Source organism: Lygodium microphyllum, chromosome 13, assembly GCF_053477565.2.
Source record: "Lygodium microphyllum isolate KBCC chromosome 13, Lygodium_microphyllum_v1.1.10, whole genome shotgun sequence".
Classification (NCBI taxonomy): domain Eukaryota; kingdom Viridiplantae; phylum Streptophyta; class Polypodiopsida; order Schizaeales; family Lygodiaceae; genus Lygodium; species Lygodium microphyllum.
The window spans coordinates 115,918,044-116,062,222 of NC_141147.1; the positions used below are offsets into that span (position 1 = coordinate 115,918,044).

The 144,179-nt window shown below is 40.8% G+C and overlaps 1 pseudogene; it reads left to right on the forward strand.

The window, feature by feature from the left end:
• Positions 1 to 26,539: 26,539 nt before the first annotated feature.
• LOC148027097 (uncharacterized) lies at positions 26,540 to 101,168 on the forward strand (annotated as a pseudogene).
• Positions 101,169 to 144,179: the final 43,011 nt, after the last annotated feature.

The following is a 144,179-nucleotide window of genomic DNA, read 5'->3' on the forward strand; positions in this document are numbered from 1 at the left end:
TAAAACCTGTCATTAACAAGGCAGCCCACTGTTCTTGTCTTCTGGAAGGGAAATCAAGTGATCTATGTGGTTGCAAGTGTTGGTATTGACCTCTAAACATCAGGGCTTCATTTGAGAGTGAATAGAGAGGCATATTCTTGAGTTTATGTGCATTTTGGGGCTTGTTAATGGGCTGGAAATTACTGTAATAAAACAAGGCTGAAGTGTACTTAGAGCTTTATCAATGCATTTCAAGAGCTTTTGGTCTATGTCTTGGAAGTAGTGGAATCTACCACTCAAATACTTGTATCTTGGAGTTGTTGTTCATTGGCATTCATGAAATTGTAACCGTTTGGGCTTGCATTTGAAATATGTATTTGGATTAAATCTGAGATAAAATCTCTACATGTAATGGTCTATTAACCTCATAAGCATTTGATGTAATCGAGTCAAAGTCTTTGATGCCATTCATGTATGCTAAGTATATGAAAAAGATTGAGGTCTTCTTCTCCAACCGAATCATCTCTAAAACCCAAGATTTATCAAACCCCATTCTTTTCTCTCTCTTCTTACCTTGAATCTCTCACTCCTCTTTTGCTCCATACCCCGATGGTAGACCTTCGACCCCAACACGACGACAATGTGTTTGCAAAAACTATTCTTTTTACACGTGTTCGCGTGCTTATAAGTAAATGTATAATTGCACATCAAGAGTGAGTTCACAAGCATAAATTATATCTTTATTTATGAAATATGTATGCGCGTGTTCACATGTATACGTGTGCATATATGCCTAAGGAGGAGTTCACATGGATAACTTATCCCCACCGATTCGGTACTTTTCAAGCTTAAGTCCTTTGGCTAGTGGAAGGGGGGGGGGGGAGTTTATGCAAGGATTAACGGTTTTTCTCATGTATATGATGAAGAAAATTGCCATGGGAGATTTCTTAAATTTTGTGTGTGTACATTTTGTGTTGTCAAGGTGGTAGAGAAATCGAGATGGCATCTCGAGAGAAACTTTGGGTGGTCTCTTCGAAGAATGGAATTCTTGATCCAGGTGGCATCTTCTTTAGAGAAGTCCTTCCATTGTACAATGTACTCAAGGTACTCAGAAGAGTATGATTTCTAAGAGGCTTCTCTCTAACCTCTAGAATTCTCGTAGACTGGACTTCTAGGATTCCTTGAGTTGGCATTACAATCTGTCCATCATCTAAGACATGATTAGGACTTGGGCATATTGTTTTAGAAGGTTTACATGGGAGATATTATGAACTTTGAGATGAGGGGGAAGTTCTAATTTGTAGGTATCCCTACCAAGATATGGAAAACATTATCAACTTTGAGATGAGGGGGAAGTTCTAATTTGTAGGTATCCCTACCAAGACATTTGATAATTTTGTAGGGCCCACAATATCTAGGGCTTAACTTCTTGAATTTTCCAAGAGATAGAGAAATTTTCTTAGGTCGAACCATTAAGAAGACCATCTTGCCCTCCTTGAATGTGCGAGAAGTTCTCTTGGTGCCTGCATAAGCCTTTTTCCTATCTTGAGCAGCCTTAATGTCTTGACGGATCACTTTGGTCTGCTCTTCCATTTCTTCCAGCATTTTCCTAGATGCTTTGACCCTTAGGGTTGGATCTGAAAAATTTAGAGGAGACAAGCACTCTTGCCCATACAATGCCTGAAAGGGAGTCATACCAATGCTTTGCTGGTATGATGCATTATAGGCAAATTCCACCAAGGAAAGATATTGGATCCACTTCTTAGGCTCTCTACTGGAGTAAGCCCTTAAAATGTCCTCCAGTACTTGATTGACCCATTTAGTTTGCCCATCTATTTGTGGATGATAGCAATATTGGAGCATAATTGGGTTCCAATAGCTTGGGAGAGACAAGTCCAGAATTTGGATGTGAATAGTGAGTCTCTATCACTGACTATCTCTTTGACAGTCCGTGCAATCGAAAGATCTCCTTGACAAACAACCTAGCAATGTCAGATGCTTTGAAGGTAGTAACACCATATTGGGGAATATGGGAATTTCCCATAAGTTTGGGACGCGTGGTCAAATCTTTGGATTTTTCATAACTTGAACAATATAACTCCAAATTGAGTGCTCTATAGCTCAATAGATTTCGTTTTTCAAGCACTTTCCAATGATAGCTTACATCATATGGTTTTGAGAAACTTATGGGCATGTTATCCAAGTGCCACCTTTTTAGTATTCAAAAAATGGGAATTGGGAGATTTCCAAACTCACTAACATAGTGTTTAGTCTTTACTGGGATGATATGAGCAACCTTTGTCAGTAAATCCACAACTACTAGGATAGAATCATAACCTCCCTACATTGTAGAAAGGCCAACCACAAAGTCCCCTACTGATACATTCCCATTTCATTTGTGGAATGTCACAAGTGGTTGTAACTCTCTAGGAAGTTTGATCTTTTATGCCTTGATTCATTGGCAACTCAAGCATTGAGTCACATATCTCAGAACATCAGCTTTCATTCTTGGCCAGTGATAGCTTTTTCTAACAACGTTGACAATCTTAGCATAGCCGGGGTGTTTCCAGCTACGGGACTATCATGGGCCTCCCAGAGAGTCTTCTTTTTGGGGTCCCAATTGTTAGGCACACATAGCTTATGCTGATAGTACAATGACTCTCCTTCAAGGTGATAATGTTTGTATATGGGCTCTAATTTTGAACCATCACCTCCTGCTTTGATGGTCTCTCTTAACTTCGGATAATCTGTGTCATTGGGAATCTTTGCAGCCAACTGCTTCCAAGATGGGATTGATTGGCATGGAAATTAGGCTAGTGAGAAATCCTTTGTTGTTAGGATATTCTAAGAATAAAGAATTGAGGAATGATTTCCTGCTCAAGGCATTAGCTACCACATTTTCCTTTCTAGGGTGGAACTTGATCTCAAAATCAAATTCCTGAAGCATTTCAATCCATCTCCTCTGTCTCATGTTCAAATCTTGTTGTGTGAAGATCCATTTAAGACTTTTGTGATCAGTCACAAGTGTGAACCTTCTACCCAATAGATAATGATGCCAAAGTTTTAAGGCATGGATGATTGCTAAAAGCTCCAGGTCATGCATAGCATAATTCTTCTCATAAGGTTTCAGCTTTCGAGAAGAATATGCGACTGTACAACCTTCTTGAGTAAGGACACATCCCAATGCCATGATACTTGCATCAGTGATGACCTCAAATTCCTTTGAGAAGTCTGGCAACTTTAGGATAGGAGCAGTGATGAGACACTCTTTTAGCTTATCAAAGCTTTCATGCTCTCATTTTGTCCATACAATCTTAACTTGCTTCTTGAGTAGCTTAGTGAGAGGTGCCACAATCAAAGAATAATCCTTGATAAAAATCCTATACCACCCTGTTAGACCTAGAAATCGTCTGATTTCTTTGATGTTTTGAGGTGGTGGCCAATCTTGGACATTCTTGATCTTTGCGGGATCTATGGATATTCCTTCCTTTGAGACAATGAATCCCAAGTATTCTATTGTCTTCTTGAAGAAAGAACCACTTCTTCTTCTTAGCAAAGAGCTTGTTCTCGCAAAGCAGCTCGAGAACAATCCGTAGATGAATTGGATGTACTTCTTCTTCCTTGGAGTAGGTGAGAATGTTATAAAAATATGTGAGTACAAACTCATCTAGATAGGGCTTGAAGATATCTTGGACCAACCTGTTGAAAATGGCGAGAGCATTTGTTAGCCCAAATGACATTACTGTGAATTCATAATGGCCATACCTGGTATTAAAAGCTATTTTGAAAATTTCCTCTTCTTTTATCCGGATCTGATAATATCCAGATCATCTCAGGTCAATTTTTGAGAAGATCACAACTCCTTATAATCTATCCGGCAATCGATTCGGGGAATCAGATATTTATTTTTTATTGTAACCTGATTCAGACCCTATAGTTAATGCATAATCTAAGGGTTCCGTCCTTCTTTTTCTAGAATAGAATAGGTGCATCCCAGGGAGAATTACTGGGACAAATGAAGCCTTGCTCTAGCAGTTGCTTCAACTGCTCTTTCAGCTTAATAGCTTCAGGTATCGACATCTTGTATGGCCTTCTTGCCACTGGTTCAACTCCAGGGATTAATTTTATTTCATGGTCTACTTCCCATTCAAGAGGTAGTTTAGTTAGCTCCTCAGGGAAAACATAATTGAATTTGCCCATTAGCCATGAAGGTTCTTCTTCATCTTTGTTATCCTTCACTTTGTTTAATTTAATTAGATAGACAGGGAGTCCTTTCCTAATACCCTTCTTTAGGATTTGACTAGCTTTAGCTAGCTAGATTTTTGGCCTGCCCGACCATCCTTGTGCTTGGACTATTTCACTTAGGAGATTCTTAAATGTAACTCGTCCTTCTCCATAATGAATATTTGCTTGATTGGAACTCAACCAATCTATTCCTGGCAAACACTCATATACCCCTAAAGGCATAACCCGAAAATTTGCTTTTGTGGTTTCCCCATCTAACTCAACCTATATGTTGCTTATGGCATGAGTTGAGATTGTTTCTCTACCATTTTGCTAGCTCTACCATCAGTTTTCTAGCATGCTCAAGATTTAACTTCAGCCTCTTAGCAAATTTTGGGAAAATAAAGGAATGAGTTGTGTCACAATCAATGAGGATTTTAAAAGGAATACCTTGATATTCTGTCGATGTTTAGATGAAAGAAAATTGTTGTCTAATGCCCTGATTATTCACAAACACATGAATGGATCCTCTCTCGACTTATTTTTCCATAGTTGGATCCACTTCTTCTAGTGTGATGGCACATGCATGGATTCCAGCTCCATGGCCTTCTCCTTGCCTCATTCCATGACCAGCTCTTTACCTAGCTTCTCGCCTAACTCCATGTCCACATCATCTATTATTAAAATTCTCATTTCTTTGAGTTCATTGTGGGACGTTGACATTGGCATTGGTGTTGGTCCCTTTATTTGGGCATTCACAGTGAAAATGACCTGGTTGATTATATCTCCAACATCATAGCTCATTATTCCAGTTTCTATTTGTGTTGTTATCTCCGCCATGATTTTGAGGAGCATTGACTGCATTAGCTTGTCCTTGATTGTAACTCCTTTGCTGTTGATATCCTACCCATGCTCTTTTGGAGTAGGAAAATCTATTGTTGAACATATTATTTGACTTAGAGTAAGCCTTCGCCAAAGGTTGTGCAGCTGCTTGAGGTCAAAGAACTCATTCATCTTGAGTGTTTGTTAGGCAGGGGGTAAGTAGAGATTTTGGACAGCCTCCTTAATCTGATTCTAGGTAGCAGTAGGCTTAGAGACTGATTTGTCTTGACACCACTATTTCCACTACCACAGTCTGGCTTCACATGTGAGCCTCAACCTTGCTACCATTGCTTGATTAGCAACACTTGTATCAACATCAGAGAAATAATCCTCCATATGCTCTATCCAGGTTTCAACATTAATGGTGACTTTCGCTCCTTTTCCATTAAATTCTGGAGGCTTTACTTGTCTGAGCAAAAACTTTCTTTCTTTCTCCTCAACCACTGATTCCGTGTTTGGACAACAACCACCATTGGTGAAGGATTGGAAGGAACCTGAAATTCGATAATTTCTTAGCGTTGAGAAATTCATGATTTATAATCCTTAGAGATGATAAGTCTTCTTTATCTCAAACCAAGATTTTTCTCAACCATGATAGAATCTTTTCCAAAAAAAAGTATAATATATATTTTTAACAAGCACCATAAACTTTACAAATTTTTTGTTTTCATGGGCTTATCCTATGAAAAGCTCCATATATATTTTTCAGCTTCTTGTATTTAAGAAAATGTACAAATGTATCCATGGATCCTGGATAAAGACAGGGAGTAATAAGTAAGAGGTTCTTTGGATGTATCCAATGCCAAAAAACTATTGGGAAGATTTGGCAGTTCCTCCACCTCATAATTATCTTGACGAGTATGATAGGCTACCATCACCCGATTTGGTTGGATGATGTTGACAATGGAACTATAGATCCATTGATTTAGAGACTTTGTCTCGCCATTGTTGTGCACTATCAGATTCATATCACTTCTATGAAATATATAGAGCGTGACTAGTTGGATTCTTTCTACCCAACGTAATGCCCATAAGCTATACTCAATACTGCTTGTTCTATCAGCAAAAATTGGCCAGTAAATAGGTGTCTGTACTGCTCGATTTTCCTCTAGGGTCCATCTCTCAGGATTAGGCTAAATTTTTGGGGGAATAAAAATATTTTCCATAATGTGGAAAATATCCTCTCTTAGTGAAAGAGAACATTGGTTTCCATGTTGATATATTTCCTAAAATATTTCACGGAATGACCCTTCTTCATCCTATACATAATTTCCAAGATGAGCAATGTTATTTAAGAAAAATTCCAGTGCAAGATTAGTAATATTTTTCTGACCAATAATCCTTGGCCTCAAACTGCATCATTTTGCCCATAGATCCATTCGTAAATAATTCCTACAAATTTTCTTTCAAGGATCTTTTCCAGGGATTGTACTTATGGCAGTTTGGCCTAGGTCATCCTCTCTTAATGTGTGATTATTCTTTACAATATTAAAAAAACATTTTCAAATTAAAAAAAATTCTTGCTTTGATACCAAGTGTGACATACCGACCGTTAAATATAGTCGATAACATTTGGTGGTCGTTTGGGGTCTTTCCTAGCTGCCGCCGTCCACACTCCATTGGAATGTTTGGACTTTGATTAGTTTAGGTGAGCAACCCGAGGTCCCACCTCACAAGGGAATATCCTACCTCATCTCACAAGGATCAATCTGAGTCTTTTCAGCTGATCTAACAGTCTCCTATCTTTAGCTTCCTCACGTTTGGAGGTGTCCTTCAAGAGGCTTCTCATTCGAATGGAGAGGGGTCATTACCCTTGGTTCATGGAGTGCAATACTTTTTTCCAGTAATGGGCTCGGGTTCGTGGAACTCTAACGCGTTCCAGCACAGCCGTACACCTTTCCCCTAAGGTAATGATCAACCTGAATTCTAAGACTTTGACCCTATGGAAAGTCATTGTGTCGGCTCTTATCCTATTTTTCCCTTTCAGGAAAGCACCCAACTCATTGGGTCCACCCTGCCCATCAAATGCCTTTTCTCGGGAAAGGTTGCTCTCTTGCTTTTCTTTAAATGGTTTTCTCTTTAGTTATCTAAACAGAGCATACTACCACACTGTTGAACCAATCCTTTCAAAATATTAGATAAAAGCATATTTATATATTTTCAATTTTGCCAAAACCAAAGGTGTGTTCACCCTCAAAAACTAGAGAAGGGTTTCCAGCATGCATCTTCAGGCTCTAATGCAAAACTGCATTGATAACAGTACAGATTTCTTCTCCATCTTAGGATTGAGACTACATATTCTAGGAATAAGTTTTGACCAGAGCCCCTCATGGTTATGAATCGCCATCGAAGGGAACCTTCTGTATTGGACCATCCATCCTAGGCACTGGTCAAACGCTCTAAGCATACCAAAAAATATGTCCAGCTTGTTTGAGCTCCAGCAGTTGACCCCAGGGGAAAGTCAACCACTGAATTCACCCTTAATCTGGGCAAGAATATTTCCTTCTATTAGTGAAGAAATCACAATCACATCCAATTTCAAAAATAAAAAACCATCAACCATCAACCATCAACCATCTAGTCCCTTGCAGTTGTTGAGACATTTGCAATCACACCTACTTCAGTCCTTTTGTAAGGAGCAGTGAGGGCTCAAGACCAAAATCTCATATGCACAGTAGGAGAAGTGCTACCATTCAATTCCTATAAAGCATTGTACTTGCACTCTTTTCTAATGCAATGATAGTACTCTTTTCTTTTCAGTAAAGTGTCTATGTCATTGTCCACACACAAGATTGTGTTTATGAGTTCAAGTCTCAATCTTGGAACCTAATTCACTTGTGTGACAATTTGTCTTGTCAGGGTCAATGTCTTCATGAGTTTTTTCTTCCTCTTTCAACCTCATAGCTTCCGCATTTGCCATGCTCTAGATCATGCATATTTAACATGGTATCAAAGTGCAGTCGAGCATGGCACTGCCTCTCCAACCTCTCTTGGTCCCTCTCAATCTCTACCCAGCTCACATCCAATGAATGACTTCATTCTTTTTCAAATTTATCTTCAGAGCACCTTATGGCATCCATAGCCAGCTTGCACATCCCCGCCTTTGAGCTTCCATAACTTCTTGTAGAGGGCATATCTCTCCAAGCTCTTTCTAGAGATTTATTCCTTGAATTCCAAGGGTTCTTTGTATCACATACCCACCTTGGTGGAGCTGGATCTCCAAATACAGAGCATGTCTTCATGAATCCTCTTCTAGAAATATCTTCCCCCACTTATGGCACTCCCTCCTGGCCCATAACTCATTGACATTGGTACTCTATATACTCAACATTATCAAAAACGTCAAAATCTATCAAAGATTGCACCTGTTGCCGTCGTCTGCCCTACGCGCCCGAATCCACTAGCAATCTTGACCATCATTATGGGGCTTTGATAGAGCATGAAGAGAGCTTCATTTCCATAAAAAATTTTTCAAAATGATCCATTGTAGCTCCCACAATCAACAAAAAACCAGGGCTGGGTCAAAACCCTAATCCAGGAAGCCATGGCCAAACTTCACTATAGCTCAAAAATCTCATCATTTTCTCTCTCTTGCCACCTAGAAGAACCCACTGCCACTCTAATGTACTGTCCCAACATCAAATCAAGGAGGCAAAGAACCTAGAAATATTGACGAAAGATCAACGACCCCGAACTAAGAAGATTCGAGTTTGACATAAACTCAGACATAGTCTTTACATAGTGTATTTTCACACTGTCATTACTTGTGTCTCTTGACATAATGTAATCTACTCTTCCATTGATAAAATCTAAGAATTCTGAAGTTTTTTGCTGTTGCTCCAGCCATCTAACATGGGCAAAGACTCTCCAACTGCTCACTTGAAAGGAGTTGAGTACACCTGGCAAACCCGCATCAAACTCATCTTGATGAAGAAGGGCATCTGGGCCATTACCATTGGAAAAGAAAAGAAGCCTCATGATGCAGACCTTGTAGTCACTTGGAAAAATAACGATGATAAAGCTTAGGCCATTATCAAACTAGAGCTAGACGATAGCTATATCCACTGTGTGGATAACTGTGATACTTCACAAGATACATGGAAGAGATTTGACACTTTGTTTGGTGCACAGTCTAAGTCATCAAAGTATGGTCTCTTAATTGAGTTTTTCACTCACTGAATAGGTTCATCTTATCTCTCACTCTCATCTTGTCTCTCATTGAATAGGTTGAAGCATAGAGTGCTTGGAAACTTTGGGATAAGATTAAGAACCTCTATGATAAGAAAAGTCCAGCAAGTCAGATGTATTGGTTGAAGCAACTTATGGACGTGCGGATGAAGGAGAATATGATGATGTCTACTCATTTGAGCGAGTTCCATGCTATTCTCAAGAACTTGACTTCACAGGGAATTACCTTCAATAATGAGGTTACTCCATTGTTTTTCCTTGGGACTTTGAGTGAGTCATGGGATGTATTCCACACTAGCTTATGTGCTTCTACTACTATTTTGAACATGCTTGATGTAGAGAGTGCTCTTCTGCAGGGAGAGATCAACCGTAAGAACTTGGATGCCTCTTGTGTGTCGCATGCTTTGATTGTTAGAGGCAAATATGATAATGAAAAGAATGACCATGGGAAGGGCCATGGTAGAGACTTGTAGAAGTCTAGGTCTAAGTCATGTGGTAAGTTGTGCAACAAGTCTCATGGGAGAAATGCTAATGTGACATGTCATCATTGTGGTAAGAAGGGTCATATACGCCCACAATGTCATGAGTTGCGCAATGAGAAGCACAAAGAGAAGGGGAAAGACAAAGTATAAGAAAAGTCCTATGATCATAGCATGGTACCTGTGAAATCCAGTGTGAAAATCAAGGAAATAAATGTCATGCAGACTAATGACTCCTATGGGGAGTACATACTTGCAGCTAGTTCTTGTGATGCTACGCCGTTGACCTTGTTCACTCTATGTATGCGCAATGCTGGCTTTTGGATTCTGGTGCTTCATTTCATGTTACACCATGCAGTGAGTGGTTCCACTCCTACCGCACTCTTTGGTTCAGTTCGCTTGGGTGATGATAGGTCACTTGCTATTGTTGGCATTGGGAATGTAATGACCACAGTTCTCTACTGACAGTACTTTTCTATTATAGGATGTACGTCATGTACCTGCGCTTACACATAGTCTTATGTCTACACGGCAGCTTGATGATATTGGGTTTCATGTCTCTTTTGGGGATTTTTCCTGGAAGATCACACATGGTAGACTTGTGCTTGCTAGAGGTGCCAAGGATGGCAGCCTCTATCCTCTTGTAGTTGATGGATCCTCTATTGATCATGTTTTGTCTGTGGGACCCATTCCACATGTATCTCTTTGGTATGCTCGTTTGGGCCATATGTCCTTGAAGGGAATGAAAATGCTTTCTAGTTTTTGCAGTACTTACCACCCCTTGACTATGCATGTTTTGATTCATGTGAGCATTGTCTTTATGACACAGACAGACTAGGAATATGCATAAGAAGTTTGGTAGGACATGCATGAGTGAGCCCCTGGAATTGATACATTTGGATGTCTGTGGATCCATGCCCTATCAATCTATGGGTGGTGCAAAGTATTTTGTGATGTTTATTAACGATTTTTTGCTAAATTCTGGGCTTATCCCATTAAGCTTAAATCTGATGTCTTGGCTGTGTTTCAAAGATGGCTTGCATTGATTGAAAACCATACTCGACATAAGCTCAAATACCTTAGGACTGACAGTGGGGGAGAATATGTGTCACGTGCCTTTGAGCAACTATGTGACAAAAGAGGTATTAAGCATCAGTTGATTGCCCTCTATACCCCACCCCAGAATGGTTTGGCTGAGTGGATGAATAGAACCATCTAGGTGTAATATTCCCGCTATAAAACTTCATATCGAGAAACAAATTCAGCCTTGAAATGTTTTAAAAATTACTCGTTGAGTTATCACATAAGTGATTGCACGTAATATTAAGTCTCGCATTGAATCAAATCTGCAATCCGACATGAGAAGATGCCTCAATGTTCCCAGCCAACAAGAAGCAAAGACGCCTCGTAAATAATATTACATGGCTTGATCATAATATTTATTACATTATATTTGATTTAGCATTTCCAATTCCATTTGATGCATCAAAGATCGCATTTATTTTGTAACGGCAAGACAAATCACAAAAGCCTTAATCTGTAGACAAAGAACACGTAAGAATGAGCATGATATTGGGTAAGTTAAGTATCAAAGAGTATGGCATGACTTTATAAACTAGATAAGACATGAGGTAACTTGGCCAAAAACCACTAGATGAAGTCATTTTGAAGAAAAAAAACGTTTTTGAAGAAATATGCAAAAAATCATGACTTTTTTAACTCATGGAAGGAGAGAAAGCATTTTAAAATCATCCCCATGCCACCATCCAATAGGTAGGCAATCAAAAATAATTTTTTATAAAGCTTGCTTAGCTCTTAACAAGTAGCCAAAAGAATGAGTCGATTGCATGCTCCCCCTCATGGCTATAAATACACCCACTCTCCTTCACAAAGAAAGCAAGAAGAAACACCTCTTGATGATGGAAAAATTTCTCTACATCTCTTTTCCATTCTAGCTTGAGCCTTGAAGGAGGAAAATACCCCTCTTCTACCTCATTTCCATTTTCTCTACCCCCTTGTTACGCCTTTCTTCCATACAACCATATTGGTAAGCAAAATGTTGGCGAAATTTTTCTAGACAACCACCAACTCTCCCTGAACTACCACATTAATTTTGCCTAACATCTATGGCTCCACGAGATCGCAAAAATTCAAGAAGCCCATTTGAAGCAAGAGGAGCAAGAAATGCAACCGATGGAGCAAATGACGTGGTAGGAATTGGTGAAACCCCCATTATTACAAACCTGATAGAGGTAACATCTCGCCAATTTGGAAAAAATTAATGTTTTATAAGCTTATCTCTATATTTGCATTTTAAAGAAAATGCATATGAATTACCGCTTACGAAAATGGCCTAAGTAATATAATAATTAACTATTTAGTGAAAAGACTCTTTTACTTGGAAAAGAAATATATACCTATCATTAAGAAAATATCGTAATTATGGTTTATTTTATGATATTTGTTGTTATTTCGTTAATGACGCATGTGATTATAATAACTAAAAAAAGGTAGACGGTGTTAGGGAAGGGAATATTTTATAATTTTTGCATAAAAGTGACTATTTCTATTTCATTTTGCTAATGATAAAAAAAAGTATATGTGTTTTATAATAATTTATAAAAAATGATTTAGATAATATTATAAAATAATCAATGTATTAAATCAAGAGAAAATGATATAGAAAAATATATACTAGACATGCATAAATTAGGTGTGTAGTAATATAATTTGATGTCTGAAAGATGAAAGAAAAATTGCACTTATGATTTTTACATTGCTTAGAATAAAGTTTTCAGAAAAACAATCAGCATTGCACTTAGGACATAGCTAAATGAAAATTGATATTTCTAGATAACATTGAAAGTTTGACAAACATCATCGATTAAACCATAGAATATGAGTAGAATAAAATAAAAAATATTTTCTTGCTAAAAACACACATAATGTTAATATTAATGGTTATATTAGCAAGAGTGTCAATATCATGAGTTGACCCACGTATGAGTTAGCAAGAAAACTTAACCTAAAATATCAAGAATGTTGAAGCAAAAACAACTATGAAATACTTGACAACCTGAAACTATCAATATCACGAAATTAAATAAATATTGGAAGTTTGTAGGACTTGTTGGACATTGATAAGAATTTGTCGATACAAATTCTAATGTCTAAACAGACTTGGAAAAGCATTTGAAATCTTGCTAAGTACGGGGCAACATATGAATTGCCTGCCATAGGTATAAATGCCCATATTATCTTTTAGAGAAAAAACACCAAGTTTTCATAACTATATAATAGACTTCAAATTCGTGAAATAACTTGCGGATCTAAAGAAAAGAGTTGCAAGTAGGAAGTGAAACCCTAAGAATAAGGTGGGATCTTAAAATAGAAACCCTAGAATTGGGTGGGGTTGCTTCCTATGCTAAAAACACTTGCTACTATTTTTTTTAAATTTGTGCATGCATTGATGGTTGCATAGGAAAGATTAATTATGCTTATAGCAGTTAGATCTAATTGTAAATATATAATCAGGATAATAAGAGGAAAGATCACGCCATGTTTCCCCATGGCTAGACGCGGAACCTTGCTCCAAGGAGGATTGTTTTGTACCGCCACAATGAGCTTTGGGTCGGCCTCGACGGTGAGAGGTCGCTTGGTGAGGAATACGTTAGGTGCAGGAGAAGGCAGGAGCGCCAGGGGGGGCTATAGTTGTAAATCTCTTGATCGCTTCTAGGAACTACCTGACCCTCATGGAATCAAGATGGGATCCTGGAGTCCCTGGTAGTACTAGTGAAGGGATGGAAATCTTGGAGGGTTTGTTTTCTTCTGCACAAACAAAAGGGATGGAAATCTTGGAGGGTTTGTTTTCTTCTGCACGAACAAAAGGGATGGAAATCTTGGAGGGTTTGTTTTCTTCTGCACAAACAAAAGGGATTTTCCAATGAATGGAGGTTTTATCTTCTGCTGCGTAGGCATCAGGAGAAAAGCAATGTGAATAACTTTGCGAAATAATAAATAAATATATTTTTTCAAAAGATTATTTTTCTTTGTCTTTGTGTTGTGTCATAAAATTACGAGAAGGAACCTATGATAATGGGTTAATTAATGAAGCTGCTTTCATACGTCATAACTTAATGTGATAGGTAATTAGAAAACTAAAGAAAACCATTTGTGGGAAGTGGGTGGTTGAGATGCTGACGAATCCTCCTACAAATGGGTGGTCGTGATAAGCTGGGAGCTTCTTTTAAGAGATTGAATGGAACGTTAATTAGGAAAAATTAGATAGAGTCGAGCATTGACTTACCTAGGGTCAGGTCTTAAAACCTTGATAAAAAATTATCTTAGGGGAAAGGTGTGGCAGCCGTCCCAGAACTCTATTAACGTTCCATGAATCCTAACCAGTTTGCTGGAAAAAAGTGTTGCACTCCATGAACCAAGGGTAACTACGATCACTCCAATTAGACAAGAAGCCATTGTGGGACACCTTCGATGGAGCTAAATGATTCATCGAGACCTCAACTGTCAAATTAGGACCTTGAGCTTGCAAGTTGATCCTCGTGGGGATGACCTGTACCTTCCATTACACGGAGGACTCTAGGAAACCTAGACGATAGACCATGTCCATTCTCGCGAGTGCCGCGTGAAGCCGTCTAGGTTAGTTTCCCGATGGACCACTAAAACATGCTACCAAGGAATTGTTAGGTAGGCATGTGACACTAGGAGAACCTTCCAATGGTTTGGATTTCTAGGTTGCAGAGGAGATATGGAATGGGAAACCTCTGTCTTATGCACATCTATGTTTCATTGGATGTGAGGCATACTGCCATATGTGCCCAAGGACAAGTGCAGTAAGCTAGATCCTAAGAGTGTCAAATGCCTTTTTCTTCGCTATGGAGATACAGGTGAAATGGGTTACTGCCTTTGGGATCCACATGCATGGAAAGTCATCCACAGTCATGATGTAGTCTTCCCCATGAAGACAAGATGCATCAGTAGCCTGAGAGGGTGGTAGAGATATGCAGGATTATATTCCAGGAGGAGCCTACTCCTGCATAACCAGTTGGACAGCCTGCAGCAGCAGTTAGTACACATGGCCAGGGTATTGGACACAATGCTGGACATGTAGCAGAGCCTATTATACGACGGTCTAGTAGAGCTAGAAGTCCACCTAATAGATTTGAGCCCTTGATGCATTATGTCTTGGTTACAGATGCAAAGAGTACCTCACCTATGATGAGGCTATGCACAGGGGGTGACAATCACTCCTGGGAGAGGGCTATGCAGTTTGAGATGGACTCTCTGCATAAGAATGAACTTGGAATTTGGTTGCATTGCCTAAGGGCAAGAAGGCTTTGCCGTGAAAATGAGTGTATAAGATGAAAAGAAAGTACCATGGAAATCCCAAGCCAACCTATAAGGCAAGACTTGTTGCTAAGGGTTTTAAACAAGAGTATGGAGTTGACTTTGATGAAGTCATTTCTCCTATGGTTGAGATGACCACCCTATGCTTGGTTTTGGCCTTAGTCACATAGCTTGACTTGGATATATATCAAATAGATGTCAATACTATATTCTTGCATGGGGATTGCATGATGAGATTTACATGAAGCGTCCTAAGGGCTTTGCAGAACCTGGCAGGGAGTACCTAGTGTGCAAGTTGAAGAAAAGTCTTTATGGCTTGAAGCAGACACGTAGGGAGTGGTATCATAAGTTTGATCCATTTATGTAGTCACAAGGCTACATCAGGAGTATTATGGATTGGTGTCTTTACATGAAGAAAGCCCATGATGGTTCATTGCTTATTTTGGTACTTTATGTAGATGATATGCTGATAGCAAGGAAAGCTCATGATGAGCTGGATGCTCTTAAATCTCAGCTGAAGAAGATCTTCGAGATAAAGGATTTGGGACAGGCCTCTCACATTCTTGGTATGTGCATTAAGTGCGACAACCATTAGGGCCTATTCTACCTCTCACACATTCATAAAGTCCTTGAGCGTTTTCGCATGTAGGATGTGAAGCCTATTGGCTATCCATTATCTTATTATGTGAAGGTCTCACAAGCTGATTGTCCACAGATAGATGAGCAGAGGGCCGAGATGGCCAAGTTCCCTTATGCATCAGCTCTGGGAAGTTTAATGTATGCCATGATAGCCACTCGTCTAGATATTGCCCTTGTAGTTGGTGTTGTGGCACACTATATGGCTACACCTGGCAAGAAACATTGAGATGACGTGAAGGATATCATGAGGTACCTAAAGGGCACTATAGATATGTGTATTTGCTATGGTAGCCAGGATAGAGGAGTTGTGGGGTATATAGACTCCAATTATGTAGGACATGCAAATAGTAGGAAGTCCACTTTTGGTTATGTATTCACCTATGGTAGAGATGTTGTCTCTTGGATGTCCAAGGTTTAGAAGTGTATGACTCTGTCTACCACTGAGGCCGAGTATGTTGTAGCCACTAAGGGTTGCAAAGTGGCCATATGGTTGGGCCGTTTGTTTCATGACCTTGGGATTGATACTATACCTATGCTATATTCAGATTCTATGAGTTTTATTCAGCTAGCCAAGAATCCGGTCTTCCATGCGAAGATAAAACACATTGAGGTGAGGTATCACTTCGTAGGTGGGGTCGTGGAGGATAGGTCTATTGACCTTGTTTAGATCTCCACAGACAAAAATCCTACAGATCTACTCACGAAAAGTCTCACTACTGAGCACTTTGCCTTCCTCAGAAGATTGATGGGCATTGGATGAGATGACGTTTTTCCTCATCCTATTGTACATGTGTACATTGTACTGTCTTTTCTTTTTTCTTTTCACTCCTCACTGGGGTAGATTTGCCTTTAAGTGGGAGGTTGTTGGGGGTAAAGGCGCCTCCACCTAGCCGCCCGCCATGTATTATTACACTGACAGTACCCACCCCTGCACACTACAGGTGGCGGATGCCCGTTACCATCACTTTATTCTTTATTCATTTAGTGAAAGTTTGAATAAAGGAAGGCTTGGTCACACATTGTGACTATTGGAGTTTCCATTTTGAGTGTCTCTCTTTCTTGCTCTTGCTCTGCCACCATAGCTCTTCTCAAGTAAGCTTTGATCCTTCTCACCTTTCAGGGCAATCAAGAGGTTGCTCAACTCACTCAACCTTGTAAACTATCATGGATAGTGGTTAAAATAGAAGTGGTACAATGGTGTAGTAGTAAATTGCATCATCTTAGTATGGATAGCACCCCCCCTCTTTGCATAGAAAGCAAGAAGATCAGCCAATCATTGTCTTCCACTCATGTTAGGAAGCTATTGTTAAGGTGCAAACTTGACTTTAGCCACATTTGCTGAATCTAGATTATTGAATTGTTAGATGTTGAGATTGAAGGGGCACTTGTTCATCTTTGGAACATTAGGGCTCCTCTCAAAGATAGAGTATTTGGATGGAAACTCATTTTAGGTGCTCTTTTTATACGTTAAAATTAAAGAACATAGATATTTTAGTTGGCCTATGTGTCTATGGAGGAGTGGAAATGCCTTCATACTTGTTCTAGGATGGTTTCCATGCTCCCCAGATTCAAAGGGAGGTTCTTCCCAAATTGAGTCAATGGGGATTAACTATTTACAACCCTAAATTTTATATCACAACTCGCAAACTGTTGTTGTTAACTTAACTAGGTGATTTACACTACATGAAATATGGTAGGCACGCCTTTAACTCCTGCTAGGAGAAGGAGATGGGAAAGTTGTCTAGGTTGCAATATGGCAAAAAATTTGGTGGTATCTTAGGGGACTTTGTAAAGAGAATCACTTTAGCAATAACGAGATCAGTTAGCTAGCCAAATGGCTTCCAATTTTGTAACCTCGAGATTATTTTTTGACACCATTAATTATAATACAATACTTAGTCACCTCCAAAAAAGGAGTCCTTGATTTTAGGTTAATGCATACTATACCATCAAATGGTTGCCTCATGGCTTGATACTAGACAAATTCTCTCCATCCTTTCCTGCAATTAGAGATGTAGGAGAGGAGGTATCATCATCATTATGATTCATCATTTTCATCAATCATATCATCACTCTTACTAGTAGCATTTCTTTAAGTCTTGGTAAGAGAGATGGTCTTGCAATTGGTAGTTCCCCTTTGCATTCAATAAAATATCAAGAAAGTGAAGATAGAGTCATTATGGATGCAGTACTTTAAAGATCCCTCGCTATGGCGGGACAATTACAATAGTAAGATGGTTTGCCTCGATATATCTCATCATGACGTATTCAACCTCTGCAAAACATGAAATCTTATGAGCTATAATAGAGAGGATTTTTCTCTCACCCCATTGCTACTGCAGGCCAATGCAAAGGTCTCTAGATTTCAAGCGCAAAGTGACAATAGAGGCCTTGTGGTTGGATTGCTAGTACAATCCAATCTAGGTTTTTGAAGAGCTTAGAAAAATGAATCAACTTCAATACTTGAATTGAACGAAGCAGAGCCTCAAGAGGAGAAAGGAGCTATCTTTTGAGAGGAGAATCCTCATGTTGTGGGACTTTTAAAGGATTGTGCAAAGCAAACCAATCGATTCAAGGGCACAAGGCTACATGAGGACATTTGTAAATGGCGCTTACTTGAAAGAAGCCCCTATGCTATAAGCACTTTAATAACTATGTATGCTAAATGCTCGCTAAATGTGGTGCTCTTGCAAAAGCACAACAAGTACCTGTGAAGCTCTAAAATGCTTTGATAAGATGCAGCACAAATGTCACTTTTCACATTCAGTCACCTTTACATGTGCATTGAAAGCCTATACTTGTGTAGAAGCACTCGATAAGGGTGAATGGATTTGTGATGAGATTTTCTAATCAAAGTTGTTGGAGAAATATGTTGTACTCATCGATAATGCTTTGGTGAACATGTATGCCGCTTGTGGTGCATTGGGAAAAACACAAGGAGTGTTGGATGAACTTCCTATCCAAGATGTAGTCACTTGGAATGCAGTAGTTGCAGGGTATGCACAACATGGGCAAGGAAAGGAAGCATTTAAATGTTTCAATAAGATGCAACATGAGGGACATTCCCCACTTTAGTCAACTTGATTTGTGCCTTAAAAGCATGTGCCAATGTAGGAACACTTTACAAGGGTGAACAAATTTGTGATTTGATAATTAGATTGGGGTGGCTAGGGCAAAATGTTTTGGAAATTCTTTGGTGGACATGTATGCCAAATGTGGTGCACTTGCAACAGAAGTGTAGAGCTCTTGGACAAGCTTCGTGTGCACTATGTAGTGTCTTGGAGTGCATGAATTATAGGGTGAGTGTAGGGTATGCACAGCATAGGCAAGAGAAGCAGGCATTGAAATGTTTCAATAAAATGCAATATGAGGGGCACTACCCCACTAGAGTTTCCTTTACTTGTGCCTTGAAAGCATGTGGAGATGTAAAAACGATTGTAAAGGGTGAAGAAATTCATGATGAGATAAATCGACTAGAGTGGTTGGAGAGAGTGTATGTGCCTCTAGCGATTCTGTGGTGAATATATGTATGCCAAGTGTAGTGGATTTGCAAAAGTAGAGTGAGTAGCTCTTGTAGAGGTGATCAACCGCCAAGACCCACGAATTGCTTATTGTTTCAAACGTTCCAAGCCGAGCACTAATGGCTACCTCTCACATAGCCGACATGCTATCCATCCCTACGAGTGTAGTGAGCTTACCTTCATGCCCAATTGAGTTGCTTCCTCTCCTGAGCACTTCGGTGGCTCCACGATCCAAGTGTAAGCTTCATCCTAAAGCTCCATGCTCCAAGCTCCATTGCTGTAAGCAAGACAAGAGAAGACAAGAAGAGAGGAGAAGATGGAGAGCTTATCTAGCACGGCCCCTCACCCTCACGCACTCACTCCCTCTCTCAAGCACAAGCTCAAGCAAGCAAGCAAGAAGAAGAAGAAGAAGAAGAAGAAGAAGAAGAAGAAGAAGAAGAAGAAAGCTACTTTTGGCTACACACAAGAATGAGTTTCTCATTCACTTTTCAACTTTATATACAAAACCCTAAATCCCTTTTGGACGGTCATCCCCTTATCCCCTTTTTTACATGGCTAGCCGTGGCCTAGAGGCGATTTTTTCCATTGTCCTTCTATCTTCCTAGCTTCCTTCCTACTACCCATCTACCTTTACAATTTGCACGGGTGAGAGCTGGAGCCCCAAGAGGAACACCAAGGAAAAAGGAATTCTCTTGAAAGAAAATCTATCTTGTAACATCAACAACCTTGTTTATTATGCTTTATATGATCACAATGAAGAAAAGAACACCAGGCACATCAAATCTTCATGCAGCATCATGTAGATCTCCCACGGATTTGATAGAGTCAACCATATTCTTCAATATCTTCTCAAAATCCATCAATAGAACAAAGAAAGCAAAGGAATACACCATCTTTTAATGGAAACACATCACATAGTATTCATCTTCAATATCTTCATAGTCTTCTCTCTCAATCTCTCATATACAATCACTCTGTTTTAGTAGAATTGGCTATCTCTGACTCTCTCTCTCTCTCTCCATCAATCATACATCATATCCTCACTACAATCTCTCAAAAATCACTCTCAATAATCCTTCTTAGGTCGTGGATACCCCTCCCACGAGGTATGTCTGATATGAAGAGTCACCAGAGCCACTACAGTGTCCTTTCATAGCTCACTACTATCACTTCACTCTAGTCTTCATTTGAGTCTTCAGCAGCTACTTCTTTCACTTCTTTCAGCTCTTTTGCACTTGTATTCACCTCTTTCCAAGGCTAGAAAACTTTCCCAAGCTACACTCTCATCCATCAGAACACATACAGAAGTATACAGAATAGTCTACAGAACAGTACTAGAACAACTACAGTACAGTACAGAACAGAACAGAACAGAGACAGAGTCTCTACAGAAGACCTACAGAAGGTTACAGAAGGTCATCAAAACCACTTAACTCATACGCAAACCATTCCAAACTCTCACAAACCATTCAATAAACTTTCACAAGATCTCAATCTTCATCAATCAATACTCCATCCCTCCTTACAGAAGACAATAAGAACAAAACAGAAGCTATACAGAAGGTATACAGAACCAATTAGAACCTATCAGAACATCACAAAACCACTAATAAACATCATGAACTTCCAAAACACAATCAATATCATCCAAAACACCCTCAAACCACTTCCAAACCAATCAATCTTCTCATAAAATCAACCATTCAGCTCTCAAAAACAACAAAAATCAGCCAAAAAACAAGTCATTTCAACACTCAACATATCCCCACACTTAATAAGGAAGTGTCCTCGCGACCCAAGAAAAAGGGAATACAAGTTCAGGTAAAAAGCGCAACTTTAATCTGTAATATTTCTTCAAAAACAATCCATCCAACCACGACCCCAACTTATAACCTGTATCTAATATAAAAATACAAAGAAAGGAAAACCCTTTATACATTAACACTTCTTATCAAACTAGAAATTACAACAAACTTGTAAAGGATATAAGAGTTTTCTTCTTCTTCTTCATCTGCATCAGCTTCAACTCTCTAACCACGACCCCATCACCACAATTCTTCAAAATGTAGCTCACACACGAAATCCAATCCAATAGGAAACCACCACGTTCGTTTTACATAAATGAACTCACAACACAAACACTACAAACAACACAACCATCTGAATGACTCCTCCAGAAAGAGAGATTTTCATTAAAAAGCATCCACCATACATTGGAAAGGTATCAATGAAGATGATCCCTCTTAAAAGATTGATGTTGTCGGAAACGATCCATAGACAAGAATTCATCTACAAAGGTTTTGGGAGGATTTTGAAAAAACTGAAGACAACACATCCTTTCCAACAGGACCAGGTATCTGCTAGGCAAACAAAGGGCATGAAAATACAATATATCCAGTTGCTGGGAATCAATGCTTACATTGATATTCATTCACAACTTTGGAATAGGCTTGGAATCATTATGAGAGTGCCTATGCATATACGCCAAGTACCAAGCAAAGTGAGCAGTTAATCGCACTGAAGGATCTGCAGACTGTGAATATTGCTGAGCAAAATGAACATAGTTCTGATAAGCTTGACTGGCAGCAGCTGTCCATTCTCCTGGAATTACTGGCCAATTGATCTGAGGTCCTGTAAGGGAATCATTTGAGCTCCATCCCCTTCTTCTGGAAATCTGATTATCAAACCCATCATAGTCACTAACCAACTGAGGTGGTTGAGATATAGAAGTGTTAGGTGAGGAAAGTGGAATAAGGAAAAGTGGATGAAGTGAGGGATAGGCAAAATCATAACAGGAAGAAAAGTTTAAAGAAGGAGTGGCAGAAATTTGTAGGGAATCACTAAGGAAGGGTGTTAACTGATAAATAGAAAATGTGGAGGATACATGAATGGATGGAGAAGGACAGGGTGGAGAAGGGGAAAATACCCTATCCTCAATAAAGGAACAATATGTAAAAATGGGAATTTGAGGGAAAGACGAAGGTTGGAAAAGAAGGGGTAAAATAGTGGTGGAATTAGATTGACAAAGGGAAAGATATAGATCATATCGGTGAGCCATTTGTTGGTAATATAGGAGGGTAGGAACAGAAGGTCCTAAGAGAGATCGTCTATGATATGCATCAAAAAAGGTAGAATCAAACGGATTATGTTTTGAAAGATAGGCTAAGAGATCCATCCTCAGTTGATTAGTACTCTGGGTATAAGTAGGAGCTGTGTTTTGTCTTTGATTCAGGACCACAGAATCAATCATGGTATGCTAGGAATTATCATGACAATTAGCCACTTTGGAGGAGTAACTCTGAAACATGTCAGCTATGCGCAACTCCAAATGGTTGACATACAAAACAACTTGTAGAACCACATCCCCCACATACCATGCCATATCCACCTCATCTGGAATTACCAAGGCTCCTCGTAGATACATGTATGATATCAACATGGTATCTGGCGTGACAGAATCTTCAAACACCATCCTTACTACCTCTGTCAACAACTCAGCAGACCAAGCCCCACTCCATCCATCCTCTGGAAGAGGTAAATCCATCGTGGAAAGCTTCATGTAGAAGGCCAACTTCTGTAAGTGGTAGTGGACAAAGAAAGAATGGTCTGGTGGAACATATTCCTAAAACTGCTCAAATGTAGACCATAACAAGTCCATTCTAGACTGCAATCTTTCCACTTTATCTTGGAATAGAGGGCACAAGGTAGCCTGTCTCTGAAGAGCAGCCAAGTCCTACTGTGAAAGAGAAGGGATCATGGGAACATTAGGGCTTGGAGGAACAGAGCGTGACTTTGCCAGTTGATCTTGCAACTGCTTGATTTGGGAGGCTTGGGATTCCACTGTGTCATTAGCAGTCTGTAAAGCTGAAAGTTTGTCATCTAAGAGAGCTTGGAACTCATGCGCTTCTCTGGACATCCTCTCCTTCTCCGCTGAAAGGCTAGTAACCTCGGATTGAGCCTCTAGTAACTGGATCTTCAAAGAAGAGATCTCATCTCTTTGGGTGGCAACCAGTTGGGTTTGTTGCTCCATCTGCTTAAACAAATCTGCTAGGGTATCCTTAGCAGAGGCTAACTCGGATGTTACCTTATGCAACTGGTCCTTAGACTGCATCAACTCTTCATAAAAGGAAGCGTACAACTGTTGAACACAGGCTGTCATTGACAATTCAATGGAACTCTGAATATCTTTACAGAGGAAAGGAATTGCATCTCCTGAGACTAGACTGTTCAATGAGGGAACTGATATGTCCAATGATCCTTCTCGATGTGCTCTGAACAGGTTATTACAAGTGAGATACCCAAGGAGATCACTGCCAGAGGTAGCAGGAATGGGCACTGAAGGAAGTACTGAAGGAGCTTTATTCGCTACCTGCTTCAAGCGTTTGCGCTGGATGACTAGGGGAGGCGGAGAATCATCATCCTCTATGTCAATAGGTTCTGACTCATCTGAAGGTGGAGGAGGAACTGGATCTGATGGAGGAGGTGGAGGCACACTCTTCTGTAAACCTGAGTAGGTCAAGAAGGCAGACAAATATGATCCATATGTGACATTGGTAACATTACCCCTGGTGACTTTGACGAAATGTTGATCCATTTTAGTGAGGAGGTAAGTGCTCCAATCAATAGCAACTCCTTTCAACACCATCCTGGAAGCTGTGAAAAGCTCTTTGGACAAGTACTGAGATGGCATTTTGGCAGGCATAAACCTGTCCTGGAGAAACTGACATACCATCTTCCATACGGGATTAGTGATCATGGAAAAGGAAACTCGTGAAGAGTTGATCACCTTCTTAACATCCAGCATTTCCCTTGTTTGCTTTTGCAACAGCTTCAGAATCTCTTCATTAGAGAAAAGTTGGCGAGTGGTAACAAAAGGTTCACCTTTGGAGGGAAGAGACAGAGCCTTCCCTAGGCCTTGAGGTGTCAAAGTCATAGAAATTCCCTGGACTAGTCCTGTCTTCTTGCTGTAGGAGGCCAGAAACTCATCACATAACGACGGATCCTCTGGAAGCAATGGAAAGGAAATAGCCACAAAAGCAGCGAGTCCCGCCTTCGTGAGAGGCTCAAAAGTGAGTAGGGAAGAGTAATCCCTACTAACTAGTGGGACATACTGGATAGGGGGAGGAGTGTGAGAAGGCGCCATTCAGATGGTTACACACACACCACAAACACAGACAATCAAGGAGAATGCGTGCAAAGCAATAGACAAAAAAAAAAAACCAAGGATAAGAGAACAACCAAAACAATAAAACGTGACTCGACCAACTAACCCCAAGCAAACCACAGCCTAGAAAAAATTCGACATGACCTTGAGACATATGCGACCGAAAGCTTCATGCTATGCATCAAACAAACACCCAGAACCTCGTATCAGGCAGTAAAAGAAAAAAAAAAGAAAAAAACTACATACCGTACCCTTAACCCTATCAAAGACAGGAAACCAAAATATCACCACAACCTACACATATCAAGACTACATAGTTGATAAACCAGTGTTTGACTATAGAAATAACTCCAATGACTGCGCATACCCATACCACGAAACGGGTTTGTTAAAAAGGGAAATTAAGTGCAGTGAGGGGGGATTAATTTAATGAAAGGTTTATTTTAAGAAATTATTAAGAAATGGGTGAAGTTTTATTAAGTGATAAACCTTAGCAAGAAAACGACGGTTCTTTCTTATAAATTTAATTACCAATTATTAGGTGAAAACGGTGCTTTAATTCGAATCCCGGACTTCAATACCCAGACTGGGTCTCTAAATGCAAGTTCATTGATTACAAATTAAGGTGATGTGGAGCGTTTTTTTGCCAGCGCTTGTGACGGCTGGTTCATTTTAATTAAAAATATTAAAGTGCCTTTTTAGCGCACTTAGCACGTGCGAAGTGAACGGCAGGTTTATTTTAATTAAAAAAAATATGGTGTATTTAGCGCGAATGCGCGTGCCATGGTGGTGGTGAGGGTTCATAAGTGTTTTATTATGTGTTGGTTTGTTTGTGTTTTTTGTTTTGTTTTGTTTTTTTTTGTGGTTTTTATTTTTATATTAACCGTGAGTTTTGGGATAGCTTTAAAAAAAAAACAAATAAAAGGGAAATACATGGTAGTGGGTGTATGGAAATGCAAAGAATGCGCTCTCCTCAATCCAAAAGTATCTGGATTTTTTGCGAGACGTTTAGTTGGGGTGTTGGATGAAAAAGGTTTTTTTTAAAATGATTTTTTTTTTGTTTTTGTTTAATTTGCAAGGAAGTTAGGTGTGAAAGGAAAGATTATGATAGCTGAGAAAAATATGCCAAAGATAAATAAAAATATTAAAGAAAATGTTAGGAATTTTTTAGAAATTAATTTGGAATTTTTAAGCATTTTTAATGAATTTTTATCATATTTTTGGGTATTTTGAAAGATTTTGGAATTTTAAAATGGGAAAAAATATTTTTTTTAAAACTTACAGGTTTAGAAAAATATGGCCATGGGTTGCAAAAATAAAAGGAAAATTTTCTAGATTTTTCTGTAATTTTTGCAGAATTTAAAAGTGGTATTTAAGGATTTGTTTTGTATTTTTCAATGTTGTTGTTTGTTTTTTGTTTTTAAAAAAAAATTTGTAAAAGGGTTTGTGGGTGTGTGAATTAAAAATCTGGGAAAATACCCAGCAAGAGGCTGCGTGGCAGCTGCGTGTCAGCAACCAACGATCAAAGTCCCGCAGCCGCGCACGAACAATCGCGAACAATCTATCTCAATCACCCACTCGCGCATTTGGCTACGTCGCGAGGGTGGCTGCGGGTGAGACAGGGGTTTATGGAAGGGGTTGCGGTGGGGGATGTGTTGCGGGTATGCTGGCAACGACTCTGCAGCGTAGGACAGGGAGCTTACAGGGAGTAGGGTTGGCGTTGTGTGGGTGTGGACTCGGGTGGGGGTCGTGTGATTGGGGGGAAGGGGGCTTAGAGGGGTTAGGTATGTGGAATGGGGGGCGTGCAGAGGAACAAGGGTGTGCAGAGGGTAGGGGGTGTGCAGGGGTGTGGTTGTGTGGGGAAGGTGGGTTTAGAAAGGTGTGTGTGTTGAGGGTGGGAAGGGGGTGTAGGATGTATGTTGGGTGGGAATGGGGGTTTAGGGGGGGTGGGTTGGGTGTGGTGGGAAGGGGGTGTAGGATGTATGTTGGGTGGGAATGGGGGTTTAGGGGGGGGTGTGTTGGGTGTGGTGGGAAGGGGGTGTAGTGGGAATGATTTGAATGGGGGGTGGGTGTGAACAGTTGGGAGGCGCTGACTGGCGATGACGTGGACTGCTGACGGCGCTGTGTCGGCCGTAGGGACAGATTGGCGTGGAGAGGTGACGTGGCCTGGGCGTGGCGGGGCCGTGACGGCGGCAGGGTGAAGCGGGGGCCACTAAGCGGGTGAAACGAGCAGGGGCCGCATGGAGGCGGGTGGGCCAGGGCGACAGGGGGGCGACCGGGTTGGAAGCGATGTGGGCAGGTGAACGAAGGGCGACGAGGGGGCGGCCGGGCTGGAACTGCGACGAGGCGCTGCAGGGGCGCGGGTGGCGGACGAGGCACGCAGGGCGGCCGACGTCTGGCGGAGAGGCGGCGGCTGCGACGTGCAGGACGGCGAATGGCGGGGGCTCGGGCCACAAGGCGAGGAGGCGGCCGCTGCAAGGCTGGCCGGGGAGGGAGGACGAGGCCGGAGGGAGAGGAAGGAGGGGAAGGAGAGGGGAGGAAGGAGGAGAGAAGGAGGAGAAAAGGAAACGGCGGGGAGAAGGAAGGGAGAAGAAGGAAGAGAAGAGGAAGGGAAAGAGAGGGGAAGAGGAGGAGGTGGAGAAGAACAGGGAGGGAAGAAGAAAAGAAAGAGAGGGAGGTGGCGTTGGAGGGAGGTGGGGGGTGGAGATGAAGGTAGGGAGGGGGGGCACGCAGGAGCAGGAGAGGGAGAGAAGGAGGGGAGGCAGTTAGGATTGGGGAGGGGTCGGGGAGAGAGAAGGTAGGTAGGGTAAGGGTCAATGGGCAGGGGCCCATGCAAGGGGGCAGAGGAAAGGGCAGGGCCCATGGGGGGTGCCCATAGGGGAATAGGGAAGGGTCAATGGGCAGGGGCCCATGCAAGGGGCGTACCCCCTCGTCCCGCGCGCGTGCACGGGGCGAGGGTAAAAAAAATTTGCCGTGACGGGATCAGAATAGCACCGAGAGGGTGATATGGGCCACACGGACGTGACCAGGGCACGTTAAAACGCGTAAAATCGAAAACGGGCGCGTTCACGCGCGAGACGGGGCGCGAAAAAACACATAAAAATAAAGAAAAATTAATAACTCCCAATCCGAACGTCAAAACGAAATGACGTAAAAACAAAAAGTGGGTAGGACGGCAGGGGGAAGACATGGAAAATATGCAACGGAGGTTCCGAGAGGGGTAAAGGGCGGTCACATGCAAAAAACACAAAAAACGGACCAAAAAACTCAATTAAAAATTGATATCGGGAGATCCGTGCATCGGAACGAGGTGCAGAAAAAAGGAAAACTATGCAGAAAGACGTGCCCAACAATCCTATCACATCAAAACATAGTTCCGACTGAGATAAGATGCGTTCATGTGGGAAAAGCCCAAAAAAAAAAAACCCAAAAATGAGATCAGAAATTAATACTAGACGAACCGTGCGCCGGAATGATAGGCAATAAGAAGGAAAAATCTCCGTAGGAAGGAGTGGCACAGGATTATCACGTTAAACCACAGTTCGAGAGGAAGTAGGAGGGGTTCACATGCGAAAAACTCCAAAAATATGCCCAAAAACTCATTTAAAAATTAATAAGTAAACATCCGGAAGGTGGGTGGAAAATGAACGATCGGATGGGAAGGGACACCATTAGGGTAACAGCAAGGCATGGCATAGATGCATTAGCAGGTTAAGGCATATGAAGAAGGGTATGCGATATAAACGCGCAGGGACGCGTCCCCACACTTAAGACCTTAACAGATAGGGTTAACCGAGCAACAGGAACCTAGGACCACGCCATAGACCATCCACTAACGTCCCCACACTTAAAAGATGAACGTCACTGAGAAACAGAAGTTGTAGGGTTAGAAAAACTTGGCCCATTTTGTCAAGAATCAAGGTTGAGTGTCGATGGCATGTCCTGTGTTGTTGTCGGCTTTGCTGGAGGTACCAAGGCATCTTCTCGGCACACGTCTGTCATGGCAGGGACCACGCGGCAGCACCCAGGGAGATGGCTGATTGAAGGGATCGCAGGAAATTCGTCGATGATGAGGGATATTACACTCCACTCACAATCACTCAAATGAAATGAAAGAACTGTCACTCGCCCCATGACTAATATCACTCGAGGAAGAATGATTGAAACGCATATCTCATACCCGGTTTAGAAATCAACATGGGAATGGTGCAGAAGGAGTATGCCAAGGTGCACAGTTGATGGTGCATTAGTGCGTCCAACCCATCTGGCATAAGTGTAAGGAGGAAGGCAAGGGAGCCTTACAGTGCAGTGTACAGAACAGGGTGATGTGTCTTGTGATGACGGTAGAGACCCATCCCGTGGGTGCATAGGAAAACGGGAACATACCTGACTCCAAGTGTTGTAACGTCCCTCAATCTCACCTCTCGGTAATTGATTGAAGAAACTCCAGTCACACTCAACCCACCCTCTGTCTCACGCTCTGTTGATAGATACAGGAGGGCAACCATATCCTGAAACCCGTTGATGTAATCCTCACAGTCACTTGTGCAAAGGTTGTATGCCTTTTGCGCATTCGATGGTGCAACTGTGCATCCCGCCCTGTGCTGGCATACAGTGCGAGAAGGAAGGCCAAGGAGCCTTATAGTGCAGTGTACAGAAACAAATTGTGCTTTGTGCATTGAGAGGCCCATCCCGTGCGTGCAACACTTCATTCACACTACTCACCTCTCATTTGATTTGAAGGGAAAAGACTGGTCTCTCGCCCCATCCTCTGTCTCACTCTCTGTGGATAATTACAGAGGGCAACACATACTCACGTCCCCATCCAGTTAGGATGAAAGCTCACATCACTCGATTGTTTGTCGATGAAGATCGCGTCATTAGTTGCTGAAGAGGCGTACCCAGGGAGGTAGCCATCAAATCGAACATTGTGTTGGATAGGACATGTCGTCTGCTAGAGGACAGTTAGACACTCTGCAGAGAGACCCAGGACACAGCGTACCAAGGGAGGCAGCTTCAGAACTGGATCTTGGAAATTTCAATTGATGATTCCACTTTCTGGACTGCTAGGTGTTGCCACCTTTTCCACAGCCAGCTTCCAAGGGTGGTTATCACCTTTTCTTGGAACGAGGCCTGCTATGACAGGGAATTGCTTCCTTTTCTCCCATAACAGATTTGTTTTCTTATTATTATTTTTTCTTTGTTTTTCCCTATTCCCGAGGGTGTTTCCACCTTTTCCCGAAGAATAGGTCGGCATGACAGGGACCTAAGTCATTTTCTCCCATGACCGATATATATATATTTTTTTTCTTTTTTTTTCTTTTTCTTTTTTTTTTCTCTTCGAATTAAACAAGGGAATGGTAAAAAGACCATGTATCAGAACCAACCTCGCCACTGTCTCGCTGGTGGAAAATAGAGGATAAGAGATCAAGGGTGGAAGGTAGGGTTGAGGGGATAGAGGGTTGCGTCCACCTCATCAGGAATGGCTATAAGAAGTAGCATCATAAAAAGTACAGTGCCACGCCAACGAGAGAAAGGATCAGGTGACCGTGATTGTCAAGATCCCCAAGGAGGGAAGTACTTCTTCAGGCGATATCCATTAATCAGGAAGGGATCATCAGAGGCATCAACAGTCTGCACTTGGACAGAGCCATTAGGGTTGATGGCAGTTACCTTATATGGGCCCATCCACCGCTGTTGGAGCTTGCCAGGAAACTTGCCAAATCGTGAATCATAGGCTAGGACCAAATCACCTTCTTTGAACTCCTTGTGCTTGATGAAGTTGTCATGGTAAGCCTTGCGTCAAGCTTGCGTGGCTTCCATGCACTGTAGAGCCATCCTGCGAATTTCGTCCAAACATTCCAGGTGCAGGAGACGGCGTTGCAGTGAATCATCATCCCCAAACGCTCTTTGATAGCCACTCTCAAAGAGGGTAATTCCAGTTCAACAGGAAAAACAGCTTCTGTACCATATACCAATTGGAAGGGTGTCTGTCCTGTTGCTGCTTTATGGGAGGTTTTGTACGCCCAGAGGGCCTCTATAAGTCGATCATCCCAATCACGACGATGTGCGGCAATCGTCCTTGTCAGAATCGAGCAGAGGATTCGATTCATGACTTCAACTTGGCCGTTGGCTCTGGGGTAATAAGGAGTGGACTTGCGATGGCAGATCTTATACAACTCTGTCAACTCTTCCATGACTTTGTTAAGGAAATGAGTGCCTTTGTCACTTACCATCTCTAAGGGACTGCCAAAACGGGTGATGATATTCTCATACATGAACATGGCCACGCTGTTACCATCGTCCCGCTTTAGGGCTTTAGCTTCACACCACTTTGTGACATAATCCATACATACGAGGATGTATCGGTTCTGTCTCCTTCTGGTAGGAGGATCGATTGGACCTATGAAGTCGATGCCCCACTTCTCAAACGGCTTCAGGGGAAGGATAGGTTGCAGTGGCATGGCACTTATCTTGGTGGGTTTCCCCATTCTCTGACAAGCATCACATCTTTTAAAGTAATCATAGGAATCCTTGTGAATGGTAGGCCACAAGTATCTTGCTAGCAGAGCCTTCCTGGCTGTAGCTTCTCCTACAAAGTGGCCTCCACATGGCTCGTCATGGCAAGCCTTCAGAACAATCCCAATCTCACCTCCTGCAACACATCTTTTGAGCACTTCATCTTTTCCTTTCTTGTACAGTGCACCGCCTAGCAGGGTATAGGGGGCTGATTCTAGCATAAGCTTCTTCTTTTCCCGACTAGAAATACTAGGAGGATACTATTGGGTTGCCAGTAGATTGGCAATATCTGCATACCAGGGAGTTACAGTTTCTACCAGGAAGAGGAAAGTATCATGAAGGTCTGGATCATCCTGCTCCTCGTCTGCAGTTTGTGGGATACACGACAGATGATCAGCCAGAACATGGGAACGACCAGGCTTAGTAATTACCTCAAAGTCGAACTCCTGAAATAGAAGGAGCCATCTCATCATTCGTCCTTTCACGTCTGCTTTGTTCATCAGGAAGGACAGGGCCTCATGATCCACATAAAATTTAAAGTGGGTGGATAGGAGATAGTGGCGAAACTTCTCTAGGGCAAACACCATTGCCAAGCACTCCAGCTCGGTCACTGTGTAGTTCCGTTCTCTATCAGTGACTTTTCGGCTTGCATAATAGATCGGTTGATCTAGCTTCGAGGAGCCCTTCTGGCAGAGAACTGCGCCTAAGCCTTCAATGGATGCATCAGTGTGTACATGGAACTCTTTCGTCCAATCAGGAGGTTGCAGAATGGGTGCCTCAATCAGACACTGCTTCAGAGTGTGGAAGGCTTTGTCACATTCTTCTGTCCAAGTAAACTCTGCATCTTTCCTCAGAAGCTTGTGCAAGGAGGTTGCCTTTGTTGCAAAATGGGCTATGAACCTTCTGTAGTAACCCACATGGCCTAGGAATCCCCTCAACTGTTTGAGGTTGGTGGGTGCTGTCAGAGCTGCGATCTTTTCGATCTTTGTAAGGTCTGTTGATATCCCTTGTGCAGAGACAATGTGGCCCAATAGAACTCCAGAAGAGACCCCAAAGATGCATTTTTCGGGGTTGAGGGAAATCCCATACTCCCGGCATCAATCAAAGCATTGTTCCAAATGTCCCCAGTGTTCTCGGATCAAACTATAGACACAGAAGTCATCCAAATATACCTCAATAAAGTCGTGCAGATGATTTTGGAAGGCGGCCATCATGACTCGCTGGAAAGTAGCAGGGGCATTACAAAGTCCAAACGGCATCACTCAGTAAGCGTAGGTCCCCCATTTTGTGGTGAAGGTTGTTTTGGATTGGTATTCTTCTGCGATTTGGACTTGGTTGTATCCACTGAATCCATCCAGAAGGGAGTAAAGCTCATGTCCTGCCACTGTGTCCAACAGTTGGTCTGTGAAAGGGATAGGAAAGTGATCCTTCTTTGTCTTGGAATTAAGCTTTCGGAAATCCACACATATACGAAGCTTGCCATTCTTCTTGAGTACAACCACGATGGGTGAAACCCATTCACTATTTGCCACACTGGATAGATGAACTCGGCTTCCAGAAGCTTCAGCAGCTCTGCTTTTACCAATGTGGAATAATTCGGGTTCATTCGCCTCTGTCGTTTCCGTACTGGCTTGGCATCAGGCTCCAAGTCAATATGATGCTGACATATTGTGGGATCAATCCCCTTTAGGTCTTTGTAGGACCATGCAAACACGTCCAAATTTTCTTTCAACAAGCTATACAAGGTTGACAACTCCTCTTCTGGGAGGCTGCTACCCACCTTCAAGTGGCGTTCAGTGCCATTTGCATCCACAAAAGTTAATTGCCTTTCACCTTCTGCTTCACGGATAGAGGTCCCACGGACTGCTTCTGGATACAGATCCGACTCCTTCAAAGGAGTGGTATCCTCTTCTGATGGCCCACTAGAACCAACTTCTTCTTTTGGAGGAGACTTAATTTTCTCCTTGAGATGTTGGAAGGGGATTAGAGCCGTTTCGGGTTTGGTTTCAAGATTAGTTACCTCGTGGCTGGAAAACTCATCTTCTGATGACACATCTAGGAACGTCACATAACAGGGACCCTCTGATGCCTGTTGGGTTGGTGGGACTGGTGCTTGTTGGCATGGTGCATCATCATCATCTTTCTTTGGCAAGGATGGGTTAGGATGGCATGAGCCACTACTGAAAGATGGCTTATTCTTCTTAACCCATGTCTTATAAAGATTTTTCATATGAGAAGATCCATTTACCAGACCAAATGGTACCATCTCCATTCTGTCCCATAGCATGAGCTCGTTTGCTTCTAATGCTTCTCGAACTTCTTCTCCAAATGTATCCTCTTCGGGTGGAATAGACTCTTCTGGCTCACTTTCATAACCTTCTTCGTCAGTATCATCTCCATCCTCTTCTGTTTCTGTCTCTATCTCTGCTTCTGCTTCTGTCTCTGTCTCTGTCTCTGTCTCTGTCTCTGTCTCTGCTTCTGCTTCTGTCTCTGTCCCTGTCTCTGTCTCTGCTTTTGTTTTTGTAGGAGCTCTATAAGAGAAGAACAGGTTCTCTATTTCATCTTCTGCCTCTGTCTCTAGCTCTATTATAGCCATGTAACAGGGAGAGCAGTATATCCATGCTTCTATCTCACTGTCAGAAGTGATTTCGGAAATCGTTCCTAGTTCAGGCAGGAAGTATTCACCCATTGATAATGACTTTGCATCTTTTGGAAGTTGTCTTACAGTATCCACTGTTAAGGAACGTGCCACTGTTTTCTTGGGAAGGATCTATTTGACAGCATCTTCGTCTGCTGATGTTCAATCTGTAGCCTCATTAGGGGAGTCAGAAGATAATTCCAAGGAGGTGGATCCATGTCCTTTTTGAGAACCATATAGCTTCAGCACCACTTTGTTGGGTCCTCTACCCAAGGTCAAGGTTCCTTTGAACCAATCAGTCCTTGCTCTGGCTTCAAAAAGCCATGGTCTACCCAGTAACAGAGGGTAGGATGTACCATAAGAGTTTGGCTTCACCACTAGATAGGTTAGCCAATATATTTTCCAGCCACTGTAGTCTTCACATATGGGAGAATGCCCAAAGGCTTGATTCTACTCTGATCTGACAGTCTGATGAGCCATTGGGTTGGTTGCACACCTTGTAGGCCTAGATCCTTCATTGTCACATCCGCCATAATGTTCACTGATGAACCACAATCAATCAATGCATTTGCAATGAAGCAGCCTTCTATCCACACGCCAGTCTCTGGAGTACCTGGATCTAGGAAGGCGTTAGCCACATCCACTTCTTTTACAGGTTCTGGAGCTTTATTGGACTTTGTTGCTGTTGAAGGAGCAATCCTTAAGCCACTCTTCTTGTCAGTATACTTTTGAACCTTTTTCGGCAACTGGGAGACAACATCAATAATTGTCGGAATGTAAGGTTTGGTTTAAAGGTATCTAGATCTCTGACCAGATCATATTCCTTAATAGGATCCACTGGCTTCTCTAATCGGTTAGGGAATGGGGAAACACCCATTTTCATATTCCCTCTCTCTTCCAACAGGGGAATCATGGGAACTTCTTTTGCCACTTGTGGCACTTCCTCCTCTTCTGTCTCCTAGACCTCTGGTCCTGTCTCTGTAACTGTCTCTGTAACTCTCTGTGGCATTGTAGTGCTCTGTACAGCACTGTAAGGCTCTGTTCTGTTCTGTTCTTTTGGTGGAAGATTGAACATCACTGTTTTGGCAGGAGGATTGTTTTCTTTCTGGATAGGTGGTTCCTTCTTCTTTGCACATGTGATGGCAGCAACTTTCAATTCCACTAAATTGGAGGTGGGCTCTTGGGCCTTGGCCGGACTATCAGTAGCATTGTTTTTCACTGGGGCTGGGCTTGGACAGTCTTTTGCAGTGTGGCCTTCTCCTTTGCATCGACTGCATAAGGGCTTGTAATCTACTGACCTTCTGGGATTTGGACAATTTGGTGAGATGTGTCCCTTTTCCCCACATCTATAACACTCCACTTCTGATCTCTGACCACCACCAGGCTGTCTTCCTCTGTAACTTTGAGAAGGAAATCTTCTGGGCCCGAAATTAGGACCAAACTCTCTAGGCTTGGGTCCAATATCCTGTGTTGTCATTTTAGATTCCAACAAGTTGAATCTTGCATCTTCTTCCTTCCTTCTCCTATCATGCATCTCCTTCAGAGAGCAAATGTCCTCTGTATGGTTCTTCCGCAAACAGTAGGAACAGAAGGCTCCAGGAATGGTTGGTTTTCGTGTGCATTCAGTGGCTAAATGGCCTGCTTGATGACACTTACCACACCAAGTATTTGACCGCATCACATCTCTTCCTGCTCCTGCAACATTGGATATGCTAGCGGTATTAACTTTCAGCGTCTGTAGCTGCTCTGTAATCACATCCATCAACTCCTTTTTGATGTTTGCAACTGAGTTGGATAAGTAATCCTTCAAGCTTTCTCCTCCGGAGGTACTGGCAGGAGGGTTTTGAGGAGTCTCTGTAATCACTGCATGAACAGGTTGGGCTGGTGCAGAGGGATCTCTGTTTTGATTCTGATTCAGAGCTCCTATTTGAACTGTTGGCTGTTGGCTCTAGTTGGTAGGGTTCCACTGTTGTTGCTGATTTGGCATTGGGGAAATTGGTTGGGACCATTGTTGTTGTGGTTGAACCATCATTTGAGGCATTGATTGTGGCCACTGTGGATTTGGTGCACTGTACTGTGATACTGGGGGCATCTGTTGGTAAGGGTAGGGGATAGTCCCTGGGACTGCATTTGGTGGGTACATCATTCTTGGCATCAGAGGAGGTAGGACTCCTCTTCCTGTATTCATCGCTAATATAGCTTCCACTTCATCGTACAGTCTTGCACCTTCTGTTGCAGCTTGCAGTGTCGCTGGTCTTTGCAGCTCCACAAACTTACGGACTTCTGGTTGTAATCCTCTGAGAAACACCCCCTTCTGAATGCCATCATCTAGATTATGGTTCATCCATCTCTTCAGGATGGATTCCATTTGTGAGACATAAGCTGCTACTCTTTCTCCAGAGGACTGACTTAGGTTCATGAATTCCTCTCGCATCCGCTCTTCAAAACCTTCATGCCTGAATTTAGTGAGGAATGCCAACTTCAGGTCGTCCCATGTGCCAAAAGTTCCTGCTGCTTATCTCTCATACCACTGAAACGCTGCGCCCTTGAAAGTGACGGGGAATATTGCCAACCAATGCTCAGGGGTTCTGGCATTGTTAGCCACACATGCTACCATAAACTCTGCTACATGAAGATCGGGGTCTTCATTGTACTCTCCCTTAAAAACTGGCAATGGAACTACATTCGCTGGCCTGTCATCAATATTTCTAGGACGGATCTGGCTTGGAAGTGGACCTCCAGCAAGGAGGAGGAAGGGCTTGATGTGCCATTGGGACTTCTATAAAGAGTTCCGCAAGGGCGTCAAAGGCGGCTTCTGCTGCGAGCTCGCTCTTGGCTCTGATTTTTGCTTTCTCTCTTCTCACGTACCTATGGACTCGTTCTAACGCTTGCCTCTTTATTGCGTCATTCATCAGGGGGTTGGCTCCACTATGTTGTCAGTGCTCCACAGAGGGTTAACAAAAGGCTTCAGTCTCTGGAGGACTCTCTTGCCAATATTTTTTCTACTTCTTCCTTTTCAACGTCTCTGAATTCTGCTTTCATGCCACTGCACAGAGGAAGGTATTCGGTTCTGAAGGTGTCAAAATGCATACGTCTGAGCATTGTGGTGGTGCCATCATCATAGTAATGCCAGCTTCTGATGGTTTTAACAGTGTATGTTGTAAAGAACACTCTATCTACCAACTTCCAGTGGGTTGCCAATTGAACAAACAGAAGATTATCAGTGCACCAAGCATCCCATGTATCTTGCTGTTGAGCATCCACGAACAAATTCCAACTCTTTTCCTTCTTGTCTCTGTGAACCTCTATAGACCAAGACTCCTGAAGCTTCTTCACAATTTCCCACTTGATGATGTCTGGAAACTTCTCAATGAATGCCAAATCTTCCATGGATGGTCATTCTCTCTGTTTTTGCTCTTCAGTTTGTCCCCAAACAGTTTGCCACCAAGATGCAAGTTTCTGCTGCTTCAACAAGAAGAGGAAACTGTCCACTACATAGAGCATGCATCATGATGGTGATGTGTTTCCGCCATTGTGGGATGAACTTCTTATGGAAAGTGGCTTTGATTATGAGAAATTCCAACTCTTCAGTGGAAGAAGGAACTTTACAAACATCCATTGAATTCTTCTCTTCTTGGCAATGCCATTTCCTTCATTTTCAGCCTCTTCTGGTGCTTGTTGATGGCAAGTTTCCCCGGTTGCGCACCAAAAACATGGAGCCCCAAGAGGAACACTAAGGAAAAGGAAATTCTCTTGCAAGAAAATCTATCTTGTAACATCAACAAGCTTGTTTATTATGTTTTATATGATCACAATGAAGAAAAGAACACCAGGCACAGCAAATCTTCATGCAGCATCATGTAGATCTCCCACGGATTTGATAGAATCAACCATATTCTTCAATATCTTCACAAAATCCATCAATAGAACGAAGAAAGCAAAGGAATACACCATCTTTTAATGGAAACACATCACATAGTATTCATCTTTAATATCTTCATAGTCTTCTCTCTCAATCTCTCATATACAATCACTCTGTTTTAGTAGATTTGGCTATCTCTGACTCTCTCTCTCTCTCTCCATCAATCATACATCATATCCTCACTACAATCTCTCAAAAATCACTCTCAATAATCCTTCTTAGGTCGTGGATACCCCTCCCAAGAGGTATGTTTGATATGAAGAGTCATCAAAGCCACGATAGTGTCCTTTCATAGCTCACTACTGTCACTTCACTCTAGTCTTCACTTGAGTCTTCAGCAGCTACTTCTTTCACTTCTTTCAGCTCTTTTGCCCTTGTATTCACCTCTTTCCAAGGCTAGAAAAATTTTCCAAGCTACACTCTCATCCATCAGAACACATACAGAAGTATACAGAACAGTCTACAGAACAGTACTAGAACAGCTACAGTATAGAACAGAACATAACAGAGACAGAGGCTCTACAGAAGACCTACAGAAGGTTACATAAGGTCATAAAAACCACTTAACTCATACTCAAACCATTCCAAACTCTCACAAACCATTCAGAAACTTTCACAAGATCTCAATCTTCATCAATCAATACTCCATCCCTCCTTACAAAAGACAATCAGAACAAAACAGAACAAAACAGAAGCTATATAGAAGGTATACAGAACCAATCAGAACCTATCAGAACATCACAAAACCACTAATAAACATCATGAACTTCCAAAACACAATATATCATCCAAAACACTCTCAAACCACTTCCAAACCAATCAATCTTCTCATAAAATCAACCATTCAGCTCTCAAAAACAACAAAAATCAGCCAAAAAACAAGTCATTTCAACACTCAACAAGAGCCCAGCACTCTTAAAATAAATCATGGTGCGCTTTGCACTTTTTTACAAATGTATTTACTTGCATTTTTTCTTGTGCGTCTTTCTCCTTGACTTAGGACTTTTCTGCACTTTTTATGTTTTCAGATTTTTCTTGGCGTGTGTTCGTCTTTCATTCCACTTTTGCCTTGGCCTTGTCTTCTTCTTTATATTTTTCAAATTTTCCACCTTGTTCATTTGAGGGTTAACATTACCCCCTCCTAGACAAGTGCCAGTTCCATGGCACTCACCAGCGTATGTAGCAGACTTTGGCATGCACCAAAGATGTGGGTGGAAGGGACATCTATGGTTTGCGGTGGAGTTTTGGTGGTGGTGTGGATGAAGGTCATTGGGGGCACGTTGTTGGCCTAATTGGCTAGTGATAGGGTTATTGAAGTTGGTGATAGGACTGGTTTTTGTTGGAAGTTGCACTCGTGGCTGGCACCGGTGTTGATATTCTGGGGATTCTGCGAGCAAGAGGCTTGCAGGATGATAAAGGAAAAGAATTCAGAGTTGAGCGTTGATGAAGAGATGACGATACTTTCATTGAATTATTCAATACTTGCAATTGAAAACCTCTCATATGTGGTCTCTCCCTGGGGGTAGTACTAGTTTTCTTATCATGCACAACATGTAGTTTGATTAGTTTGGGAGATTAGTTGGAACTCTAGGCAAGCTGAGAGTATTGTCCTGCACTTGAGGACCCAAACTGTGTATATATTGTGGTGCAGATATTATGTGAGTGCACGTGCATACATAGATAGTACATAGTTAGAAGATTGTTGGTTAGGTTCTTGGTAGTAGTGTGTGGATGAAGGAAGGGTTCAATGGGGTGGAAAAAATTGTTGATGTTGAGGAGAAGTACACTTAGAGGCTTGTTGAGACATTATTTGTGATTTTGGCATAGCATACTTGAGCTCATTGATGCCTGAGATTTTTGTAGCTAGTGGCTACTTAGAGTGGTTGAAGAGTACAATGTACTTTCCATAGTCTTCCATGCCTTGCTTACCCCTATTGATTGTGTAACGTGTCCACTAGTATCATCCAGGACACGTCTTAGCAGTCCATTGGAAAGGATGTCTAGAAAGCTTCGCCCAGCACTCCCATGGAATGTTACGTGATTTGTGATCTAGGGCTTTCCGCATCTGCTACGTAGCGGAAGTATTCTGCCCGTTCCCACTTAGGATCGACCGGAATTAGGGTTTTCCTACTTGGTCATTTCCTAACAGCAACTAGCGTCGGACCCAAGTGAACTACTTTACGCACAAATGCCAGGTCCGAAGCGGATTCACGCTGCACTTGGTTCAAGGAGAATGAGAAACGAGAGGGATGCAAAGCTCAACCTCTCTGCCATAAGGCATAGTCCCATTCCATTCCCCTAAAACAACGTAAATCGGGTAAGACATAACTCTAGGTCAACGCTTTCGTTGTTCGTGTCCTTTGACAATCATCTCGTTGTTCTTCGAGATTTGAGAAAATTTTCCGACCAACCGGGACCACCCAACCGTAGGACAGACCCATGGCCCATCGTCCGCACTTTCCTCGGTTTGTTTTAGTTATGTAATTATCTAACACATTAATTGGACATGTAACAATCAGCTTCTTTAATTAATCCGTTAAGCACTAGTTCCTTCACGTAATCTTATCACGTGACGTAGAAAAACAATATCATGCAAGTTCTTTATTAACATATCATCATATTTATCTTTGAAATACAAGGATTTCCGCGTGTAGGCTTGTCCACAATCCGCCCGAAGGCTATCCAGCAATCCACAGGGATCACTATTCCAAGTTTCCGCCCGTAGACTAGTATTCGGGCCTCGAGATACTATGCGATAATGGAGTTACGAAACAATCCGTTTCAGTTTCTTTAAGCTGACCTAGGGTTTCCTAACTTTATTATTTTCTTTAAGAAACTCAGGGACAAACCCTAGTTCTTTTACGTTTACAATTTACTCATCCTACAATCAGGGAATGTGGGCAAGTATCTAAAGTATAAATGTTTCTTGGATTTTAATTCATTCCGCACGATTTGTTATCTATGTGTCAATTGATTTTAATATCGAGATCACCTCCGCACGATTTGTTATCTATGTGTCAATTGATTTTTCAATCCTAAACTTTATTGATTTTAGGTTAGGTAAATTCAATTAATCTTCCTTTTTCCTTGCGAACAAAATTCATGCCAAAATAAGCAATCTTTCCCTTGCTAAGTTATGTAGTTAGCAATGATAACTTCCTAGAGTTTAAGCATCGTAAGAAACCTTTCATGATTCGCACCTTCCATGATGATTCGTTGTAAAAAGAATAGGGGTTAATAGTATAAGATGCAGTTTTATACCTTCTAGATTTAACCGAAGTATACTACTTTAGTGGGTAAATAATCTTGCTCATAATTCGTTTCAATGCATAATGCTTTTTGAAGGAAAACTATGTTTATACTTTATTTATTTTGCATGTTTAATTAAACTAAATTCCTTCGTCGTAAATAACTAGGACAAAATATATCTTATCCCTAACAATTCATCTTGCACAATTGAATTAAAACCGATATAAAATTAAGAAGGAAAAACCTGGGTTTGGGGTGAGATATCCACATGGATATCGGGAGATAACCCTCCCGCAGCTACTCCTTGGACTTTCTTAGGAGGCATCGCCATTGTAGTCCTTCGAATGTGGAAGAAACTTTACACTCCTTTTCAGAATTCCACCATCGCTCCCTTGTACGTCAATGCTCTTCTTCTCTTTTTCGAGTAGGGGAGAAACCAAGTCCATGGGTATTTTGGAAAGGCACGGAATAGTTAAGGGTCTAGCCACGAGGAGGGGTAATAAGACCTTTAAGGTCTTAGTTTCTTTGGGAGGGAAAGGTTTACAAAGCCTAAAGAAAAGGCCCTATAGGGGTATATACACGGTGAAAAGGGTGTGTGTGTGTGTGGTTCCAAAAGGCGTAAGAAGAGGTCTTGGGAGATTTTTGGGCATGGGAGTGAAAGGTATAGGAAGGGGGTCTTGGAAGGGTTTTAGGACACGGGGGTGAAAAAAGCTTAGGGGTTTAAAACCCAGGGGGGGAAAAGAAAGGGTATAAAATAAGCTTGGAAAGGCTTTAATCCTGTGGGGTTTTGGGGTTATAAAAACCTACCTCAGAGGCAATAGGAAAGGGGTTTAAAGGTGGCAAGGACTTATATATCACCGCCTGTGAGGGGTTAAATCCCAGGGGGGTGGAAAAGGGGATAATAAACCTTCAAGAGGAAGGCTTAAAAGAAACTTACATGAAGGGGGGCTTAGATCCTCCCCTTAGAAGCTTCTCAAGAAGCTTCTGAGAAGCTTCTGTGGGCTCAAAAAGCCACGTGGAGGGAAGGGAATGACTTAATGGCGGTGGATGGCGATTCCCAGGTGGCAGATGGCGATTTCCAGGCGGCCGATGTTGGTGACGGATGACAGCGTGGCTCTATATGACTCCTTCAACGGCGGCGTCCCAGCTCTCCCAGCTTACTCCCTTAGCATGACGGCTCTTCTCAGCATCCCATCCTATCTCCCCACTTCAGCTCCACCTCGTCGAGTCTGGCAGCGTCGTCCTCCCCTTTTTCCCTTTCGTTGGGGGGTTTTTATAGGGAGAAGGAAGGAATTCCTCCCTTCCCTTGTGTCGCCTTGCATGAGCTTGAGGATACGCAAGCTCCAACGAGGAGCTTGCTGTCCTTTCTAAATCCCTCACTCCCCTCCAGCACGAACTGCCGCCAAGAGAGAAATTTTTTTTCCATGAAAAATATTTGATATATTACATTCTCTCCCCCTTAGAGGAATCGAGATGTCCTCATCTTGAGATAAACTGGGGGTATTGTTGGTTGAGAGTGCCTTCATCTACCCAAGTTGCATCCTCTTCGGGATAATCTTTCCACTGGACGAGGCATTCTCTCAAGGTTCTGGATCTTAATTGTCTCTCCCTAACTTCTAAGATCCTATTAGGCCTTAGTTCAAGGACTCCTTGACTAGGCATTACAACTTGTTGGTTGTCAAGTACATGGTTGGGATTAGGTACATACTTCTTCAATAGGTTGATATGGAATACATTGTGAACCTTTAGGTTCTCCGGGAGTTGCAGTTTATAAGCATTAGGTCCTAGGCATTTGAGAATCTTATAGGGCCCACAATACCTTGGACTTAGCTTCTTGCAATCCCCTAAGGATAAGGAACTCTTCTTAGGGTGTACGCGAATGAAGACCATGTCTCCTTCTTCGAAGATTCTATCTTGACGCTTCAAATCCGCATATGCCTTCTGTCTATCCTTGGCAGCTTGGATGTCCTGTCTTATTGACTTTATTTGGTCCTCCATCTCTTCCAACATCTGTCTTGAAGCTTCAACCCTTAAGGTTGGATAAGAAAAGTTTAGGGGACTTCTGCAATGATGACCATATAATGCTTGAAAAGGAGTCATCGGAATGCTCTGCTGGTAAGAAGCATTGTATGCAAATTCTACCAAAGGCAAGTATTGAATCCACCTCTTCGACTCTCGACAGCAGTATGCCCTAAGCATATCCTCGATGACTTGATTTACTCGCTCTGTTTGGCCATCCGTTTGGGGATGGTAGGCGGTGCTAAAACAGAGTTGAGTCCCAATAGCTTCAAAGATAGCTCTCCAGAAGTGTGATGTGAAGAGAGAATTACGGTCACTAATGATTCTTCTGGGTAAACCATATAGCTTGAATATCTCCTTGATAAACAATATTGCAATGTTTGAGGCTTTATAGTTTGTCTTAACTGGAATAAGGTGTGCAACCTTAGTGAGCATGTCAACCACAACCATGATGGAGTTGTATCCTCCCTAGACTTGGGGTAGGCCTACAACAAAATCCATACTGATGAATTCCCATTTCATTTGGGGAATGTCAAGCAGTTGCAGTTTCCCTGGCATCATGACATGTTCGGCTTTGATACGTTGGCAAGCACTCAGTGACATATTTGAGAATGTCACCTTTGAGCCTCTCCCAATGGTAGCTCTTCCTAACTGCATTAAGAGTTTTTACCTAGCCAGGATGTCCTGCGAAAGGAGAGTCGTGAGCTTCCCACAATATCTTCTACTTAAGTGACTTGCTTGCTGGAATACACAGCCTTGTTCCATAGTAGACAAGTCCACCATTAATGGAAAATTCTTGATACTTAGCCTCCAGCTTTTGATTCTGATCCTTGATAGAGATCTCCTTTAGCATTGATTGGTAGGCCAAATCATGGCATGCTTCCTCTCTAGCTAACTCAAGTATAGGGTTGCTTGGCATAGATACTTTTGTAGCTAGAGATCTGGCCGTTGATGGATTCTGCAAGATTAGGGAATTTAGGAATGCCTTGCGACTAAGTGCATCGGCAACTACATTCTCTTTCCCTGGTCGGTACTTGATTTCAAAGTCATATTCCTCCAACAGTTCAATCCACCAACGTTGCCTCATGTTGAGCTCGTTCTGGGTAAAGATCCATTTGAGACTCTTATGGTCAGTTACTAGAGTAAAATTGTTACCCAACAGGTAGTGTTTCTAGAGCTTTAGAGCATGGATGATAGCTAGCAATTCCAGATCATGCGTAGCATAATTCCTTTCATGACTCTTCAATTTCCTTGCGGAGTATGCTACTGGATGACCTTCCTGCATAAGTACACACCCCAAGGGAAGAATGCTAGCATCAGTTACTACCTCGAAGTCCCTATTGAGGTTTGGAAGTTTTAGAATAGGTGTTGATACCAAACTTTGCTTCAATCTGTCGAAGCTATTTGTTCGGGAGTTGACCACACAATGGAAGTTTGCTTCTTCAGTAAGTCCGTCAGAGGTGCTGCAATCAAAGCATAGTTTTTAATGAAGACCCTATACCATCCTGCCAATCCAAGAAAGCTATGTATCTCTTTGATGGATACTGGTGTTGGCCACTCAAGTACATCTCTGACCTTGGCTGGGTCCACTAAGATTCCTTCTGCTGATACTATGAATCCCAGATATTCAATCTGACGCTTGAAGAATGCACACTTCTTCACTTTAGCATATAGCTTATGTGGCCTCATTGTCTCAAGGACAATTCGAAGTTGAGGTTCATGATTTTCTTCCCGTTTAGAATAGACTAAAGTGTCATCGAAGAAGACAAGTACGAAATCATCAAGATATGGCCTAAAGATATCCTGCATTAACCTATTGAAGGTGGCAAGTGCATTCGTAAGCCCGAATGACATAACCAAGAACTCAAAGTGCCCATATATTGTATTGAAGGCCGTCTTTGGGATATCTTCTTCCTTGATCCTTATCTGATAGTAACCTGACCTGAGATCAATCTTGGAGAAGATCTTCGCACCCTGTAGATGTTAAGAAGTAGCAATTGCGGTCATGCAATGCTACATTGGATGGGTGATCAGGTAAAGTAAACACCTCGCTTAAGAGGGGGTGTTGAGAATGTAAGCTTCGGTATTTGCGGGTGTGTATTATGTGAAAGCACTCTTGTGTGCTTAAGATTGTATGGTGCATGAATATGGATGAGAGATGTGGAGTAAAGTGTGCCACATAGGGCACACATGTAAAGTGTGGGTTGTATGGTGTCACATGGGGACACACATGGAAAGTGTGAGGGATCATTGATGGAGTATCTCCTCCTTTATATATGTAACTTGTGTATGCAATGAAAAAGAAGAGAACATTTGTTGAGTGTGCACATTGTTTGCCTTCTCTTTGTAGCCATGGAGTTCCTTGTCTATTACAATCCTCCGTGATAATGTATCAATCATTTTGTACACACCATGATCAACCCCACATTGGGTTTCTTGACATGGTATCAGAGCCGTGGTTAGGGCTCTTGATCATGGTGATTTTTTAAAATGTATGTAGCCTATATCATTGTATGCCCTTAGTATGTTTTAGCCATTCTTTCCTTAAAAATCTTGCACACTCATTATTATTATGATTGCAAATGAGGGAACTGAAAATTTTTAGGATTACAAAGAGGCCATCAACATCAAATGAAGGAGCTGTGTATTATGGAGACTGAAAACGGAGTTTTTCACACAAGTCATGGAGCCATTATCAACAAAGAAGCTACTAATAGAAGTCAAAGGTATTTGGCCATTTTTCCTCTTGATTATTGTTGTTGAGCATGGAACAATGCTCAAAGAATAAAAGGATTTCTCTTTGTGGACATTGTTGTCCTATTGGCTCTTGCTATTGAGCAAGGAGCATGTAAAGGTGCATATGCTTGCTGTCATTGGAATGGCAAGTGGTTTTTGGTTGGCTACAATCCAAGATGGAGCACATCGGTTGAGGCATGTCTCATGTGTATGCTCAAGTATGAGCATGTGGAGTGGAAGCAAGAAAGGCTTTCACATACTTGGCACCTTATAAACTTCTCAAAACTAGAAGCATGTGATAAGCACCCTTGAAGGTGCATGCTAAAAAGACCATGTAGGTTTGGAGGGTTAGAGTCCTGGAAAGAGAGAGGAGAAAAACTTTCAATTGTCAAAGGTGATTGTGAAAAGGCTCTTGTAGCCCTGCAAAGAGGTAATAGCACTAAAGCTTATACGAGATGCATGCAACTGCTACGAAAGAAGTGCATTGGCCCAAAGAATCCGAGGTCATATATGCCGGCTGGCGTCCATTATCGAAGACGCAACCAAAAAAAAAAGAACGGCATCTAAAAGAGGCCATTGACGCAGCACGATATGGTGTGATATTATCACCACAGTCCATTGAAGTAGAGCATGAATGTCAAATCCTATTGATCCAGCGAAAGAAAGTATGTATGAAGAAAGCCAGCACAAGCTACCGACACCTGAGCCAAGGATTGCTCAAGTGCAACAGGAACTTAGAAGCCTTGTTCAAAAGGCAAACATTGCTTCGATCTCAAATTGGATGAAGACTTTAGGCATTGCAAGCAGAAGCTGCTCGCAAACATGGTGTTGCAGAGAGAAAGCTACCAGAAGCTGAAGCCCGTGACGATGCATTGGGAAGAGAGCGCCAAAAGGAGGAACAACATGACTAGGTAGAGCCACAGGATGCGACGCAACATGCCAAACTGATACCACGAGGATGAAGACATTGATTATGATCGAAGGCCATAGCAGGAATTAGCGCAGGCAGTCAGGCTGCCAGCCATGTCTCAGCCACTAGCATGGACACAGAAAGGAAGGACGGCCTACTGTATCGACTGTTAAATGGAAGGTTAAGAAGCCTTTGCAGGAGCGTCAGATGAAGTGAAGCTCCTTGTTGGGAATCCCCCCCGGACTGTTCATGAGCATCGGACTGTGGCTTGCAGGTTGAACGTCTTGAATAACCAGTTTATACTATAGCAGCTCTGCTGCTACACTGAACATGCAAGTGCAAGGCGTCTGAAAATGTCCATACAAGAGAATTTGTTGAGCCAAAGATAGCACTTGACATGAAAATAGGAGAAGCAATCTTCTTTCACAGTCAGAAAGACCCACCACAAAATGGGTACACAGGCTTTGAAAAGGAGAAGATGAAGAAGAAGACGCAAAGGAGCTTCTTGTCCTGCTCTAAGCATGAACATCAATGGACGTGTCATCATGACCAATGAATCTCCACCCAATTAAAAGATTCTCTAACGAAGATAAGAAGAAGGAAAAAGAAGACGAGTCATGACCACATGTGGCATATACCTATTATCCAAACCTTTTAAGATTGGATGTATAAAGCTTCTAATTCACACAACAAAAGTGAAACTATAAAAGTTGTAAATGTCTTCATGATTCACATTTGTGTCAAAGGCAATTGTACACAAGATTTTATATTCACCCATCACATGAGGGTACTCCTACCCGAGCCGCATAGAGCTCAAAAGTGGTTGGTTTCATACATATAAATCTCGACATGTATTCAAAATAAGTTTGCACAAGAATTGGCTTGTGTGAGGGTTTCTCTGCCCGAGATTGAGATCTCAAAAAGAATTTTGCGAGTGCGTGGTGTGTGCACATGATTGTTGCACCTTGAGGTTTGTCATACCTTTCCCGAACATCTAGGATTGTTCAAAAAGGATGGGGTAGGTTCACCCGAGCAAGTGGTGCTCAAACGAACATTGTACACGCACATAAAACATGCATATGGTGGACTAGAAGTGTCTAGTCATATAAACACTCCAATATAGCATTGAGGGGGAGTGTTAAGAAGTAGCAATTGCGGTCATGCAATGCTACATTGGATGGGTGATAAGGTAAAGTAAACACCTCGCTTAAGAGGGGGTGTTGAGAATGTAAGCTTCGGTATTTGCGGGTGTGTATTATGTGAAAGCACTCTTGTGTGCTTAAGATTGTATGGTGCATGAATATGGATGAGAGATGTGGAGTAAAGTGTGCCACATAGGGCACACATGTAAAGTGTGGGTTGTATGGTGTCACATGGGGACACACATGGAAAGTGTGAGGGATCATTGATGGAGTATCTCCTCCTTTATATATGTAACTTGTGTATGCAATGAAAAAGAAGAGAACATTTGTTGGGTGCGCATATTGTTTTCCTTCTCTTTGTAGCCATGGAGTTCCTTGTCTATTACAATCCTCCGTGATAATGTATCAATCATTTTGTACACACCATGATCAACCCCACATTGGGTTTCTTAACAGTAGACGATCAAGAAGCTCATCTATTCTAGGAATAGGATACTTATTCTTGACTGTTGATTGATTCAACCCTCGGTAATCAATACATAGTCGAAGTGTCCCATCTTTCTTTTTCTGAAATAGTACTGGAGCTCCCCATGGTGAATTGCTAGGCCGGATGTAGCCCTGATCTAACAGTTTCTTGAGTTGTTCCTTCAGCTCAATTACTTCTGGTATGGACATTCTATAAGGTCTCTTTGCAATTGGTGCAGCTCCAGGTACTAACCTAATCTCATGATCCACTTCTCTTTGAGGCGGAAGTTCAGTCAACTCTTCAGGAAATACATCCACGTATTCCTTTAGCCAAGAAGGTCCTTCATGAGACTCTTGCTTTTGATCTAATTTGTTGAGTTTGATCAAGTAAACAGGTAATCCTTTTCTGACTCCTTTTATGATCCGAAATACTTTGGCCAATTGGATTCTTGGCACTCCAGCCTCGCCTTGAGTTGTGACTAATTCCCTTTTAGAGTTTCGAAAGGAAACTTGACCCTTTCCATAGTGAATGTGGGCGTCGTTAGGCTTAAGCCAATCCATTCCGAGTAGACACTCATGGATACCTAAATTCATGACTCTGAATTTAACCGAAGTCTTCTTTCCTCCCAGAAAGAATTCCACCTTAGCAGTTTGCCTGGTACAAGTAACCTCACGACCATTTGCCAATTCCACAAGCACGGTAGGTGCTTCTACTGTGGCTATTCCTAATCTTTTTGCACATGCTGGTGAGATAAAGGAATGTGTACTGCCACAATCAATCAAGGTCTTGAAACCTTTACCTTGATAGTCCGATGGTGTCTGAATCACTGAGAACTGGTGATTCGGCCCTTTCTTGTGTAAAGCGGCATGGACTGTCGCTCTTTCGAATTCTGCTTCCATGGTCGGATCTTCCTCTTCTTCTTCTTCGCACATTTGCCTATTGGCAATGCAGGCGGTTCTTCCTCTTCCTCGGGTAGTGGCTCCTTGACCACGGCCTGTTCCTTGGAAAGGCGCTTGGCGATGTCCTCCACCAAGCTTGGGACATTGCCTCTTGAAGTGATTGGGTTCGTTGCAGTGGAAACAACGGAGGTTTCGGCCATTACTTTGAGTAGGAACAAAGTTGTTGACGTTATTCGTCCTTGCTTTCTTTCTTTGTCCCTGATTATGACCTTGAACTCTCTTCATTTGAGGTCTGAATGCTCCTCTGTTCGGGTCATTATAAGACCAAGTTTTGTTACCTCTTGGTCTAGCTTGCACCTCCTGAATTATAGGCGCCGCTCGAATGAGTGCATCTTGAAGATCTGATGGACACATAGATTAGAGATGGATATTTATAGGTGGATTTAAACCCGCACAAAATTTGGACACCTGCTGTGTCATGTCCATCTGTGGTGCATACTTTAAAAGTGAGACGAATTTAGAGTAGTATGTGTCAAGAGTGAGTCCTAGCTGTTTTAGCTCGTAGAACTCATTCATTTTCTGCGTGCGATATGCAGGTGGAAAGTATCTTCCCTGCACGGCTTTCTTCAGCTTCTCCCAGATAACGGATCCCTCTGCGATCCCTTGATCCCTGTACCATTGCTTCCACCAAAGTCTGGCTTCGTTGGTGAGCTTTAACTTGGCGAGCATAGCCTAATTGGTGGGTGCAGTACCAGTTGCTTCGAAGTAATCCTCCATGGATTCAATCCAAATTTCAGCATCAGCTTGGACGAATTTGCCTCTCCTGTCAAACTCGAGTGGCTTAATCTGCTTAAGAATGAACTTTTTCTCCTGGATTACAGCAGTACTTGATGTAGGAGGCGAATTAGGAACCTGTACCTGGGGTTATGCCTGAATAAAGGTTTTCTTTATTATACAATAATCGACGTTAGCTTATATTACATCTTTAATTCAGCTATCTCGTAAACAATGTAGCTACTTAACTTTTTATCAACTCTTATGCACAGCCAGACATTGATAAAAATAAGTCTTTATTTGTATTTATATGGGCATAGCCCTTTTGAATACAATGTTTAATGCGATGATAAGCCAATTGTTACATTTAGTTTGGGGAGAACAACGTTGTATTATATTTATCTACAGGAACTGTGTAATAGTAAGGTTTTGGGTCATGGATCTTCAAGAATCGATAAGTCATTGGAAGTTCAGGATATCCTTTCCGTTGGAATCCATACTTCTCATGGCAGCCCAACACTTTAATCCTGTCATCGGGGATTACACGGGTTACTTCCTCATATACATATGAGTTCATCTCAACCCTCCTCGAATATGCAAAGTCAAATTTACGTGAGCTTCCACAAAAACGAACAGCTTCACGACTTTCAGGTCTTCCAACCACTTGATCCTCTTTAGGTTGGTCTGTAGATAAGCAAACCGATGGGCGGCTATATAGTAGATTCGTGAAGCACCCATCCACCTTCGTTCCATGTACAAAGGTGATGGATTATAGATCTGCTCTAGGATGTTCATCATCCCAATCCTTTGTCTATAAAGCGGAGAATGCATTGCAGTCATAAACATGACTCGAAATACCAAAAACTTGTTCCACGCTTCGTAATTCTGCAAGACAGCATTGAAGGTAAGGAAATATTTGGACAACAACAATTACTTTACTTCATTTCATTGAGATTTCATAAAAACAATTCCGTTGTTGGTCGGCTCTGATACCATCTGTAACGTGTCCACTAGTATCATCCAGGACACGTCTTAGCAGTCCATCGAAAAGGATGTCTAGAAAGCTTCGCCCGGCACTCCCATGGAATGTTACGAGATTTGCGATCTAGGGCTTTCCGCGTCTGCCACGTAGCGGAAGTATTCTGGCCGTTCCCACTTAGGATCGACCGTAATTAGGGTTTTCCTGATTGGTCATTTCCTAACAGCAACTAGCGTCGGGCCCAAGCGAACTATTTTACGTAGAAACGCCAGGTCCGAAGCGGATTCACGTTGCACTTGGTTCAAGGAGAATGGGAAACGAGAGGGATGCAAAGCTCAACCTCTCTGCCATAAGGCATAGTCCCATTCCGTTCCCCTAAAATAGCGTAAATCGGGTAAGATATAACTCTAGATCAACGCTTTCGTTGTTCGTGTCCTTTGACGATCATCTCGCTGTTCTTCGAGATTTGAGAAAAGTTCCCGGCCAACCGGGACCACCCAACCATAGGACGCGGACCCATGGCCCATCCTCTGCACTTTCCTCGGTTTGTTTTAGTTATGTAATTATCTAACACATTAATTGGACATGTAACAATCAACTTCTTTAATTAATCCGTTAAGCATTGGTTCCTTCACATAATCTTATCACGTGACATAGAAAAACAATATCAGGCAAGTTCTTTATTAACATATCATCATATTTATCTTTGAAATACAAGGAGTTCTGCCCATAGGCTTGTCCACAATCCGCCCGAAGGCTATCCAACAATCCACAGGGATCACTATTCCAAGTTTCTGCCCATAGACTAGTATGCGGGCCTCGAGATCCAATCCCGAGTCACGTTAGCCTCTTGTGCAGGACCCGGAAGGTGAGGGATTTACGGCTAGAGCCCCCCTGGCACCCAAGTGTCCTCCTGCTCCAAGTAGCGCTTAACAGAGAGACCTCTCGCGGCGGGTTCGGTCCACGTTCCCGGCGCGGTCAACAACCCCCTTGGTTAGGGTCAGGCAAGCAGTCGGGGGTAACTGAAGCTGCCACTTCCTTCAGGCCTTCAACCTGAAGTATAGATACTTATTTACTTTGTAATTCATTGGTCAAACAAGTCAAACAGTGCTCTAAAATCTCTAGCAAGCACAAACATTTCCATTGATCGATTTTTGTTGTTGGCAAAACTGCTAAGGAAGGAATCTTTCCTTTCGAATGCATCCAGCACTTGATCCGGGGTGTCTTGCAACTTGGCAAGATCCCTTATATTCTGGGTTAGGGCATACCCTATTAACCCAACTTGGTCAAACCCTCAAGCTCATTGGATACTTCAGTTTTTGGTTTTTAACCTTCCTTACTTAGAAGGATATCAAAGTATACATCCTCTTGCAAGATAACTTGCGTAAGGATCCGCCATCCTTGTTGCGGGAATTTAGCCTTTCTTCTTGTGAATCAATCACAAGACCATATGACTTCGTACTTGCCGCACAAGTCCTGCATCGTACTATGCGATAATGGAGTTACGAAACAATCCGTTTCAGTTTCTTTAAGCTGACGCAGACCTAGGGTTTCCTAACTTTATTATTTTCTTTAAGAAACTCAGGGACAAACCCTAGTTCTTTTACGTTTACAATTTACTCATCCTACAATCAGGGAATGTGGGCAAGTATCTAAAGTATAAACGTTTCTTGGATTTTAATTCATTCCCAATGAATATTTCGCAGCACGTATTTCTAGGTTTATATTAATTTGGTTAACTTTTAGAAGGTAATATCGAGATCACCTCCGCACGATTTGTTATCTATGTGTCAATTGATTTTTCAATCCTAAAATTTATTGATTTGAGGTTAGGTAAATTCAATTAATCTTCCTTTTTCCTTGCGAACAAAACTCATACCAAAATAAGGAATCTTTCCCTTGCTAAGTTATGCAGTTAGCAATGATAACTTCCTAGAGTTTAAGCATCGTAAGAAACCTTTCATGATTCGCACCTTCCATGATGATTCGTTGTAAAAAGAATAGGGGTTAATAGTACAAGATGCAGTTTTATACCTTCTAGATTTAACCGAAGTATACTACTTTAGTGGTAAATAATCTTGCTCATAATTCGTTTCAATGCATAATGCTTTTTGAAGGAAAACTATGTTTATACTTTATTTATTTTGCATGTTTAATTAAACTAAATTCCTTCGTCGTCAATAACTAGGACAAAATATATCTTATCCCTAACAATTCATCTTGCACAATTGAATTAAAACCGATATAAAATTAAGAAGGAAAAACCTGGGTTTGGGGTGAGATATCCACATGGATACCAGGAGATGACCCTCCCGCAGCTACTCCTTGGACTTTCTTAGGAGGCATCGCCGTTGTAGTCCTTCGAATGTGGAAGCAGCTTTAAACTCCTTTTCAGAATTCTACCGTCGCTCCCTTGCACATCAATACTCTTCTTCTCTTTTTCGAGTAGGGGAGAAACCAAGTCTAAGGGTATTTTGGAAAGGCACGGAACAGTTAAGGGTCTAGCCACGAGGAGGGGTAATAAGACCTTTAAGGTCTTAGTTTCTTTGGGAGGGAAAGGTTTACAAAGCCTAAAGAAAAGGCCCTATAGGGGTATATACACGGTGAAAAGGGTGTGTGTGTGTGTGTGTTTCCAAAAGGCGTAAGAAGAGGTCTTGGGAGATTTTTGGGCATGGGAGTGAAAGGTATAGGAAGGGGGTCTTGGAGGGGTTTTAGGACACGCGGGTGAAAAAAGCTTAGGGGTTTAAAACCCAGGGGGGGAAAAGAAAGGGTATAAAATAAGCTTGGAAAGGCTTTAATCCTGCGGGGTTTTGGGGTTATAAAAACCTACCTCAGAGGCAATAGGAAAGGGGTTTAAAGGTGGCAAGGACTTATATATCACCACCTGTGAGGGGTTAAATCCTGAGGGGGTGGAAAAGGGGAAAAGAAACCTTCAAGAGGAAGGCTTAAAAGAAACTCACATGAAGGGGGGCTTAGATCCTCCCCTTAGAAGCTTCTCAAGAAGCTTCTGAGAAGCTTCTGTGGGCTCAAAAAGCCATGTGGAGGGAAGGGAATGACTTAATGGCAGCGGATGGTGATTCCCAGGCGGCAGATGGCGATTTCCAGGCAGCCGATGTTGGCGACGGATGACAGTGCGGCTCTACACGACTCTTTCAATGGCGGCGTCCCAGCTCTCCCAGCTTACTCCCTTAGCGTGACGGCTCTTCTCAGCGTCCTGTCCTATCTCCCCACTTCAGGTCCACCTCATCGAGTCTGGCAGCGTCGTCCTCTCCTTTTTTCCCTTTCGTTGGGGGGTTTTTATAAGGAGAGGGAAGGAATTCCTCCCTCCCCTCGTGTCGCCCTGCATGAGCTTGAGGATACACAAGCTCCAACGAGGAGCTTGCTGTCCTTTCTAAATCCCTCACTCCCCTTCAGCACGAACCGCCGCCAAGAGAGAAAAAAAAAATCCATGAAAAATATTTGATATATTACAGATTGCAATGGCACTGAGATGGATTCCGAAAAAGAATTGTGCAAATGGCTCAGGGTGACAAGTCTAACCATAGGCAAGACGAGCGCCCTAGGTATGTCCTGCCCTTGATGTTCCCTGAACAATTGTGGAGGATGTGTAAAGGGCTAGGGGGCTAGGAACGGAGCCAGCTGACCAAGGTCACTAGACATACCTAATTTGAGAACCCCTATGTGTGTTGTGCTATGATTGTGAGTGCTTTTTTCTTTCTTTCTTTTCGTTTCTTTTCTTTTTTTTTTCTTTAAAAAAAAAATGAATACAACCAATGCAATAAATTGAGGCTATTAGCCTTTCATTTGGATTGAGAAATGTCGAGATCCAAAGGTTGTGAAAAATGGATATGACAAATATGATTGCATTACTAGCCTTGATGCTAGAGAAAAAATTGTTGAGATGGAGAGATACACTTGTGATTTTTCAAACCTCTTTGTAACATTTGAACCATCGATACAATTGAGGTAGTGATTGGAGTGAGGCAGATGTAGAATTTGGCCAAGAAGGGGAGAGTAGCCACGGCTATGCTTTGGGCCATGCTCAAATGCAATGTGTGCTTCCTGTAGGGGGTGACTTTCTCTTCCAGCAGCAGCACGGCTTCCATCATGGCTCTTTGTTCTTAGTATTTATGTCACTTTCTCCATAATGGTTCCTTGTGGGCTTGGTGGTCTTGTGGTGACTTGGACATTGAACACTTCAGTACAAAGACTAGTGTCATCCTGGATTCACTTGGCAACTCGTGAGAGTACATGCAAGTCATATGCTTCCACCATAATGAACAGGTGTAGCTCAAAGAGACATCGCTTATCTAAATCCCATGGTGTTGACTTCGATACATATCACATGCACTTGATTATCATTGCTTATGTATGTGCTGGCTTTGTTTCTTTTGGTATTATCTATACATAGTCACAAAACACATTGTTTATTTATATACATGTTTATAAATCCATGTCACTTCGTGAGGATAAAAACCAATTGTAGAACTCAGGATTGTACTAGAGTGTGGCACAGGCATCTAGTACTCGTGGCAGACTACTCAATAACAACATATATTTTGCAACATCGAGTAGCATGGTACCTTGTCTGAGTCTACTGGCAACATGTAGCTCCTCCTCAGTGAGAATTTTATCAATCAAAGAGTTCTCTTGGCTAGTTTTAGCTAATTCCATACCCCGAATGGCAGTTAGTACTTGAAAGGAAGTTGGCACCACATAGGTTCGGTCTCTTTGAGATTGCCATTTGGCCTTGAGACTGTCTAGGCTCCAAGTTCAGCCATTGTAGAGCACAATTTTCAAACCAACACTTTTCAAATTGACTTCAAGCCTCTGATTGTCACTTTAGTTGCTCTATCTCAAAGAGGTTTGGTTGGAAAAGCACTTTGTTGAATGTCACACTTAAGCATTCATCAGCTTCCTCGTTAGAGATGAGTTGCATGCGTTCATATAGGAGCTTGTCATAGTGCTCATTAAGATATTCTTGCTCTTCTCAGGATAGTGGATATGGCACGTATTCCTCAAGTTGCTTCCTAGGAAATGTGCCCATGTCTGCAAGGACATAGACAAATGCAAATAATTTGAGTTTAGCATCCAACTCAGTCAAGCACTCTGTGACACTTCTATGTTCTATGAAGGCTTGCTTGGTTGCTATCTCATGCAAGGTTCTAGGAGTTTCCCTAGGCTTTAGCATAGTTGGGGGCTCAGGCCTAGATAAGCAAGATTGGTCAATGCTAGGATTGCTTATGTCCTCGGGATTTTCATGTTTCTCCTGAGGCTTTGCTGCTATTGTGTCATGGTTCTCCTCAGATGTGACTGGTATAGTTTTGTCATCTTGTTGTGACAGTGTTGTATCCACTCTTGATTGGTCAATGCAAGTTTTGTTGTTATCGGTGGACTGAGTATTGCAAGCAACCGTTGATGGTAATGGTTGCTTTGACTTATCAGAATACATGGATGTGTCTGAGGTTTCACCGTTGTTAGGAGAGATGGCAATGGGTTCAATGCTTCATTCCTCGGTTCTTCAAGTCTCAATCTTCTTGGCATCTACTACCACCACTTGCAACTGCCGTTGTTTTCGTTGTTTTCTCCTCTTTTTCTTGGGAAATTGAGATGTATCCTTTAAAGACTTAGGACCATGAACTAGGTCAGCCGTTGATGTGCTTGGTTGGGCCTCAGCATTCTCTTTTTCTTGTGTGTCCTCATGATACATAGCCACGGCATGCTGAACAACCTCGCTAGGTTGTGAGGGTACAATTGCCTCTCTTTTTGGAGAGTTTAGTTCTTCAACTAATTCCCCTCCATTTAGCTGCTCATCCAATTGCATTGGCCGTTGCTCCTGGTCGAGTGTCTGCTCTAGACTCTTGTCCTCACCCATTGGAACATGCCTCCATTGCTTCTTATCAAAGTGGGTGTTATGTTTAGAGCTATTTTTCTCTTGCCCTCCTGGAGGTTCGGGTGACTCTAGTGTAGAACCAAGAGACAGCTTAGGGTTCCTCTCATGTAGGCTTGGATGAAACTGGCTGAAGAAGTCAAGGTTGTATTGATGGGAAGCATAGAGATCTAGGATTGTAGGGTCTTGAATGAGACAAAAGACATATGTCTAACATCAAGTACCATGCTCCCTACTCCAAACCTGCTAGCCACATGTAGATCTTCTTCTAGAAGCAATTTATCATACAAGGGATGTTTTTGAATAGTGGTAAAAAGCTGGAAATCATGGACTGTTGCCAACACTCTTAATGAGGTTTGGGTAACATACATGGGATCATATATTGATGTCCAAAGGGCTTTCCTTTGCTCAGCAAGCACCATTAATCGGTGGCCAATTTTGGCTAACAAACTTTGGTTGGAGTACCATTTCTGCACAAAGTTCCCTTGTCCTTTCCCTTTTCATTTGATTGCTTCAAGATTTTCCTTGTTTGTCTCACGTTGAGTAGTATAGAGTGAGGGTGTCAAGTGCAATTCTCTAGATGTGGCTTTTGGAATGTCCTTTATGACTTCTTCAACGATAGCTACATAGTGAGAGCAAACATGTTGTTGCTCATTCCACGTTAGGGGTTCAACTATGAGCTTTGTGTGCTCCAATGTTGGCCTTGCAATGTCCACATGGATATATGCATGTGTGATGGTTTTCAGCTTGTGATCGAGCTTCATCAGGCACTTCATCTCTGGTTCATTGGTCAGATGCGCTATCTCCTTGGCCAAATCTGCGAGAGATTTCCCCTCAAGCATAGGCTTTAGGTGCTTCAAAAGTGTTGGAGGTATCAAGGATGCTACTTATGGCACCTCTCCCACATGTGAATTGCTAAGGACACATTCCGTAAGGGGCATCATCACGGCCAAAGACTGTGCCCACTGTGATTCCTGATTGGAAGTAGTAGCAGCTAGTTCAATGGACTGGCTACTATTGGTGGATTGCAGTGTCAAGTCCTTAGGCCGATCAGAAGTGGTAGTTTCTTTTGTTGCCCTTTGCACATTCACTTGTGTAGATCGAGCATCAATTGATCTAGTCACACTGGGTTGAGCATCAGATCGAGCTAGTCATGCTGGATTGCAGAAGCATATCCTTTTAGGCTGAGAATTAGGGATGGTGTCATGTCCCACTTCTTGGACATTTGGAAGCTCAAATGGAAATTGAGATAGGGATTGAGCAGCTACACTTGATGGCTATTGTTGTGCTTCATGTGTCCGTTTAGGAAAAGAGGGTATAGGAGATTTGGGACTCCTAGGTGGACTTGGCACTGGCTGATAAATTTTCCCATGGCTATTAAACATTATCCTCTTGGAAAGTCAAAGGCTCCTTGGGCACTAGTGGTCTTTGTGCACACTCAATGGTTATACCTGACATCCACTTGTTAGGCATGCTAGGCTAAGGATCTACCTTTCGAATAGTCATGTTTGGTTTCTTGCCTCGAGACTTGGTTTTTCATTTAGATTTCCTCTTGCGCTTCTTTACTTTTGATACAATCTGGCCTTCAGCTGATAGAGGTGGTTTAGCAGGGGGTTTTGGTACCCAAATCCATTGGTTACCTACGTAATACCCTTGAGCACGTAGCAACGCTTTGGATATCCATCGCAGCATTGTGTTGGCTCTCCATCGATACCTTCGTCTATAAGACTTGAGCTTCTTTTGTGGTCTTCTATGATATTTGTAAGTCCCGAGCCTATCCTTGGCATTGTCTCTTGACCTTCTTGTTTCAAGCATGGCCTCTCTCACTGGTTCTCTTTGTTCAACCTGTGCTTGTATCAACTCTTTCAACAAATCCTTGCTCTCATTACTAGGCTTGCCTGGTATGTCAGAATGTTCCTTGTCTTTCCCTCGAGGTTTGACGAGGTCACCCTTACTAAAGGTTGTGATTATCCTCACACCCGGTAGCGTCAAGTGTATCCTCTATGCTACATAATCGGCCTTACACTTTGTCTCCCTTTTGAAGGGTCGTCGTAGGAGGATTTCCTTTCCACAATTAGTACTATTTGGAGGAACATGGAAGAGGATAGGCAAGCTTTCAGTCTCAATAGTTACAAGGATTTTGCAATTTTCTATAAGTGCTTGTGGGTGTCCCCCATAAGGATTGAGAGTTGCATCAGTTGCTGTGAGCTCTGGTTAGCCTAGTAGGGTCTGTGCTTCATAGGTCAATATATTAAAATCATCTCCTTCATCGATGAGAGCATCAACATAGTGCTCTCCTATTGCAGTGAGTTTGACCCTAGGATAAGCAGGCGGTACTGTGTCTTTATCTTCCGGGTCTTAGCTTATAAATTTAAGCCTTTTGATACATGCCTTTGAGTCCCCAACTACACAACCAGATGTGGATTCTCCACTAATGTCTTGGGTCATCTGTGTAGTGCCGTTCAAGGTGCATCTATTGTTGGAACTGTCATGCCTAGTCATCCTTGCAGTTGTAGCTTGATATTATTGCATTCCGCCTAGATGCAGTCCGAATGCAACACATACGTGATTTTGCGGTGTGGCTCTTTTGCCCTTGTTGGCTAGATTGGCCCATTGAGGTTCTAGGGTCTCTATTTGTCTTTGTTCAAGTATGGGCTTTTGGTTACTATTTTACAAGTGAGAATCCATGCTTGTGTAGAGCCATTACTACACTAGGATCTAATTTAGAGGACCTGTCACGATGTGCATTTTCTCTCCAACCTACTTGGGGGAGATGCGGAGGGGGTAGAGCCCCCTCTACAGGGGTTCGGGGAGGCAGTCCCCCCAGCTCGTAGGGCCGTTACGCTAAATACCATGCAGGATTTGAAGGACCGTCCTTCGTAGCTAAGTTTTGAACTACTTGATCTAGATTGTAGCTCAATGAAAAATCTATGATGTGCTTTTGGCTCTATACGGTCTTTGGGTCGGTATCACGGGTAAGATGTTAACATTTTGAAAAAATCCAAATTTGGCACAACATGTCCAAATTGCAAGGGCTGAATCTCTGATTCGGCCCGTTCGAGTGGTCGAGGGCTGAATGAGAAAGGGCCGAAGGCAACTGGGCCGAATGTCAAATTCGGCCAGTCCAAATGTGGTTTTTCGAGGGCCGAGTCAAGTGGGCCGAATGCCAGGTGTTGAGATGGCAAGCTCAACACGTACGGACATTGATGATGGACCGCTTGGCTAGATGAGCCCACACTTCTACACTTAGCACGTTGTTGGTCATTATGATACTCACATGGCCACTGACTTATCACTTATTATATTTAGTTTGTTACACCTACCTACAGTTGGCAAAGACATAGTGCCAGTCGATTAGTGTAGTCGGTTCTGCACTATTTGACTTAGTAGGCCACTTTCCTTTATGTTGTATCTTATCTATAATTTGTGTACATTGTATAGTGTGTGGAACAAGAAGAAGAAACCAGTAAGAAAACGTTTTGGCCTCCATCTCTCTTCTTGTGTTCTTGAGTGAGCTTCCTATTGTGTATACAGTGTGTGTTTGGCGCAACAGCTCAAGCAAGTCCCCCCACCACGCGATTCTTGACATTGTATCAGAGCCATGCCACTGAAAGAGGCTGATTTCGAAGGCTGAAGTGAAGGAGAAGAAGCAAGGTTCGAGCAAGCAAGCAACGGGTAAGAAGCTCTCCCATTCTTCCACTCTCTCTCTTGGATAGTGCCAGTGGAGGCACCAGAAGCAGGGTTGAGCTAAAATCTCAGATTGCTGTGAGATTTGGTGTGCGAGTAGATCACTGTTTTTTGCAGAAACGCCCTTAAGGGCTATCACACAGCTTTTTTGGGTGTCTTAGGCCGTTTCACGCCCCGTTTTAGAGCCACAAGGTTGCGGACAACAGTTTCAGGGTACACTGTGATTTCGGCTGTATTGACCGAAAGTGGGTGCACAGGTTACATATTACATGTACTATTGAGGTATTTGCAAGAAGCAAACATAAGGTTTATCTGCAAACAGGTTGCAGATTACATGTACTATTGAGCAATCAGTGAAAAAGGTTGCTTGGTGTATTGTTGTGCACGTGTTGTAAAAGATTGCAGAAGACTAGCTTGTTGGGTTGTATCCTTGTTTGTGATAATGGCAGAGAACAGTGGAAATCCAATTATTGAGAAGCTCGAAAAGAACAACTACCCTTCATGGAAGTTCTGTGTGACGAACTTCCTTATTGGAAAGGGCATTTATGAGTTTGTCTTAGGTGAAGAAAAGGAGTCAGAGAGCTGGGTATCCCTCCGACTACAGATGAGTTAAAAGCATGGAAAGAGTGGAATACGAAAGACAAAAAGGTGATATACTAGCTATCTGCAGTCATTGATAATACTATGTTGGGACATATCAGGAATGCAGAAACTTCACATGCATCTTGGACAAATTTTGAGAGCATGTTTTCAGTAAATACAAAGGCACGAAAGATTCAACTCAAGCAAGAGTTGAATGCCTTGAAGAAAGGAAAAATGTCTGTCAATGAGTATGTTTTGAAGGTGAGGAGCATTGCAAATGCCTTAGTAGTGATGCAATGTCGGATGATGATGATTTGGTTTCATCCACTCTGAGTGGCCTTAACAATGAGAAGGCATGGAAATCATTTGTTACTTCAGTATATGTATGGAAGCCATTTCTAGATTTTGATGAGCTGATCTCTCTCACGATTACTGAAGAGATCAATATGCAGGGTGATTCGTCTAAAAAAAAAGGTGAACAAGTCCAAGCATTTTACTCGAGTTCAAAAAGGGGACGTGGAAGATCCTCTTCGAGAGGTCGTGGTATGGGACGTGCTGGCGATAACCAGCAAAATATGTTCAATCAACAGTTTGGTGAAATGCAGGTTTTTGGAGATAGAGGAAACTTTAGAGGCACGGGGAGCTCTAGAGAAAGAGGTGGATGGCAGAATAGAGGTTCTGGAAATTCTGCTATTGTTTGCCATTATTGTGGCAAAACAGGCCATATTGTAGCCCATTGCTATGCAATGAAGGATGATATTCGTAGTGGTAAATTGCAGCAAGGAAACTATGCATCATCTTCACGACAGAATGAAGACAAAAATAAGCATCTGTTTGTTATGCAGCATATGATGAATGCAGTTACAGGAAAGGGGACACATGATGATGTATGGCATGTTGATTCAGGTGCATCTAATCATATGACCAGTCATGTTGAATGGTTTGGAGAGATGCAAGACTTACAAAACCCAGGTTATGTGCAGACGGGTGATGATTCATGCCACCCAACTTTACACATTGGAAATGTTCCATTGTCCTTGTATGATGGCCAGACAAAGAGTCTGACAGATGTATTACATGTGCCATCAATTACAAAGAATCTAGTATCTATTGGCCAAATGGTAGAGCAGGGGTTGCACGTCCGATTCAATGCAAAAGGTTGTTTTGTAGAACACTTTAATGATAAGTGCAGGTTGGTTGCAAAAGGAAGTAGAGTTGGTCAAATGTTCATTTTAGATGTTGGAATTCCTACAATGGATGCTGCTATGTATGCTAAAGGAAAAGGAGTAGTTGTAGATATTGAAATATGGCATAAACGCATTGGACATGCAAATGTGCAAAGGCTAAAATTAATGCAGTCCAGAGGATTAGTTACAGGGTTGCCTTCTTTTAGAGTTACAGAATTGCATAAAGTCTATGAAGCATGCCAGTTTGGTAAGCAGGCAAGACAACCCTTCTCGCATGACAGAGAAGTGAGTAGAAAAATACTTGATGTAGTACATATAAATATTTGGGGGCCTACACAAAATGTATCTCTTGGTGGTAGCAAATACTTTGTTACATTTATTGATGACTGTTCAAGGAAGTTATGGGTATACTTCATGAAGGAAAAAAGTGATGTGTTTAAGCACTTCAAATCTTTAAGGCAGCTGTTGAAACAAAAGCATGCTTAAAAGTAAAGTGCTTGAGATCAGATGGAGGGGGAGAGTACCTCTCTAATGAGTTCAGTGGCTTCTTGAGTACTCATGGGATAAAGAGGTAATTTACTTGCAAGTATACCCCACAGCAAAATGGTGTTGCAGAAAGGAAAAACAGGCATATTGCGGAAGTTGCATGGGCATTAATGGCTGAAAAGAATATGCCCAAACATTTTTGGTCTGAGGCTGTCCATACTGTTGTTTACATTATGAACAGAACTCCTACAACTACAGTTCATGGGATGACTCCTGAAGAATGCTTTACTGGCATGAAGCCTGATGTATCGCACTTGAAGGTATTTGGCTATGTTACATACATTCATGTGCTAGATGAGCTACGGAAGAAGCTTTATCCAAAGGCAGAAAAATGTGTTTTTATTGGATACTCTTTAGAGCAGAAAGGGTATCGCTGTTATAACCCTGTCAGAGGTGAGTTCATAGTGAGCAGGGATGTTATCTTTGATGAGATGGAAAGTTGGTATACACCTGCTGGTGATGTTTTGGATGATGATAATGATTAGGACAGCTATGTGCAGAAAGATAAACAAGAATCACGGAGTCTTAGAGGACCAGAAACATCATCTGGTACTACACCTACAATGAGCCCTTGGTCTGGGAGACTAAGGAGTAGCCCCACATCTTCAGGTGGATCTATAAGTGTTGCAGGGAAGGACAAAGGAAAGAAGAAAGTGTTGGATGGTAATGATGCATCTACCAGTCATTTGGGATTGGATGGAGATTCTAGTTGTTCGGAGAGCTTGGATGATGAGCTTGGTATTCCTTCAGTCAGGACACCAGGTGTATAGAGAGCTCATAGTAATGTAAAGGCTCCATTGAGTGATCCGGTGGTATGCAGATCTAGCAAGGTCAGATATCCTATTAAAAGATTTGGTTTTGAATGTTATGCAGCTCACCATTATGCTTATATGGTGAAACTAGTTGAGGATGTTGAGCCCGCTTATTTTGAGGATGCTATTGGTCATGCTCATTGGGATGCAGCAATGGTTGAGGAGATGGCTGCATTAGAAGCCAATAAGACTTGGGATTTGGTACCCTTGGGTAAGAAAGCTATTGGCTATAAGTAGGATGCAAGCATAATCATGTCTCGTTAGCTAGCAAGACCTATATTTATCAGGGTGAGAAGTTTCACAAATGTACCAAAAGTGGAGTCTGGCTATAAGAAGCATTATGTGGAAGGTTTCTTGGTTTGTTGGGCCAATTCTTTTGCTATTTTATGGATTGAGCAATAATACCAACACTTCTTTAAATGGCTAAGGGGAGGTGGCTTGTGTTTGTATTGACCCTAAAGGGAGATGCATCGGGTTCTTGCACAATGAGTAAATTGCTATCATTCCTACTTTTATGTGTTTGTGTAGGCTAGCATAAGGCGAGGCAATAGCTCTTGATGCTACAAGTGCACTAGTATGGTTTGTGTTTATGGAGCTAATGGTATTCACAACCTTGATAGTACCCTTAGAAACATAAGAGTGCCTTGGGTGCCCATTGGGTATCATACATGGCGTGTGATGGTTAAGGTGGTATTTATGGCATGTCTATTGAGAACTCGTAGTGGTCCTAGAGGATTTAGATCCTTCATCTAAGTGGGACTTGGACCCCTAGCACATTTGAGGTAGTGAAGCATTAATTCTCACATCTTGTTGATTCTAGGCTTGAGTAATTAGAAGAGTAGGAGAGTTGTATTAGTTATGGAAGAAATGGGCTAGTGTGGGGGATGAGTGTACTGATTGGTGTGGGCTGCAAAGCTAGATCCCGAAGATTGGAGGTTGAGATAACCCTTGCGCTAGGGAATTTAAAGTGAATACATTTGTCAATGGTGAGAAATTTGAATGGTCGACCTAGCAAGATTTTAATTCCTACTCCTTCTCTATTCATAAAAACATAGAAGAAGATTGGAATGGTTTCAGTCTCTTATGTCAATTGTACCTACATTCTCCTAGTAATGAATATGATTGACCTTCGTAAGGGTGTAATTTGGTGTTAGTTAGCTATAATAGTGGTTGACCCAATTCTTGTCAATAGCAATAAGAAAGGGTATTGAAGGCAACACCTTCATCAATGAGTGCATCAACGCCATCAAATCTTTGGTTGTAGTTAACCAGATGTGGAGATAAGTGGGTGGAGTTATCAAGTCATTTTCCAAGTCTAGGTTACTGACAATTGCTACTCTAATAATGAAGGTTCTAGGGAGAAGGATGGTTAAAGGTTTGATTGTTGCATTGTATGCATTGCTCCATTTTTTCATACCAGGTTTGTTCAGTCACGATGATGGATCATATAGGAACATTGGGGTTCTTCATGGGTGGATCATGTAAGTACTACCCTAGAGGATAGTAACATTTAATATGAACACCATTACGAGGGCCAATAGTTTGCCCACCTAAGGTTTTTAACTCTACATTTCTTGTCTTGCTGGTTGATAGGACATAGTGGGGTTCAAGGCCTTAAAGTTTGAGTTTCTCTTTGTGGCCTTTGATTGAGTACAACAACACTAGGTCAAAAGATTGTTGCTTAATATGTATATTGAACCAAACCTTTCATCAAGATTTCTCAACAAGTAGAGAGTGAGTTGTGAGTAATCATGTTTCAGTCAGGCATTCAAGTTTCATAACATATTTGGTCTAACATTTAGTACCTTCCTAGCATTCTTGGATTGTAATGCGGAGACTATGAATAAGGAAATCGACAAGCATAACCCCATTAGTCCTGTAAGTCAACTCGAAGTATGTTTGGTTCATGGCTATCTTACAAGTTATTTGATAAGCCCACAGTGTAACCATGAGCTTATTATCCTAACTCCTCCACATTTACACAATGCACCTGAAGATCAAGGCATACCCTAGGGAGTCTAAGCTCACCTTGGCTAAGCATGTCTCCTTGAGTTAGTCCCACTTTTTCCCTTTCCACATCATTCATCCCCATGTAGCAAATAAACTTTCAAGCAAGAAGGGAAAGGTACTTTACACAGAAAATGCTTAGTTGCATCAAGTACCACATGTGTTTGATCTACCAAAGAACCATGTGCTTCAAAATATTATTGGATTGGGCTCCACCTTTTGTCCATCTCACCCATGGTGTCTCTCCAATATCTTTATCTCAACAACTTCCTTTTCCCTCAACAATGCTACTTCTTCCCATCTTCAATAGTGCAATATTCCTTACTTCATTAGCTATCATTTAATAGAACAATCCATGGAGTAGTATATTCTAACTAAGTCTTATGATTTTGTGACTAAAATCAAAGATCGTGATTAGTTGGAGTAGAATTGCAAATCCTCAAGTGTGTTCTTACAAAAGTGGTATTCTCATCCACTTGAGATTGCTCATGATGGTAGTTGATTTTGACAATGGTGGCTGAACACTAGTATATAATCGATATGCTTCAATGTGACCCAAGTTAGTAAATGACTACTTCAATGTAGTCTATCATCCTAGGTGGGAATCTAGTACTCTCAAAGTTTCACCAAGAGAATGCAGGAGCATGATAGTTCACATTGATGACAAAGCCTAGTAATGAATATCTAAGACTTGAAGATGGCATTAGCGCTAGAAACTTTCTTGAAAATTTCAAGTGTTAAAAGTATCTAGATAGCACATTATTAAAACAACAAGCTACAAAGACCATCTAAGAGACTCCCCAAACTTACTTCCACAAGAATTTTGTCATAGTTCTAGCATCATTCTTCCTTGTGGCCTTTGCCTTTGCCATTTAGTCATGTAGTCAATAGCTACAATAATATAGAGTGCTTGGGAGTACTGGGTAGCAACGTTAATGGGTCCCATAAAGTCTACTTTCCATTTCTCAAAGGGTTAGCAAGTGGTTATAGGGGAGGATTTCATTTTATTCTTTTTAATTATAAGCTTGCTTCATTGACACTCATTGTAGTGTTTGAGGAAATAGGTTGTATCTCTAAAAGTCACCATAATTGGGAGTATAGAATCTTTCTTGCTATGATGTTTATGTCAAAGTGTCCTCTTGCAAGTCCTCCATACACTTCTTGCAACACACCCTCCATTTTGTGCTCATGTATGCATCTTCAAAGAAGAGCATCCTACCCTAGTTGAGAGAGTTGATCGGATAGGGTTGGAGATAAATGAGTCATACCTTTTCAATAGGTATCTTTGCTAGGCTATTTTTCAAGAGATAGATGATGTCATTTGCCCAATGGAGTACGAGATCTACGGATCCATTTTCTTGAGGAACATGCTTGTATAAAGAGTTGGGCTTCTTGTTAAATACTGAAATAATGATATGAAAGGTGTCATGCTCCCAATGAGATATGAGATTGGCCTTAAAGATTTGGGCTTCTTGTTGAATGCAAAACAAATGGGCATCAAGGAGCTTATCCTCAACCCCAACTAATTTCTCACTACTACATTGGTTATACAAGAAATGATTAATGAAAGTATTGCTTTCCTTTCTGTATGACCACTAAAAAGCCCAACTCTAGTAGAAGTAGAAGTCAACCAATATAGTTGTAGTGTAGGGTTAGTTTATTAGATGGAGGAGTGCTTGATGGTCTACAAAAAATGTGAATGGGGTAACAAACAAGTAGTGATGAAGCTTCTCAACCGTGTATACCATTGCTAATCATGGGATAGTTCATCTCTACTTTGGTGAATTGTCTATTGGGAAAGCTCACATGGAAGTCCATATTATGCTCACTAGGCTAATACAACATGACTCTACTTGCAATTTTGAAAGCATTGATGTACACATGAAATATTATTGTCCAATCCAAGGCTTGTAAAAGTGTTGTGGTCATTAGATCCCTTTTCAGTGCTTCATATGAAGCTTGGCATTCATCTATCCACTCTTAGATAACCAATAGCTTATAAAGTGGTCATACTATGGAAGTTTAATTTAGCACAAAGTGACAAAAATATTTGGTATGTCCAAGGAGACATTGAATGACCTAGTGGGGGATCTATTATCACCTTGATCTTCATAGTGTTCATTGCAATGCCATTTCTAGATACCACATGGCTCAAAATGATACTATGTTTAACCTAGAATTGGCACTTCAAAAGATTCAAGGAGAGTTGGTACTTTTGAAATCTTTCAAAGACTAATAGAATCGATTGATGATGAGAATAGTACCTCTATGAAGGTGTGGGCAATAAGTATTAATGTTGAAGAAGAAGCTCAAATCCTTGACCTTGGTGACAAAGCTTCACTCCTCACACTCCTCATTGTAAGCATGAGCTCCCATGAATACCAAACTTCTCTCTGATACCAATTGAGAGGGAAGCAATGATGGGATGTAAGGTAGAAGCTATAGAGTGCAAGAGCATTGAGAGAGAGAAAAGAACACAATAGAGTTTTTTCACGAGTACAAAATTAATGGTATCATTATTCTTTGTTATCTTTACTTATATATGACTATACAATGCATTAATATACAAGCTATGCCCACATGGCTATTGCCCATTGGTCTTTACCCCTATAACAACACAAACACCCATGTTGAATTGTAAAAAAGTAATTAGATTAGTTGCATTGAAGAACTATAGTTTATTGATATAGAACTGAATGAAGTGGACATCTTCACTTGTTGGCTACACTTCTTATAGAATTGGAATTACCCAGTTTCCAAAACATTTCTCTTTCTATTATTATGGGATTTATAAAATTCACAAAAAATTGTTTAGATGGATTACAAATTCTCATGATTGTATGTTCTTCATTTACCTTGCTTTTGGCAAAAACACTACAAGCATTAGATATATATATATCCAAGAATACAATGAAGGATTACATAAAGGTACTCTAACCTTCTTAGAATCTCAAACTAATGCCTATTGGATCATCCAAAATCAATATGATTTTTTGATCAATCTACCTACGACTATTTTGTAAATCCATACATTTGATATCATTTCGTGCTATGAAGCCATCTTGCAACATGGCCTCGACCCAAATAAGATTATGGAAAAAATGATTAGTTTAGTCAAGCTTGCCAAGAAGTTGGGATATATGGATTTAACAAATATAAAAATTCTATTAAAATGACCCAAAAAATAAAAAAATACTTCCTTAAGGCTCAAAAATTTTATTGAGCTTAATAGGAGGTGATGCTAGGAGACATATTCCACGGTGGATTGCGTGAGATATTCCACGGTGGATTTCATAAAACTATATTTATTTTTCGGGGCTCATATACAAGGCAGATTCCTTATTGTGAAAATATCAGAGAGGCAAGCATTGGAATGTGTGCACAAGAGGGAGAAGAGAGCTCAAAGTACAAGAACAAAATCTTGTTTACTAAGTTGCTTACAAGGACAACTTGGGTACACTCTCTCACTCATTGATAGTGACCCATAGGCTGTTTATATAGCCTCTACTGGCTAGGGTTAGGGTTTTCTCTGTCCTTCAGGCTATTCACACCCATCTGCCCTCATACACCCTTGCTTATGGTGGGTTCTTATGCCTATCTTCTAACACTCCCCCTCAATGCTAGGGTGGCATTGGGTTACAAAGCATGTAAGATGTCCCCCCCTCAAACAAATGGGATGCCTTTATAGATCAGGCTACAAGAGTGTTTATAGGTAGATGGTTTAGAGACTCAAAAAAGTTGATCATCAGATGGATTGGAGACATAGTTGGCCACCAGTTCTTTGGGTACTTCAGGAATGTTGGGGCATTTACTAGTGATATGCCCTATCTTCTTGCATTTGTTACATTTCTTTTTTTTTGGGATACTTCTTCCAACAATTGTTTACAATATGCCCCTTTTTATTACAAAAAGAACATTTAGTGAGAATTGTATGTAAATAAACTTGATCACGGGAAGTTGAAGATGCCTGACTGGTGCTGCGTTCTTTGTGGTTCCTCTTTTCTTCATCCAAATAGGATTGGATGGTACTTGCTAAGGTAGGATTTGAAATGTTGGTAAGAGTGGTTATGAGTGTAGGAAACAGATTTTTCACAGATTTTAGGAGAATAGCAATAGCATCCTCTTCATGGATTGGAGCTTATACTGAGGCAAGGTGTGCCATGAGACCCTTCATGTGAGAAATGATTTTTTCCAAGTCTTCTCTTGATTTATATTCCAAGCTAAAGAATTCAAATTTAAGTAAGATTTTAGTATTTTTACCAGTGGTTCCATAGAGCTTTTCAAGCTCATCCCATTTTTCTTTAGCAGTGTTTAGTTGATCAACATGATGAATCAAGGACTCATCTAAGTGTAACATGATGATTGCTCAGGCACGTTGGTCATCCTTTACATCAACCAGATTTGGAGAGTTTATAGCTCTAGTGCCTTGAATGAGAGGCCAATACCCTCTCTCCATCATCTTGTACTTGATAAGTACCTGCCATGGGTGGAAATCTTTGCCATCAAATTTACAAATTTGAGGGTGAACATCAGCATATGTTGTGGCCATTGGGAAGGTCTTACCACTTGCTAAGACAAGGGCAGTGTCTAGTCCCTTACAAACTTGCCAATGAATGCGGAAGCAAATCAAGGATACCCTTACAAACAATTGATATTCAAAATTGCAATGAAGAGAAAGGCTGAAAATCATACATATGTAGTATTTCAAAATATGACTTTGGTGGTCCTTTCTTATGTGCAATCTTCTTCCGAAGTTTAATGGTCTTTTTAGGCTTCAATGATGTGAATCTAGACTGGACTTCTGGCTCCTCCTTGTGGTATGGCTTAGTAGATGAACCTTGTGTTGGACAAGGACGGTCTCCGATTTCAATGCTTATTGATGATGACTTTGAGGAGAGTACAATGACACTCATCTCTTTGATTTCATTGACCAAGATATTTGAAAGAAACCACACATGATATGCAGCAAGCAACACAAGTTTATGTGTTTATAGTTGTACATATAGCCTTACAAAGTGAAGTAGAGCACTTAATGGTTTTAATTTTCTGATGAAAAACTTAGATTGAGTAAATACCAATAGCAAAACGATTGAGCAATGTGCTTTAGTGCTTACAAGCGCTCATCTCTAGTTTATGCCTCTAAAATGGGGTTCCCAGATTAGTAACTGACTCTGGAAGAGATAACTCAGTGATTAAAATCACTGTTAGTGACAGCAGAATATGAAAAAAACAAGTAGGTCAAGCTTTCAAGCTTGTGGCTATGGTTGCCATGAAACCCACAGTTAGGGTTTGACTCTACGGGAGCAGTAAAAGAAGAGTTTCAGGAAACCCTCTTGGGTGGAGATAGCCCAATTGGGGGGCTATCAAAGCCCCATGGCCGCCACCATCATTGCGCCTACTAAAGGCCGCTCCACCGTACGAACTGCCAGACTATTCCGAACTGCTCCATTCTGAGAAAACCCGCAATGTCGTGCTCTTGGCTGCCCAATGTTGAGCTCTAACTTTCCACACAGCTATGCCTTGAGGTGGAGAGAAGGTTTCCAGAAGATAGCAAGAGCTGAAATGCCCTCCTAAGGATGCATCAAGTCCACCAAGGTCAGGGGGTCCAGAACAGGCTATGGAGGTGAAGAAGGTGGGATGAAAAATGGAGTTCTTTTTGTGCACTTAACTGAGATAGAGTTGTGGGAAGCTGAGTAGATCAGAGATGGTTCTGATACCATGTGAAAATATCAGAGAGGAAAGCATTGGAACGTGTGCACAAGAGGGAGAAGAGAGCTAAAAGTATAAGAACAAAATCTTTTTTACTAAGTTGCTTATAAGTACAACTTGGGTACACTCTCTCACTCATTGATAGTGACCCATAGGCTATTTATATAGCCTCCGCTTGGCTAGGGTTAGGGTTTCCCTTGTCCTTTAGGCTATTCACACCCATCTGCCCTCATACACCGTTGCTTACTGTGGGTTCTTATGCCTATGTTCTAACACTTTTGCGAGAAGTTGACGGGGACACCTGTCCTTTTCAAGCGTAGGATTAATTTAATGTACACATGGGTGATTCCACAATAGGTGATTCTACAAAATACATATCAAATTAATGAACGTTTATGAGTTTAGAGTGCGCACTCGGATTAAATTAAGGTTAGAACATAGTTCCAACCTATTTAATTATTTATAGTTGAAGACTGCTGGGTATTCATTGTTGTTGGGTTTTATCTAATTATTTTCTAATAATTATGAATGCTTTAGTTGATGTGTAGAGCAAGTCGGGTAGCATCGAGGTGATAGCGTGAATTCAAAATGCCTAGAAGATTTACTATTTTTGATGGGAGCACGTCTTATCGCTAAAGGCGTGGCGCCAATATTTATTTAGGTGCGCTTGACAAAACATTTACTATCTTGTATATGCATATGCACTCAGTTTAATATTCCATTATTTGACATTTTATTTGGGCACAGCCCCCCGACTTTTGGATGCCCAAATGCCTTGCTCTTTATTTGGGCAAAAGCAAACACAAAAGCCAAAAGCATGCTATCTGTAAAGTGAGCTATTTTTTAGCTTGAAAATAAATAAATCTATAAATACATGCCTTGTGAAGCGCTCACATAAGACATGGGGAGATTGAACCCAATTTGTATTTTTGTCTCATGTCGTGCAAACTCTCTTTTTGCTTTAATGAAGGTTTTGTAGAGTTCTTTGTTCTTGGGGACCTTTTAGCATTCACTACACGCGTATACAACATTCGATCTATGCACCCGTGGTATCAGAGTGAAGCTAAGATCAAGAGCTTCCAATCACTTACCATCTCGCACGAAGGCTATCTTGTGATGAACTGACAATACAGGCATGTTCCTGGCATGTTCCTGGCAATGAATAACCCCTTGTTGTACCCTTAGATCACGAAGGACCTCTCCTAGGAGGTGGAGGACCACTCATGAAGCCCCTTTGTGAAGACGTTTTTTCTCAGAGAGAAATTGCTAAGTTTTATGTTAATTGTTAAGCTTATAAAGCTTAAGCTTCAAATGTTTCAATTTTGTAATGAGGCATGTACTAGCTGAAGTCGTCACCATAAAAAGCATACCGCCATCTTGCGCGCTGCCAATGATTCACTAAATCTTTTCTTTACAAAGATTAAAGTTCTTAAGCTTAACTAAAGCTTCAAATCAACTATTAATCTCCTCCATAGTGGGTGTTCTCACTATGGTACTCCCAAACTAGTTTCGAAGTTCCAACAAGCCCCTGTTCTTACCTGCAACTTGGCAGAGTTAATTCATAACAAGCAAGCTGTCACACATAGTCTATACGGAGGATTTTTTCACTTGAAAGAAGACCGTTATCAATTGTTGTACTCGAGAAAAAGCAAGATTGTTAAAGAAAAAGCCATATTAAAAAAAAGCAAGCCTTGTAAGCCCAAATTTGAGCTACGCTCATCCTTCTAATGAGATTCAAGTGTGTGAGGTTGTTTGAGATTTTTGCAAGATGTCCAATCATCACATGGAAGATTTAATGGGTGAGGGTGATTTGCCAGAGCTGACTATGGAGCAAAAATTGGATTTAATCATGATGCAACTTCAAGAAGAGCGAAGAGCATGTCAAAATTTGCAAGCACAATTGGCTACACTTCAACAATCCATTGTCAATCAAGATGGAGCGCAACCTGAAGATGTTATTCGACGTACAATTGATGTGACACTTGATGCATAGTCTCTTAGAAAAGAAGCCAAGATAAGTAAAAGAAATTTCAAATTTCGTACTTTTAATGGGCAACGTGATGGAAAAAGTATTCTTGCTTTCATCAGTCAGTTTGATGACTATTTTCATGAAGAGCAATATGTTGAAAAAGATAAACTTAAATGTGTCACTAGCCATCTAGCAGACAGAGCATCATTATGGTGGACTATTGTCTGCAAGAGTGTTGATTGTCCCTCTACTTGGAAAGCCTTTCAAAAGAAATTTTTATAGAATTTCCTTCCACCTCAATTCCATGAGAAAGCTATCAACTAGTGGGATCTCCTGCAACAAAGAGATCGTGAATCTATCCCGCAATACACTGAGCATTTCTAGAGTGCTTTACTTCAACTTCGAATGCTTGAAGATATTCCTGGGGTGACCCACAAGCACAAGTATATGTTTTGTTTGCTTGGTCACTTCTATGCGGAAGTGAATATGTTCAAGCCAAATAATTTGGAAGATGCGATTTCTTTAGCTCATGATGCGAAGGATAAAATTCATGGACGAGAAAAGTGACCACAACAATTTTCAATTAATGGTAGCTTTGGTACACAGTAATTCAGTTCTAACTTTTGAAGATTCAATCAAAATCGCTTTGCTCCTTCTTCTTTTCTTAAACCTTGGACTTGACCTCCTGCTTTACCATCAATTGCTAATTCAAATTCTAAGTCTTCTCTCTAGCCAAATCCCAATATACCCAAACTTCCAACCCTTACCAATAATGTCTCCAAAGCAAAGCCTATCGTTTGCTACAAGTGTCATCAACCTGGACACTTAGCAGTGAACTGCCAGTCCAAGAAGCAAGCTGTTCAAATCAATCACTTGGAAGCAATTGATGATGAGGACCATGAAGATATGCTAGACTTCAGTGAAGATGACGATGATATTGGTGATGCATCAGATACTTTACCAGGTATGCCAAATCCTCATTCGTTATTAACAATGAAATGTTTTGTGCATGGTCAAGAAAATATTGTTCTGCTGATTCACCACTTGGTTTACCACCTACACGTCCTAAAGACCATAAAATAGATTTAATCCCAGGTTCTCAACCACCATGCAAAGCACCTTATAGACAGATTGAGCAAAAAGAAATCCAAGCACAAGTTGAAGAACCATTGAACCAAGGACTCATTAGGCTCAGTAGTTCTCCTTTTGCTACACCTCTCCTATTAGTTAAGAAGAAAAATAATACTTATAGGATGTGCATTGACTATCGTGCCCTAAACAAAATCACTGTTAAGAATAGATATCCGATCCCTAGGGTAGATGACCTCATGGATAAACTACAAGGGCCACTATTTTTAGCAAGATAGATCTCAAATCTGGATATCATCAAGTACAATTGGATACACTTGACATTTTTCAAGACTGTATTTAGAACTCAGTTTGGTCATTATGAATTTCTTGTTATGCCTTTTGGTTTGACCAATTCACCAGCTACATTTAGTCGTATGATGAATCATATATTTTTGAAGTACCAGAATTGTGTGATTGTTTTCTTTGATAATATAATAGGTTTTCAGTAAAAATGAGAATGAGCATTGTGAACATCTATCTTTGGTTTTCAAATTGTTGAAAGAGAATCAATTATATGCTAAGTCTGATAAGAGTTAATTTTTCCAAACCCAAATTGAATATTTAGGTCACATTGTTTCTTCTTTTGGTATTCGTGTTGATCCTAAAAGGATAGAGAAAATTTTGAATTGTCCAATTCCTAAAAATGTGTATGAGTTACGTTCTTTCTTAGGACTTGTCAGCTTTTATAGAAAATTTATGAGAAATTTTTCATTGCTTGCATTGCCTTTGACGAAATTGTTAAAGAAAGGTGTTGTGTATCATTGATTTGACAACTAGCAAAAGTCTTTCGATTTGTTGAAACATGCTTTGACACATGCACCTGTCTTACAATTACCTGATTTTAATCGACCATTCTTCCTAGTAGTCACTGATGCCAGCGAATTAGGAATAGGAGTTGTCCTCATGCAAGATTCACATCCCATAGCCTATTCTAGTTGCAAACTTAAACCTTTTGAATTGAAGGATTACACTTACGATAAAGAATTGTTAGTTATAGTTCAAGCTTTACATCAATAGAAACACTATCTAATGGGATCCGAATTTATGATTAAAACTGACCAACAAAGTATCAAACATCTCCTTAGTCAGCCACAAATGTCTGATTGTCATATCAAATGGACTGCTTTCATTCAAAGTTTTCATCTACTTATCCAATATCAACCAGGTAGAGAGAATGTTATTGCTGATGCCTTGAGTAGAAGACCAAGTATCCCCATAATATTTATGTTCTATCTTTTGATTCCCTTATTCCTATGAAGGATACCTATGACCATGACCCCACTTTTCAAGCTGATTGGAACAAATTAGTTGCTAATAACTGGATTCCAATTGATTCTTTGTCTTATTACGTTGTTTTTACCTTTTATGAGAAAAGATTTGTGTCACTGTTCAATTTAGATAATTTGTGTTGCACGAAATTCATTGTCCTCCATATCAAGGCCATAGAGGTATTATTTCTACTTTAAGAACATTGATTGAAGATTTTTATTGGTCACAAATGGAATCTGATGTTTCTAAATTTGTTTATGAGTGTTTAATTTGCCAAAAAGTCAAGCAACACCATGGTAAGCAATACGGTTTGTTAATGCCTTTACCAATTCTTGACTGTCCATGGGAACATATTTCAATGGATTTTTAACTGGTTTGCCTAATACATAAGCTAATCATGATATGATTTGGACTATAGTAGATTGATTTAGCAAGCAAACATATTTTATACAATGCAAAAAAACATTAACTGCATCTCAAGCTGCACAATTGTTTTTGAAGACTATTTTCACTAATCATGGTTTGCCAAAAAGTTATTATTTCTGATCGTGATTCTAGATTTTGCAATAATTTTGAGGCTACTATGTTCGCTAATTTGGGTACTAAGATAGATTTATCATTTGCGTTCCATCCTAAAACTAATGGGCAAACATAAGCTACTAATAGTACAACTCTAGATCTTTTATGTGCATACACAATTTCAAAACCACAAACATGGGATACACATTTTCATCTACTTCAATTTGCATACAATAACACACCATATAGAGCTACTCAAAAAACACCTTTTGAAATCATTTATGGACATAGATTGCCTACACCTATTACATCATTGTTGAATAAAGTTTAAGATGCTGATGATATTGCCAATATGCATGCTACTATTTTTTTTCAAGTTAAAGATATGATTGCAAAAGCCCATCAATCACACACTAAACAAGCTAATAAGAAAAGAAAAGCCATGAGTTTCAATGTTGATGATTATGTATGGTTACGCTTTGAAAAGAGAAGATTGCAAAGTATTGAGAAACACCCTGTTGTTAAATTAGCATCTAGGTTTTATGGATTTCAAAATAATTCACAAGATCAATGACAATGCATTTAAATTAGAAGTACCCAAACATTGGAAGATCCATAATACTTTTCATATCAATTTTCTATGACCTTTTAGAGACCAATTACATATCCACCCTGTCTATGAAAATCCTCCTTTGCTAGAAGAAGAAACTAAAATCGTTGAACCCAAAACTATTCTAGACACTAACTTTATGACCACTAGAACTGGCCGTAGATATTCTAGATATTTGGTTAAGTTTAAAAATCATCCTGTTGAAGAAGCCCAATGGATGCATGCCCATGACCTAAGTGCTTATCCCTCACTGCTCACTCTACATTGAGCTAATAACAATTGAGGACAATTGCTATCCCACCCTGGGGGTATGATGCCAGGAGGCATATTCCACGGTGGATTCTGTGAAAATATATTTATTTGCTGGGGCTCGTACACAAGGTGGATTAGCGAGATCCCTATTCATGAGACATGTTAGAAACAATTCTCGACCTTTGCAGTTGATACATTCGGATGTATGGGTTCTGCCATAATGCATCTTTTGGTCGTGCTAGGTACTATGTATCTTTCATTGATGATTTCAACTAATACACATACATGGCTATATATTCTAAAGTACAAGGATGAGGTGCTTGATGTCTTTAAGGAATTTAAGAAGCATGCTGAAAATGAACTTGGATGTTATATCTCATGTTTGAGATCTGATGGAGGTGGAGAATATGTATCCAGAGAGTTTGACATGTATCTTGCTAAATATGGCATAAAAAGGCAGCTCACATGCAGTTACACACCTCAGCAAAATGGTGTGGCTTGTGCAAGAAGTTGATGGGGATGCCTATCCTTTTTGAGCTTTAGATTAATTTAATGTGCACGTGGGTGATTCCATAGCGAGTGATTCTACAAAATACATATCAAATTAATGGACCTTTACGAGTTTAGAGTGCACACTTGAATTAAATTAAGGTTAGGATAGAGTTTCAACCTATTTAATTATTTGTAGCTGAAGATTGCTAGGTATTCACTTTTGTTGGGTTTTATCTAATTATTTTCTAACAATTGTGAATGCTTCAGTTGATGTGTAGAGCAGGTGGGGATGGCGTGAATTCAAAATGCCTAGAAGATTTACTATTTTTGATGGGTGCACGCCTTATCACTAAAGGCGTGGCGCCAATATTTATTTAGGCGCACTTATTTATTAAAGCACTTGACAAAATATTTACTCTCTTGTATGCACATAAGTGCTCGATTTAATATTTTATTATTTGACATTGTATTTGGGCACAGCCCCGGACGCCCAAACGCCTTACTCTTTATTTGGGCAAAAGCAAACACAAAAGCCAAAAGCATGCTATTTGTAAAGTGGGCTATTTTTGAGCTTGGAAATAGATAAATCTATAAATACATGCTTGTGAAGCGCTCACACAAGGCATGGGAGGAGATTGCACCCAATTTGTCTTTTTGTCTCATATAATGAAGGTTTTGTATAGTTCTTTGTTCTTGGGGACCTTCCAGCATTTACTACACGTGTATACATAATCCGATCTGTGCACTAGGAGGTCCTTGATAACTATTCCATATAAGTTGAGCAGCCATAAAACAACAAATTAAGGGCATTTCTATAGGTTATCCATGCTTCCCACTATGGTGCAACATGTACCTTTTTTTGTTTTCTTAGAAATGGAGTTTATCAAAAACATTTTTGGACTTATAAAATTCAATATGCTTTCTGTCTTCAAGTTGTCCTTTAGATTTATTAATGAGATATGTTTCATAAATAGCAAATTTGTTGTTGATTGTTTGAACGATGGAAGGACTTTATCTCAAGATGACCTAATGAGTATATAGCCCTTACACATCATATCCATCAGAAACACATGTAACACATTTGGTACCACATTCTTGAATATAGAAATCAGCCTCACTAGACCTTGCATTGTTGATTATACTTCTTGTACTGCATGGAAGAAAGGTAAGTTACCTTGTGGTAATATTAGCCATATACATGGAAGAAGTGTAAGTTAGCTTATGACAACATTAACTATATACATGCCCATGGAAACAGACTAAAAGACATGGCTCAAAAGGTTTGTATATCACAAATGCAATCTGTACTATATAATGCTTCTTTAGTATCCATGGTAATTTTCAAGTATTCATGTTAACATGCAAGAGATCATTCCAATACTTGGTAGGGAGTATGGCCATGAAGGTACTTTTCCTGCATTCATGTTAACATTCAAGAAAACATTTCAATACTTGGTGGGAGTAGGGCACATTGTGGGCTTACTCTCCACCTTATGGCCTTACACCTTGGGAATTGGGGTCACACACACACACGCACACGCACACGCACATGCACACGCACACGCACACGCACGCGCACATCCCCATGTCACTATTGCTAATACACTATACACACTCACAAGCACATGCACACTCACTAATAATACACTCATATCAAGCACATGCACACACACTAATAATCCACACATTCACCCACTTTACATGGTTTTAAGCACACATATTATAACTTCCTCATACATATGCACACCCTTGTATAATGTTACTTCTTTAACCAATGGTTAGGCTAAAACTTATTTTTTCCTTATGTTTTGTGCAATAAGATTGGTTAATTTTGGGAAGAGCTCTTTCTTCGCAATCAATAGGGGAGAAGCCCTTCTCATGGGCTCCATCCCCCCCATGAATGGCTAGAATATCTAATGTTCCCTATCACAAGCATAAAATCCTCCATTGCTTGCTATGAATAAGGCATGTGACATTGTATATATATATCGATGGTGCAGGTGTGCATCTGCACTCTTTTACTCACTACTTATCTTCTTCATTTGTGTGTGGTCTTCATCTACACATGGTCTTTAGCAATGGTACTTCTTTCTCGAGAAAGCATGGGATTGGTGCCATTTGCATTAGCTTCCCAAGTGTGACGCATGTTCTTCTCCATAGGAATTAGTATTTGATGGCTTAATTGTGGCTTTTGGCTTTGCTATTTGGAACATACCTTTTTTTGAGGCCCTTGGATTCAAATGGTATTATGCATAGAGTTTTTATTTTTACTACTTCTAGGGATGACAATCATAAGTGGAAAAAGGCTATGTAGCCAGAGATGGATTCTTGGATGAAGAATGCAACTTGGGAGTTGATTTAGTTGCCTAAAGATGAGCATGCATTGCCATTTAAGTGGGTATATACGTTGAGAATGTCCACCAAATGCATTTCCTAATTACAAGATAAGGTTGGTAGCCAAAGGCTTTAAGTGCAAAAAGGGGTATAGAGGGGATTTTCTCTCCAATAGTCAAGATGACTACTATTCATACAGTGTTTACACCAATGAATGTAAAGACAAGTTTCTTGAAAGGGGACTTATATGAGAATAACTATATGCAAAAACTAGAGGGATTTGTTATGTAGGGCAAGGAATGGATGATATGTAAGCTTCACAAAAGTCTTGAGGATATAGATGGAATGAGATAAATTATTGTCTCTACACAACTAGATGGATACACATGGAATGAGATAAATTATTATCTTCAAACAAAGAAGGGTTTGATGGTTGTATTATGATTTTGATGCTTTTCATGAATGGTATGGTGATTGTTGAAAAAACTATCTTGAATATGAATGTATTCTAGAAAAGGTTACACAAAACTTTCAATATGAATGTAAGTGATATTCTTCATATGAGAATTATGTAGGATGAAGGCTAGAAAATTATTTATTTATCTCAAGAATGATGATAGACCAAGAAACCCTCTAAGTGAAGTAGTGGTGGTAAGAGTTGGCCAATATCTAACACACTGCACCTTCTTAGAGTCAGCATGTATTCCTGTTTCATTGACAATATGACCCAAGTACTCCACCTAAGTCTTCATGAATGAACACTTCTTCTCCTTAAAAAGAGTCTGTGATGCCTCAATACATCAAAATTCTTTCTCATATCACACTGTAGAGTCTTACTGTAAATTAATATGTCATCAAAGAAGACAAAGACAAATTGGAAGATGAAAGGTTGCAAATGGCATCACTAAGAAATGATATAACTCATGATCAATCCTAAAAGTGATTTTAACTTCATCATCCTCTCGCATTTGGATCTAATGATATCCTAATCTCAAGTCAAATTTGGTAAAGAGCCTAGCCCCCTTGAGCTCATCAAGAAAATCATATACTTGAGGGATTGGATACATGTTTTTCATTGTGATCTTGTTTAGTTCTCTCTAATCAATACACATCCTAAAGGATCTATTTTTCTTCTTCACTAATAAGACTAGAGAAACGTATGATAAAGAAATAGGCTCAATGAACTCCATCGCTAGAAGCTCCTTGATTTGCTTGGCTACTTCTTCACGCTCACATTTAGACAATCTATAGGGTGGCTTATTGATCGGCTTTGAATTTGGCTCCAAATCTATAGGGTGATCCACTACTTTCTTAGGAGGTAATGAAGTAGGTACTTCAAACAAATCCATGTACTCCTCAAGAAGAGCTTTCAAAGTTGGATGATTAGCCAAATTCTTGGATTGACCTTCAACCTATTAATTAAGGTATAAAACAAAAATATGAGAGCACCTCTTGTACTCCTCCTTGAGTTGTTGAATAGTGATAAGCTAAAAATCAGATTTACTAGAGATTCCCTATAAATGGATAGGCTGCCCATCAATGCCAAATTCCATTTACAACTATGAGAAATCCATAGTGATCTTTCCTAAGGTCATCAGCCAATTTTACTGGAGTACAATATCCATGGGTCCCATTTCCAAGGTAATCAGCATTACCTTTGCTTCATAATTTTCAGCCAATTGTAAGAAAACCCATGGTTATATTTGAGTGCCGATTTTTTCTTCACCATTTGCTACTAAAACTCTTATATGTTGTTGTAAATCAGGGGGAAGACAATTCAATTTGTCTACAACTGACTTATTCACAAAACTATACAAACTGCCATTGTCTATCAAGATAAGCACATCCTTCCCATGAATGGTACCCTTTATATGGAGTGTAGTAGGGCACTTAGAACCTATCAAAGCATCCATAGAGATGAAAAAAATAGTGGTAGCATGTGTCTCATTAAGAACCCCCCCAGATCAAAAGAAAAACTACCATCAAAAGAAAAAGTGTCAATAAGATCATAAAACAATTCTTGCCCAACTTCCTCTTCAACATCCTCATTTTCAATGGTAGGCACAAATGCATTTTCCATGCCATTATCATTCTTTGAAATTTCAAAGACTAACATACTATGGAACTTGGCTTTTACATTCTTATATATACACTTTGTTGCATGGTTACTTGTATACTTCTCTCTATATTTGAAACATAAGCCTTTTTCTCTCCTTTCTTTGTGTAGGTTCATAGAAATAGACTTGGATTAACATTGGCTAAAGTAGTTCTAAACTTAATGATGGATAAGTTGGCACTCTAAAGCTCCCACTTGGTGCATTATTGATGCCATAAATATTGCCAACTTGTGGCTCTTTTAAAATAGTTCTTGGCTATCCAAAAGTAGGCTGAAATATGAACTCTCTTCTATACTTCCTTCCATAACATTCCACAAGCTCAATGGATTTGAAAAGAGCGGTGGGGCTTTGCACCATAACATTAGCTAATAAAGAAGGTTCTAAATCGTAAATGTACCTGTGGAGTTTAGCTTCATTTCTTACACTCTCTACATATATAGTGGGGTTGATGAATTTGTTTGTATAATCTTGCACATTTAGGCCTCTTTGCTCATACCATATTTGTGCCAATTTCTTCTTTTCAAGAGGAGAAACAAAGACCTTAGCCATAAGTGACTTGAATGCATCCCAATTCTCTACTAGTATATTTTCCTTCTGAATGTATCTCCACCAAGTATGTGCAAACCCTTCCAAATGTAATGAGGCAAAGTGAATCTTCATATAATCAGTTCTAGGGAATATATCAAAATAGGACTCTAATATTGAAATCCGTTCCTCTAGGTAAGATGGTGAAGATGACTACCCATTGTATTTTGCCAAAATTATTTTATCTTTTAATTCCCTCTCATGAAAAGATTGATGTCCAAAAATAGGCTGATCATGATGATAGGCATTGGATCTCCAAAATGAGATGGTACTCTTCCAAAAGGTGGCTGAGAATTAGTGTGGAGCCTTGCCGATGATAGAGGACCTCTAGGAACTTCAGGATTCAGTCCATAAGCTTGGGGATTAGGACCGTTCATGTTGCCCAAATAGTTTTCATGTCTTTGTGAAGTCTTCCTACTTCATATTGACTATTTGGAATACCCCTTCATCCAATGATTCCTTGACTTTTACCATTAAGATTAGGTGGCTGAAGTGGGATTGATGGGTCACTGTTTGATTGTGTTTTCTCCCTAGCATCTATGATTTCCATTTGCATTTGCATCCATTGAGAGAATTGAGCCATGATTTGTGCATCGAATTCTACCAATTTTTCAAGTTAAGCCTTTGTTTGGGTAGTGGAATCCACCAACTTCTCAATAGAAGACTTTGTTTGATGATGACTGGATAAAACCACGTTCAATTCTAGATAATAACTCTATATGCCTTTGAGCATGTTAAGATTACAAGCACTAAGTTCTCCTCACATTTGAGGCTCTTTGGGGCTCTATTGAGGTGTATTTTCCAACAAAGTATCTCTAATTTGTTGAGCATATTCATCTTGGACCTTACTCTTCCCTTTATGACTTGCCAAAGTAGTGTAGTCCTACATGATCTCATGCCAGTAAACTGGTTATAACTTGAGCTAGGAAATTGTGATTCTCAAAATTTTTGATTTAAAATGGAGCCAACAATACTTTCTTTGAGATGTCAAGCTCTAGCACGTTATCATATGTTTAGAATAAAAAATTATGTAACCCAATCTTTGAGGCTGAATTGCCCACATCTACATCATTTTTTAACCTGCAAGTACCCTATTTCCACCCATGAGAGAAAAATGGTTATACCTAAGGGCTTCCAAACCCTATAGGGAGCTGGATAGGACCTACGGGTAACTTATACTACTTGCACTTGTATCACAATGATAAAGATGGTACATGTAATGGCATGTTTATACCTTGCAATGTCCTATAATAGCCTTGTTTCACCCTATTTTGATCTTCAAGAGACTTGAAGTGCTTGAATCTTCAATTCTCCACTCACGGTACCTGTGTGAGGGATAAAAATCACCGGGAGGTGGGAAAATTTTCCCTAGGTTGATTGGTTACACCCCTTTGGGATCTTTAATAGTGAGAGAGGGTCACCTGTCTATTATCCCACTATCTCCCCCAGCATCTACCTTTTTTCTTCGTGGGAATCTCAACATGGCAGTGATATACTACTCTAATCAATCACCATGATATGTATTAGTAAAATATCTATTTAGCTCATTCCATGAGATACAATATGATTGAAATTGACAAAATGAATAGGGAGAGGATCTTACCATACAGTGACTCACTGTTAGCTTGTCCTTGATCTTACCATGCAGTGACTCATTGTTAACTTATCCTTTACAATGGATTATGATATATTTTTCCATGAATCAAACAATCATCACAAAATTATTGGATTAGAGTGAGCAATTTAGCCAATTAGTTGGCTCTTTAACAAATACGATTGGATGTAATGTTGAAAAATCAAGCAAAAGCTTCTAATCCACTGTTTGAATCAAGAAAGTAATGCATCCATGATGAATAGGATGATGTAACCAATGATGGGCTGCGATTTGATGAAAACTTTTCTATTATTTAATATGTCAATAAAATGGATGAAGATCGTCAATTGGATAGATGAGAGAGATTAAGAATTGAAGAGAAATACCTCTTGCATAGTTTAATGAAGGCTTTTAATAATCCCAAGTGCTTGAAATAGCCTTCAGTTATAACCTTCAATCCTCATTCCTTGTATGTTTAAAAGCAATCTTGAAACCTCAAAAGCTTGATATTAGAGCCCTAAACTCGTTTCCCCCTACAAGGTAGCTTCTTTTTTCTTCTCCCCTTATTGCTTGGGTGCATGTTCTCTTGGACTGCATTGCCATGGAGGCCAAATGCCTCTCCAGCAGCATGCACTCCACTATCAAGACCATCAAGGTGATGTATGGCCAACACTTCACCCTTATATTTTCCTTACCCACCCTTGTTGACCCTGCTTGTCCACTTTCTTCCAAGGTAGAAGTTCCCCAATCTCATCTAGAGTCAAGCACTCCAATAGATCCCACCACCAACATCTCCAAGGACACCAAGGAGAGCACCAAGGTGCTAAAACATGAGGAGTAACTTACCCTGTAGAGTGGTGAAGACCAAGTCCTCAAAAAAGACGATGAGCCACCCAGCCCTGCTACCAAGCATCTCGCTAAGTAGGACTTGCTACCCACAACATAGGAGCCCCACTAGCCCATGTCACCCAAGGAATCTAGCTTGGCCACCAACATATTTGCCAAAGTCACCCTCCTCAAATCCAAAGGGTAGAAACACCCAAGGGAGGAGAAGACCACCGATGAAACCAAGCCCCCCATTACCATTCTACCCTCACTACTCTAGACAAAACCTTCCCTTTGAGCACATCCCTCCCTACCAACTCATCCTAGTAGCTTGTCATTATCCCCCTAAATTTAGCTGGGAGATGGCTCACCAATCTTTGAACTTCATCAATGGATTCTTGACTAGGCAACAACATCAACAACATGACTTTGCAGCAGAGAGGTGGAGTGCCTCAAGTATTGCCCTCTTTGAGTAACTTTGGAAAAAGGAAAACACCCTCTGGAAGCATTGCCAAAGGATGCAGGTGTGCCAACATACGTAGCTAGCCTTTGGTGATGATGTTAGAAACATTGCATAATAGTTGGAGTGGGACAATGTCTTCAATTAGTTTTGTGCAACTAGAGTAGCAAACCTGGATGGCTTTGACCCCGCTCACCTTGGAGACCATTGCGAAACTCTAGCACGACTATGGTGAGATTTTGAAGCAATGGGAAAAGCTCCATCAAGGAATCCATGCTGCCATGCTTGACTCCTGCTCCCCTTGTGCCCATCCCCTTGTGCCCAAGATGAGCCAGACTGTAATGCCCAGACCGTTCCCTGTGCTCACCCATCAGCCTTGACCTAGACTGCTGTTGGGGGTAAAGGCACCTCCGCCTAGCCACCCGTGTATTACTACACTGATAGTACCTGCCACTACACACTGTAGGTGGTAGGCACCCATCACAGTCACTTATTCTTTATTCTTTTAGTGACAATTTGAATAAAGGAAGGCCCGGCCACACATTGTGGTTGTTGGAGTTCCCACTTTGAGTTTCACTCTCTCTCTTGCTCTTGCTCTCCATCCACCATAGCTCTCACCGCCAAGCTTCGTCCTCATGGGTTCCACTTCCCTTTCAAATAGTATTAGAGCAAAGGCATTGGAGCTTGCATGACATTCTCTTCAGCCTGGATTTGAAGAGTTTCAACACGAGCTTCAATGGCAGCCATGGCACCTTCATTTGTAGGTATGTTTTGATCTCCTGCCTTCTCCCCGAGCTTCTGGCCTTCCATTAGCACCTTGCAGAGCTGCATTGGAGCCCCCTCAACATTGCCAAGTGCTTCAGAAGACCCCCCAGCTCCCAAGAATAGCCAACACAAAATGCGTCAATTTTTAGGGGGTTGGACTGATCTGTTCATGGCATTTTCAGCTTCTTCCCTGGCATTTTCAGCTTCTTCCCTGGCTTCCCAGCACTGTTGGAAACCTTTCCGATCATTGTTGGATTCCCCGGCATTAGTTATTGGCTCCTGATGATCGATTCGAGTGCTTCCACCTTCAGCCATTGCTATATACACAGTCCCAGGACTGTCAAAACAGGGCAACACTTGACATTTACTGTTTGATGCTTCTTGGCATTGCTCGTTTGATGCCTATTGATGCCCGGTGATGCCCGGATGTTATGGGATGTTATGTCTATGCTTTGGGACTGATTTGGAGCAGATTTGGTTATCGATTGAGCTTCATTTAATAGTAAATATGCTATTGTAATACAGTGGGCTGAAGCTCATTTACTTGGTGTAAGCATTGGTTCTTGGATCCGGGGTGCTTTTGGTAAATATAAATGATCATACCGATGTATTTGGAGATTGACAAATGCTTCTTTTTTGTTCCAGAATGCTTTTGAGCTTGGATTAGGCTCCGTCTTGGTCGTCGTTCATTGGCATTTGGCTTCAGTTGGCATGCTTTGGACCGGTTTATGCCTATTGTCACTACTTGACATTTAGGCTTCTTGCATTTATGGGTCTGAGATAGCTTGGGATTTATGCTCGGATGTATCCTATTGGGATTTGGCATGTCTGATGTTATGTACACAGAGTCTTACTTACACTTGAGCTTAAGCTTGTGGGACAACTACATGCATTTGCTCTCTTGAGAGCTTTATGCCTACAGTTAGTTTGTAGTGGGCTGATTTGATATGCCTATTGGGGCAAGCACCTATCTCTGTCACATGTTTGTCAGTTTTGTATGCATCTTGGATGGTTATGCATTGAGCTTCTTGCTCTATCAGTTGTGCTTGTGCTTGGTCTCTTCTCTTACCCCGAGACCCATTACATGCATGACTTCTAGACCTATGAGATGTCTCTTGCCTAACAGGTTATTGGTTTGATAGTTCTTGGTATCGTCTTACCCCTTGACACTCACTGTTGGATGTATCTTGCTACCTGGCAGTTGCAGTGACATATGTATCAATGATTGCTTCATTTTGGGATAGTTATACATATTGTTGTCATCTATTACAACAAGCTAAAATCGGCAGATTTTGAGCACTTCTATGAGGGCAATGCTTACTATTTGATGTTATCTTGGTCATATTTGGTGGACAAGTGCTTCTCTTGGTGATATTCACTCTTTCAGCCAGTTTTAGCAGTGGTTTTAGTGCATTTTTTTGCTAATCATAGCAACATGCAATTTTTCCTTTTTGCTTTAATTTGGGACATTATGGCTGGTCATCTAAAAGACACAACTCTCTTTAACATTGCCAAGTTAGATGGTAGGTTTTGTTAAAGGAGTTGCACATTAAATCTTGCGTTTCAAGGGTGTTAAACCCGAGGATATGGATGATGATGTTTGGATGGAAGTTGATGAGCTATGCAAGTCTACCATTATCTTGTCACTCTCAGAAGAGGTCCATCATAATGTTGTTGAAGATGAGAATCAGAGTGCATGGGACTTATGGGAGAAGATTCAAGAGCTGTAAGTGTAGCAGAGTCCTGCGTCATAGATGTATTGGCTGAAGCAGTTAATGGACCTTCGCATGAAGGAGGGGACATCCCTCTATCATCTCATTTCAGTCAGTTTCATGCTATCATGAAGAATCTGTTGTCACAGGGTATTGAGTTTAAAGACAACTTGCACCAATTTTTTCTACTTGGCACCTTGCCTGAATCATGGGATGTCTTCCGTACTGCCATATGCACGAACAAGCTTGATGGGCTGAAAATCAAAGATGTTGAGAGTGCTTTATTGACTGAGGAAATCAATAGGAGAAACAATGATGCTTCCCGCTCTTCACATGCATTGACCGTTAGAGGTGGAAAACATGGCCGGCATGATAAAGATCATAAGGGTAGCGACTCTCAGAAGTCTAGGTCTAAGTCACGTGGTCGCAATAAGTCCCGTGGATGGAAGTTTGATCTTACATGTCATTATTGTGGGAAAGCAGAACATATTATGCCGCAATGCCATAAGATGCGCGATGATAAGCATAAGGAACAGGGAAAAGAGAAAGTGTAGGAAAAGTCTTCTAAGCACAGTATTGTACCTGCAAAGTCCAGTGTGAAGATAAAAAAGGTTAATGTCACGCAGGCCACTAATTCAGATGAAGATTATATACTTGCAGCTTCTTCATGCAATGCCTTACAGGCTTTTGAGATACATTCTATGTATACGCAGTGCTAAATTTTGGATTTGGGTGCGTCATTTCATGTGACACCTTGTAGAGATTGGTTTCATACCTATCGTACCATCTCTGGTTCTGTGCGTCTTGGTGACGATAGGTCTCTTGACATTGTGGGGATTGGAGATGTTAGGCTCTGCAATTTCCTTCTGGCAGTTCTTTTGTTTTTCATGATGTACGCCATGTACCTGCATTGACTCGCAGCCTTATGTTAGCTAGACAGCTTGATGATGTAGAGTATTTTGTGTCTTTTGGAGACTCTGCATGGAAGATTACTTGTGGCAGGCTTGTGCTCGCAAGAGGTGCCAAGTTTGGCAGCCTCTATCCCTTACTTGTATTTGGAGCTACCTTGGATCATGTTTTGTCTGTGGGTTCTATCCCTCATGTATCTCTTTGGCATGCTCGTTTGGAGCATCTTCCCTTAAAGGAATGAAAATGCTCCATGCTTTTGCAGTATCTTCCACCTTTTGACTTTTCGCATTTTGATTCTTGTGATCATTGTTTGTATGGCAAGCAGACTAGAGATACACATAAAAAGTCTGGTAAGAAACACATGGGTGAGCCCTTAGCTCTTGTGCACTCAGATGTATGTGGGCCCATGCCCTGTCAGTCACTCGGTGGGGCAAAGTACTTTGTTACTTTCATAGATGATTACTCACATAAGGTTTGGGCTTATCCCATAAAGAGAAAATCTGATGTCTTAGACACATTTCAACGTTGGCTTGCATCAGCAGAGAACCAGTATGGGAAAAGGCTAAAATGCCTAATGTCAAATAATGGGGGTGAGTATGTATCACGTGCTTTTGAACAATTTTGTGATGAGTGGGGTATTAAGCGTCAGTTCGTCCCTTACACCCCACCCCAGAATGATATGACTGAATGCATGAATAGGACCATTCAGGAAAGGGTCCGTAGCATGCTTAGCCAGGCTCGCTTACCACAACACTTTTGTGCTGAGGCAGTTACTATTGCAGTGTATCTCATTAACCAGTCGCCTAGCAGTGGCATTGACTTTTAGGTTACAGAGGAGGTATGGGTAGGCAAGCCCCCCTCTTATGATCATTTGCATGTCTTTGGATGTGAGGCATTCTGCCATGTGCCCAAGGACAAATGTAATAAGTTGGATCCTAGAAGTGTCAAATGCATTTTCATTGGCTATGGAGATGCAGGAGAGATGGGTTACCATCTATGGGATCTGCATGCGCGGAAAGTGATCCGCAACCATGATGTCATCTTTCATGAGGAAAAAATGCATATGCAGCCTAAGAAAGTGATTGAGGTACGCAGAGTTATCTTTCAGGAGGAGCCACCTGCTCCCGTTCAACCCACTCCACGGCCAGCTAGATAGTGTGTAGCATCACCTGATGCTCATGGCCCAGATGTTAGACATGATGTTGGTCAGGGAGCAGAGCCTGGGTTGAGGCATTCTACTAGAGATAGACAACCTCCTGACCGTTTTGCGCCCTCTATGGATTATGTACTGGTCACAGATAGGAGAGCATCTCAGTTATGATGAGGTTATGCACATGGGTGATTGTCACTCTTGGGAGAGGGCTATGCAGTCTGAGCTTGACTCATTGCATAAGAATCAGACTTGGGATTTGGTTTCCTTGCCTTAGGGTAAGAAGGCTTTGCCATGCAAGTGGGTGTATAAGCTGAAAAGTACCCATGGACACCCCAAGCCGGCATAGAAGACTCGATTGGTTGCTAAGGGCTTTAAGTAGGAGCATGGTGTTGACTTTGATGAGGTCTTTTCTCCTATGGTCAAGATGACCACCCTACCCTTAGTCTTGGCTTTGGTTGCATACCTTGACCTGCACTCGTACCAGATGGATGTCAAGACGGCTTTTTTACATGGGGACTTGCATGATGAGATTTATATGGAACAGCCTAAAGGCTTTGCAGACCCTGGCAAGGAACACCTAGTGTGAAAGCTAAAGAAGAGTCTATATGGCTTGAAGCAGGCACCTAGGGAATGGTACCATAAGTTTGATGCATTCATGCAGTCATAGGGCTACAACCACCGTGATGTGGATCCGTGCTTGTACACGAAGAGAGCCCGTGACGGTTCTTCCCTGATTTTGGTACTCTATGTGGATGACATGCTTTTAGCAGGGACAACTCATGAGGAGCTAGATGCTCTTAAGGCTGAACTCAAGAAGAGCTTTGAGATGAAAGAACTGGAACATGCCTCTCATATACTTGATATGCGCACTATGCATGATAGATCTCAGGGACTACTCTATCTGCACAGAGGGAGTACATTTATAAAGTCCTTGAGCGCTTCCGTATGCAGGATGTTAAGCCTATTGGCTATCCATTACCTTATCATGTGAAGGTTTCATAGGCCAATTGTCCGCAAATAGATGAGTAGAGGGCCGAGATGGCCAAGGTTCCCTATGCATCAACCGTGGGCAGTCTTATGTATGCCATGATAGCCACTCGTCCAGATATTGATTTTGTAGTTGGGGTTGTGGCACGCTATATGGCTAAACTTGGCAAGAGACATTGGGATGCCATGAAGGGTATCATGAGGTACTTAAAGGGCACAATAGATATGTGTCTTTGTTATGGCAGCTAGGATATAGGAGTCATGGGCTACACTGACTCTGATTATGCAGGACATGCAGACTATGTATTCACTTATATTGGAGAGGATATCTCTTGGATGACTAGGGCATAGAAGTGTACGTCCCTTTCTACTATAGAGGTCGAGTATATTGCAGCCACAGAGGCTTGCAAGGAGGCTATCTGGTTAGGCCTTTGATTGCAAACCTTGTTATGACAGATGCTATGCCTACACTGCATTCGGATTCTATGAGTGCCATTCAGTTGGCCAAGAATATGGTCTTCCATGCAAAGATGAAACATATTGAGGTGAGGTATCACTTCATTCGCGAGGTTGTTGAGGATAGGTCTGTTGACCTTGTCAAGATTCCGACTGAGCAGAATCCTATAGACTTGCTCATGAAGAGCCTCACTATAGAGTGCTTTGCCTTCCTCAGGAGATTGATGGGCATTGGATGAGATTATGTCTTTTTCCTCATCCTGTTGTATATGTGTACATGTTATATTGACTTTTTTCTTTTTCTCTCTCATTGGGGCAGATTTGCCTTTAAGTGGGAGGTTGTTGGGGGTAACAGTGCCTCCGCCTAGCCGCCCGTGTATTACTACACTGATAGTACCCGCCACTACACACTGCAGGTGGCGGGTGTCTATCAAAGTCACTTATTATTTATTCTTTTAGTGAAAATTTGAATAAAGGAAGTCCTGGCTACACATTGTGGTTGTTGGAGTTCCCACTTTGAGTTTCAGTCTCTCTCTTGCTCTTGCTCTCCATCCGCCATAGCTCTCATTGCCAAGCTTCTTCCTCCTCGGTTCCACTTCCCTTTCAATTGCTCCCCTTGCTCAACCACTGACCTTGGCCCCTGCACGTCCTCCATCAAAACAGGTTGATAGTGCCTTTGTTGGTTTTTCTCCCTCTCACTTCCACTTTGCATCAAGCTCGGTAGCTAGGTTCAAACTTGTCACTTTCTATCTCAAACTAGACTGCCCACATCCTGGATCCTTTCGACCATCCACCTAGTGACTTAGAAGATAAGGCCAAGTGCCCACTGCCCATTGGAAAACATAAATAGGTCACCATGGAGGAGTCTGCTCTGTAACCTTGAGTGAGGAAGATGGATTGTCACAAGTCCTGACTCCAAACTTTTTTTACTTCTTTGTGGATACTAGTTCTATTGAGACCCCAAGTGGCAGCTCGTGGTGGAACAATGCATGGCACTAACTAACGGAATATAGAAGTAGAGGAGAGGATTTAGGTGCTTCAGTAGACGATGCTAGACTTAAACCTATGAGATTGGAAGGTGGAATCTAACCTTCTCTAGCAACACATCCTAGAGGAAAAACACTCGAGTGGCCCAAAAGATGAAGAAGGTTGACATTCCTCAGCCCAACTAGGATTCAATAGACCCACACCCTATCTTGAAGCACTAACGAAGTGCCTGACTTTGACCCAAGGCCAAAGCTAGAGAAGAACCATGCTAGAACCCAATAGCCGAGTCCCCCGATTTGGATGACCTAGGTGAGAATCATGGAGGTAGTGATTCCCATATGGATGATCTGCTCTCTGAAAACACCTCTGTCCGCACCTTTGATATCATGAAGTTGGCTAACATCACCCAATTCCGGGCCCACTTGACTCAATCTGAGGCTCTCTTCATCAAACATTGGCACCAAATCCATGGCCTCCTAAGTGCCGAGTCTGAGAACAAACTCAAATAGGAAGAAGTCCAACTAGGCTTGCCTCATCTAGATCACTTTTGAACAAGACTGCTGGCTGCAGTAACAAATTGGGCTTGGTGCCACTTACCTGGAGAAGCTCATTGCATAGCTCATCTACCACAATTTTTCATAGCCACCCCTCTCGACTCATGTTTACCTATGGTTGTAGGAGCAGCACCTCTAGTATAATCCCCTCCTACCACTCTGTCATCCATCTACAGGCAATGTAGTATCTTGACTCTAGTCCTCACCCAATCCCAACCCACCTCACCCTCTACTATCTCCCCTTCAACTATCAGTCCTTCAACCCTCACCTTGGCCACTACAGGCTGATGATTTACCTGACATAGCGGAGGATAGTGACATCAATGAGCAACTTTGTGGGTCCAAGTCCACCATGCATGTCAGTGTTAAAGGTAGTGGCAATTAGTAGCATTTAAAGCCAAGAGTCACCAGTGGTGCATTAAGGAGCGAACGGGTGCAGATGTAGTAAAGGCTATCTATCTAGCAAAGCACATGAGCAGAGAGAATGTTCTTCTGCAAGTAGTGGCCTATATAAAGGAAAGGAGTGAAACATTGTTCTTGTTTGAGCATAGGCATAGCCCTAGAGATCAAGTAATAGAGGGGTCCTCTTGCTCCATGCCACATCTTTCTTGAGTCTTTCTACTAATTCTACTCTGACATGCATCTTATGTGCTCTCTAGCACCAAAGCTTATATTGTACTATACCTAGTCCTTGCATTTGATTGTAGTACTGCCTTGGTCATTCTATCATACAATCATTTAGTTCCTTTTGTTTCCAGAGAATTCTGTTGTGACCACTTGGTCCCTGATTGATGTATTGATTCTAACTTTAGCAGTATACATTTTGGATTGATTCTTGAGTACATCTGCTATTTGATCTCTATGTTATGAATATGTATCACTTTGCAACCCGGGCACACTAAATGTCAAAAATCATGTCAGTGTTTATCTATGTTGGCTTTGAGTATGTAGATAATCATTTTTGTGGCAATAACTGTGCTTGGAGACTGATTACAAAAACTTGCATGTACTACAAAATTAAATGGCTTTCAAGGATTTTGATAAAACCCTCAAAGTTTGCTAACTAGGCTCTCTTGAGTCTACTCCACAGTGGAAGTTTCGGTTGCTCCCACGAGGATTGACCTGAGTTTTTCTAGTCAAATCTATTACTAGCGGCTAATTAATATTAGCGGATTCTAAAGTGATGTGAGTCGGTCTTTCTGGTTTCTAATGGTCTATCAAGTGTGATTTTTATTCATTCTTAGGAAAGCTCTTGGCTTATCGAGACCACTCAACCATAGGTCTGGATCCGCGTCGGGGGTCCATCCTCCCACTTCTCTCTCGAGAGTAGTTTTAGTTATCTAATTACCTACCACTTTAGGTTCAATATATAAAAACAACTTCTTTGAATGATCTCTTGATACAAATTCGTTATATGCCTTTTATTCACGGCACAAAAACAGAGTAAAGCAATTCCTTCTTAATAGGTCATTTTAAAAAAAAAAGACATTTACAATGTTTTCTATTCAAAGTATTATTCTCTCCAAGTTTCATTCCCCAACTAGTATTGGAACTTCTAGACATAGTCTAGAAATCAAAGAGTAGTTGGCAGTTTGTAAGAGCCTAAGGAGTTTAGGACCAAAGCCCCTTGGTATCCTCATCTCCTCTTGCCCGACTAGAGTTCCCTACGACAAGACCTTTCACGTCATGATTGGTCTAAACTCACTAACGTGAAACAAAAAAAGAAAAACCCCTTGGAGTAGGTTCTATCCATGCTAGCCTTGGGGAGGTCTAGCGCCATCAAGAACACTACCTCAGTTGACATTCTGTTTTCACCGAAATATTGCCTCAGTCTGCGATTTGTACTCAATCACCCATCTTTTAGCCTGATGATTTTAGGAAAGATCAGTACCTAGCTTACAATCACAAACATCTTATTTCAAATGCATTATACATAAACTTTTAACAAGTTTATTTCCGAGACAAATCTTTTCTTTCCAAAAATAATAACATCGAGGCAAATTAGCATAAGTGGAAAAATAACTTTGAGACAAATTAGCATAAGTGGCAAGATAACTTTGAGACAATTCAATATAAGTTACAAAACAACTTTGAGACAAATCAACATAAGTGGTAAGATAACTTCGAGACAATTCAGCATAAGTGGCAAAATAACTTTGAGACAAATCAACATAAGTGGCAATACCTTCCAATAGTCTTCTTGGACTTCCTCTTCCTTGGGGATTAGTTTGGACCGAATTTAAGCAAGAATTTCATACTTGAGGATAACTCCCTTGGAGTTTTGTGGGTCTTTGCCTGCAATAAAAGAAAATCTTTGTTAGTTTAATTACAAACAATATCATTTGGCAGCAATGGCATCTCAAGGTCTCTTATATACCGATGATTAGCATTCATGATTAACCATCAGAGATTTCATTTGATCAACACAAAAAAAAATAAAACGTATTAAATCTTTTAGGGACGCAATACCTTCCTCGTACTTGCTTAGGTTCATCTTGTATAGACCCAAGTTACCCCTTAGAATTCGTGGTTAAGAATTCCTCAAAGAAATTATATGCAAGAATTGAATAAAATCTTATTTTACGCACATAGTTTTTGTTGCATGTTCACGGATAAAGCATGCTAGCTGTTTTTATTTAAGAACAATAGTACCTGAAGATCCATGACTGGTGCTTGGTTGATGGTATTTACAGCTCCGTTTGTAATTCCCATACTTGCTATTCCATTTGTAGTAATTGTGTTCACAACGTTATTGGTAGCTCCTGCCTCCGTGACCTTCTAGTTTTTTATTGTGAGATTTCAAAAAAGGAAACTTGGCAAAGGAGCTTGGGGGTAATTAGATTGACCGGGGGGGGGGGAGGGGGGGAGTGATTACCAATAATTTTGAGAAATGGAGAAGAGTCTTAATTCCACAGGGGGGAATAGAATAGAAGGGATGGTGGAATCGAATTCAAGAGCTTGTAGAGTATCCTCCTTGTCTTCTTGACGAGGAATTCCCATGCTCGTGCTTCTCTTTCCCCACTCCCTCTTGCTCTATACTCCTGAGAAGGGCCTCTCCCCTCTTGCTCGGACTACTCTCAATGGCTCCCCATGCCTCTTATTTATAACTAAATTAGAGAAGAAGGGTTGTGGCTAAGAAGAAGGCCTCTTTATGGAGGGGATCTTAGCAAAATCAACAATCTGAAGCTTCCAAGATGCAATCTGATGCTTAGATAACAAATTTGATGGTTCCGTTGGCTCTAAAAGGGGGATAAAACCCTAGGATCCCTGTGCAAAATTCTTCCAGATTCACTCTTTATTTTTCTCCCCATTCAGAGTGTTATTTGCTACTTGTAAACTACTATCACAATGTGTGTGGTTTTGCCAATCCTTCTTTTTGCATGAAATCTCCAAAATTGTCTGAAAAAGCCACTTGCTTGTTTTTTGCATGACATCCTATTCTAGAAGTTTCCATATCTTTTTAGGATATTTACAATAAATAACATCCAAAATATTAAAAATATGCTAGTTTTACCAAAAAATCTAGTATTTTTGGACTATCCATACTATAGACACTGACACTAATGACTAATATGGCTCATAACTCTCGTTTACGTGGTAACTTTTGTGACGGCTGGCTATAGTCTTTGTCAATCCATGTTGGGTTACAATCCTCGGGTCCTTTTGCTCGAGATATTCTCTATTTAATGATTTTAGAGTTCCTCAAGTCCATTCTGCAAGAAGTCAAGAAGATTTTAAATCAAAGTCGGGATATCACATGTATTGATTATGAGGAAACTTTTGCTCCAATGGCTAAAATGGCCATTGCTAGTGGTTGTATCAAAGTATTGGATCATGCATCAAATGGATGTTAAGAATGCATTCTTGCAAGGGAAGTTGCATGAGGAAATTTATGTGGAGCATCCACCTAGTTATATGGATGAAATTCATCCAGATTATGTATGTAGCTTTGTAAGGCCTTGTATGGGTTGAAGCAAGCACCTAAGGCATGGCAAGCTTGTAGAACACCTTGTCAATATTGGATTTTGCAAAGCACAGGGTGATCACTCACTCTATGTCTATGAGAGTGATTTCATTAATGTTATCATTACTATATGTGGATGATTTGATCATTGTGGATGATATGAGATAGAGATTGACCATATAAAGGGTCTTCTCAAGACTGAATTTGAGATGAAGGATTTGGGAGAGCTGTGCTATTTTCTCAGCATAGGGATAATTAGGGCTGAAAGGTTATATGATTGTCACAAATAGAGTATGCATTGGATACATTGAGGAAGTATGGTATGGATGATTGCAAGCCTATTTCTATACCTTTGGATGTTAATGCTAAAATTAGTGCACATGAGGGTGACTTGATTGAGGATGTCACTATGTATCAGAAGATTGTGGGCAATCTTATCTATTTGACAATCTTGAGGCTAGACCTAAATGACATAGTTGGTTTGGAGAGTCGATTTATATAGATTCCATGGAAGTCACATTTGGATGCAATGTAGTGTACATTGCACTATGTTAAGTCCACATTGGATTATGTGTTATTCTATGGTACAAGTGTACCATTGGAATTTCTTAGTTACATAGATATAGATTGGGCTAGTAGTATTTCAGATAGGAGGTTTACCATTGGTATTATGTATTTCTTTGGCAATGTTGCTCTTACTTAGAGCAGTAAGAAACAATTGACAATTTCCTTGTCTAATACAGAGGGAGAGAATGTAGGTGTTGCAATTGTAGCATGTGAGGTAGCTTAGCTACATAAGCTACTTGGCAATTTGGGGATGTAGGTGGACAAGAAGGTTATCATCTACTATGATAGCTCTAGTAGCATTCAATTGGCTAGGAATCGAGTGTATCATATGCAAATCAAACACATAGAGGTCCATTACCATTTCATTCAAGAGTAGGTTTTGGTAGGTAATATTGACAGTTTATGTTAGCATAGAGGATCAAGCCGTTGACATTTTCACCAAGGCCTTGGGAATTGAGAAGCTTCAATACTTTTGGACTATGTTTGGAGTTTACAACCTCATGCTAACCTCGAGGGGAAGTGTTGAGATGTTGAGCTCTATATGAATGGACATTCACTACTTAAAGATCAGAGTGTCAATGCCATTACTAAGAGGAACAACTATCCTCTACCATACACTAAGCATATGCTTGGAAGTGCAATAGGAAAGAAGGGTTATAACCCATTGATGCATTTTCAGGATATCAAGTTTATTGGAATGACATACACAGAGCAACATTTTCCACTGAGTGGAGAGTGTGTTAAAAGTATTGTGTGAAGGCTAAAGATGACAATCAAAGAAGGTTGAATCAAAGTGAAAGCATAAGTCTCACGTACATGCTAGATTTATTTTTTGGTGGACTATTATTTTATAAGTTTCACTGTATTATTTTTGGGCACTTGTGTATATCATGGACACATTATTTTGTGAGAGCTATGGCTCACTTCAATACACATTGTATTATCAGTCATAGTTATGTTTGTTAACTATTGTATGAATTGCACACATGAATATGTACTTGCAATAACACAAGCTATGTCTAATTAGGCTAAGGCACAAGCATGCTTTAAGGAAGGATCAAGTTCAAAAAAGTGGGTAAGACACCCAAAAGAGGATGCAAAACCTAATTTATAGTTATAGCAACCCGAAAAGGAAAAAGGGATACAAATCCAAAAATTAAGTAGATATAAACCCTAAAATGCAAAAGGGGATGCATACCCTAAAATGCGAATAGAGTGCTATTCTAGAGAAGGGGCCTAATCTAGCCCTAACTTTGGTTTATATAAGGGTGGGAGGCCTTAGTTGTATTTAGCCTTTTGGTGTATCCATGTTATAACTATTGTATGAGTTGCACACATGAATATATACTTGCAACAGCATAGGCTAGCTCCAACTAGGCTAACTAACGAGTGTGCTTCAAGGATCAAGTCTAGAGTTTAAAAAAGTGGATAGGACACCCAAAACAGGATGCAAACCCTAATTTATAGTTGAAGCAACTCGAAAAAATGCAAAAGGGATACAAATCCAAAAATGAAAGTGAGTGTAAACCCTAAAATGCAAAAGGAGGTGCATACCCTAAAATGCAAATGGAGTGCCATTCTAGAGAAGGGGCCTATTCTAGTCCTAGCTTTGGTTTATATAAGGGTGGGAGATCTTAGTTATATTCACCCTTTTGGCATATCCATGGTGTAGAACCTTTGTCAATGAAACTATTGAAGCTTTTAATTCACTTTTTCTATTCTATCATATTGTCTCCATTGTGGAGAGTGAAGGGGGAGAGAGAAAGAGAGGTGTATTGAGTGAGAGATTGACGGAAGATGAAGCTCTACATCTTATTCTTGCTTTTCTTTTTCTTCTTCTCATCCATGGTAAGAGGGTTGAGTTTGAAGTTATGTGTGAGATTGTGAGAGAGTGAGAGATCAGGTGTGGTGAATCTCTTCTCAACCTTCTTCCTCTCATTTTTCTCCTCTATATTCCTCTCTCATCATTGGTGTACTTGGTGGTGGATGCAAAGGAGTAGCAATGTCATTGGTATATTTGGTGGTAGATGTAGAGCAACAATATTGTTGGTATACTTGGTGGTGGATGTAAAGGAGTGATGATATTTGATTGTGAAGCTTGGGTTGTAAAATCACATTTGAGTTTTCAAGATTTTAGATTACAATGTGGAAAGGTAAGTTAGGTGAGTTGACTACACCTCAAAGCTAGTCTTTTTGTTGACATCAAGACAATAAGAAAAAATATAAAGAAAAATAGACCTATAAATTTTAGAGAAAATCATTATTTTGGTAACACTTCTACTGCTATTTTATAAAATTCAAGATCCCTCCCATGCAAATTGTACTTAATAGTTAGCATTTTACATCTAGTTTTTCCTTCCAATAAGACTAAAACTTAATTGCATGAGAAGAAGTTGTGGTCGACTAAAAGGGACTAGAAAAGAGGCAAGATACCTAGAGGGGGGTAGGAAAACAATAACTCCAATCTTTTTGTATTTAAAGGATGAGAAATATTAGACCATCTCATTCATGTGTGGGGAAATTTTGAGTTCTTTCTTTCTTTTTAGTTGAGAGAGAGAAAGAGAGAGAGAGAGAGAGAGAGAGAAAACAAAATAAGTGAAACTTTCTTCTTCCTTCTCTTTATTGAGAAATAAGGCATAGCCTAAGCCCTTAACAGACTTGGAAAAGTAGTCTGTAGAATGAGAAGAATGAAGAAGAAGAAAATGAAGAAAGCCGAAGCCTCCATATTTGTGTCTTAACCACCTTTCGTTGTGCATCCCCATGGAATCTCTCATCTACTCTCAGTTGGTATCAGAGCAAAAGCATCACAGATGCATGATCAGAATGGAGCTCGAACAATTGCTCGAATTAGCTTGCATCAGAAGTAGAAGGAGCACTGATGCAGGATCGGTATGAATCTCAATTGATTGCTTGGATTAGCAGGACTGGTGGATGGTCCTCCTGGAGCTTGACTGATGGCTTGAGTAGACAGTATCAGAGGTAGAAGCAAGCACTGATGTATGATCAACTAATAATTCGATTTAGTATGTTTGATAGCGAACCACCTTGTTGTGATACTACTGGTAAAATGTAGAAGGGAGAAGACGAAGATGGAGGAGATGGAGCATCAACGTGCTTCTGCGCACACTTGCCTGAGACAATTTTTGCTTCGAAGCTCCTAATTATGTGCATCAGATTGATCCCACACTGTAGCAGTTCTGCAGAACTTTCCAAGCTTAGACAGTACATGCATTGATTTATGAGCATGCCAAGCACTCAATAATAGGGCAACCACAAAAGGAGAAAGAGAAGACATCATAGCGATGACCATGAGGGCAATAGTGGTGACGAGGATGATAAAAGGAAGAAATAGAGAGTGTTGAAGGAAGCAAAAGACATCTTGAAGAGGCACAAGCATTCTAGAGATTGCTCAAATGGGGACATCAAGCCCAAGAGTGCATCACATCAGGCTCTTTCAAAAGAAGATTATTATTATGAGAAGAACAAGGAGTTTTCAACATGGCTGAAGGAAGAGCAGAGTGTATTTTTTTCTAGCCTTTCATCAGCAGAACGTTACAATAGGACTTTTTGTGGATTATGTGGAAGCCTGGAATTTAGGGAAACTGTCAAGGAAGTATTATGAAGGCATTGACTTTGCTGCTCGCTCTAGACACAAGTGGCAAATTAGAGGGGAAAAAATTTTATTGTTGACAGGGAAGAAGAGCAAGAATTTTTGAAAAAGCTTGAAAAAGCTCAAAGAAAGAGGTTTCACAGAGAGCGTGAGGAGCTTATGGATGAGCTTCTTCCCAAGGCCACAGGTAAGGACAAGCTTCTTGATGAAAAGGCGGGTTTCTATGTAACTTAAGGGTGCTATTTTTTGGAGGTAAAAAAATTGCAGAAAAAATTGTGTAGCTTTAGCTTGACTGGGAGTTCATTCTTGGTGCGTAGATCGGTAAAAAACAATGTAAAAAGCATGAACGACAAGAGCAAGAGACCAATTGGGTTCAATCTCTCCCCATGCCTTGTGTGAGCGCTTCACAAAGCATGTATTTTATGTATATTTCCATCTTCATGCTCAATAATAGCCCAATTTACAAAAATATGACAAGATTTTAGCTTTTGAGTTTGCTTTTACAAAAATAGGAAATAAAGCTAATGGACGGTGCCCATGGAGTCTGTCACACCCAACACAATGTCCCAAATAGAAATAACATATCCGTGCGCATAGGCGCATACAAAATAATAATCAATAATCAATGCCTCAATAGACATGACAAAATATAGGCGTGGCGCCTATCAAAATATAATCCATAGGTCGAATACTCGCTAGACTCCAATGCTTTCCTCCGCCACTGCTGCTATCTCTACACATCAACTGAAGCATTCACAATCGTTAGTAAAATAATACAATTAAACCGACAAAAGTGAATACCTAGCAGTCTTCAGCTACATAAATAAATCAACTGGTTAGAAATAAATCCTAACCTTAATTTATTACGAGTGCACACTCTAAACTCATAAACGTTTATTAATTTAATATGCATTTTGCGGAATCACCTGCTATGGAATCACCCATGTACACACTAAATTAATGAAACGCCCGAAAAGGACAGGCGTCCCCATCAACTTCTCGCACAAAGAATCCACTTTGTGTATGAGCCCCGGACATCAAAGTTTACGGAATCAACTGTAAAACCTCACGGAATCCACCGTGGCACGGAATCCACCGTGGAATATGCCTCCTGGCATCAATTCTTGACACGAAAAATTATAGAAAAATAGCAAGAAGATTGATCGATTTTTAAGCCCGTATTGTGGTACTTTTTGGGTCATATGAGCACCGTTTGAGCTTCGTTTTGAATGTTTCTTGCTGGACAGCCAATGTATGATGTATGGGCATCATGTATGAAAGTATATAACAACATTTGAGGTTATGTATAGCAGCCATTCTCTTGGAATGGAATTTACATGAATTTTGGGGCTATTTTTGGTGCATTTTTTGTCTCGGGTTGACCATTTGAGGCAGTGGATTGGTTCATCTTGTTGAATGCTTCATTGGGACAACACATATTGCTAGTTTTGTTGAAATTGTAGTTATCAAAATGTCAGACATAACTCAAATTTCCCAAATTTTTGGAGATAAATTGACCAAGGATAACTATAGTGTGTGTTCATACAAGGTGTAGAACTTTCTTATGGGGAGAGGTCTTTGGGACCTCATTACAAGTGATGATGCATGTCCAGAGCTTCTTGAGGAGGCCACGGAAGAGCAAAAGAAGTCATACAAGGATTGGACTAGAAAGAATAGGAAGGTTTTGCATTGGATCTGTATATGCATATCAGAGACTTTGATTCCTCATATCAAGAAGGCAAATACTTGTAAAGAGACATGGGAGATCGTTGAGAAAATACATGGGACATGTATAGAGGCAAGGAAGATACAACTTAAGCAAATATTTCATGGAGCATGGAGAGAAAACCACACTATCAATGACTATGTTGCAGAAATCAAATAGGTTGCAGATGAGCTTGCATCTATAAGTGCATCGGTGGATAATGATGACTTGGTTTCAATCACTCTTAATGGACTTGGCCCAACATATAAATCTTTGGATACCTCTATTTCAGTTATAGAGGAGGCTCTATGCGAGACTTTGAAGAATTGATTGCTTTGCTACTTACAGAAGAATTAATTTTGGGTTTGAATGCATCTAGCAGTAGTAAGAATACAATTGGAGATAGTGTCTTTTATAATCAAAGAGGGCATGACAGCCCATCTAGAGCTAGAGGCTCATCTTATGGCCATGGTAGTGATAGCTTTGCATGTGATCGAGGTACCTTTGGTCATGGTGGTTTTATGCCTAGCGGTAGGGGGAGAGGTTACTCTAGAGGTAAAGGATGGTCTACTCCTCCACATAGAGATGGTGCATGTAATTATTATGGGCAATATAGACATTTTGAAAGGGAATGTTATCACAAGAAAAAGGATATGCCTAGGGGTCGAGGAAGGACCCAATATAACCATTTCGCACGTAGTTATGGAGGTACAAGTTATGAATCTAGAGGTGGCTCTGCTAGAGGCCACTTATTTGCCATGGAACATGTATTAGGGAGCATGACACACCCTCCCACGGAGGATGATTGGTTTTTGGACTCAGGGGCTACAAATCACATGACTCATCATGTTGAGTGGTTTGATACAAAACACCAAATGTAGAATGAAGAATATGTGGCTACTAGGGATGACACTTTGCATAAAATTACTCATATTGGTAGTGTGCCACTTGTCACTGGAGATGGAGTTGAAAATAAGCTTGGGTATGTACTTTGTGTACATACAATCACTAAGAACTTAGCATCAGTTGGTCAAATGGCAGACCAAGGAATGCATGTGAGATTCAGTAGATATGGATGTTTCATTGAGGAATTTTAAAATGGAAGGCCTGGCAGATTGATTGCAAAAGGGAAGAAGAAATGCATGTTATTTGCCTTGGATGCAAGTACTCCCGTCATTCAGAAATCTATGTATGTTGAAAGTGGGTATGGTCAAGATAAGGATGTTGAATTATGGCATAGGAGAATTGGACATGTAAACGTGCAAAGACCGAAACAAATGCAAACTAAACAAGTGGTTCGTGGTTTGCCTCATTTTGTTTATGTTAATTATGATCATGTATGTGAGGCTTGTTAGTTTGGCAAGCAAGCTAGATTACCATTTCCAAAGAGGGGGAGAACCAGCACTTATCCTTTGGAAATGGTGCATTTTGATATTTGAGGTCCATGTTAGAATGTCTCATTGAGTGGGAGATATAGATTCTATATCACCTGTATTGATGACTTTAGCAGAATGACTTGGGTGTATTTCATGCAGCATAAAAGCGAATCCTTTGAAAGATTTTTGGAGTTTAAAGATATGGTTGAAAAATAGTTTGGTTGTTACATAAAATGCTCAAGATTTGATAATGGAGGAGAGTACATATCATATGAATTTTCAGATTTTTTGAGAGATCATAGAATCAAAAGATAGGTGACATGCAAGCACACACCTCAGCAGAATGGTGTGGTAGAAAGGAAGAACCGTATCATTGTATAGATTGCTAGGGCAATGATGATGAATATGCCATTGACATATTGGGTAGAGGTAGTGTAAACTGTAGTACATATCATGAACAGGACACTTATAGCATTGACTCATCATGTATCACCATATGAAAAGATGTATGGCAAGACACCCACTATTGCTTACTTTAGGGTTTTTAGATGTGTTTGTTATGTTCATGTTCTTGACGATTTGAGAAAGAAGATGGAACCGAAGGCTATAAAGTGTATCCTTCTTGGATACCCTAATGAGAAGAAGGGTTACAAATGCTATGATCCAGTGATTAAGGAAGGTTTAGCAAGGATGTCAGATTTAGTGAGTATGAATCATGGTACAAGCCCAAGATTGTAGTGGAGTTGGATTCTTATGAGAGTAATGATGATGATACTCATGGGAAGAAAATTTCAGCAAATGGTAAACTTGGAAATCAACACTTAGAAGATATGTCTAGCCCTCAGGAGAATGCAGAAAGCAGTTGCAGCTATAGTCCATGGAGTGGCAGGTTAAGGAGTTTACAAAAGAGTGCAAAAATTGCAAAAGACAAGATGTCTATGGATGAAAGTTTAGAGGATGAATCTATCAATGATGAGTATGGTATTTCTCATGTAAAAACTCTGGGTACTAGAAGTGCAGGAAAATATGTGCCACCACATGCGAGAGCAGTTGAGACACCAAGTAGTACACCTCAGTTTTGCGGAGATAAAAAAGGGTTAGAGATCCTGTTAATAGATTGGCATATAATGGGTTCATGAAGATGCATTATGCTTATTGGTTTCATATGTAGAGCATGTGGAACCTACTTGCTTTGAGGAATCAGTGGAAAGAAAATAATGGAGATAAGCTATGGATGAGGAGATGGATGCATTGAAGAAAAATAAGACTTGGGATTTAGTGTAGTTACCTCATGGGATGAAATCAATTGGTTATAAATGGATGTACAAAATCAAGTGCAAATCGCATGGTTCTCTAGAAAGGTATAAAGCAAGGCTGGTTGCAAAGGGTTATGCACAAACATATGGATTGGATTATGATGAGACATTTAGTCTAGTGGCAAAGATGACTATAGTGAGATAAATGATTGCTTTGGATTCAATATATGGCTGGAAATTGTATAAATGGATGTGAAAAATGCATCCTTGGATGGGATTTTAGAAGAGGAAATGTAGATGGATCAGCATGAAGGGTATGTGAATCCTAAATAACTGTATTATGTATGCAAATTGAACACATCATTGTATGGAGACTAAAGCAGGCCACCAAGAGCTTGGTGTGAGAGGATTAGCAGATTCTTGTGCAACATGGGATTTCAGCAGAGTATGGCTGATTACTCACTCTATGTCAGACATGCAGAGGATGGCATGGTTGTGGTTGTCATCTATGTTGATGACCTCATTATTATAGGTACACTTGAGAGGGAGATTGCTCAAGTTAAGCATGGTCTTCATAAGGAATTTGACATAAAGAAACTTGGTCTGTTGAGATATTTTTTGGGCATTGAGGTCATTGATACACCTCATGGTATTTGGTTGGTACAAAGACAATATTCCTTGGGGATGTTGGAAAAGTATGGCATGACAGGATATAAACCAGTGGATACTCCCTTGGATCAAAATATCAAAATGATTGATGATGGGAAATATGTGGAAGATGTGACCATGTTTAGAAAGATGGTTGGTAGTCTTATCTACTTAGCCATTACAAGGCCAGATTTAAGTTATGGTGTTGGATTTATTAGCTAATTTATGCAAAGACCATGTAAATCACATTTGGATGTAGTGAGGAGAGCTCTAAGGTATGTGAAGAAGACAATTGGATTTGGCTTATTCTATGAGAAGGGAATAAAGCCTACCTTGTTTGGGTATACTGATGATGCAGACTGGGTAGGTAATCCTACGGATAGAAGATCCACCAGTGGTTATGCATTTTCATTTGGATCAGCCATGGTAAGTTGGAGTAGCAAAAAGCAACCTTCAATTGCTTTATCAAGTACAGAAGCTGAGTACCGAGGTATTGTATTGGCTACATGTGAGCAGACATGGCTGAGATTGGTTTTATGTGACATGGGGATTGAAATTGATGGTGGAGTCATCATATATTTTGACAAAATTAGTAGCATTATGTTGGTAAAGAACTTAGTCTACCATGCTAGGAAAAAACACATAGAAGTGCATTATCGCTTCATTAGAGAGAAGGTCATCGATGGAGAGGTTGACTTGGTCCACGTAAAAAAAAAGACCAAGCCGTTGATATCTTTACCAAACCATTAGGTAACGATAAGTTTGAGTATTTCAGGAGTGCACTTGGAGTATTACTTTTGCAAGCTGATTCTAAGCTTCAGGGGGAGTGTTGAGAAATAAGGCATAGCATAAGCCCTTATCCTATGGTTGTATTAAGTAAGTGTGTGAGAGTTTGTGTAAAGTGCCCTAAAGATCAAAGGGTCTATCTCTTTGTGAGAGACTTGGAAAAGTAGACCATAGAGAAGATAAAATGAGAAAAATGAAGAAGAAGAGAATGAAGAAAGCTTGGGCCTCCATATCTGTGTCTCAACCACCTTTCCTTGTGCATCCCCATTGAATCTCTCATCTACTCTCGCTCTTGAGCACTCTCTCATGCTTATGCTCATTCTTCCTCCTTGCATGTAGAGGTTGTAAAGGATAGAGGACAAAAGGAGCGCACTTGTGGATAATGGAACTTTGCAAGGCCATCCTTCATGCTTGAAGGGAGGCCACACAAGCTCACTATAAGAAAATCTTAGCATTCGTGATTTGTGCAAGAGGCTAGGTGAGAGATAGCCATTGTGATGTGTGCGAGAGACTAGGTTGAGATAGTTGTTTTACTTCATGGATTTACCCTCTTGAATGAATAAGAGGGTGCCCAACGTCCCATTGTTGAGCTCGTGTAGCATAACATTTTCATTCATTTTAGGACCAAGGATACATCAATGATGTAGTTGCTTGCATGCTTGTGTGGTGGAATAAGAGGGATACATGAAGACCAAATCCAAAATGCATGCGCAATAGCTAGAACTTATGTTTGTATATTTGAAAGATTAAATTTTCTTCTTTAAGTTTGGATGTTAGTTCATAGTTGTAAGACGATCGGGATGAATGACTTAGTATTATGGAATAAAAGAATGATTAAATGGAATGGTAAAATGATTAAATATATCACTTAACTTAAGTCCATCATTGATTCTCAGAGCAACTTGTGGAAAATAACTATGTTTATATTACAAGGGGGAAGCAAGAAGTTGGGCAAATAAGTTGCATGCTTGATTAGAGGAAAAATAATCATGATGTACATGTGGACTCCATCACTCTTGTGATTGTTCACTGTACTAAGGAGAGAAATAGGGACAAAAAGCTAAGGCAGAAGAAAAAAGCCAAAGCAAAGAGAGAAAAAAGACAAGGTAGGAAAAAAGCCTTGTATCCAAGGGTTTAATAACCCAATTTTAATTAATATCTTGCTTATCTTCATCTTCCACCTCTTCTTGACCATGTTTGTAGGTGACATATGCTGATCAAGATTCCTGCTATTCATGATTCCTCTATTGCTAGTCATAATTTGAGAAAGTGTCTCAACAATCTTCTTCTCTACTATCCTTTATGTAGAGAGGCATATTTGATAGGCTTCTCATTGATCAAGCACACACAACAAGCATTTTTTTCAACCATGTTTGTTGCTTCCATGTCTATTTATACTACTTTGAAGAAGGCATCATTAGCAAACGACTTAATTGGTGCCCATAATCTCCTCTAGCAAGGTAGGCCTCTACTTACACAATTGATTTTCAAGTCATCATCTTCTATTGCTACCCGCATATTGTTCCAAGCCCGATTTTTATGCTTTAGCCAATTTTTTGCAACCCATTTTCCTCCTATCTTTTTGATCTCTCTACACCCCTTGATGGATTGATTTATACAATAAGAACCAAGTCTTTCTTGCCCAAAGTCGGCGCAACATAGGAGGAAGATAGATAGGAATCGATAGCAAATAGGCACCTAAAATTAGTGTGAATTTTGGTGCTTGTTTGTTGCCCCATACTTTCTCACACTAGTTTGTATCAGAGGTATATTTAGCTTGGTCTTTATCCATTGCTCCTCCTTCATTCGGGTGATATATTGCATATACTGAATAATCATTGGAAGGGCAGCCTACATGATCTAGAAAGGAAGCATGGACTAAAGAATAGCAATGGCAAGAGACACAAGATTTATAGTTGCAAGGTTATTGACTATGGCTATCACAAACTACTCTTGAATCACCTGCAATGCGATTTAATGCTTTCTTCTTCATCCTCCCCTTGTGAGGACTAGAAGATCTTGGTTAGAGTGCTACATGGGAAGGTCTAGGAGAAAGAGAAGTGGTTGAGAAGAAGGAAAAGCTACCAAGCCACTAAAGGAGGCTACCATAAGGAGGGAAGAGTCACCATGTGTAGAGCCAAGGGAAGCCTTAACCAACTTATGGAGGTAAGACTTCTTGTAATTTATGCTTCAATATCGGGGGGCTCACCTTATAGAAGCCCTCTATATAATGTGCATTCAAAGGATACTTTAAAAACCCATTTTAATTTTTTTTTCACCATTTTATATACCCCTTTTGTGAATTTTGAAGGTAATAGTTATATCCCCTCTGTAAATCTAAAATTTGAATCGAATGTGCATTCTCATGGCCCCTTCTATACAAGTCAAATTAAAACATGATACTACAATATTTTAGCCATGGAATTATCACAATGATCCAAGATGGATATCCAGACATGATGTTAATATTATGAAACTTTTACAATAGCACTGCAACATAGAGCTATATGCAAAAGACTCCAAGGTCCACATGTCCAAAGCATATCTTATACATTTGGATTGTGTAGTATGATAAAGACTGCATACTATAAAAAATAATAATACATAAGTATGTTGACTTCATTGCTTCCATGACTAGCCATCTCCATGCATTATGCTGCTTGAGAATCCCAAAAGATCAAAATGCCACAAAATTGGTCTGAAATCAAAACCAAAACAAATTCCCTTGCATCAAGCACTCACACATCAACAGTGCGTGCAAAGTATATAGCATAACTAAAATCAAAAGAAAAAGATTAGATATTACTTACAATATATGTACCATATTTCAACCATGATGCAACAGTGATACATCACCTTAATACTTCAGCTACAAAAATATACTTATATCAATGTAGCATGTTTCCATATGACTAGTTTGAAGACATCTCAAAAGAACTCTTCGGTTGCAATACTTCAGCTGCAAAAAGTATACCCCAGCCTTGCCAAGTTTTAGCTTGAATGCCCATTACCTACAAGAAAGGAGACACTATAATAAAGGTAATGAACTTATTTAGAAAGACAATACAAAGCTTATCATAGATTAAAATCACTTACTTTGAGCATGAAAATGATTACTTGTGCACTTGACAAAGTCATTAAATATCCTATAATAATTCTCATCTAGTTGGTATCTATCATTTGATGCATTATATGTTAAATTTGCCAATGCGATGACTGACTCTATAGAAATCATATTCAAGTCAGTTAAGTCATACGTTGTCCTTTCACCCTTTGGTACCAACCAAGCTGAACTTCTATCCCTTGAGGTTGATCTGTCAAATCAAAGCCCCATTTATAATCCACATATCTACGTCCTACTTTCTTCCTCATCTTTTGGACTCGAACAAGATACCTTGTGCCACGAGACTTATCCATTTTATTTAAGTTTGTGGATTTTCCATCTCTCTTTGGATTCTTGCTACTACCTTGATCCTGTGTGTCACACACAAAATATACCCCACAATCACAACCTATCCCAAAGAAATTCACATTGCTTGATGATTGTGTTTTTTATTCTTGAATGAAATAGACACCTTGCCTCACTCTTGTCAATCGATCTTTTGACAATGTTGAATTCCCATTCAATTGGTTGACCAATGTGGACGTGAAGATATACTTTCCATCAACTTCTACTATTGGGTTGATCTTCTGTCTCTTTGCAATAGTGCTTGAGTCATGAACTTCATCCAAGAGCCCATTGATTTCATGTCGAATCTCACCTAAGAGAAATGATCTCATCATCCCCATCTAAAACCTCTTGTAATTGCTGGTCATCACCGCTTGGTTGTGCAAAGTCATCGTACTCATTGGCCTCCCTCATCTCAACATCTAGTTTTGACCATGTCAAATCTGTATCCTCCCAAGAGTGTAACTACCGATTCAAGTTATCTGCTTTGCTAGGTTTCAATCCCAATGACTAACACAACATTTGTGCTTGATGCAAGCCCTCTTTCAAGGCATCCACTATTACGTCATCTGAAGACACACATTCATAGTTGCCTAAATCTACTTCTACAATTCCATCTTTTTTTTTCAAGCATTTCTATATACGCTCCTATTTTTTATGAGCCCTTGAGTAAACCAACCCATTTGAACTACATTCACGAATGGAAATCTTATTCAAAGTACCAATACTATACAACAAATCTCCAAAGTCAAAGGCTCTCTCTTGTCCCACCATACCTCCAATTTTACTGAAATAAATTTCAACTGCATTTGATCTAGTGAGATGTAATGGACACTTGAGAATAGGATAAAAGTTACAAAAAACCTTTATGAGAAGCACAACAAAATGGCATGAGATTTGAATATCTGTGTAGGCCTCTCTACTTATGAAATTTATCTTCAAGTTGTACGTTGCATGTTGATGTATCCACAACCTCTAAAGCTTGAAGAAGAAACTAAACTTAGCTACCATCACCACACGATCCTTCAAGTTTAGATATGGTGATAAGAAAACATCAATGTAATCAGCCACAATATGAAAATATGGCACAGTTCCTTGCATACTTCTCTCTTTCTTCTGTAATTATCTCATACAACATTGCACTTGTCTGCTTGTAATCCTTTGGGTAGCTGCCCAATTTTGACGATCATTTCTTTCTATATCTCCATCATCATGTAGCTTGTGTTCATCAATGGAAAATGATTTATAGACCATTGCAATATGATTGAGTGTAATCCAAACTTTACCATCACAAGTTGTCGAGTAGGGATTCAAGTGGACTAACAAGATTTTTTCCACAATGTACAAAGTCTTGATCATGCAAACCATACACATGCCCTTCCACTATTCTCCCTCTTAATTTCCATCCACACCAATTAATAAAGAGTTGGTCTCTATACTCTCCAAGGTAATCTTCAAGCATGAGCTTGCACCGTCTACTATCTCCATCTGAAGCATGCCCAATTATTGGACCTATTGTATCCTTTAGCTTTGCACTCCATAAACACTCCACAAGATTCCATTGATTTCTAATTAAAACACTATCAAAGCGATTATATGTGACTTGCACTACCAAATCTAGTCATGGAAGACTCTCATGAAGAGGGTTTACTATCAAAAGTTTTGCATAATTTCCCACCACATGATTTTGAAAGGCATCTACTATGTTATTATAACCCTGTGACCCTCTCCCAAAATAATTGTCATTTGTAAGGCATTGATGTCGTTCTCCTTTACTTCCACAAAATCCAATAAGAGTATCATCCTTTGCATTCCACCTACATAAATAAAAGTTCACTTTAACTTTCAATATCTTACAAACTTCCTTTACATGATTGAAAATAAAAAATGTTGCAAACTACAAGACATTAGATCTATTAAGCTCACCTTATGCGATGTTTGATGGCTGTCTCATCTTCAACAATGATAATCGGCACCATTGACATTACTCCATGTTTACTTTTTTCATCCATGTATATCTTACTCACTTCCTCAAATACATAATTGTGCTCTCCAGGCATGAAGTGAATTGCTTTCTTCCCTTGCCTTCTTGTAGTGCACATGGATGGCTCTCCAAGGTTGGTACTCATAAATTCATACAAGTGTGGCCAGCCCCAAAGCTTAACGAGCTCAAACATGGCCTTTGTGGACTCAATGAATCGTTGTGCTTATTTTGTTCATACTATATTCTTTGCTACATCTTGAAAAAATTTCCACAAAGCTTGTTTACCTCCAAATTTACATTGTCGATGGGCCTCAACTATATTATTACAAAAGCACGCACATCCTTGTTAAAGCATTCAAAGTTTTCTTCTTTCAAGGACCTAATCCTCACGGAAAGCACGCCAATTCTTGCTTCTAACCACCATAGCTTTCTCTTGGATTCTTTCAAGTCTTTCTTGGACTTAACTGTCACATTTTTCAACTCTTCCCTACTAAGATACCCCTCTCTTCTCAATAACAGTACTCTCTCTATATACTCTCATGCAAAAATCATCATAAGTGGGAAATTTTTAGCAATACTCACAAGTAAAACTTTTAAAGGGATTTCCACCACATGAAATATGAAGGCAATTTATGTGCCTATAGCATCCATCTATCTTAATTTCAAGAAATACGTCACATAATATAGCTTTTGTATATGGCTATGCATACCATTCCTTTCCTATTTTAAGGTCATGTAGAATAGATTTTATGTTGACGTCACATGCTTTGTAAGGCAGGGTCCTTCACCATAATCCCCAACAAAGTAATTTTAAATCACAAGAAGAAGGCATATATGGGTCACCTGTACAAGTAGAAGGTCCTTCTGAATTTGTTAGTATGGTACTTTCTTTGGTTGGCTGAAGAAAAGAGCTGAGTGAATTTTGTTGTGGATCTGCATGAAAGAGCCTCTTTGGTCACCCTCTAGCATTTGTCAAAACTACATGGTTGGTAGATGTTTTTGGGGATATAGCCATGATGTGAGACTTTGACTTGATATGCTATGTGAGAATCGTATGCAAGTCTGATGTTGAAGGGCACAAATGCAACCATTTCTGATCATACTTGCATACAACTCTTACTCTCCCTTTATCTTTGTAGTCATTCAATGTTGCCTCAATAAGCTCAAAATCAGATCTTGTATGATTTCAAGTCAAGACTCTCACAAATTAATCTTCAAAATGATTAGAAATTAGCCCTAAGATACATATACAAAAGTGATTTTAAAACAAGCCCAAACCTTACTAAAGCTCAACTCTTTCATAAACCAGTAATTGTCGTATATGAAAATAACATTTTACTGGAGGTTTCAATGGTTAAAAATATGTCACTTGCCTTCATGAGTGGTATTAAAAATATATGTCTCCTCTATTGCAGCTAAAACCGCAACCATATTATCTTCATTTCTTTCTTCTACGTCTTTTGAGCTAGATGTCAGTCCCACTTTAAACCCTTTATTTGTTAAATATCTTATTTGATGCGCTTGACCTTCCAATATATGGGTTCTCATGAAATTAGAAAGACATGAGTAAGTGGATTGCTTGCCAATGACTCCTGATCCATAAGGAGCTTCACATTCATGGCACCATACTCGAGCCAAGGCTGCATCATTAAGATCTTCTGTGGCAAGCTCAAACCTATCATCTCTTGGTGGGTTTCATCCCTCAACTTCTTGCAAGTCTTCTCACATTGGTTTAGCCAACTTTCAAGAGTAGACTCTGAAATCAATGTGCTCTTGAGCATGTTTTTAACATGCTTTAGGTTGTCACCTGACTTGTGCAAACTATGATCACCTTCATCGCTTGCATTGAAGTTAGTGTCCCTCGAGAGTATCCTTCAAGCCTTCACATATGCATTTTCTAGGCCTACCCTCATCCCCAACCTTATCTACCGTGCTTGAATCTCTCTTTATACCAATAAACTTGACATTTTCTACATGCCAACATTCTTCTTTACTTAGTTTAGGGTGCAACCTTCACCTTCATCATCATCATCTTCATATTCAATTATGAATTTAAAGGGACTAGATATAAGCTCATCTTGTGTAATCTCTTATCACATTGCACTATACGTGGAATCAATCATAACTCGGGCATAACCCAAAAGTTTCTTCTCACTAGACCCATAATCAAAGACCTTCATGTGAGTTCTTGAAGCCATGAATGATCAATCTTATAACCAAATACAAAGCGAAAAATAATTTAGTAACTTCTCATATATAAAAAATATGAACTAATATTAGAAGTGTTTCCATCACATAACACAAGCATCAATTTCTACTCAGTGAAAAATACGCCCCATGCTTTTAGCTTGCAACTATAAAAGCAATGCATCTAGTAAAGACTTAAATATTTATCTAATAAATCCTATCCATAGAAAATAAAGTACATAGAATTACAAATGATAACAAGATATAAAATTCACTAATACATTCACGTTGACCAAGCTTACAAAACTACCCCATGAGAATGTCTACTTGCATTAATGGAGGTGACAAGTTATTGCATCACTTCAAAAGCGGTAGTTTGTCGGGGAAAGTTGAAGAGGTTTGGTATCATCTATAATTGCTAGGTACACTTGGTTATTAGTTTTTTAATCATTCATTTATATGTATTATTTTTTTCTAATCATTAGTAATTTAAAATGCAATATGAATACGATGTGAAAATCATAGTTTTTTAAACCATTGAAGTAGTTCTCTTTCTTGCACGCTTGTGTGTTTATAACAATATATCTCTTTGGCAACTTTAAGAAATCACATGTATACATCACTCCACTTGCACAATCATATTTAGTAAAGAAAATAAGAGAGATTGAAACTTTGTATATACATTAGATGGTTCGTTAATGTTTCACATATGCTAGCTAGAGACTATTTATAGATATAAAATCTACACCATGATATTAAATACGAAACAATGTGGTTATTAAATTTCAAAACTTGAGAAATTCAACCATGCAAATTTCTAACAAGACACATAAAGACACAGAATCTTGAGATAATTGCTATTGAAGACTTACATCCACATAAGTAACTTAATCTTAAAGCACAAATTATAAGGTGTATTCTATAGAGCATAGAGTTTTAAAAAAAAAACAACTTTTCTAGGCGTCTTTGGTTTCACGAGTCATAGAGACTCCAAAAATTGATAGGTTGTTTTACAAAATATGAGGAGAGATTACAAGAGGTGGGCTATTAAAAAAGGGTGAGCTAGAATAGGGCCAAGCTCTACAAGCGGTCTTTGTGCCTTTGTAGGATGATTAGTGTTGCATTATGCCCTCAAAAAGTCATCGAGATTTGCAAAGGACATTCTCATGGTCTTATCATCTAACGACATGAAATCCCTTGCCTTGAACTCTATTAGGTGCATGATGAATTCATTTGGGGCATCTCTTGGCTCCCTACGCAACCACAGACATTGGCCTAAGCGCCAAAACTAAACAAGACTAGCCAATTGCATATACATCTGACTCCTTACTATAAGCAGACTCGCATAATGGATCGTAGATCTCAAGATAAATCCATGGCCTTCTTTTCCTTTCTGACATTCCTTTCTGTCTCAGTGCTCATCTATGATGTGCATGGGCTCATTTGGTCCCCCAAATGGGTAGTTAGAGCTTGTCTTTTCATACCAAAAATAAGCATGAGACCCTAGTATATGATGCCCACCCTGGGGGTGTTATCTCTGGTGAAATACAACACCATGTTCTTGGCATGTAAGTTCAAATGGATGATACCAGCACTATGCACGGCCTTCATCCCATCCCATCCACTAATGCATGAATAATGTTTGGCATATTATTGATGACACCCATGATCCTAGCCCTCTCCTCTATAGTAGGCACCCTGTCAGGATCAGGTTTGAACTCCATTGATGGCTTATGGAGGTGCTCGATGGTTTTCCTATATTTACATTCTTGAAAAGGGCCCCACATCAATATATCATTTATCGTACCACCATTGAAAAAGGGAAAGACTGTATTCCAAGGGGTCTCATAAATAAAGGCAATGAATTGTACAATGGATGCATTGACCTTTTGCATCCGATGCTCCATTTGGAATTGCTGCAGCTTAATATTGTTGAAGCCCTTGTACATTTTGATGCAAAATGTTAAATCAATAGGAAAATAAGTAATATTATCTATAGTAACTTGGACACACTGTCTGAAGAAACCTTTACCAATGACTACCTAGCTTGATGGCATCAAAGGGAATGCTAATTGTTGGCACGCATTTGTGATTCCTCAATGTGCGCAACATAGTTCATTCCCCCCTGATGGATTATCTCTCTCCCTTGCAGGACTAGAACTGGGACTTGCATTTATAGTGGTCTTTAGACACTTTGGTAGAGAGGTTGCCTTGGACAAGTCATTTGCTTGCTTTAAGCATGCCACCTCTTCTCTCCACTTCATGTTCCAGAAGGCTAACCTCTCCTTTGATGCAGGAAATGGTGATAACTCAAGATCTTCAACCATCTTGGGTGCATTCCCAAGTAGCGTATGACAAAGATGAAAGTTCTTCTTGGGATCCCAAAGTGCATCAGCAAGACTAGGTGCAAAATCCCTCATTGCTACAACATGGTTTGCATGGATGTACATGCTGAATTGTAAAAGTTGACAAAGACGATTTCATTACTATTGGCGAGTGATATCTGCTCTTTTGTGCCGAATGATATAGCCTCTATCAAGCAAATGCATAGTGCTTTGGCAACGTTCAAGGCCATCTTCACAAATTGTAAACTCTCTATAATAAAGAAAATCAAGTGTATAAGTATAATGGCAAAGGCTTAAGCTACCAGCTGTAAGTTAAGCTACATGACTTTAATATAAATGTATGACATATAATCTTTGATTAAGAATACAATTGTTTGATATCAATCTTAATTTATATTGGTGTTACATATGAACTTCAATTGCACGATACCATCTAAATGTTGAAAAGGTAACACAAATCAAGTCATAACCTATAAAAAGCATACAAATGCAAGAACATGATAGATTTAAAAAAACTACACATAGGTCAAGATATTTTTTGGCCAAGTAGACTACCTAAATGCCCATCCCATTGAGCAATAGCAAACAATTAGTGTATTAGGACATTGTGCAACCAAATACATGATCAAATACCCATCGCTTATTCCATGTATAGCCCACCATGACACTATTTAGCTAAATTCATGACCAAGTGCCCATCTACACCTAGGGGGGAAGGGAGGATATCACAACCAAAGTGACACCTCTATGCCGAGTTCACGACACAGTGCCAAGTCAATTGTGACATACTTATCAAAAGACACTCACTTGCCAAGTTCATGACTAAGTGCCTATTTGACAAGCACCTTTTTGGCCCTACGCGCTCATTCCCTAAGACCCTTGAACATAGTGATGATTCTAATCATGTGTGTGTACCTGTGTTATGCATTCAAGGAGGCAAGGGAGAATTACATGTTAATCATAGAAGTACATATACATAAATACATACATACATATATTAAGATATTAGTACATAAGAAATATTTCAAATTATACATGTTACTTTGCACATTTGTCATAAAATTATTTTTCACAATCCTCTTCTTATCCCTTTCTCTTAATCAAAGGGATTTTCATTACAATTTTGAAGCTTTTAAATCAATTTTTAGGTCCTAGGGAGGGTCTAAGCAATAATATCTTATTCTATTTTCAATATTGCAAAAGTAAATCTCCCTTCATGCTAATTTGGCCAAAATAGGAGAGGTGCATGACACTGAATAGAAAGATCAAAGCACCAGTACAAGAAAACCATCCATTTCAAATGTGTTCCCAACCATATGAAACGAGCTACATTGACAATGAATATATACATCTGGAATCTCTTCCCAACCATCTGAATGTATATAATATTCATCAACAAAATGATAAGAATGAACTCGAATTAGCTCTAGTAATGCACAATCAATTCAAAATACACGAGTTCATACCCACTCTTACTAACAACTGGCACAATTGACATGATGGATAGAGAGTAAGGATGAGGTAGAGATGATCAACGTCGAGCACATGCATGGGCTAAACTTGGGAGCACAAAAATGGTGGGACTTAGGTCAACTCCAGGAAGTCATCAGTTGGGGAGTTGTTGATGAAATCACGCATGCACAATCAATTAAAAATACACGAGTTCATACCTACTCTTACCAATAGCTGGCACAATCGGCATGATGGATAGAGATTAAGGATGAGGCAGTGATGATCAACATCAAGCACATGTAGGGGATAAACTTGGGAGCACGAAAATGGTGGGTTTGATAATGTTGCACACAAGCATTAAAATTTTGGAAGCACTAACAGAATGGCAAGAATGGACCCACTTGGGTCAGCTCCAAGAAGTCATTAGTTGGGGAGCTCTCGACAAAGCGAGTAGGAAGGCGAGAGAGAGAGAGAGAGAGAGAGAGAGAGAGAGAGAGAGAGAGAGAGAGAGAGAGAGAGAGAGAGAGAGAGAGAGAGAGATTCAAGGGGGCCATTAAATCACTATCATTATCGAGAGCAACCATTAAATCACTATCATTATATAGAGTGGGCAATTATGAGAGAAAGAGAAGGTGGGAAATTATGACAGACAACATGTTTCAAACAAAATTAAAAGAATGAAGCACCTAATATGCAACGATGCTTACTTGGTGTAGCAACTGTGAGCAAAGTTATTGGCATCATTCTCCTTGCCATTGATTAGTTGCTCAATGTGAAGTATGTTCATGTGTGCACTTCATCGATCATAGTGGCCTCCAGATCAACAAACACAACCCATGGTACATGTTTTCTTGCCCGAAACATCATTTAAAAAATCATTAAATAAGGTTAAGAAAGTATCACAAACTTACAAGGTGCTTACAAGTCACTTGCTAGACTTGAAAGAAGTTTAGCAAGACCCTCCTTGTATGACCTTTACTCGAATCCTACACTTTTTCACTCTTCTTCTTTTCCACTTTTCATGAATTCCTCATGGAGGCCTCATGCTACATGATAGTTTTTGCTTTACAAAGCTAGCCTAACAATCTCTTAATGAATTTCTTCGTCCTTGTCAATGGCTTTTATGTCAGCACACATGCTCTCAAGGTGCTCAAGAAGGTGATTGCATTATGAATGTGACCCTCCCGTCATGGCTTGTCAAAACATTTTAGTGCTTCCTTGCATTGCCATGTTGTGCATTACCTACGATAAGTGAAATCCAAGAAATATCCCTAATAGGAAGCTGTTAACCCTTAAACGAACAAGGTGGAAAATCCGGAAAATATAAAGCAGATGACAAGGCCAAGGAAAAAGTGGAATGGAAGACGAAGGTGCGCCACGAAAAATTTGAAAACACAAGAAGTGTAGAAAAGTCCTAAATCAAGGGGAAAGGCACACAAGAAAAAGTGCAAGTCAATACATTTGTAAAAGAGCACAAAGCACACCATGATTTATTTTAAGAGCGTTGGGCTATCACCCGTGCAAATTGTAAAGGTAGATGGGTGGTAGGAAGGAAGCTAGGAAGATAGGAGGACAATGGGAAAAAGGGCCTAGGCCATGTAAAAAAGGGGATAAGGGGATGACTGCCCAAAATGAATTTAGGGTTTTGTATATAAAATTGAAAAGTGAATGACAAGCTCATTCTTGTATATGGCCAAAAGTAGCTTTCTTCTTCTTCTTCTTCTTCTTCTTCTTGCTTGCTTAAGCTTGTGCTTGAGAGAGGGAGTGTGAGAGTGTGAGGGAGTGAGTGTGTGAGGGTGAGGGACTGTGGTGGAGAAGCTCTTCATCTTCTCCTCTCTTCTTCTCTTCTCTTCTCTTCTTTTGTATCGTGGAGCCACCAGAGTGCTCGGGAGAGGAGGCAACTCAGTTGGGCATGGAGGTAAGCTCACTACACTCGTAGGGATGGATAACACGTCAGCTATATGAGAGGTAGCCATTAGTGCTCAGCTTGGAATACTTGAAACAATAAGCGGTGCATGGGTCTTGGCGGTTGATCGCCTCTACATTTTGGTTCTATTGCCGAGACCAATGGATTCAAGCTTGAGTGCTTGTGTCCTTCAAATCGAGCATCGAAGTAAGGGTTTCATCCCCGAACTAGTGCTTGAGGTAGATAGGTAGAAAGCGAGGAGTTTGAAGAGGTATTAAATCTCCTTAGCAAGTAAGTTTTTGGTTTGTTGGATTTGGAAAAGCATGTTGGAGTAGTGCAGGTAATTGCTTTGTGATTTGGATGTATTAGGGTAGGAAAAAACAAAAAAAGAAGAAGGAAAAAAAGCATTGGGGTTTTTGTTATCATAACAGGGCAAGAGGGTTTGATTTGTTTACCGATTTGCATTTTGGAGTTTATTTGCTATTCTAGGTATATACAACTCTTCCCCTCAATCCATAGCTTTGATTTGGAGATGGTGCAATATGCCGTGACCTAAACTGTGTGATTCGAGTGATTTATTATTGCGTAGGCCAAAAACGCGCCACATTTGGCCCATCCGAGTAATGACAATTTTGGGACGAGTCCTAGAATCGGCCCTCGGCCCTCCTGTATTCGGCCATTTAGCCCACCACCATTCGGACGCTTAGGACTCGGCCCGACCGAATCAACCATTTGGCCCATCTTATGCAAATACTTGAAAATTCGGTCCTCGGCACTGTCGACTCGACTCAACCCCACTCGGATAAGCTGGCATTTGGTTCGACATTGTCAACTCGGTCCAACCCGTCTCCGTAGACAAGTTGACATTCGGCCCCGGCTTGAATCGACCATTCGGACCAACCTGGTGTCAAGAATTGCATGGTGGGGGGACTTGCTTAAGCTACTGCAAACACACACTGTATACACAAAAGGAAGCTCACTCAAGAACACAAGAAGAGAGATGGAGGCCAAAACGTTTTCTTGTTGGTTTCTTCTTCTTCTTCCACACTATACAATGTACACAAAGTATAGATAAGATACAACATAAAGGAAAGTGGCCTACTAATTCAAACATTGCATAACCAACTATAGTAATCGACTGGCGCTATGTCTTTGCCAGCTATGGGTAGGTGTAACAAACTAAATATAATAAGTGATAAGTCAGTGGCCATGTGAGTATCATAATGACCACCAACGTGCTAAGTGTAGAGGTGAGGACTCATCTAGCCAGGCGGTCCATCATCAATGTCCGCACGTGTTAAGCTTGCCATCTCAACACTCCCCCTCAAGCTCAGCTCTATCTCTACAACTCCAAGTAAGCTTCGAAACTTTTGAAGCTTCTTTGCACCCAATGCCTTTGTGAAAATGTCAGCTATCTGATCCTGTGTGTTGACATATACCAAGTCAATCTCTCCTGCAAGTACCTTCTCTCTCACAAAGTGGTAGTGCACCTCAATGTGTTTTGTCCTAGCATGGAACATTGGATTCCTAGCTAGCTGTATGCTGCTCATGTTGTCATAATGAATGACAAATGGACCATCTCCCTGCACGTCCAAATCACCTAATAACTTTTGCAACCATACCACCTCACATGCTGCCATAGCAACACCTCTATACTCAGCCTCTGTACTGGATAAAGCAGCTGTAGGTCACTTTTTGTTGCGCCATGTGACTGCTGCACTACCAAGGGAAAAAACATGAATCCACTTGTAGATCTTTTTTCTGACATGCTACTAGCCCAATCTGCATCTGTGTATCCAAAGACTTGTACGTCCTTACCTGCCTCATAAAAAAGTCCATAATGTAAAGTGAACTTCACATACCTCAATATACGTCTAACTGCATCCAAATGAGGCTTTCTAGGCATCTGCATAAACTGATTGACAAGGCCAACAAGATAGCTCAAGTTTGGCCTTGTGATAGTCATGTAAATCAAACTCCCTACTATCCTCCTGAACATAGTAGGGTCTTCTATCTCATCTCCAACATCAGCACTCAGCTTTACATTTTGCTCCAATGGTACTAAAAGAGGCTTACATGCTGTCATACCATACTTGGATAACATATCCAAGCCATACTGCCTTTGGGATAGCCATACACCATCATCACATCTGATCACCTCAATACCAAGAAAGTATCTCAGCTCACCCAAATCTTTCATCTCAAAAGAAGTCCTTAACTTCAGCAATCCCATTGTCACTGTCACCTGTAATAATCAAGTCATCCACATAGATGACTATGATGACCGACCCTGCATCTCCCTTTCTCACATAAAGTTATTGATTAACATCAGAAATAAAAAATCTAATATTGATAAGATACTCTCCAATCTTGTCAAACCATGCTCTAGGTGCTTGCTTCAGCCCATAGAGCGCCTTCTTTAACTTGCACACATATGTGGGATGCTCTAAATCCTCATAACCTGCTGGCTACTCCATATACACTTCTTCTTGCAATTCACCATGCAAGAAGGCATTCTTAACATCCATTTGCTGCAAACTCCAACTTTGGCTGCTGCCAAGGCAATCACACACCTAACAGTTGCTATCCTAGCAACTGGACTGAATGTCTCTTCATAATCTATGCCATATGTTTGAGCATAGCCTTTTGCAACTAGCCTAGCCTTATACCTGCTAACTGAACCATCTACATTATGCTTGACTAAGATCAAGTGCTTAATGAATTGTCGAATAACAATTGAAAAAATGTAATATTCTTACTGTGCAATCGGTACCATGCTTAAAGACCCATTCAAGCTAGAATCACTCAAACTCCGACGTGTCTCCTCCAGTCGTTTAGAATGGAGTTGTATCAATTGCATCATGACATGGCAACTAAAGGTTGAATAGCATCGTAATGTTAGTTTGCTAGGTAACAATCACGAGCTACCTTTTCACCTTGGTTGAACAACATTGTGTAGTTAGTTTGCTAGGTAACAACCCCACATACTATGTATGTACATCCTTAAGTTGTATCCTTGAGTCTCGCAAAGTAGACACATACAAGACTTGCTACATCATCCAGTACTGGACAAGACCTTAAACAAGTGGAGATACACATCGCCAATCATTTTAATGGACCCTTGTTGCTTAGTGACATTACATCCCACTTGTGCATCCTCATGATTTAACCCATAAATTTGTACAACCTCCCCAAGCTCAAGTATAATTCAGATTTCTACGACCAGTGGGTCCTTCAAACTCGCATTGTACATAAATAAAACCATTAATTGTATATATGTAAATAACTATAACCTTCAATTTAAAAACTCACTATACACAAACTATATTCAAGTCCATAAGCTCAAAATCTTGTATCCTTTTATGCATGGTGGAACTTCAAGCTAGTCTCACAATCTTTCAACTCCTCCTTGCAAGGAATTTGACTATCAAGGAGTCCCTAACTTGCCCACAAAAACTTTTTGTGGTAAAATGTTAATTAGGTAAAGAAATGGTAAGTGAATTATATGTTACTCCTTCTCAACAAATAATAGTAACTATTGTTACTCCTTTTTTAAAATGGTAGCTTAGCAAGTCCCTCCAATGCTACCCATCCCTAACCTATAGACACCCTCTCAATGAGGACAAGCTTGTGTTCACCACACAATAAGTGGTGGGTTTTGATTTATAATGAAATATTTTAAGAGGGCCATTGAAAATATTGCAATGGCTTGCTAATATCACTGTTTAGGTAACATTTTTTATGGGCATTTTAGTTATTCTTTTTCTTAAAGAAAGTCTTGAAATTTGAAAGTTGCCTCGAGGGTATACCCAAGGTTTAAACTAATGCACCCATGTACACACTCAAACCACTTGAGCTACAGCCCCATTAGCATTTTAGTTTCTCTTAAACTCATTAATCCTCATATGATTTAATATGATTGTTTAAAAAACAATTTCTATGCTAGGGTTTCAAATTAGCTTAATTGGTAGAGCAATGGATTGTTAATCCATAGATTGTAAGTTTGAGCTTCCCATTGTAATTGCCATTGTAGCACATGCGTAGCCCAACTCATAAGGCCATGCAAACTTGACGGGGTATATGGTTGTGCTAATGAAAGAAGGCATGGATCCTTTGTAAATAACAAGCATGTGTGCAGTAGGACTTCTATGACTCTAGCACTTAACTAACCTAGAAGGCTTGGTAAACACATACTAGACCACTAGAGAGCTTATAGCCAAATGTGGTTTCACTTACTACATTCGAGCCATGGCAACCAATGTTAGCTTCACAATGTGCTCAACTCTCATTAAATATTACAACCAAGACACCAAATCCAAAAAATTATTCTATGCCTTAAGATATGGTGACCAATTTGTAGAGAGGGTAGCAAATTTTCAACTCAACCCAAAGTTGGTAGAAGAAACACTTGGGATAAAGGTTGGAATAGGTAAACATAACAAATGTCAAAAACACCTTAGCTTGCACAAAGATGGGACAATCTCAATAATCAACTATGAATGTAAAGGGAGCTCTTGCTCAACCACCAAGACCCATGGACTATTTATTCCTTCAAGCATTTCAAGTGAGCACTAATGGATACCTCTCACATAGCCGATGCACTATCCCTCTCTACAAGTGTAGTGAGCTTACCTTGATGCCCGATTGAGTTGCTTCCTCTCTCAAGCACTCCGATAGTTTCACAATTCATGATGTAAGCTCAAGCATCCTCAAGCCTCTTCCTCCAAGCTCCATCCTCCATAGCCACGTGTGAGATGAGAAAAGAGAAGCAAAGAGAAGAAGAAGAAGAAGAGGAGATGGTGGAGGGATTCACCTCCAAGATCCCTCACCCTCACACACTCACTCCCTCACTCACTCACACTCCCTCCCTCAAGCACTCACAAGCAATCAAGAGAAGAGAAGGAAAGAAGAAGGAGATTCCACTTTGGCACACACCAAAGAATAGCTCTTCATTCACTTTCAACTTTATATATATAACCCTAAATCCCTTTTGGGTGGTCAACCCTTTTTTTTTTCACTAAGCCCTCTTTCCCACAATCTTCCTATCTTCCTAGCTTCCTTTCCACCATCCATCTACCTTTACAATTTGCACAGGAGGGAGCATGGCACTCTTTTACAAAAAGTTTTAGGGGCGCCTTGCATTTAGGAATGTGCTTCTGCCTTTGACTTAGCTTGCGCTTTTTCACTTTTCTGCTTTCTTTTTGTGCTGAGGTTAACATTACCCCCTCCTAATGTAGTGCCAGTCCCATGGCACTAATGGGTAGTAGTTGAAAGGTGGGATGGGTGTAGCTAGATGGCTTTTTTGAGGTTATATCTAAGCCCTTATGGGGGATGGTGTTGGGTGGACCAATCTTGAAATTGAAGATATAGTTAGTGCCTTCCCTAACACTGACATAGGATGGATCTGTCCCTTAAATATGGTGTTGGACAGATTTCCCTTCTCATCGGCTGAGGTTGCCCCATACGAGTGGAACCTGGCTTTTCCCCATTCCCTTCAAGTTGCCTTAGCTCTTCACCTATGTCTATTCAGAGTTCACCATTCGCACAAGAGGAAACCTGTATTCCTCATAAAATGAATTACATTGTGCCTCCTTGCACTTTCCTTGCGAGGGCCTGCAAAGTTTCTCCTTCATTCTTGAGAGAGTCTTGCTAGAATACTCAGTGCTTACCATCATCCTTGAGAGAGCATCCTTCATTCTTCACAAGGTCTCCCTCATCCTTAAGAGAACCTCGTCAAGTAGGTGGAGCTCCCTCCTTTGGTGAGCTTCCCTTTTCTTGCACTATTCCAAATGAGCTTCTTCATTCACTTTTTGGTCTATATCTGTTGTGTTTTGTCTTCATAGTGAAATGTCGTATAAGATGACCTCCCTCCTAGATGGGTGGTGACTCTTGTGGTTTCGATTTGGTGAAGGTTGGTGCTTTAAAAGGGTGGTCGTGTGAGTCGATGGTGATGGGGTCTTAGGGAAATTGGTCTTGGAAAGAAAGTGATCAACCAGTTAAGGTGGTCGAGGCCAGGAGTGCATTGCATGGATGATGGGGCCTCCGAAGTTTGGGGGGTTGGAGTCTTTGTTTGTACCTAAAAATAAAAGAAGGTGCACTACCTAGGGGTGTGTCTGCTTTGCCATGTGGTGCATTTGCTTGTGCTAGTGGAACTAGGAGTTGGGTTGAGCATGGATGTTGCCCCCCACTTGAGGACCTAGTTTGTGCATAAGGGAGGTGCGATCGTTGCGGCTCAGGGAGACAGGTCTAACTATAGGTGAGTGTTACCTCCCTAGGTTTGTCCTGCCCTTGAGGTGCCCTAAGCATGTGTAGTGGGGGATCAAAAAGGGCTAGGGGGTTAGACACAAAGCCGATCGACTTAGGCCACCGGGCGTGCCTAACTTGAGAACCCCTAGGTGTAGTGACTGTGGTCTGTGTGCAGAGCTCTATGTCTTTGTGTGGTTCTCTCTTTCCATTTCCATTCTCTTTGTTTTTTTCTTTTCTTTTTTTTGTACTTTTTCTTTTTCTTTCTTTCTTTCTTTTGTTTGAGTTACATAGTCATGACATAGAAGTTAGTCTTCATCATCAGAGTGAGGTGGGGAAGGAGGCTTGATAGATTTGTTAAGGAATTGGCGATTTTGGAGATACCCCTTGAGGTCTAGGTGGACTTGAAGGGTGGTGATGGAGAGGAATGGATGATTGCAGCGCGAGTGAAGCGGCTATGATTCATATCCTCTAGAAGAGCTAAGCAAATGAAGTTAGTAGTGCAGCTCGCATCATTAGTCGAGCCATTGTGCAATTATCTATAGCATTAGGGTCAAAATGGAGGGTTGGGAGGCCACACTCCTACGGAGTGGGATCTTTGCCTGAGGAGTATCCTAAGTAATCTAAGGTAATTACAGGTGATAATAAAGGCGGGGTCAAGGCATGAAAAGAATTTGTTGATGAAGTGGACCATGGTATCATACAAATTTTCTAATGTGAAGATAAGGGCATCTTCATATGTAGTACAATGTGGATTGTAGATCATTGGAAAATTGTATCAATCATGGACATAGGGATCAAAATCCACTCCTACCCTTTGAGGGTATGGCATGTTGGGGGTAAAGGCACCTCTGCCTAGCCACCCGTGTATTACTACACTGACAGTGCCCACCACTGCACACTGCAGGTGGCGGGCACCCGCTGTCATAGTCACTTATTCTTTATTCTTTTAGTGACAGTTTGAATAAAGGAAACCACACATTGTGGTTGTTGGAGTTCCCATTTGTGTCTCTCTCTCTTCTTGCTCTTATTCTTTTAGTGATAGTTTGAATAAAGGAAGGCCCGACCACACATTGTGGTTGTTGGAGTTCCCATTTGTGTCTCTCTCTCTTCTTGCTCTTGCTCTCCACCATAGCTCACTTCCAAGCAAGCTTCGATCCTTCTCACCTTTCAACTGGTATCAGAGTGAGGCTTCCCAACTTCCCGAGCTTAGTTTGTGGCATTCTTAGCTTCCATTCAAATACCTACAGCATTGGGTCTCCTTCCCAGCAGCCATAGTCGACCTTCCCGAGCTCGTGTCACTCCCCGACTTCCCAAGCACCTTTCCAACCTATTGAGGCACCCTCATGGCATTGCTATAGAGGTATTGAAGTGTTCTTTTAGTGTTTTTCTTCAGTTCTCAGGTTGCACTCAAATAGAGCAGCTATAGCTCAAACCCTTGGAGGTTGGATCTTGCTCCCTCTTGCATTTGGGAACTTAAGGCTTGTTGTGGGCCTTCCTAGGCACCCCCCGGAGCCTCCAACCACTACCATTGAGGCCACGTGGATGCACAGGAGCAGAAGCAAGGATCAACAAATTTGCACCATTTTTTTGGCTATTCTGGACAGCACACTAGAGCAGCTCACCTACTCCTCATTAATGGCTATGTTATGCTTCTTCAGACTTGGCAATGCACTTGGCAATAGTCTCTAACTTCAGTTGAAGCCTCCTTGATCATTGGCATCAGTTTTGGGCCTGATCTATACATTTCGAGGACTGTTTACAGCAATCCCACAATCATGTTATGTAGAAGTAACATTGGCATCTAATGCTATGCTTATTTGGGCACTTCTACTTAACCGATTTGGTACCTATTGATGCCCGATTGTTTGGGGGATGCAAGGCACATGTTATGCCATCATTTTGAACTAAAAGAGAAACAATGATGCTTCCCGCTCTTCACATGCATTGACCGTTAGAGGTGGCAGAAATGATACGCATGATAATGATTATAAGGGCAGAGACTCTCAGAAGTCCAGGTCCAAGTCACGTGGTTGCAGTAAATCTCGTGGACGGAAGTCTGATCTTACCTGTCATTATTGTGGGAAAGCAAGACATATTAGACCGCAATGCCATAAAATATGCGATGATAGGCATAAGGAAAAGGAAAAAGAACAAGTGCAAGAAAAGTCTTCTAAGCAAAGTCCAGTGTGATGATAAAGTTAGGCCTACCAGTAGGAGATAGTGGCGCTACTCTTCAAGGCTAAGGCCAACTCCCACAGGTTGTGGTGACATCTGCAAGCCTGCTCTTAGGGCCCTACGTGCTATTCCTAGCTTCTTCTTCATGGCCTCTATGGATTCTCCTTCCTCTACTTGTGTGACATCAAGTAAGGTATTCAAGAAGGCGCGTTGCTGAGTTTGAAAGCCCACTTAGGTGGCCTCTGCTTTGCTTTCAGTGAGTGAGTACTTTGTCTTTCTCCACTTGAGCCAAACAATGTGCCAAGGTTTTCACCCTCCTTTCATTTCAGGTTGTGCCCACTCTTCTGATCTCTTCTTCAATTCTTCACGGCCTTCCCCTTGCCTCCAAGCCAACACCATGAGCCTCTATTCTTGGTCTTCAATTTCTCTTTTGAGTCTATATTGTTCCTCCTGTTCCAAGGTTGCCTCTTGTCTCAATTTATTTTTTCTTCTGTGCAATCTGAGGGTCTACTATTGTTTATATGCTTCCAATGTTGTAGTAGCATCCCTGAGATTTGCCATTTCAGCATGTAGTTCTTTACATAACTCTCCCAGATCTACTGTGTTTTGTTGCATCCTCATGAAGCTTTGATTTTCTTCAACTAGCCTTGCCTCCCACCCTTCGTCATCTCCTTCCTTTGTTCTAAGTGCTTCTCTCAGCTCGTATATTTCTTTTTGGTACATGGCCACCTGTCTAGTCTTTTCCAACTGGAAGGTAGCCATCGATTCCTTCTCAGCTTCCAACTCAGCCCCCACTGTTATTCTCTTCTCCTCCTTTGCTTTTTCTAACGGCAAGAGTAGCTCTTTGACATACTCATCATAGTCAACAGTTTGTGTCATCATTGTAGAGATGGCAGTTGTGGAGGTTTCGAGTCTTTGTCATTTTGGGTCTTGTCTTGATTTCATGTCTGCTGGCTGTTAGTCTCTTCTGCCCAATGGTTGTGGTTTCCACACTCCTCCCCTATCTGAGTTCCTTATTGACAAAGTACTACACCCATGCTATGAGATTGCTGGCATCTATTGTGGCCGAGGTGCCTTGAGTGGGCATTGTTTCTATGGTGGTGGGTATCAAGAGGGTTGGGATGGGGTCAATAGGGGCTTTGCCCTTGCCTATGATCACCACCGGTGGCGTCATGTCTGCTGGCACATGTGCACTCGAGCTTGGGCCTTCATCTCTTTGCAGACTCAAGGCACCCAATTCATCTAGCCTACCTTGCTATTTGATGGAAGCGTGTGGCCAATGCGATGTCCTCCTCTTCAATTCCTGATCCTTTTCAGCGGTCTTTATCTTCCTCTCTTCTTTGGCTCTTTTTTACTCTGCCTCCAACCTCAAACTCTTTTTTTTTCTTGCCAATGTCTTCTTCCTTTCTTTCACATCTTGCTTCGACTCTTTCTTGGCTTTCTACAAGTCCGCTTTCTCATTTTTCTTTCCTTCTTCCTCCTGCTTGTCCTGTGTTGTTGTCTTCTTAGACTTCTTTGATTCCCTTCTACTGGGCTAAACTTCTTGCTCTTCCTCCTCTTTACTAACTGTCCTCTCACTCGATAGTTCTTTGTCATGATGAGGAGGTGACCTATCAAGCATTTCATCCGCTCCCTCCTCTTCATCATGTGCCTCCTTTATTGCTTCCTGGATAAGAGTGGTCAAGATTCCTCCATACCCAATGAGCGAGACTTTAGCTATAGGCTTCTTCCTCTCAGCTCCTTTTGATGCTAGGGACTCTCCACCCGCCCCACCGATCTGCTTCTAAGAGCTAGTGCTTTAGCGGATTGGTCAATGGTTTTCTGCACATAGCCATTCCAATCCACCTCATCCAATGAGTAGGCCGCCACGCTCTCCAACACGGCCATGCTAATCCTCTGCATAAGCAAGTTGTACCTTTGGCTAGAGAAGAGGGAGTGGATCGCCTTAGCCTACAATCTAACCTCGGAGTCGAGGATTTCTTGGACGCTTATTCTATTATTCATCAAGACGTTCTTCTTTTTTATCTTCAACATGGCATAAATATCTCTCTTTTGCCTCTTTTCCACCTTTGGTTCCAATCCCAGTGCCTTCTCTACCAAGGTCTTATTGAGCGGGACCTGCACTTGTTTAGTTCCTTCTCTACTCCCCACAGTTATTGTCCCACACTCCCCGTCAGGGTCATATGTCCTTAAGAATTCCACACACTTAGTGTGGTCAGCTTTTCGATGTACTTGGCAAGGTTGCACTGTTCTACAATCATCCTGACTACTTCCTCATTGGCCACCACCTCTTCGATGTTATGAATGCTCCTGAATTTGAGCTGGTTGTAGGCCCGATTTTCAAGAGAAAGGCCATACTTTGCTCTTTCCTCTTCCGTGAAGGGAAGACGATGGGATCGGTCTTATTGTGACATCTTCAACTCCTGTCATGAACCGTGGTTTATCATTAGTGCTTTCCAAAATAGTTACTTGCTGGAAGAAAAGACTTCATGCTTGCTGAACTGAAAATTTTTAGTATAAAAATAGACTTTCCCTTCAAGCTTTATTTCAAGATTTTGTGACATTTTTCTCAATCGCAAGTTAATATTTTCCTTCCTTTTAAATTCTTAGGTGTGGATTGAGGCTTTTAAGGTATGTTTTTCCTTTTCTTGTTTCCTTATGTGTTTGATTTGATCTTGGTTCGCCTTACCCCCTCCACCTCGGAATTGAGAAGAATCCTTCCTAGGATTGAAGGTTAGAGAGTATAGGGCATTCTTCAGCGCATGGGTCTAGTGTTTTACTTGTGCATGAGCCAAGTATAGAAGTTTGGATTATATTCCATATGAGCTTATAGATCCATGTCGAAGGGTCGAATGCTTACCTGGGTGATGTAAGTAGGGACATCGAGCAAGAAGTCACTGAAGTTCACGTGACTAGCAATGTGCAATTCCTCCTCGGGGAGACGATGCGATCTAAGTAGGGGTGCCCTTGAATGTGTTCTTCCATGGGTTGGTCATGAATGTATTGGAAGAGAGGGAGAGATAGAGAGAGGAGTAGGACCATGAGCTTTAGCTCATCTTCATATTCTTCTTCACTATTCCATTATTTGACTACTAACTGAAAGAGAGACTACAATAGGTTTTACACTAACCATCTAGTCGGGACTTATTAATGTCACACACATGTACAACTGTCTCCAGCTAATGTCGGTGGTCAGACACACACACAAATAAAAACGGGTGGAGCTTGATATTCTAACACCCCCACCTCAAGCTCAAACCATCTGCAACACTCCAAGTAGCTGCCTAAAATAGATGAACCTTTCTTTACCAAGTGATTTGGTAAATATATATGCTACCTAGTCTTCAGTTTTCACATGTATCAAGTCAATCTGCTCTGCTAGTACCATTTCTCTAATGAAATGGTAATGTACTTCAATATGTTTAGATCTTGCATGGTAGAAGGGATTTCTTGCTGCATCACACTGCTAAGATTATCACAATGTATCTTCACTTTGCTATCCAAGTGTATCCCCAAGTCATTCAGTAACTTCAGCAACCAAATAGCTTCACAGGATACTAAGGCCGTACCTCGATACTCAGCTTCTGTACTAGACAATGCAACTGTAGGCTATTTTTTACTTTTCCAACTAATCATGATGCTGCCCAATCCAAATGCATATCCACTGGTTGACCTCCTATCATAGGCACAACCAACCCTGTCAACATCGGTATACCCTATCAAGTCAAGGGGTTTTCCATATGCATAAAATAGCCCATAATCTATTGTACCCTTTACATATCTCAAGCTCAAACCATCTGCAACACTCCAAGTAGCTACCTAAAATAGATAAACCTTTCTTTACCAAGTGATGGAGCTTGATATTCTAACACCCCCACCTCAAGCTCAAACCATCTGCAACACTCCAAGTAGCTGCCTAAAATAGATGAACCTTTCTTTACCAAGTGATTTGGTAAAGATATCTGCTACCTAGTCTTCAGTCTTCACATGTATCAAGTTAATCTGCTCTGCTAGTACCATTTCTCTAATGAAATGGTAATGTACTTCAATATGTTTAGATCTTGCATGGTAGAAGGGATTGCTTGCAAGCATCACACTACTAAGATTATCACAATGCAGCTTCACTTTGCTATCCAAGTGTATTCCCAAGTCATTCAGTAACTTCAGCAACCAAATAGCTTCACAGGACACTAAGGCCACACCTCGGTACTCAGCTTCTGTACTAGACAATGCAACTATAGGCTATTTATTACTTTGCCAACTGATCATGCTACTGCCCAATCCAAATGCATATCCACTAGTTGACCTCCTATCATAGGCACAACCAGCCCAGTCAGCATCGGTATACCCTATCAAGTCAAGGGGTTTTCCATATACATAAAACAGCCCATAATCTATTGTACCCTTTACATATCTCATGATCCTCCTAACTATATCCAAAAGCGGTTTGTGAGGCTTCTGCATGAATTGACTAATCAGCCCCATAGCATAGCTCAAGTCAGGTCGAGTAATAGTTAGGAAGATCAAGCTACCCACCATTTATCTATCCATGGTAACACTCTCTATCTCGCTCCCAACATCAATCTACAGCTTGACATTTTGGTCTAGGGGTGTATTCATAGCCTTACATTCAGCCATACCATACTTCTATAACATGTTGAGGGCTGAAATGATGAACGGGTTGCCTCTTACCCATCCAACCTCCAATCCTCACTAAGAGAACTAAAGAGGGGCACCACCTAGCCAAAGGGAGGATGGGCTAGGACATCCCTTTTCTCAAAGAGAATCAAAAGAACCAAGACACAAATTTACAAGAGAGACTATATGTACTAGACACCCTATTAGAATATGAGAGAGAGAGATGAGAGGGGAGGGAGACAAGAGGAGAAGAGGTAAAGGAAGCTTTCCATTATGTATTTATGGAATGAGAAGATCAGAAGAGAGGGAGACAAGAGGAGAAGAGGTAGAGGAAGCTTGCCATTATGCTACATAATAAAAGAACTTACTCTTAGCTTACCTCAAAGAGATGAGGGTATTCTAGAGTGCTCTCATGTGCTTGTCATTGTCCTTCTCCTCCTCTTCATTCTCCATGGGCTCTTTATATAGCCTCCACGAGGGATTAGATTAAGCTAATCTTCTTGATTAACATAATCCTAGATGATGTATGGCATCTTTGAAAATATGGAGAATAGTGGATGGGACAAATCTCCACCTTGGTCATCATGCAAGAAGCCAAGGGTGGTGGTAGACAAAATAGAGAAAGGGAGCTAGATTACAAGAGGTGGGTGCCCAAAGCACATTATTATGATATATTTACAAGAAGGATAGAATGGAAAGTTGGTGTGGTGAAAGAGAAAAGCAAATTGCATGTAGCCAGCAGTCTGCACCTTCGTAACTTCAAATCCGTGAAGAATCTGAAAAAAGTTTCTTCTGCAACTTTGTAGATCATGTCAAAATCGATCAAGCTACGTGAGAATTTTCTTGAAAATCTCTTTTTCTTGGGAGTTATTGAGATTATAAAAAATGGCTTCCAAAAGCTGCTTTGACTTTAGTCCCCCATATATATATAAATACATATAAGCATGTGACAAAAGGGATCCATGCTTGTAAGCTTTTGTGCAAGATCCAAGTGACACCATGATGTGGATATTGACTTGTGTGCTAGGGTGAGGTGTCCTCTAATGATGGTAGTTATGGGATTTTGTTCCTCGTACACTAGCTTCCTTGGTCCCGGCCTTTTGGCAATCGTCACAAGTGCGGCACCAATGTTGCACATCTCGATGTAGACTAGGCCACACAAAACCGGCATGGAGAATCTTTCTGCTGGTTATTTCTTGAGAAAAATGTCCGCCACAAACCCCCTCATGGCAACTCTTAATCACATCCATAATCTCATTTGCTGTTGGCACCCTTCTAAGCACTGCATCCTTTCCTTTGCAATACAACACATCATTTATCAAGCGGTATTGAGTGGCCTTAGTAGCAAGCCACCTTTTCTCACTCTTACTCATATGTGTAGGTGCCTCGCCATACTCAAGAAAATAAAGCACATCTTGTAGTTGAAACTTACCCTGAAACAAGGGAAGCTTTATTGCAATGATGCCCACCATTACCTCTTTCAATTTTTCAGCTGCTAGAGCATCTGCGTCGCCATTTGTGTGCCTTGGCACAAAATAGATTTGGGCTTTTTGTAGCTTTCTCATGAGAGTTTTAGCTTCTCTCATTTTCACTGCTAAGTTATCATTTTTACAAGCCTAGATTCCTTTCATTTGCTTAACAATTAGCATAGAATCCCCAAAAACATTAAGTCGAGTGACACCATGTGAGAGACACCACCTTAAACCTAAAAGCAAGGCTTGATATTCTGCCTCATTGTTAGAATGGACATCCTCCAAGCTGATAGCTTCTCCATAAAGTTTGTCACCTTCGGGACTGAACACCACTATTCCTGCTCCGCTTTGTCTTTAATACGCTTGTAGGCCCCATCGAAGTAGAGGGCATGGGCATTCTCCACCCATGGCGGCTCCTCAAGAGGAGGTGTCTCCTCTTTTACCTTTCCCTTCTCCTTTTCCTTCTTTTGATGGCATCTATGGGTTAACAAATCAGCTAGGCAAGCTCGAGTAGAATCCTCCACCTTGAAGGTGTAGTCAAACACTTGGAGTTGTATCACCCACTTTTAGCGATTCTGGCTGAAACATCCATGTGCTGTAAGGCATAGGGCAAATGCTCTTCTTTCGTGATTACTGTGAACGGCCTAGGGAGAAGATAAGGATGAAACTTTCCTATCGCGAACATTAGAGACAAAAATATCACCTCGACCATCTTGTACCCTCGTTCTGATGCTGTCATTACTCTGCTAGAAAAGTAAACCGGTCTCATTAGGCCAGTTTTAGCATCCTTTTGTATTAATGTTGCCCCTAGAGCATCTTTCCCAAAACTCGGGTTGACAAAAAACTCTTGATCCCAACAAGGCTGTAAAATTATAGGAAGGGTGCCAAGAGCCTTCTTCACCCCGTGAAAGCACCTTTCACTTTCGTCACTCCACTGGAGCTCCTCAGAGTGGATTAACTGTTGCAGTGGAAATACTAATTGGGAGAGGAGATGAATGAACCGTCCCACATATCGCACCTTCTGAATGAAAGAGGTTAGTTGCTTCACAGAAGATGGTGATGGCACTGCCAATAGGGCCTTAACTTTATTTGGATCTGCCTCAATGTCCCTCTCACTTACGACATGCCCTAACAAAGTTGCACTGCTTTCACCAATGCGACACTTCTCATGGTTTAACTGCCCCCCATTTGTGCAAGGCGGTTGAAAGCTTCATCCACCTTCTCTAGATGTAGAGCCTTAGAACTATAAATACAAAAATCATCAATAAAGACCCTGATGGATTTTCCAAAATATGGTTGGAAGACATAATTCATGAATCGCTGGAAGGTAGTTGGGGCATTTGTTAATCCAAATGGCATTACTTTGTAAGCAAAACAACCCCAAGGTGTAATGAAGCTGGTCTTCTGTTGATCCTCCTCAGCTATTCGGATCTGGAAATAACCTGAATACCCATCACAAAGAGTGTATCTCTCATGCCCGGCCACCTCGTTGAGTATTTCATCCTGAAAGAGAAGAGGAAAGTGATCTCTCTTCGTTGCAGCATTTAGCGGCTTGTAGTCCACACAAATCCTCCATTTTCCATTCTTCTTGGGTATCACCACCACAGGTGAAACCCACTCTGAGTCCCCTATTGGATAGATGAAGCATGCCTTCAAAAGTCGTTGCACCTCAGTGAGTAGAGCGTTTTGTTGAACTACTCCCAACCGTCATAATTCGTTGCACCACTGGCCTTGCTCCCTCTTTTAGATTAATGTAATGTTGTACTGCTGTCACACCTGTGATGTATTCATAATCAGAAATAAAAAGTGCAGAGTATTTTATCACCACTTCCATGTAGGTTGCCTTCTCCTCAACTGATAGATCCTTAGCCAACATTTTTTCTAACCCTCCTTCTCGACCTTTGGAAGCTGTTGTGGAATTTCACTACTAGAAGGCCCTTTTAATGTAATCCCCATCACTTCTAGAGAGCTTTCTTCCTCCTCATTAGAAGACTCTCCCTCTGTCATAGATGACCAACCCTCGCTCGAACTCCATTCATCAGCGGTGATCTCTAACACAAGATTGTCCTGTCGGCCCTCCTTCATGTTATAGATAGTGCTCTTCCATTTTTTCTGCAGCCCCTTTTGTGGCCTTAGCTCTAAAGCCCCTGTCTCCCAATCTTGTTTGGCTTTCATTCCCATTAGCCATGGTCGCCCAAGAATGAGCGGATAGCCGTCCCCCTTCACTTGCATCAGATACATGTCAAGCTCCAATTGCACTCCACACACCTTTACCTTGACTTTCTTTATAACTCCTAAACAATTTACTACTACATTGTTAGCCATTTTGGCCCCAAATTTAGTAGTTTCATTTACCTCTAATCCCAAACGATGCATCAACTTTTCCGTCATGACAAATCCTTGCACCTGGCTCAATGTGTCGGCGTGAGCAAGCCCTCCTCTTTTTACTGTTGCGTGTCCTTGCAATCATTGATGACTCTGTCTCCTCTTCCATATTTTCAACCTCCTTTGGTGGTGTAGGCTCCATTCTCTCAATTCTACGTGCTTTCTTCACCGGCATTGCTTTAACCTCTACTACTTTGGCATTCCCTTTGACATCACTCTCATCTAAACTAATTATCCTAACATCATGATTCTCTGGCAGCTGGATAGGCAAGGGCGGCACCTCTGCAAGTGGTCGAGGATACTGGAGAACTTGAACCGGCGGTGGAGGCCTTGGATTTGATGGAACAAACCTTTCCCTAGGTGGTGTCACTTGTTGTCCCCTCCTTCTTGGTTGGAACCCATTTCCTGAAAAACACCTGGGATGAGGGAAAAAGTACATACCATGGCCAGTCTCCCCACAATTATAGCAACCATGCTCTCTTTCTTGTCTCCTTGGACCTCGATTGCCTTCATTTATGAGGGGAGGGGGCCGTACTCCTTGCACCAAATTTAACGAAAGGCTTTCAAGTTGATTAGTAATGCGTTGTAGGAGCTCTTGCTGTGGCATCTCTGGTTCAGGTGGGGCCTCTGTTATTTCTCTAGGCCTGGGCATGGTTGGTAAAACCTGCATGGGCTCAACTCCCCCCTTCAATTGGGCTTGATACTTCAATTTTCTATCTTTCTCCCTGGCATAAGTGACTGATTCTTCATAGGATGTGGGAAACTTTCCTTTGATCTTATCCCTTAGTAGAGGATTAAGTCCGGCTAGAAAACAATATTTCTTAAGGCAATCAGGTACTCTTTCTCCCTCAGCTAAGGAGGTTGTCCATTTATCCCACAATTTTATAAACATGCCTTCATAGGCTTGCTACTCCCCTGGTAAGGTTTGGTGAAGATCTAAGAGTTGTCTCCAAATATCTTCAAGTGGCTCTATATCTTGGTACTTGCGCATGAATGCAGTCTTGAGATCCTCCGAATTACCCCTTGTAGCCTCCGAGAGAGCTTGATACCACACTCGAGCATCACCCTTTAGAACTAAAGGGAAGGCCCGTACTTTGGTTGCTTTATCATCCTGGCCTGTGACTAGGAAGGCCATTTCTAAGTCATCCAAAAAGTCCAGAGATTTCTCTCCTTTGTGTCCAAAAAACTTGGAAAAGCCATGATAGGAAGATGTTGATCTAGCTCAATACAAAATAAAGATGAACACGTCTAGGCCCAAGTCATATCTTATTAAGGGTAGAATAAATGGATTTACAGATGCATTAATCTCAGCAAGACGACGAGGGCCCAATAAGCCCCTTATAATATTTTGAAACCTGAGCTTTGTGCTAATGATTATATGCACGGTTTGTCTAGCAAGTGGACGGATAGGTCCGTACAAATCCCTATGGTTCATGGGATACACTTAGAGTAGAATAAATATGTGCACATTAAAGGAGATGTTATAATCCAAAATAGGAAGTATTATGGGATCAGGGGACAACAAGATCTCTCTCAACTTCTCAGCTCCAAAATAGAATACCAACCTTTGCTGAAAATGTATCTTTCTACTAATGCACACATCCACCCGAATGTTTTGAACCGATTGAAAGTTGTAGAAAGTAGGAGTAGTCATTGATGCATTAACTACAAATTTTCACTACAAACTTTCATGAAGCGTGTTGTTGAAGCTATGGCCTCTTAGATCCCACCATTCGAGAGATGCGAAGGATTTTCTCACCACTGATTAGCGTAGCTTTTGTGTGACCATCATCATCGTTGTAAAGTTCATAGGCTTCGATAGCTACCTTCTCAATTACTTTGAGTCTTCTTGCTAGTAGTAGTTGAAGCGCATCACCATATGTAGCCTCTCGCCAATACCGCACACCATTGATGTGTAACTCCCCCTCCAAGAACTTGTTAATCCCCGATTTTGAAAGCGCCTTCAGCACTTGAAGGCGAAGCTCCTTAGGGAGTGTCTTTACACTAGACACCAAGCACTCAACACAATGCCTTGACCTAAAGACTTGATGAGAGCAAGATTTCTCATGAAGAAAAGAAGGGTGTGTGTAATTAACTTGCTTTACCTGCATACGTGCCGTTTGTCGATAAAGATCCTTCTTCTCTTGAGCTTCTTTTGGAGACCATAGTGGTACTCTTGAGCCTTGAATAGGGTTTGATGAAGATTCCTCCTTGTGATTCCTTAACAAACACTCGTTGAAGAAGAGGACAACTCCTTAGATGTTTCTTTCTTCATAGAAGTTGTAGAGCGTAGCTTGAGAACTCCTCAGCAGGGGCACCAAAAATGAGGGCTAAAATGATGAACGGGTTGCCTCTTACCCATCCAACCTCCAACCCTCACTAAGAGAACAAAAGAGGGGCACCACCTAGCCAAAGGGAGGATGGACTAGGACATCCCTTTTCTCAAAGAGAATCAAAAGAACCAAGACACAAATTTATAAGAGAGTCTATATGTACTATACACCCTATTAGAATATGAGAGAGAGAGATGAGAGGGGAGGGAGACAAGAGGAGAAGAGGTAAAGGAAGCTTTCCATTATGTATTTATAGAATAAGAATATCAGAAGAGAGGGAGACAAGAGGAGAAGAGGTAGAGGAAGCTTGCCATTATGCTACATAATAAAAGAACTTACTCATAGCTTACCTCAAAGAGATTAGTGTATTCTAGAGTGCTCTCATGTGCTTGTCATTGTCCTCCTCCTCCTCTTCATTCTCCATGGGCTCTTTATATAGCCTCCATGAGGGATTAGATTAAGCTAATCTTCTTGATTAACATAATTCTAGATGATGTATGGCATCTTTGAAAATATGGAGAATAGTAGATGGGACAAATCTCCACCTTGGTCATCATGCAAGAAGCCAAGGGTGGTGGTAGACAAAACAGAGAAAGGGAGCTAGATTACAAGAGGTGAGTGCCCAAAGCACATTATTATAATATATTTACAAGAAGGATAGAATGGAAAGTTGGTGTGGTGAAAGAGAAAAGCAAATTGCATGTAGCCAGCAGTCTGTGCCTTCGTAACTTCAAATCCGTGAAGAATTTGAAAAAAGTTTCTTCTGTAACTTTGTAGATCATGTCAAAATCGATCAGGTTACGTGAGAATTTTCTTGAAATTCGCTTTTTCTTGGGAGTTATTGAGATTATAAAAAATGGCTTTCAAAAGCTGCTTTGACTTTAGTCCCCCATATATATATAAATACATATAAGCATGTGACAAAAGGGGTCCGTGCTTGTAAGCTTTTGTGCAAGATCCAAGTGACACCATGATGTGGATATTGACTTGTGTGCTAGGGTGAGGTGTCCTCTAATGATGGTGATAGATTCCAAATCTTAGTGATGCAGATGGAACCATGTGTAGTTGGAGGCTAGTCCTTTGAAAAATCTATGCACTCACTCAACTCCTAGGTGTAATCCATTTCCATCTTCACTAAGATAACCATCCCTTTTACCCTTTACATTGACATGCCTCCTAAGAACTTGTTCCCCCATTTACTAGAGTTATCATAATCGAGAAGCAATGTAGCATACCTAGTGCTTGAAAAGTAAACCCAAAGTGATATGGGAATCTCTTGATAGGGGTTTTGGCCAAATTTTGTGGTAGTAATCTGGGTTGTAAAAAACCCGGATCAATGTCATAATCATACTACGTTTGCAATAACCATATGCCTTGAGGCATAGACACTACCTCAATTCCCAGAAAATAATTCAGCCTACAATAATGACTTAATATTAGCAATCCCACTCTCATCACCTCTAGTAATGATTAAATCATTGACATAGACAACTAGAAACACATAGCCATGATCTATCTTCTTCACAAATAAATTGTGATCTGCATCACCCAATCTAAATCTATGCTGCTATAAATAACTCCTAATTTGAGCATTGCAAGCTCTGGGTGCCTATTTCAGCCCATATAATGCCTTTTTCAGCTTGCATACATGTGTCGAAAAATCCAAATGCACATTAGGCCGCTCCATATAAACTTCTTCATGTAAGTCACCATTCAAAAATGCATTTTTAACATCCATTTTTCATAACTTCCAGCCTTTAGACACTGCCAATGCAATGACTATTCCGACTATTGCCATTTTAGCTACAAGGCTGAAACTCTCCTCATAGTTAAGGCCATAGTGTTATGCATACCCTTTTGCAACTAGTCTAGCCTTATAGCATTCCAATGACCCATCCGGCTTGCACTTAACCTTGTACACCCATTTGTAGCCAATGGGGACTTTGCCTTTAGGCAACTAAACCAAATCCCATGTTCCATTTTCAGCCAAAGTTGAATACTCTTCGTCCATGGCACCACACTAGTTCTCATCTACAACTACCTCATCAAACTTAGTAGGTTCTTTTTGAAACCTATCACCTTAGTCATATAGACGTAATGAAGGGCTGAATATCTAGTGTATGTGTACCTATCAATTGGTCTTCTAACCCTCTCAGATCTCCTCAATTGTGGCTTACTCTGTGCTTAAGGTGGTACATACCAATTCTGCCTTGCACCAGGTGTTATAACAAAAGGAATCCCCAACTCACTGTCCAAGCTATCACTGTTGGATGACTCATAACCTACAATAAGTCGACTTGTTACATCCTCAAACATCTTTTCTTTTCCCTTCTACAATCTCCCCCTCACTGACATGTCTGTGTAAGTGGATGTAGGAGTGCGATTCCGACTGTCCTGACTAAGGACTCACTGTAGATAACACATCACATGTCAGACTACTCATAGATGTACTAACTACAAGGGTATTTTTAGCATTACTTGTGCTGGTTGATCCATCAGTAGGCACTGCAATTGGATTCCCATACTAAGAAGCTAACTCGACAAAGATAACATCTCTGCTTATCAACATCTCATGAGTGTGGGAGCTTTCACTCAACTGCAAAGACCCACGGACCGCTTATTGTTTCAAGCGTTCCAAGCCGAGCACTAATGGCTACCTCTCACATAGCCGATGCGCCATCCATATCTACGAGTGTAGTGAGCTTACCTCCATGCCGATCAAGTTACCTCCTCTCTCGCGCACTCTGATAGCTCCATGATTCAAGTGCAAGCTTCAAGCAAGCTCCATCCTCAAGCTCCATGCTCCAAGCTCCATCACCGCGAGCAAGACAAGAGAAGAGAAGAGAAGAGAAGAAGAGAGGAGAAGATGGAGAGCTTCTCCTCCTCGGTCCCTCACCCTCACACACTCACTCCCTCACACTCTCACACTCCCTCCCTAAAGCACAAGCTCAAGCAAGCAAGAACAAGAAGAAGAGGAAGAAGAGGAGAGCCACTTTTGGCCACACACAAGAATGAGCTTCTCATTCACTTTTCAACTTTATATACAAAACCCTAAATCCCTTTTGGGCGGTCATCCCCTTATCCCCTTTTTACCATGGCCAGCCGTGGCCTAGGGCCTTTTTCCCATTGTCCTTCTATCTTACTAGCTTCCTTTCCACCGCTCGTCTACATTTACAAATTGCACGGGTGAGAGCCCGCCGGCGCTCCTTGAATTAAACCATGATGTGCTTGCGCTCTTTTACAAAAGTATTGACTTGCGCTTTTCCTTGTGCGCCTTTCTCCCTTATTTAGGACTTTTCTCCTTGTGCGTCTTTGTCTTCCGTTTCACTTTGCCTTGGCCTTTGTCCTCTGCTTTAGCTTTTCTGAATTTTCCACCTTCGTTCTTTTGAGGGTTAACATTACCCCGAGTGTCAGTCCCATGGCTCTCACCATCGTAGGTAGCAGGCTTTAGCATGCACCGAAGACGTGGGTGGCAAGGACGTATGTGGTTGTCGTGGAGAAGTGTTGGTAGTGGTGGGGGGAAGGTCGGTGGGGGCACGTTGGTGGTTTAGATGGCTGGTGGTAGGGCTATTGGAGTTGGTGGTAGGGTTGTTCTTTGTGGGGATTGCACTAATGGAGTACAAGTGGCGGTTTGTTGGGGATTCTGCACATGACGATTCTTGGCAGGCTTGCAGGATGATAAAGGATAGGAATTCAAAGTTGAGTGTCAATGAAGAGCGAATGACACCTTCGTTGGAGTCTTTAATACCTACAATTGAAAATTTCTCATAGGTGGTCTCTCCCTAGGGGTAGTGCTAGTCTTCTCTATCGTGCACAAGACATAGTTCAATTAGTTTGGGAGACAGGTCGGACTCTAAGCAAACTGAGAGTATTGTCCTGCACTTGAGGACCCTAACTGTGTATATACTTCGGTGCAAATATTATGTGAGTGCTTGTGCATACGTAGATATTACGTAGGTAGAAGACCATGGGCTGGTTTCTCGTAACAATGTGTGGATGAAGCAAAGTTGTCCATGTTGAGAAGAGGTACACGTGAAGGTGTATGAGACATCCTTTGCGTTGGACTACACAACGTAGCCTAATTGAACACAAGGACACCGCACTTTTAGTAGTTGGGAGCTATTGAAATTACTTGATGAGGACGGTGTACTTTTCATGGCCATTCATACGGTGCTTACCACAAGTGATTGCAATGGTATTAAGGTAGAGTGCAAGAGGGAATTGTGCAAATGGGTCAGGGTGACAGGTCTAACCATAGGCAAGACAAGCTCCCTAGGTATGTCCTGCCCTTGGTGTGCCCTAAGCAATTGTGGGTGATGCTAAGGGGCTAGGGGATTATGGACGGAGCCAGCCGACCAAGGTCACTAGACGCACCTAATTTGAGGACCCCTAGGTGCTGTGCTGTGATCGTGGGTGCTTCTTATTTCTCATTCTTTTCTTTTCTTTTTTTTCTCTCTTTTTTTTTCTTTTTCTTTTTTCTCTCTTTTTTTGTGTTTCTTTTTCTTGTGCTTTTTTTGTCTTTTTTTCTTTCTTTTTCTTATGTTTTCTCCCCCCTTTTTTTTTTACTTGCCTGAGTACAATCATTGCAATATGTTGAGGCTATTAGCCTTTCAATGGGTTGGGAAATGTCAAACTTCAAAGGCTTAGGAAATAGATATTACAGTGATGATTGCGCCCTAGCCTCATTGTTAGAGAAGTCGTTGTTGAGATGGGGAGATACACTTGAGATATTGCAAACCTCTTTGCGACACGCGATGTCGGTACAATTGAGATAACAACTGTCGTGAGCCAACTGTAGAGCTTGACCCAGAAAGAGAGCGTAGCCCACGACTATGCTTTGGGTCATGCGATGTGGGCACTCGCAAGGGTGATTTTTCACATTCGATAGCGTGGCTTTGTCATA